This window comes from Myotis daubentonii, chromosome 2 (genome assembly GCF_963259705.1).
Source record: "Myotis daubentonii chromosome 2, mMyoDau2.1, whole genome shotgun sequence".
Lineage (NCBI taxonomy): Eukaryota > Metazoa > Chordata > Mammalia > Chiroptera > Vespertilionidae > Myotis > Myotis daubentonii.
Window position 1 is genome coordinate 138,851,276 of NC_081841.1, and position 144,179 is coordinate 138,995,454.

The 144,179-nt window shown below is 41.1% G+C and overlaps 2 protein-coding genes and 1 non-coding gene across 20 annotated transcripts in view; 2 read left to right on the top strand and 1 right to left on the bottom strand.

The window, feature by feature from the left end:
- Nucleotides 1-293: 293 nt before the first annotated feature.
- On the bottom strand, nucleotides 294-94,342 carry NAA16 (N-alpha-acetyltransferase 16, NatA auxiliary subunit). 18 transcript variants are annotated; one of them, XM_059684752.1, is made up of 22 exons: nucleotides 94,041-94,342; nucleotides 91,777-91,857; nucleotides 85,128-85,212; nucleotides 83,421-83,525; nucleotides 81,556-81,713; nucleotides 78,089-78,223; nucleotides 64,146-64,299; nucleotides 58,950-59,069; nucleotides 56,895-56,921; nucleotides 55,126-55,221; nucleotides 36,926-37,032; nucleotides 27,337-27,409; nucleotides 22,983-23,152; nucleotides 22,486-22,638; nucleotides 21,394-21,522; nucleotides 15,540-15,753; nucleotides 14,635-14,828; nucleotides 11,206-11,314; nucleotides 10,397-10,495; nucleotides 9,916-10,059; nucleotides 3,198-3,295; nucleotides 294-1,639 (listed from the first exon to the last, which is right to left on the bottom strand). In XM_059684752.1, the coding sequence occupies exons 3-22, from the start codon at nucleotides 85,162-85,164 to the stop codon at nucleotides 1,442-1,444; spliced, it is 2,520 nt and encodes an 839-aa protein (XP_059540735.1). In that variant the 5' UTR covers nucleotides 85,165-85,212; nucleotides 91,777-91,857; nucleotides 94,041-94,342; the 3' UTR covers nucleotides 294-1,441. The 18 variants fall into 18 exon arrangements, 17 of the variants coding, with proteins under 17 accessions (XP_059540735.1, XP_059540734.1, XP_059540731.1 ...); XM_059684751.1 differs by having other exon boundaries at nucleotides 91,702-91,857; XM_059684748.1 differs by lacking the exon at nucleotides 91,777-91,857 and having other exon boundaries at nucleotides 3,204-3,295.
- A 6,714-nt stretch (nucleotides 94,343-101,056) lies between these two features.
- Nucleotides 101,057-101,164, top strand: LOC132228871 (U6 spliceosomal RNA). Its single transcript, XR_009451481.1, has one exon. It is a non-coding gene; the product is annotated as a U6 spliceosomal RNA (small nuclear RNA).
- A 7,197-nt stretch (nucleotides 101,165-108,361) lies between these two features.
- Nucleotides 108,362-144,179, top strand: part of MTRF1 (mitochondrial translation release factor 1) — a 43,580-nt gene continuing 7,762 nt past the window's right edge. The window contains exons 1-10 of the mRNA XM_059684742.1: nucleotides 108,362-108,630; nucleotides 108,722-108,904; nucleotides 111,619-112,044; nucleotides 114,701-114,792; nucleotides 116,393-116,474; nucleotides 116,655-116,762; nucleotides 124,622-124,794; nucleotides 125,735-125,852; nucleotides 133,441-133,577; nucleotides 141,090-141,188. Of these exons, the coding sequence (XP_059540725.1) occupies nucleotides 111,627-112,044; nucleotides 114,701-114,792; nucleotides 116,393-116,474; nucleotides 116,655-116,762; nucleotides 124,622-124,794; nucleotides 125,735-125,852; nucleotides 133,441-133,577; nucleotides 141,090-141,188 (1,227 nt within the window). The 5' untranslated portion in view covers nucleotides 108,362-108,630; nucleotides 108,722-108,904; nucleotides 111,619-111,626. The remainder of the gene's footprint in view (nucleotides 108,631-108,721; nucleotides 108,905-111,618; nucleotides 112,045-114,700; nucleotides 114,793-116,392; nucleotides 116,475-116,654; nucleotides 116,763-124,621; nucleotides 124,795-125,734; nucleotides 125,853-133,440; nucleotides 133,578-141,089; nucleotides 141,189-144,179) is intronic.

Sequence of the window (144,179 nt, forward strand, 5' to 3'; positions counted from 1 at the left end):
GGCCGAGAAACGGCTCGTATCTCGAAAAACTCATTAGTCGGGACACTCGTAAGTCAAGGCCCCACTGTATCAAATTACACATTTGCCAAGATATTTAGTGACAGAGATTGCCTACTTCTTAAAGGATTAAAACATTAAAAAGAAAACAATCTGATGTGGCACCAGAATATATTGGTAGGTGATTTTATAAATTGGTAAAAATTAAGATGATGAAAAGTTTTTACTCTCTCAAAGAAAAAATATTTTGCAAAAATATTTTGATTGTGTGAAGCAGTAACACAACACCAATAAGCAGCTCTGTACAAAATAATTTATTACAGCATTATATAGGTTGACATTGTTTTACAGTAAGTGTTTTTCTCTCAATAATTATGAATCTAAAAAATAGCTTAGAGTGAAAGAAAATCATATTAATTAGAACTACTTCTCTAAATAAAATCTCCCTTTTGAATTTATATTTGCCTTAAAGGGAAGTATCCATATTACAGACATTATTTACACAGTTCTGCAAGAAACATATTGAATGATTCCACTACCGTTTTCTATACAAGAAGGAAATAGCTATCCTCCACAAAAATTGCCTGACAATACTGTTTTAATAATTAAACTAATAGATTAAATTCCCATTCTGCTGATATAAAAACATATTTAATAGTCTATGTATGACTATAAGAGTAAAGATGCTTCATTATAATTTGTATTCTGCTCTATTATGCTTCCTTGAGGCATATGCCACTCAGATATAAAATATTTATTAATACATGAAACAATTTAGCCAAGAAAGCATAATTCTTGCTTGTGGGACTTTAAGGCTGACCTAGAGATACACAATAAATTTATCAGTGAATTTCAGTGATTAAGAGGCAAACCAATCTCCACATTCTGAATCAAAAGAAATTTTCATTTTCATGTATATTAAAAAATAATAAATCAGGAAAAAATTAAGAGAAAAGGGCAAACTGAAGTAAATTTTAAACTAAACCTCAATATCTGACAAAAGAAGTTCCATATTGTTTTTAACATACATATAGTTACCACTTTAAAACTGATGTGTTTTCATTAAAAAGCAAAAAAAACAATAAGACAAATCAATAAGGGATCAAACCATAGATTCTAAAACCAGGATCTAAAAAAAAATAAGAGACCGTATACACCTTAGTTTAAAATGAAATTATCATATTTATGATAAAGAAGTGACAGCACCACCATAATGCTGATAATTCTAAAGTTTAAGAAAACTGTACAAGTATAAACAGGTCATTTTAACAGATGCTTATGTATACTGGCAGAGTCAGATAAAAAATAGAATAAGCTTACAGAATACTCCATTGAAAAAAACTATCCAATGATTTCATTTCATATCTATATTAAAATACACCCTGAAAAGAACCCTGATCTGAAGTCAGCTTTGAATCTATAGGAGCCGATTTTCTATGGGATTTTAAATTTCATTTGCCAAGACATCATAGTTGGCCATATGGTTTAGTGCCGCACTATGACTGCTGACCTCATTCACAGCAGGCAGGAAAGCAGACGTGAAAGGGAGCAGGCTGTGACAGGCCACCCTGTATTCTTCATATTGGGAATTACAGTTCCCAAAGCTTCCATCAAGCAGTGCCTCAGAAACCTTTATTAAAATCTGTTGAAACAAAGGGAAATAAAAAAAATTGCATTTGGTTATTAATCACTTAAATCAAAAGATGAAATCTGCTCATTAACCAAGAGAAGGCCAACACGCCCTTGTCTAAAATAACTTCTTGCTATCTGTACTAAGTAATCATCTCAAAAAAGGAACATTTAAAAAATAAACTCTGCAAAGCCGTAAAAAAGCAGTAAAATTCTAATACTTGAAAAAGTGAATCCCTGAAACTGTGATCACTAAAATGAAAGTGTCCTTTATTAATAACAATAGCTCCCACATATTAAGTGATTACTATGTGCCAGGCAGGCAGTAAGTACTTCAGTTTATTACTTCAGTAAACCCTTATACCAACTCTACAATGTAGCATTTTCGTCCTCATCTTCTACATGAGAAAAAGGAAGCTAAGAGATGTAACTTGCCTAATGTGATATAGCTCTTAATTAGAACTGGTATTGTGGACGAAAGGGGCCACATGCTGACCCGACAAGCTCAAGGGAGGCCTGCATGGCAGTTTTGCAAACTCGGAGACCTAAAATAACCACAAAGGATGGTCTGAAATTAAAGTTTAACTAAAAGCAATTCTGGTGGGCAGTTACGTCCTAGGCCAGTATCTTCACTGACAAGGTCAACCTTTACCTTAACTGAGCCTATGTGTCTTTTTGCATCTATGATAACATACCCTTGAAATGTCTGGATAACTTGTGACTTCCCTGTATCTGGAGCCCCTGGGGCACAACCAGGTGTGCTGGGTCCCAGGACAGATAACACAAATTCCTTCATCATCATGTTAATTGTTCCTGCACCCACCTAAGTATGTGTCTGTCATTTTACTTTTTATCCAATCCCAGGGGTTTCCCTGCTTTGCTTTATCCCTCCTCCTCAATCTGTCACCAATGAATTTCATGTAGCCCACCTATGTTCCTCCTTTGATTGGAATGTATAAATATGGATGTAACCCGCCATTCTCCAGAGCACTATCTCAATTCATTGAGGTTCTGCTTCCCGGCATATGTTGACAGTTGGGCTCAAATAAACTCACAAAAATTCTTTACAGGTTTCAATGTGTTTTTTTTTTACGTTAACAATATTCAAATCAAGACATAAGTCAGAAGGCCCAATCAAGAATTAAGCTGTAAAGGCATGTTTTGTTAGATCACTCAGTATCCAGTTATGGGAGGTATTAATCATGCTGTTAACCATGATTGCCTTGTGTTGGTTAAAGAAAGGACATTCTGACCAGGGTGGAAGTTGTGTGCCCCAGGCCCTGGGAGTCAACCTTGGACCTCGGGAACAACCTTGTAACCATTCTCATTCAAGAACTGCCTAAGGGAAGATTAACCACCTTGTTGCCCAAACAATGGAGTCCCACCCCAGCCTCCTACTTCCCCATGCCTGTAATCCTTGTCCTACCCTATATAAGCAGCTGGCTTATGGGGGCACTGCAGAGCAGATTTTTGTAGATGACCTGGTGCTCTCCCATACTGTCAACAGTATTGGAATAAATGCTCATGTGATTTTTTAAAAAATGGGAGGAAATGAGTGTGAAAAATCTTACTTTTACATTTTTATCTTTTATAGTTTCATCCAGTCTAGTGGCAATGGCGATTGCTTTCTCTTGCCTTGACTTGTCCAGAAAATACATCATTTTAGCACCTGAAATACCAAGATATTTCAAAATGAGTAAACTTCTATGGATGGCTAACATTTTATTTAATTTACATTAAACAGTGGCTTAAAATATGGTCCCAAGTATTTAATTAGCAGTGGGCTGGAACTGGTTCTAACAGCTCTCAGGAAGCAACTGTGATCGCTTCCCACGTCCCATTTAGTGACATTCCACTCATAGTTGGGGACACAGATGGTTGCTAAACATTTACCAGGAGACCAGATTTAATACGCCCCCCCCCCCCAAAAAAATGATCCAACTCAAAATATAAACACAGGCTACCCTGTGGCATCAATCAATCATTTTTAAAAAATTATATCCTCAGATAAAACATCTAAGAAACAAATTATTATCAGAGGACTGTGGTTGAGGGACAACAGGAAAATATTTCCATATTCACAAAGAAAATAATTTTTAAAGCTTTCAAAAAATAAAACCCTGCTGAAACTGGTTTGGCTCAGTGGATAGAGCGTCGGCCTGAGGACTGAAAGGTCCCAGGTTCGATTCCGGTCAAGGGCATGTACCTTGGTTGCGGGCACATCCCCAGTAGGAGATGTGCAGGAGGCAGCTGATCGATGTTTCTCTCTCATCGATGTTTCTAACTATCTCTCTCCCTTCCTCTCTGTAAAACATCAATAAAATATATTTAAAAATAATAATAATAAAAAATAAAACCCAGTTTATATTTCTCCAATAAATTACATGGTCCATATTCTATGTTCATTTTACTATTCGATTTTTTAAAATATATTTTTTATTGATTTCAGAGAGGAAGGGAGAGGGAGACAGAGTTAGAATTGGCTGCCTCCTGCTCACCCCCTACTGGGGATCGAGCCCGCAACCCGAGCATATGCTGTGCCCTTGACCAGAATCGAACCAGGGACCCTTTGGTCCACAGGCTGACGCTCTACCCATTGAGCCAAACCAGCTAGGGCTACTTTTGGATTTTGTTTACTAATTTATATTGTTAACTGTTAATTTATAAGAGCTCCACGTATATTATTCGCTTTTTATCACTTATATATCCGTGAATATTTTTTGGTCTTTTGAATTTATGGTGTTTTTATTTTTATATGGCAAAAATTATCTTCTCTTTAGAATTTCATATGTTTGGAAAGGCACTTCCCATAGTTATAATAAAGAAATGTTTTCTTCCATTACCCTTTTTTTTAAAGAGAAATTCTCATCTGCCCTTACTACCAAGAAGTGTAATTTCTCACATGAATTAACTTTTTTTCCATAGATATTAAAACCAAGAAGTTTCCCTTTGCAACAAAAAAAAGCTTAGGTTAAAGTATTTAAATACAGTATATGGCTTAAATTAGGAGTTCATTATATATACTTCATTTTGTCACCAATTCCCTTTCCACAATCTTTTGTTCAGTTTGCATTTATGCCATCTTGTATTTTATAAATTTATATAAATTGCCTAAATTCTCTCCTGTAATAAGGCAGAATATAAGTAAATTCTCAAAATGCAAAATACATAAAGTAATAAAAATGCAAGAAAAAAATCACAGATAATCACAACACCCCAAGGCAACCATTCATTAAAGCTTTGGTATACACTTTTTGTAGCCTTTATCCCATGTAGATTATTACATAGCTGAGATTACATTTTGTTAATTCTGCATACATATTAAAACATATTTACCCTTGTTATAACTTTTTAGAAATAACATCATTTTATACCATTACCTGGTAGTCTATCCTACAAACCTGCTACATCTCCCTATTACTGGACATACTGGACATACACTAATCTGTTACCATTATTTTCCCCATATTTTCACACATTTCAGTTAACATCTTTGCACTTAAAACTCCTTTTTCTGCATTGGAATAATTATTTAAAATTATTCACAAAAGTATGACTACAGCAAAAGATACAGGTAATGTGAAGTTCTTGATAAGAATGATTAAGTTGATTTCTTACATGGCTGTGGCAATTTACACTGTAGCAGCAAACTGTAAGAGTACTTGTTAACTACATCTTTACTAAACTTTAATCTTTTCCAAACACATAAAAACTTTCTTAATTTGAAAGATCCAAAGTGCTACTGTGTTTCTTTATTCTTGTTGTTTTTCATTAAATCTTTATTGTTCAAAGTATTACATAGGTCCTCCTTTTTCCCTCATTAACCTCTTCCAGCCCACTCCCATCCCCACCCCATTATCTGTGTCCACGGGTTATGCATATATGAATACAAGTTCATTGGTTCATCTCTTCCCACCCACCCTCTCGTCTTCCCTCTGAGGTTCAATAGTCTGTTCATGCTTCTGTGTCTCAGAGTCTATTTTTGATCATCTGCTGGGAGCCGGTCCATCCTTGCTGTTTCAAGGGACCTGGCATATATGGCATACTGTTCCTAATATGTTTGCTCACCTTCTTGGCACTATGTGTTTTAACCAAGGTCACCTCTCTGAGAAAGGTTGTTTCCCCAGGTAGGGATTTTCCCCTCAAGTTAGAGAGGGAATAAAACCCCTTAACTAAGTGCCAGGCGGGTAATTAATCACTTTAACTACAAACAATCATGCTTAAGCTACATAATCTTTACTCCCTGGAATGGAGATAAGAAACGCCCTAACCTTTGGAATAGAGATTGATAGGATTGGAATCAACTGGTATAAATACAGATGTAACAAGACAACAGGACACAGAACCTACACAGAACCTAGAGACAGAAGAACTTCGCTGGAGAGAACATGGCAAAAGATCCTGGACAGAAACTGGCCACAGAACCTAGAGACAGAACCTAGTGAGAGAACCTGGCTGAAGAACCTAGAGACAGAACCTGGCTACAGAACCTGGATAGAACATGGCAAGAGAACCTGACTAGAACCTGGTGACTAAACCTGGCTGGAGAACCTGGACAGAACCTGGCTGGAGAACCTAGCGAGGGAACATGGCTACAGAACCTGGCTGGAGATCCTAACCAGAACTTCGCTGGAGATCCAGACCAGAACTTGGCTGGAGATCCAGACCAGAACTTGGCTGGAGATCCTGGCTAGAGATCCTGGCTAGGCTGCTGATCAACTGAACGCTGTCTCCGTGTCATTCCTTCTTCGCCGACTCCGTCTACACCTTTGGGAACCCCTGGACCTGCTGGGGTTGGACCCCAGCAATCATCAGTTTATTTTGTTCATTAGATTCCACATATGAGTGAGATCATAGGATACTTATCTTCCTCTGACTGGCTTATTTCACTCAACATAATATTCTCCAGGTCCATCCATGCTGTTGCAAATGGTAAAAGTTTTGGGGTTTTTTATTGCTGCATAGTATTCCATTGTGTAGATGTACCAATTTTTCTATCCACTCATCTGCTGATGGGCACTTAAGCTTTTTCTAAAACTTAGCTATTGTAAACTGTGCTGCTATGAACATATGGGTGCATATATTCTTTCTGATGAGTGTTTCGGGTTTCTTGGGATATATTCCTAAATGTGGGATCACTGGGTCAAATGGGAGTTCCATTTTTAGTTTTCTGAGGAAACCCCATACTGTTTTCCACGGTGGCTGCACTAGTCTACATTCCCATCCAGCAGTGTACTAGAGTTCCCTTTTCTCCACAACCTCACCAGCACTTGTCATTTGTTGATGACAGCCATTCTGACAAGTCTGAGGCGATACCTCATTGTAGTTTTAATTTGCATCTCTCGTAACTTCAAAGATTTTTTTCACATCTCCTGACTTTCTGCATGTCCACTTTGGAGAAATGTCTATTTATGTCCTTTGTCCATTTTTTGATTGGACTGTTTGTCTTCCATTTAAGTTGTATGAGTTCCCTATATATTTTGGAGCTTAACCTCTCATCAGATACTAGAAACCTAGCGCACACACGAAATCGTGTGTGGTCAGGGTCCCTAGGCCTAGCCTGGCCTCCATTGCATGGCCTCTGCCGCCCTGTGATGCTACGGGAAGCTCCCCGCTCTAGGAACCGAGAGGTGCTCCATGCACTTCATGGTGACTGGTCACCGGTTGGGGCATCTAGCTCTTTATATATATGTTAGGATATCATTGGCAAGTATGTTCTCCCATGTAGTAGGCTCTCTTGCTATTTTGTTGATGGTTTCATTTTCATGTAGTCCCATTTGTTTATTTTCTCCATAGTTTCCATTGTCCTAGGAGATGTATTGGTAAACATACTGCTACAAGCAAAGTCTGAGATTTTGGTGCCTATGGTTTCTTCTAGAACAGGGGTGGGCAACCCCTGGCACACGTGCCAAACATGGCACGCCAGTTACTTTTGCTGGCACGTGAAACCCTATCTTATAATCTCCCATTTACAGTTTTTTTCTTAATATCAACTTCTATATTTTTCATATAAATTCAGTGTAAGTGCATCTTAGATAAATGATTTTATATAACAAGTTATCTTAAAGACCACAGACATGGATTGACAAGAGAGGGGAAGAGCAATTTCTATGCCTCTGCCTTAACTCTCCCTGCCTTCCTAGATCCAACCATGTTTTGGTTTCATCCACACACGCTTGTGAATCTTTGTTCTCAGTTATGAATTTTGTTAAGTCTCGTAATAGAAATAGCCTGACGGATGAAAGTAGTAGCTCGTGCATCTCTAAAGGTCACGAAATATAAACCTGATGTAAAAATCTCTGTCATCAGTGATGCAGTAGCAAAAGTCCCACTGATAATATCAAACGGAGTCATAAAGTTTTCTGTCGGACTATCAGTGTACATGTATACATTAAAAAATAAATGTATTTTTCATCATCATATACTGTGTTTTTGTCGCTCGAATGAATTTTATTATTTCTTCAAGGTTCTTCACATACATATACCTTAAGAGATATCAAGTAGGCGTAACATGTTCTCAAAAAATTAGGGTTGGCACGCAGAAAAATCTTGAGTCAGAGATTTTGCTGGTTTTGGACACACTCACAGAAAGGTTGCCCACCCGTTCTAGAACTTTTATGGTTTCACATCTTACATTTAAGTCTTTTATCCATTTTGAGTTTATTCTTGTGTATGGTGTAAGTTGTTAGTCTAGTTTCATTTTTTTTTATGTACCTGTCCAATTTTCCCAACACCACTTTATTGAAGAGACTGTCTCTGCTCCAATGTATGATCTTGCCTCCTTTGCCAAATATTAATTGAGCATAGTGGCTTGGGTCAATTTCTGGGTTCTATTTTGTTCCATTGATCTATATACCTGTTCTTGTGCCAATACCAGGCTGTTCTGAGCACAGTGTCTTTATAGTATAACTTGATATCTAGTATTGTGATGCCTCCAACTTTGTTCTTCTTTCTCAAGATTATTGCAGCTATCTGGGGTCATTTTTTTGTTCCATATAAATTTTAAGAGAGTTTGTTCTAGGTCTGTGAAATATGCTGTTGGTATTTTAATAGGGATTGCATTGAATCATAGATTGCTTTGGGTAAAACGGACATTTTAACACTAGATTGCCCAAGGAAGTCATTTTGACTGCTTTTTAATTTCAATTAGAAAAACAATTATGTATATAAGGACACAATGTCTTAGAATTTTGTGACTTTTTGTACAACATATAAATGCGTTTATTAATAATTGTAGTTACCTCCCCCTCCTTCATTTCCGGTATATATATATGTGTTATACCTATATTGCCCAAAAGCAGTCATTTTGACTGCTTGGGAAATTTTAAATAATCAAATGACTCTTATTATTGAATTGAGTAATAACAGTTCGGCTCTGTATTGAAATAACAGTTTTCATTTTTTTTTCAATTACTGTCACATGATAACATACAAGTACATGACAAATTGTCGATACTTGATAAGTTGCAGTTGCTCAATAAGCTAAACTAGTACTTGTTATTCGAATCTTTATGCAGTGATACTTGTTCTAATAAGTTGTTTATTTTATTTCTTTTGCGCCCTAAATTCATGAAAGAAATGTCGACTAGAAGTGAGTTATTGGAAAAGCTAAGGAACATAAGTGAAGAGTGCTCCGATATTATTCTTTCACAATGCAGTCATTTTGACTGCTTTTGGGCAATATAGGTATATACTAAATTTCAGTCTTTCTAGTGTTAATGATGTTGATTCTACCAACCCACGAACATGGTATATTCTTCCACTTGTTTATATCTTCCTCTATCTCTTTTTTCAGCGTCCTATAGTTTTCAGAGTACAGGTCTTTTACCTCCTTGGTTAAGTTTATTCCTAAGTATCTTAATTTTTTTGTTGTGATGGTAAATGGGATTTTTTTTGTTTTGGTTTTTCTTTCTGAGAATTCATTATTAGTATATAAAACTGCTATGGATTTTTGGGTGTTAATTTTGTATCCTGCTAAGTTGCCAAATTCATTTAAATCTAATAGTTTTTTGATGGAGTCTTTAGAGTTTTCTATGTACAGTATCATGTCGTCTGCAAATAATGAGAGTTTTACTTCCACCTTTCCAATTTGGATGCCTTTTATTTCTTCTTCTTATCTGATGGCCAGGCTTCCAGAACTACGTTGAACAAGAGTGGCGAAAGAGGGCATCCATAGTGTTTATTTATCTCTGATAATTAGTGAAGTTAAACATCTTTCCAAACTTTTTTTTAAAATCACATTCTAACTTTGTTCCATAAACATTTTAACCCTAGGATTTAAATACCAACCTGAAAGTAAATGCTGAAGAGAGGTAGCATTATGGTTGAGAAAATCCTCATTAAAACTTTTCAAATCCTTGTTGAAAAATAGCTTCTGCATTTCTTGAAATAGAACTTTGTTCACAATGTCTGGAAGATTACTATGGTTAGACACTATAAAAACAAATATTTGAAAATTTAAAAAATTTAGGTCAGTTCCTTGAAACAAAATCAGTTGAAATACATTTATTAAGCTCGATATATTTTACAAAGTGATAATATTATTGCTCCTTTGGAATATAAATACATTCTAGCTTAAAAATGCACTAATTTCTAGCATTATCTTTGCAAGCATGTTTAATTTATAAACTTACCTTCCTTTAAATGCTTTTTGTAAATATTATCTTTTTCTTTGCTTTACAATTTGTAAGTCTTTTAATGTGCAGCTTAATGAAAGATAGCTAAATTGTCACACCTGCTTTTACATAAATGTTATCTTGTTTATACTTACCAGAGTTAGAAAATTTAATTAGACATTCATGTAACCATGGGTTATTACTGTCTATGGCAAAAGCTCGTTTGACAGACTGCAACATTAACAGAAACTTCCCTGTATCAGAAAAAATAAATAAATAGGATCAGTATTTATGTCTGATACTTTATTCACTTTATTTTAGCCTCACTTAAAATACAGTAACAAAATGTTAACTTTCCTATAATATTTATAAGCAAAATTCAAGGACAACTTTAATTTTCTAAAGAAAAGCATAAAATATCATGAAGAAATGCTTTAGATAAACACTTTGATTATTTAAACTATTCTTAAAATGGATTTGATTATAATATTCTAAGTTATTACCCAGTAAAATTTTGAGTAGCAAAGAAAAAAGGATTAAGATTATTTTTGGAAGGTTGAAATGGAACCCTAAAAACAAAAATAGATCTAATGGACAAGATTATATTGAATATAGCCACCAATATAATTAAGGGTGGCTAGATGAAAAAAGGTTAAGAGATTAAGAAATATATATGTATATGTATACACACACACACACACACACACACACACACACACACACACCGACAGCAGCATGGTGATAGCCAGAGGAAAAGGGAGATGGGGAGATGGAAGCGGGTTAAGGGGGGAAAAATGGGAATGGAAAAAGACTTGACTTTGGGTGGTGAGCACACGATGCAGTATGCAGATGAGTTGTACACACTTGAAACCTGTATGGCTTTTTAACCAATGTTATCCCAATAAATTTAATTTAAAGATAAAAAGAAATAAAAAATAATTAAAAACTGAACTCAAACCATTACCTTTTCTAAAATATATTTCAAATGCTAATAGATGAGTGTCAATGTTATCAGCAGCAAGGTTCTTAAGTGGTGTGAGGAACTTGATAGCTTCTTCCAATGGACTTTCTACCTATTTTGAAGCAGAAGGAAAAATTATTATAGTTTAAAAACAGCTAAACAAGTCAAATTTATCCCCCAATTTTTAAAAAAATATATTTTATTGATTTGTTACAGAGAGGAAGGGAGAGGAATAGTTAGAAACATCGATGAGAGAGAAACATCGATCAGCTGCTTCCTGCACACCCCCTACTGGGGATGTGCCCGCAACCAAGGTACATGCCCTTGACCGGAATCGAACCTGGGACCTTTCAGTCTGCAGGCCGATGCTCTATCCACTGACCCAAACCGGTTAGGGCTGTCCCCAAATTTTACATTAACACATATCTGAAATAATTTCTACAGTGTATACTAAGAAACTCTCCTCTAACCTCAAGGTTTTTCTGTTGGTCTAATAATCAAATAAACATGAGACAAATTAACAAGAGAAAATGCCCAAATTTAATTACATACCATACATACATACATACACATGGGAACCCTGTATACATGAGACAGAGATTCCACATACATGAAAGGTTCAAAGACAGAAAGGGAAAATGAGGTATATAACATTCGAACCTGGGACCCTTGAGTCCGCAGGCCAACGCTCTATCCGCTGAGCCAAACCGGCTAGGGCAAGAACTAATTCTTTGTAGCTAACACATACCTAGCAAGATACATGAAATGCTTCCATATATAATAGATAACTGTATTGCTGCTATAACAAATTAACAAAATTTAACGTCTTAAGACAACACAAATTTATTATCTTGCAGTTCTGTAGGTTAAAAGTTAAATATGGGTCTGTCTGGATTTAAAATCAAGTGTCAGCCAGACTGCACTCTCTTTCAGAGTCTCTAAGAGAAAACATGTTTTAATGTGTTTTTCAGCTTCTCAAGGCTGCCTACATTCTTTTGCTTATAGCTGCCTTCTTCCCACCCCTCCCATCACCTTCTAGGCCAGCAACAGGGGGTGGAGTCCTTTTCATACCACTCCTACCTTCTTTCCTCTTCCACTTTTAAGGGCCTCTTGTCAATTTACATTAAGCCCACCTGGATAATCCAGGCTAATCTCCCATCTTAAGGCCAGCTAATTATAACCTTAAATTCCATTTGCCACCTTCATTCCCCTTTGCCATGTAAATTTAATATAGTCATAGGATCCACGGTTTAGAACACAGACACCTTTGGAGGGTCATAATTCTGCCTACCACAACTACAATCCTATCTAATAAAAGAGAAACATGGTAATTGGCGTACGACCGCTACCCTTCCCATTGGCTAATCAGGGCAATATGCAAATTAACTGCCAGCCAAGATGGCGGCCGGCAGCCAGGCAGCTTAAACTGAACATGAGGTTTGCTTGCTTCAGTGACGGAGGACTCCAACGTTCCCTGCCTGCCTTGCCGGCCTCTGAGCTTGCAGTTTAAGAAACACTGTAACAAATATAGAACCTAACAAAACCCCAGAAACCAGCTTTCAGCCGGCTGGGATCTCAGTGCTGGAGTTGATACAGAGTTTCGATTATAGAACCTAAACAAACCAGATACCTACTTTCAGCAGCTGAGGCCTCAGAGCTGGAGCCAAGCCTCAGAGCTAAAGCTGGCCCAGAATAAAAAGAAAAAAAGGAGCAGTTGGGAGCTTCAGTCCCAGCCTGAAAACAGCCCTTAGCCCCTCACCCAGACTGGCCAGGCACCCCAGTGGGGACCCCCAGCCTGAAGGGTGTGTGACCAGCTGCAAATAGCCATCATCCCCTCATCCAGGCTGGCCAGGCACCCCAGTGGGGACCCCCACCCTGATCCAGGACACCCTTCAGGGCAAACCAGCCAGCCCCCACCCATGCACCAGGCCTCTATTCTATATAGTAAAAGGGTAATATGCCTCCCAGCACCGGGATCAGCGGAGCTGAGAGGCCTCCCGGCACCAGGGTCAGCGTGACAGGGGGCAGCGCCCAAACCCCCTGATCGGCCCTGCTCTGTGCCTGATAGGGGGGAGCTCCCCAACCCCCTGATAGCCCTGCGGCTCTATGTGTGACAGGGTGTGGCGCCCCAACCCCCCCCCCATGGGCCCTGCTCTGTGTGTGACGGGGTAGAGCCATAACCTCCCCATCGGCCCTGACCTGAGTGTGACAGTGGCGGCGCCCCAACCCCCTGATTGGCCCTGCTCTGTGGGTGATAGAGGGCGGCGCCCCAACCCCCTGATCCGCCCTGCTCTGTGCGTGACGGGGGAGCTCCCCAACCCCCTGATCGGCCCTGCTCTGTGCGTGACAGGGAGGAGCTCCCCAACCCCCTGATCGACCCTGCTCTGTGCGTGACAGGGGGGAGCTCCCCAACCCCCTGATTGGCCCTGCTCTGTGCGTGACGGGGTGGCGCCGCAACCTCCCCATCGACCCTGCCTTGAGTGTGATGGGGCGGTGCCTCAACCCCCCAATCAGCCCTACCCTGAGTGTGACTGAGGGTGGCATTGCAACCTCCCAATCCGCCCTGCTCTGTGCATGACGGGGCGGCGCCCCAACTCCCCAATTGACCCTGCTCTGAGCCCGACCAGGGGCTGCACCTAGGGATTGGGCCTGCCCTCTGCCACCCAGGAGCAGGCCTAAGCCAGCAGGTCGTTATCTACCGAGGGGTCCCAGACTGTGAGAGGGCACAGGCTGGGCTGAGGGACCCCCCTCTCCCCCCGGAGTGCACAAATTTTTGTGCACTGGGCCTCTAGTAGATAATAATAAAAGGGTAATATGCTAATTAGACCAGATGTCACTCCAAACATTTTTCTGGATGAAACTGGGGCCGGAGAGAAGCCTGGGTCCCAGGTGCCTGCTGGCAGCTGGAGCGAAGCCCAGGTCCGGGGTTCCTGCTGGTGGCCTGAGGGAAGCCCGGGTCCTGGGTGCCAGAGGGAAGCTGGTGCCAGCAGCTGGGGAAAGGAAGGCTACTCTTGCACAAATTTTGTGCATCGGGCCTCTAGTTCTATGTATAATATGCATTAGCAAAATTCGCATATTATCACTCAAAAATTATTTATAGCATATCATTTGTAATGTTACAAATGGCCCTAACCAGTTTGGCTTAGTGGATAGAGCGTTGGCCTGCAGACTGAAGCATCCCAGGTTCAATTTTGGTCAAGGGTACATGCCTGGGTTGTAGGCTTGATCCCCAGTAGAGGGTATGTAGGAGGCAGCCAATCAATGATTCTCTCTCATCATTGATGCTTCTCTCTCTCTCTTTCTCTGAAATCATAAAAATATATTTTTTAAAAATGTTACAAATGGCTTCTGATTTATAAATTTAAATAAAACATGTTTATAGCCAGAACAGAACATAAATTTTACCAAATTAACATAATAAATTCATCTCACCCTTTCTAATTTTTCAGGTATAAGTTCTTCTTTGAAACCACTGGCTTCTTCTTCTTCATCATCCCTTTTTTTCTTTTGATTTTTTTGTTGACGTTCCCTTTCCGCATGCTTTCTCTCTTCTTCTAATTTAGCCTTTTTCTGAGCTCTTCTCTGCTTGCTAAGCATTTTCTTCAATTCTTTAGCTGACAGATTTTCTATAAATATCCAAATGCATAAACATTCTGAGTCAATGTTTCCATTTTTTCTCATATTCTTATACAATACAAACTATTAATATAGCTTTTTGGGGCTGATGATACCAACTAACTCTCTTAAGAGTATTTCAAGGATAAGACAGTGTATATAAGCACACTTATGATCTCTAGACACCACATAAATATCACAAATAAAAGATCAGAAACTTGCCTCTATGCTATTTTTCAAATATTCCTAGATATTAACATTTTAGTGAATAAAAGCTATATATTCTCATTAGCATTATTAGATACTAGAAGTTGTAAGAATAATTACTTTTCCCTAAGGAGCTCAAAGCCTTTTTCAATTACAAACTAATAATAATAATAATAATAATAATAATAATAATAATAATAATGTTAAAGAGCCTAGCCATTAGACATTTCTATTTTTCCTGAATTGGCCTTACTGAAGATAAAAATAAAGATTCCAAGTCATTGCATTGGGTGATTAAGAAGCATCAGCTACAGAACATCATCCTGTCGCTTTTTCTAAGTCTTCCCCCAATTTTTCTCTCTCTCTCTCACACACACACACACACACACACACACACACACACACACAGTCTTCACATCCATTTGATAATGTACTTTTCTATGGATTGTTTATACTAATAACATTCTTAAATGTAGTGTTCTTTTCAAATTTTAAAATAGTTCTTTCTCAGTTACCTGAATTTATTTCTTGTTGTTTGTTTTCATTGGTTAAGGGGTTATCATACAATTTCAAGTATATTTCAATTGCTGATCTAGCAGCCTTGAAATAGAAGGCATGTCTTCTGAGCATATCTTCTAATCTCAGAAGATCAACATAGGCACGAAGAGTCATCTTTCTCATGCAGTATGTATGGAAGTCAAATTGATCATCAGTTATCTCAAGAAAATGCTTAAAAACAAAACCATAAAATTATTTCTTACATTGTCAATAATGTCTACTTCTGAAAAGAAAATCATAAAAAGCCCCCAAAACATTTTTAACAGTCACAATTTCACTTATTTGCCCTCTTCAGTGTTTAACACTATGAAGGATAACAAGTTCTTTGCATATAACTGAAGTATCTTTCTACAATTGATGATCATTCACTAGAAATCATCTTTTGTGATGATACTCAATTTCTATGTAATACGTCAGATTTTTAAGCCTGGAAATTAGCATGTACTGATATTTTAGTTTTAATGAAACATTTCTCCTCGGTATTCTTCAAACATTGGCATGGCAGAGTTAAACAGCTCTGACTGAAAACTATATACTATAGATTGACACAAAATGTCTACAAATCAAACTGCTCTGCTCAACTATGAGCTCTTCAAGAGTAGGCCTTGTCATGTCTATCTCTACTGCCTGGCACAAGGCCCAACACAGCAGACACTCAATAAGCACAATATTGGCCAATTCAAGAGACCAGGTGCTGATCAGGCATGTGACCTCAATTATCTAGATCCTGGATTACTTAAATTAGGAATAACATCTATATTGCCAATTTCATAAGGTTGTTAAAGATCAAATAAGAGCATACTTTAAAGTTCATTCTAAACTGTGAACTGCTATACAAACAGAGCATTATGGGTTTCTCTCGCTCAATAAGCCACCATTAATCTACCTACATTCCATTTTAGCAAAGGTTCTTAGTCTGAAGCCTATGTATAAACCTAATAACATTTTCCTAAGGAAAGAGCTTGAAGCTTTCATCTAATTTCAAAGGGTCCATGGCCTCCCAAAAGTTTAAGCTGTGGTATTAAAATACCACACCAATCTCTTACATAGAAAGAAGATTAACTCCCAACAAACAATTTATACTTTTATTTTCTTCCCTACATGCATCTCTGCCTGCTTTTTTCCCCCTCCTACTTTATTAGTAGCTTCTCCAAAAACAGAAAAAATAATGATTCAACACACCAATACAGAGCAAGCTCTTCTACCCTTCATATTCCCTCTATCCTGGGGCCTAGTAACTCACCATGCAAGAGGACACATTAGTGTCCATATCATTTGATAATTTTAGTTGTCTTGGTAATTAGAAACACACCATACACAGAATTACATTAAGTACCTGAGATTTTAAAAGAAGAATTTTAAGATAAGAAGTACACAATGTGGAAAATGTACACAATAGAAAAAAAATGAACATATTAGTTTTATTTACTACTTCAAGAACCATGCTTTAATGTTATTATATTTGAAAATTGCATTCCTCCCGTCAATAACACAAACCAATTCATAAATAGCGAGCTTGTTTTTTTTTAAAAAAAAAGAATTATATATTTCATAAAGTTGTTCATGATCTTCCTTAATGTCAATCAAGTTAAGAATATCTTAAAATTCAATAAAACTGACTGAGGAAAATTGCAGTGCCAAAATTCATGGAGATAAAAACTTTAAGAGGTTACAGGACCTTTTTTAGGCTGAGAAGCAGCACGTTTCAAGAGATATTCCTACCAGCATTAGTAAACATAGATTTTTTAAGTCAAGTCTCAGAAGGAATCACAAACATTTAAAGCCTCCTCTTTATCAGTAACAGCCCACAGGCTGCCTCTCTCCAGTTAATGTCTTCCATAAATAGGGTAACCAACTTATCCACTTTGCCTGAGGCTTTCAGTTTTTCCACTGAAAACCTTGTGTCTCAGGAACTTGCTGAGCCCTCCAAACTTGGATGTAATAAATAAACTAATGGTGGTAGACCAGATATGACTAGATTAAACTTGAAAACATAGGTACTACAAAATAATTTTGCTTTTGGAAGAAACCATGTTTGAAGAATCCTACTTAAAAACAACTAAATAATCTTAGGTTGATTTTCTATTTTTTAACTTTTTATTTGGAATAATTATAGATACAGAGGAAGTTGCAAGGTAGTATGGAGATGTTCTATACACTCTTCCCTCAGTTTCCCCCAAAAGGCTACATCCTACAGAACTATACTATAATATCAAAACCAAAAGACTGGCATTAGTACAACTTGTGTGTACAGTTTTTTAGATTCGAGTAACCAATACCACAATCAAGATACATAATGTCTAATTACCACAAATATCTCCCTTGTACCACATCTTGGGTTGACTTTCAGATCTCCAAATTTATAAAACATAAAAATATACTAGGTAACACAAACAGATAAAGTTAGTTTTCCTGCACTTTGATCAAACATGAACATGATAAGATCACTTAGCTCACCATAGACTCTAGGTACCCAAATTTTAACATACTGTTTATGCCCTAACTCAATGCTCCCCTCATCATAAACACTAGTTCTTTCTCTTTCTTTTTCTTAGTGATAGGAAGAAGTAATGCAGGAATTGCTTAAATTCCAAAGTTAGGCTTGAATCAAAGTAAGACAAGTCAGCAAAGAAGTAAGAAATACTATTCAGAGCTTAAGAGTGTGGTTTTCATTAGGCATTTGCTATGAGGCCCTCGCTTCTGACCCAGATTCATCTACCCATTCCTTCTCAGAGTTGCTGGAGTAGACTAATAAGAACCCACACACAGAAATACAACAAAAACCTCTGGAATTAAAATATAGTAATAACTAGACCAAAGAGGATAATAAGCAACACTATTTTCTTTATATAGAGAGAATCTGCCATTATAAAGCATGTGTCAATTTGATAAAGGTTGGGATGCACTAGAAGATAAAAGTTATGAACTTCCTATAGTTGTGAGCTATCAGAAATCCTACATCTTATCAAAAAGTTTTCGAAATATGTATTGTTGCTCTGTTTCAGATACAAATCAGTACACTAAAATAAAATCAATCTGAAAAATGGGAAAAGAAAATTCAGGTCTTTTAAAAATTGATTTCAGAGAGGAAGGGAGAGGGAAAGAGAGATAGAAACATCAATGATGAGAGATAATCACTGACTGGTTGCCTTCCGCACGTCCCATACTGGGGATCAAGCCTGCAACCAAGGCATGTGCCCTGACCAGAAATCAAATCATGATCACCTGACTCACAGGTTGATGCTCAACCACTGAGCCACGCCGGCCAGGTGAAAATTCAATTCTTGAAAGATAAAATAGTTTGAAATTTTATTCTGAGCACAAGTTTATATCCAATATTTTAAAGACAGTTGTTTTGCTTTGCGTTGAATAAAACTCAAGTTCTAAACATCATATTGAGTTAGACTCTCTCTATATAACCTGTATACATAATCCTAAAATCCTGTAAGGGGGGCAAGATAAAGACAGAAAAAGTACTACACTGGGCCATTCTAGAATTCTAATATTTCAAATCCAGTTAGTAAGAGCTCACAGCAATATGTATCCCAACTGAAACTGCCTCAAAGAAAGAATGCTGGAAGGAGTTCTAAAAGGCACAAGACTTAGCCCCTTATTTGAACTTCTCTATTAACTGACCTTTTATTTAGAGAGTAAACTACAAAGTTTTATTTTTGAAAGGTGCTCATTTCTTTACTAAAGTATTTTAAACTCAGGAACAAAAGTAACTCATGCAGATACCTATCATGATAAATCTTTTAATTCAGTAATTACTCCTAAATCCTTACAATTACATCATTAAGAATTTTTTAGATTACATTAATTGTATTAGAAATTAATTTTAGAAGCAGAGTCAGTCAACAAGTTTTAATCACCCTATTTGTATTAGGCACTCATATATAATCACTAGATGAGTTACGTCTTACTTTCAGTATGAATTCACTATGAAAAGACTAACAAGTAACATAAGAATAGGCTCTTGTTTATCTGCTTCTAGTTTCTTCTACTCTAAAGCACCAAAGGCAAATCCTACATACAATAGAGATTCTAGCAATAATAATTATGTACAATGACCAGATGGTTATGATTTTTGCCCTGCTTTAATCTCAACCAATGATTTCCTATACTTTTTTTCCTTCAAAAATGCTTTGTCAAATCATGTTTTTTGAACTAGAAGTACAGCTGATTCTTGAACATAGGTTTTTCTAATTTTTAAAAATCTGTGTATAAAGAATACCTGTGCAGTTCAAACCCATGTTGTTCAAAGATCAACTCTATTTTTGATCCATGGTTTGAAATCCACATATGCAAAGGATAGACAGTGGTTATACGATGATTTTCAACTGCAAAAGGGTTAGCGCCGCAAGGGCCCTCAATGTTCAAGGGTCAACTGTACTTAATCTCTGACATTACAGAATTTTACTTCATGTTACTCAGCCAAAATCACTAAAAATTCAAGGTAAAATATCTAAATAAAACCTAGTAATGAAATCATAGTCTAACAACCTTCAAAAATATTAAAAAGCAATTAGTAATATAGTTATTAATGTTAGGAGGAATGGAATGAAGCTGGAAAGTTCATAATTATAATGATCCTAAGGATATTCAAATTTCATTTTCACAGAAAATCTAATAAATTTCCAGTTATGGTCCTGCTGGAATTACTGATCCATAAGTAAACAATCTGTCTCTCACCAAGAATGTCTTGGTTAATGAAAAATGGGTCTTTCCTAATTACAAACAACGTTTTAAAGTAACAGTCATCAAGCTAGTGATCTACGTTTGTATCACAGAAGAGCCTGATTTACACAATATTTGGATATTTCCTGAATAGTTCACTTATCATCCAAGGGCTTTATATTTTCAAGGAGATGAAAATAGTTCCCAGAGATATAACCATCAAGCCCAGGCTTAAAAAGAAAAGAAAACAAAGCAAAAACTAGGTTATTTATAAAAGGGCTCAGGTATAATCCTAGCTCCAGTTCCCATCAAAAGCCACCCCCTAAAATTTAGCCTTTCCTTTGGGTAACCTCAGAAATTTCATATGGGAAAAAGGCCAAAGTGACTGCCAGAGTGCAGACTTCAGGCTCACCTGACTATGATGCCTGCGGTTTAATACTGCGTCAGCATGGGAACAGTGGTGCCGATTGAGCCCAACTGAGGGCTGCTGAGGACTGCCTCAGGGGTGCATTTGTGGCTCTTTTCCTCCTGTTGTCCATTTGGAAGGAGAGTGCTTCAGAGATGACAAAGAACAGGAAACAAAATTCACACAAAGGAAAAGAAAAGGCCCCTCACTAAGGCACATCACACACATCATCCTAAAAGCAAGTAATAAAAATAAGCCTGCAAATCAGTCACAGACTGCTGTACAAAGTACTGAATGTGAGAACAAATATCCCGGGAAGACAAACTGGAGAGAGGCTGACTACTGAGCAGATCCTGACATAAAGGGAAAAGAGATGGCCATCAGCTCGTGTGTCCTTCTAGGCTAGTAATGAAAATCAAATAATGGCCCGATTAGGGAATAGAGATTTTGAATATATGTTATTAATAGCAATAATGACTTACTAAATTAATCCTTTACTTCTTCCTTTAGACAAAAATATGGAGATGTTGAAATCATAACCATATGAGGATAAACAAAAGCAATCATTTATTCACAACCTCTGAATGTTTGAAAGACTAAAGGTCAAGAATTTTCACAGTGAAATTTCCAAAGTAGATAAAAAAGGTAGATGATCCCATGTAGAAAAATAACTGCTTTTTTCCATCACTTTACAAGAGAAAAATAAAGTTAAAATTCTATCAACTTACCCTTTCTACTTCATGGCATTTTTTCAAGGCATCCCCATATCTCCCCAAACGCTGATAAGCTAAAATGCACTCTGTTTGAAACCACATACACTGCATTTCATTTAGATTTTCCATGGCAGATGCTCCTTCCTAAAATACAAGCATTCATTAATATAAGAAGCAAATAATAAAAGAGATTCAAAATATCTCATTTTCTCTTTTACAACTATAGCTACAAATATTATGACAATAGCAATCTATATGATAAAAGCCTAATCAACCATTATGGAGGAACGACCAGAACGACCGGTTGCTATGATGCATAGTGACCACCAGTGGGCAGACGCTCAACGCAGGAGCTGCCCCCTGGTGGTCAGTGTGCTCCCACAGGGGGAGCACCGCTCAGCCAGAAGACATAAGGAGCAGTAAGGAGCAGCGAGCCGAGCAGTAAGGAGCAAGGGATCCCAGATTGCGACAGGGCCTAAGCTGGCAGGCAGACATCCCCCGAGGGGTCCCAGATTGGAGAAGGTGCAGGCCAGGCTGAGCGACACCCACCCCCCATGCACGAATTTCATGCACTGAGCCTCTAGTTTTTGTATAAAGTTAGGTTGCTTCTGCTAATGCTTTTTTATTTTTAATCCTCACCCAAGGATATGTTTCTACTGATTTTAGAGAGAGAGAGGAAGAGAGAGAAGAGAGGAAAAAGGAAAAAACAAACAAAAAAATCTACATGAGAGAAACACCAATTGGTTGCCTCCCATACACACCCTGACTGGGGATCAAACTCAAAACCTAGGTATGTTTCCATGTGCCCTGACTGGGAATCGAACACAACACGCAATTTTTTAGTTTACGGAAGGATGCTCTAATCAACTGAGCCACCCAACCAGGGCTGCTCCTACTATTGTTTTTTAACCATTCCCCCCAGAAGCACATGCACACACACACACACACTCAACCTCCTCTGTAATAAACCATACATAGGATACAAGCTAAATGGGACTTAAAAAAATAACAAAAATGAATTCTCAAGAACTTTAGTGGCAAACTTCAAAAATCACCACAGTAGTGAAGTTTAATTTTACTGACTCATCATTACATGCTATTTCCTACCCTTGTGAACTTGGAGCACATTTCCTCTGCTTCTCTTATCATATTTGCTCGAAGCATATACTTTACACATTTGGAATTTATGAATCTATCAGCCGTATCTAAAGACTGTGCTTCATCCATCCACTTTGCAGCTTCTTTGAGATTACCTATATGCTTTAAGAGATTAAAATATTACAGAAATTATAGTTTATGATTAAGAGAATATGGATACAATACAAATAACAACAGTTTAGAAAAACAAATTAGAAATTTGGTGCCATTTCTGTAAAATTTATCTAGAAATCTTTAGATAAATTAAAATTCACACTTATTAAGAGCTGAATCAAATGATTAACACTGAGTATAAAAATATGCAACCTAAAACTCTTTAGGATTATTAGAGTATTAGAAATAGATGATCAGGGTTCCATAAAAGTTATTTCTACAGAAAAATAACTCCAAGAGTTCTTAAGTGGTTAAATTTTTCAATTATTCAAAAAATATGTCTAGGATTTTACCTTGTAAATTTTTGCTTTCATATAGAATAATTCTATTAGAGTTGGAGTACTAGCAATTGCAGCATTAATATAATCCAGAGCCAAAGAATATTGCCCAAGTTTATCAAAGTGCTGTGCCAGGAAATACTGAACCCAGAGTAGTGTTGTTGGGGGCTCCTTCTCCCCATTTTCTGCAATCAAACAAATATAAAATTATTATAGGGAAGAAGGCAAAGTAAAGAATAAAGGATATCAGATACTTTCTCTGCCCCAAAGCATAATGAAATAAAAAATTGTTATAATAATAAACAGTAAAAAGCCAGCAAAATAACCAATTTCAACAGAAAGAGGTATGACTTCTTGCCATCAAGTTCAAAAAGTAGCAGCCACGCAAAGAAATAAGATACTAGTTTCATAGGCTTCTAACCCCACCCTCACTCCGAAGAAAGTTCTGAAGAAAGAAGGTAAATCAATCTAACTACGAATTCTCAAGGCTGGGCGCGTAAGACAGCAGACCCAGGAAAAGTCAAGGAAAATAGATAGGAGAAAAAATGTCCCTAACTACCACTGCAAGATTTCCACAAAGGCAAGAACTGCCAGGGCTTAACATTGTCTAGGCTTCAACACTAAATCAGGGAAACCCAAAGTTGAAGAGTATGAAGAAGACTAGAGGCCCAGTGCATGAAATTCGTACATGGGTAGGGTCCCTAGGCCTGGCCGGCAATCAGGGCTGATTGGGGCCTTCTGGCTGCCAGCCAGGGCCTTCCTTCATTCCGCGCCGCCCCCTGGTGGTCAGCACACATCATAGCAAGCGGTCGAACTCCCAAAGGGGCACTTTGCATATTAGCCTTTTATATATAGACTAGTGGCCGGGTGCACAAAATTCGTGCACATTAAAAGGAATTTAATTACAGGAAATATTTTAATATTGCTATTTGCCCTTTCTCTATAATAGAAGTGTCAGAGATGAAAGAAAAATAGTAAGATGTATATGAAAATCTCCCTCCTGTCAGTCTGGGGCATGCCGTGAGACCCAGAGTCAAGTCCCTGCACACCTGTGTGAGCCTCGAAATCGCGCAAGACCCAGACCTGGCCAGCCCCAACCCCATCAAGCCCCACAGGGCAGGGGGCACAGCCTCAGGTCCCTGTCAAGCCCCACCGGGCGGGGAACATGGCCTCAGGTTCCACAGCCCCGGCGCCAGGGCAGGGGGCACGGCCTCAGGTCCCCCGGTCCCGGCACGAGGGCATGCCAACCATTTGCATATTAGCTCTTTATTATATAGGATACTTTCCTGACAAGGTAGAAGTAACCCTATGTGACAACAACACTCACATACAATCAGCTGTTACCCATATTGTATCCTCAAGCTACAATAGAGTAAATAAAGAAATAAACACCAAGCTCTCAAAATAGATTACAGAATTGGCTAAATTCTACAGGTATAAAATGAGGAAAAAAGAATGAAAAAGAGAATTTACCCATACTACATCAGAAAAACTCAGGTTATCTAGACTAGCTACCAAATAAAACAGCAACATGCAAACACACAAATTACTATAAATTAAAACACAAATAATAAAGAAAGGCAAACAGCCCAGCATTTATCTTGTTCCTCCTCCATAAACTATAGTTCAGAGGAACTGAATATTTGATGAGGGGAAGCTCTTTATAACATTTCTAACTAATAAATACAGAAGAAATGATGATTTGAATAAGGGATTGGGGCAAAGATTCTCAGTGGCTGCTGAAACCATTAGGTGAGAGGCCAATGAGGAATGCTTTAATGGGTAGATCAGGCTGGCACTGTCTAAACCAGGGGTGGGCAAACTTTTTGACTCGAGGGCCACAATGGGTTCTTAAACTGGACAGGAGGGCCGGAACAAAAGCATGGATGGAGTGTTTGTGTGAACTAATATAAATTCAAAGTAAACATCATTACATAAAAGGGTACGGTCTTTTTTTTTTTTTAGTTTTATTCATTTCAAACAGGCCGGATCCGGCCCGCAGGCCGTAGTTTGCCAACAGCTGGTCTAAACCCTGACCAACCTTAACATTACAAAGAGACAGAGTATCTTCTGCCTCAAGTTGTGATATAACAGGAGCACAATGCATCACATATGAAGTACTCAAATAGAACCTGATTCTAATCAAGCCTGTAAATCTAACTATAAGTTTACAAGAAATATGGATGATAGCAAAATATATTACATGATACCATGAGAAAGCAAATCAGCCAAATCCAGAATATGGGACATTCCACAAGACAAATAACCTTTCAACAAATTACATTTTTTTAAAAAGTGAGTGGAGGACATTACTCAAGATTAAAAGAATATCAGAGACATAAAAATCAAATGTGGAGTTTAGTGGGATCCAGACTGAAATAAACAAATTATACAAAGACTTAAGGTAATCAGGGAAATTTGCATGTATACTGGGTGTTATATAATATGGTATGAGAATTAATTCTGTGTTAGAACTGTGGTTACATCTTCTGTTAAGTGTTTTAAACAGCTAGTGATATATACCAAAGTAATGACACGTAAAACAGTATGTCTGCTTTAAAAATATTCTCGGAAAAGAAGTAGACAGAAGGTACTTCAAATAAGACTGGCAAAATGTTCATAGCAGAGGCTGGGTGATGGGGACACAAGAGTTCATTATTCTATTTACTTCTGTGTCTGTTATTTGGAATTTGTTTCAAACTAACAAAAACAAAGGAGCAATGACATATAAAAGACACGAAGAAACCAGACTAAAGTTACCATCTGCATCACTGAAAGCAATCTAGAGTGTTTTCTGAAGTAGCCTTCATTTACATATGCCCCTACAAACAGAAAAACAAAGAACCAAATTTTACAGAATTTAAAGTAAAAAAAAAAAAAAGGAGAGTAGGGATTCAGTAATAATGCATTTCAATAAAACTAACTGTATTGGCAGCGAAATCGCAAACATATGCCGAAGGAATTTCTTCTCTGATAATGCTCCTAGGGCAATGGAAACTAAAGAGAAAATAAACAAATGGGACTACATCAAAATAAAAAGCTTTTGCACAGCAAAGGAAACCATCAACAAAACAACAAGAAGACCCACTACATGGGAGAACCTATTTGCCAATGATACCACCGATAAGGGTTTAATTTCCAACATTTACAGGGATCTCATGAAACTTAACAAAAGGAAGATAAACAATCCAATAAAAAAATGGGCAACGGACCTAGATAGACACTTTTCGAAAGAGGACATACAGAAGGCCGAAAGACATATGAAAACATGCTCAAAGTCACTAATTATACGAGAGATGCAAATCAAAACGACAATGCGTTATCATCTCACACCTGTCAGAATGGCTATCATCAACAAATCAACAAACAACAAGTGTTGGAGAGGATGTGGAGAAAAAGGAACTCTTCTGCACTGCTGGTGGAAATGCAGACTGGTGCAGCCACTGTGGAGAACAGTATGGAGCTACCTCAAAAAACTAAAAATGGAACTCCCATTTGACCCAGTGATCCCACTACTAGGAATATATCCCAAGGAACCAGAAACGCCAATCAGAAAGGATATATGCACCCCTATGTTCATAGCAGCACAATTCACCATAGCTAAGATTTGGAAACAGCCTAAGTGCCCATCAGCAGATGAGTGGATTAGAAAACTGTGGTACATATACATAATGGAATACTATGCTGCGGTAAAAAAAAAAAAAGGAACTCTTGCCTTTTGCAACAGCATGGATGGAACTGGAGAGCATTATGCTAAGTGAAATAAGCCAGTCAGAGAAAGATAAATACCACATGATCTCACTCATTTGTGGATTATAGAGAACAACATAGACTGATGAAAAGGGACAGACCCAAAGACTGAGAAACAGCGATCAGGCTATCAATCCCCAGAAGGAAAGTAGGGGAGGGCGGGGGTAAGGGGAAGAGATCAACCGAAGGACTTGTATACATGTATATAAGCCAAACCAATGGACATGGACAACAGGGGGATGGGAGCATGAGTGTGCGGGGCGGGGGGGTGGGGGGAGGGGGAGGTTGGGGGTTAATGGGGGGGATGAGGACACATTTGTAATACCTTAACTAATAAAAAACAAAACAAAAAACTAAGTGTATCATTCCTGACAAGCCACTCACTCAGTCTCTCAAGTCTGTTTACTTGTGTTAAAATAGGGTTAACTCCCACCTCACATTATGGAAAATTTAAATTAAATTAAAGTGCTCTTTTTTTTCATTCACTAATTCAAAAACTTTTCAGTAAATAGCTATCATGTATCATGTACATAATAAACATAAGATAGTTTTACTGTAAATGATTAAATATGGATTAAAATGAATAATCAAATTCCAGTTGAATCTAATTTAAACTTACCATAAAGGCTAAAAAAGTCACATGTTTTAAGAGAGGCTTCATAATTAGTAACAAGTTCCTGGATCACAGAAATCTGTTAAAGAAACATAGTTTTAAATTTTTTAAATATTTCATTAAAGGTATTTATATTTATTATAAATTAAATTAGATTTGGAAACAATATACAGATTATTCAAAATTAAAAATTAACTAAGCTACTAAAGTGTCTGCTCTTCCCCAGTTCCTATGTGGGGAAAAGTGAGAAAACACACACACATACACACAAAACACACTGATCTCTTTATTAATAATAAAACATAATCTCATTAATTTCTCATCTCAATAAGTAGTTTCAGGTTTTGAAGGACAAACTATTATTAGTTATTATAAAACCTTTATTCCCCCAAAAAGCACATCTGTATAATTTATTACTAAGTTAATTTATTTGCTGTTTGTTTCTCACTGTTTTAATGTGAAGTTGTAGTCATATTAAAATTTTCTAAAATGTCACTCATAAAAAAGTCAAATAAAATTGATCCAAATTATACAGTGAGTTCATCGAAGAGGAGGTTAAGTAAACTAGATGTTTAAGCTACCATTGTTTTTAGTGATCACTTTAATAAACAGATTTGAATTTCAATGCTACTCAGGTAGAACAAGAATATTATAAACTGCACTATAAATGTGCTATGTCCTAAAAGTGCCAAATGAAAAGTTACATGAATTAGAAGTGGCAGTAGACATTAAATGTACCTATTGGTTTTAAATGCATATTAATGTTAACTATTTAGAGTAAGTTAGAAAATAGCCATCTTATTTGCGAACTCAAAATAAATAAATAAAGGTCAAAAGTGAAGGAATTTCCAAAGCAACTATACCTTTTTACAACTAAGTTATGTGTGCATACTTTCTGTCTGACTTATATAGTAAACTAGAGGCCCAATGCACGAAATTCATACAAGAGTAGGCCTTCCTTCCCCTGGCTGCCGGCACCGGCTTGCCTCCAGCACCCTGGACTCGGGCTTCCCTTGCAGCCCTGGCTTTCTAATTAGCATATTACACTTTTATTATAGATATGGTTTGGGGATTATAAAGTTTTGTGTAATGAAATCTGTTATAATGTCAAAAATAAAAGTGAAGGAAAACCATTAAAACTTTTAATAGTGTCTGACCAATATGGTATTATTTTGATAATTCGAAAGTTTTCTAGTTTTATAAAGTAAATGCTACTAATACCACCAGAAAGAAAGAATATACCAGTCAGGGTAACAATAACAATAATAAGCCACTAATTGTCACAAATGCTTTAAACATGCAAAGGAAAATTAAAATTAGCTGTAAGTACAAAATGGAAGAACCAGAATTAACCCAAGCAACAAGGCTCCAGAGGTTAGCTTTTTAACTACTCTGCTATATTGGTCACCAATGTCCCCAGCACACTTATTACTAAAGGGCAATTCTTGACTCACAGAGTTACAGTAAGACTAGAAACCAAAAACTCAAAATGGATTAAGAACCTAAATATAAGACCTATCACAACAAAACTCTTAGTGGGGAAAAACAGGACAAAAAAAGCTTCCCAATATTGGATTTGGCAATGCTTTCTTGTATATGACACCAAAGGTATTGGTAACAAACAAAACAAAACAAAAATAGACAAATTAAACTTCATGAAATTTTTAAAATTTTGTGCATCAAGAGTCTCTACCCACAGAGTAAAAAGGCAACCCACAGAATGGGAGAAAATATTTGCAAATCATGTATTAATAAAAGATTACTACCCAGAATATACAGAGAACTCATAAAAACAAACAAAAAAACCAATCTGATTTAAAAAACGAGACAAGTACTTGAATAGACATTCTTCCAGAAATGATATATAAATAACCAATAAGCACATGAAAAGAGGCACACCAATAATCATTATAGAAATGCAAATAAAAACTACAATGAGATACAACTTCACACCCAGGAGGAATGGCTAAAACAAAACAAATAAAAACAACATGATGAGGATATAAAGATTTTGCACAGTTGGTAGGAACGTAAAATAGTATAATTGTTATGGAAAACATGGCACAACCTCAAAAAAATTAAAAACAGAATTACAAAATGACCCAGCAATTCTATTTCTGAGTATATTCATCCAAAAAATAAAAGCAGGATCTAGAAGAGAATTATTCATAATAACCAAAATGTGGAAGCAACCCAAGTACCTATCAATGAATGAATAGATAATAAAAATATGGTATGTACATAACATGAGATATTTTCAGCCTTAAAAAGGAAAGAAAGTTTGCAATATTCTAAACATGAATGAATCTTGAGGACATTATGCTAAGTGAAATAAGCCAGGTACTATATGATCCCACTTATATGAGCTACCTAACCGTACTCAAAATCATAAAGACAGAAAGCATAATAATGGTTGTCAGGGGCTGGGAGGAGGGGAAAATTCTAAGTTATTGTTTAATAGGTATTGAATGTCAATTCTACAAATGAAAAGAGATATAGGGATAGAGGATGACGATGATTACACAAAAATGTGAATGTACTCACTACCACTGAACTATACACTTAAATGGTTAATTGTAGAGAGTGCCTGGGAAGGCACATGAGCTGATTGTCGGCTGAGTCCAGTGGCGTCGGCAAAACCACGTCCTGGAAACATACCATGCCAGAGGCAGGTATGTTGTCAGCCTGACCCTTTGAGCTCAGGTGCCAGGGGGTGGGTTTCATTATCTATGTTCAGCCTGGTGCAAGGAATGGACACATTATCTAAGTTCAGTCCGGTGCAAGGAATGGACACAATTATCCGGGCTCAGCCAGGAGTGACAATTACAAAGAAGACACAAGAATGAAGAATTATAGCTTGATCTTTAACCATGATTTCACATAATTTCCTTTGTCTTAAACTCTAGTAAAACTTCCTGCACCAGCTCTGGGTCACTGTCCCTCCATCAGAGGGCAGCTATCCCACCTGGTCCCAGCTTTCCCTACTGTCTCTATGTCTCTTTTTTTTTCCTTTTCTCAGTCCCCAGCCACCCCTACTCAGGATTCATCTGCTCTCTAGCCTTGCTGATCGCGGTAAAGAGACAAAACTTACAGTTAATTGTAAATTTTATGCTAAAATTTCACCACAATAATTTAAAAAATGAAAAACCTCATGGTTCTTTAAGTGTGGTTCTCAGATCGTTAATGTCATCAACATTAGCATCACCTGGTAATCTGTTAGAGATGCAAATTATTGGACCAAACCCCAGATTTACAAGTCTGGGATGAGCAATAACCTGTTTTTAGGAAGCCCTCTAGTACAGCGGTTCTCAACCTGTGGGTCACGACCTCTTTGGGGGTCAAACGACCCTTTCACAGGGGTCACCTAAGACCATCGGAAAACACATATATAATTACGTATTGTTTTGTGATTAATCACTATGCTTTAATTATGTTCAATTTCTAACAATGAAAATACATCCTGCATATCAGATATTTACATTACGATTCATAACAGTAGCAAAATTACAGTTATGAAGTAGCAACAAAAATAATTTTATGGTTGGGGGAAACCACAACATGAGGAACTATATTAAAGGGTCGGGGCATTACGAAGGTTGAGAACTACTGTTCTAGTTAGTTTGAGTCACACTAGAATTTGAAATCTGATAAGAATATTTCAAAAAGATTTATTATAAAGCAAAATTAAAATAGAAGTGTTTGCCCTGGTCAGTATGCCTCAGTGGTAAGGGCATTGGCCCACACACTGAAGAGTCTTGTGTTTTTTTTTAAATAAATCTTTATTGTTCAGATTATTACAGTTGTTCCTCTTTTTTCCCTCCATAGCTCCCCTCCACCCAGTTCCCACCCCACCCTCTGCCCTTACCCCCCACACTGTCCTTATCCATAGGTGTACGATTTTTGTCCAGTCTCTTCCCACACCTCCCATACCCCTTTCCGCCCTGAGAATTGTCAGTCCACTCCCTTTCTATGTCCCTGATTCTATTATATTCACCAGTTTACTCTGTTCATCAGATTTTTTATTCATTGATTTTTAGATTCACTTGTTGATAGATATGTATTTGCTGTTCATAATTTTTATCTTTACCTTTTTCTTCTTCTTCCTCTTCTTAAAGAATACCTTTCAGCATTTCATATAATACTGGTTTGGTGGTGATGAACTCCTTTAGCTTTTTCTTATCAGTGAAGCTCTTTATCTGACCTTCAATTCTGAATGATAGCTTTGCTGGATAAAGTAATCTTGGTTGTAGGTTCTTGCTATTCATCACTTTGAATATTTCTTGCTACGCCCTTCTGGCCTGCATAGTTTCTGTTGAGAAATCAGCTGACAATCGTATGGGTACTCCCTTGTAGGTAACTGACTTTTTTTCTCTTGCTGCTTTTAAGATTCTCTCTTCGTCTTTTGCCCTTGGCATTTTAATGATGATGTATCTTGGTGTGGTCCTCTTTGGATTCCTTTGGTTTGGGGTTCTCTGCACTTCCTGGACTTGTAAGTCTATTTCTTTCACCAGGTAGGGGAAGTTTTCTGTCATTCCTTCAAATAGGTTTTCAATATGTTACTCTCTCTCTTCTTCTGGCACCCCTATAATTTGGATGTTGGTATGCTTGAAGTTGTCCCAGAGGCTCCTTACACTATCTTCATATTTTCGGATTATTTTTTCTTTTTGTTTTTCCGGTTGGGTGTTTTTTGCTTCTTCGTATTTCAAATATTTGACTTGATTCTTGGGATCCTCTAGTCTCCTGTTGGATCTCTGTATATTATTCTTTATTTCAGTCAGTGTATGCTTAATTTCTAGTTGGTCCTTTTTCATATCCTTGAGGGTCTCACTAAATTTATCGGCGGTTTCTAGAAAATTCTTGAAAAACCTTATAACCGTGGTTTTGAACTCTATATCCAGTAGCTTGCTTTCCTACATTTCAGTCATTTGTGACCTGTTTCTTTGTCTCTGCATTTTGGCTGCTTCCCTGTGTTGAGAGAGTGGCTTTGTGTGCTAGGTGTCCTATAGGGCCCAGTGGCTCAGCCTCCCCAATTACCTGAGGTGGACACTCTTGGTGCACCCCTTTATGGACTTTGTGCACAGTCTTGTTGTATTTAAGCCTTGATTGTTGTTGGTATCACTGGGAGAAAATGACCTCCAGGCCAATTGGCTGTGAGAATCAGCTGTGTCTGCATGGGAGAACTTCTGTGCTGGAGAAACCCTTCTGGGGCAAGATTTGCTTCAGTGGGGCTTTGGTGCTCACTGAGTCTGCCCCCTGAGTGTGTCCCTTATGGATCTGAGTTGTTGTAATCTGGATGGTCCCACTCTGACCAGTGGGTACACTGGCTCTTGGATCTCTAAGGAGGTGCTAATTTAGCCTCTGCCTGAGGCTACCCAGCAGGAGCTACGGAGAGATCTGCAGATTCCTCTTGTTTGTTTGGGGTTTGGAGGTGCCCAGATGAGGCCCAGCTGTGAAGCAGTGCAAGCTGCTGTGGGGCCTTGGGCCTTCTTTTGGATGTTCTGGGTCTCTCTGACCCAGCTGCAGTTTGTTAGGTAATTTTAGATTGCAAAGGGCCAGGCCATTCATATGCAAAAGCCTCTGCTAGCAGCTTGGGTGGGGTAGGGTCTCAGGGAATCAGCAGGGTGGAGTAAACAGCTATGGCTGAACCTCAGCCCTGCCCTAAGAGTCCCCGGGTCTCAGTGTCCCTCGGTAATCGCTGCAAGCACCTCTGAGAGAAAGCCGCCCTTGAGTTGGGCCCGATGCCAGACAGTCCAGTTTCTCCCCGTATGAGTCTGGGTCCCCAGAGACTTGCCCAGAAGTGCAGTTCAGAGCAGTCATGAGCTTGTGTCTCCCTTCCGATTGAAAAAGACAACCGCGTCCTCCGTTGCCAGCCCTTTCCACGTGCGTCTCCGTACCTCTGCACTTTACTTCTGCACCTCCTCTGAGTCTCAGTGTGCTTTTCTCTTTCCTTCTAGTTGTAGAATTTCCACTCAGCCAGCCTTCCTGTAGTTCTGGATGATGTCTGTTTTGTCTTTTAATTGTAGTTTTGAAGTGGTTGTGCGAGGCAGCAATTTCCGGTGTTTACGTATGCTGCCATCTTAGTTTTTTCCTCTTGGTTGGGTTTGATTCCCAGTTACTGGCATGTACCTGGGTTGCAGGTTCGATCCCTGGTCTAGGTTAGGGCACATGCAGGAAATAGCCAATCAATGTGTCTCTTACCTCTCTCTTTCTCCTCCCTTCCTCCCTCCCTCCCTCTTCTCAAAATCAATGGAAAAAATGTCTTTGGGTGAGGATTAGCAACAACATAAAAGATAACATTTTTAACCCACTATGGTCAATACCACTCTATCAATCTCACTTAGAATATCTGTAACTTAAACAACTTTCCACCCTTAGAAATTCATTACTCAAATGGTTTAATTTATAGAGCCAAATATCTTTTCATGAACTTACAATGCCATCTTCTGGCAGTTGCAAAAACTGCAGCTACAGCCAGTTTTAAATATGGGCATATCCAGGGTGAAACATTTTTAGTCAATTCAATAATAAAACAAAGTACAACAAAACATATTGAAGTTACATATAATTCTTCATAAAGGAGTATAAACACTACTGAGTAAAATAAAATCTTCAGTTTCAGAACTTCAAAATAATATTTGAGAAAAAAAATCAAGAGAATGTAAAGCCCACATGAAATCTCCTAAATGAAAGAAACTGCACAGAACACTAGCTCCTTGGTTCATTAACCATATTTCTTGAATCTATAAAATTTATATCAGAGATTCCAAAATGGCAGCAGAATAAGTGGAAGCTACACGGACACATTCCCAGGATCAAACTGGAATTACAACTAAAATACAGAAAAACCATCCTGAATAATCAACTGAAGACTAACTGGAGAGAACCCTGATAACCAAGGGAGTGGAGACCGCATAGACTAGACTGGTAGAAACGGCAGAAGTGCAAAAGGGCTGGCTGGGCTCCCACAGACAGTAGCTCAAGTTCGAGGGATATCTCAGCTGTGGGGGTTCCCACTGAGAACTCTGGGGTCTAAACCCCAAGCTGGACCCCCCAGAAGAGAGCACCACCAGAACTGAGTAAGGTGCTCACAAAAAATGTGGCTGTGAAAAGCAGCAGCTTCTGTCTGCCAGGTAGGGCCAGCTGAAAATGCAGGCACCCTCTTAAAGGGCCAACACATAAATTTTCATGTGTAGCCACTCACCCGGGACTCCAGCACAGTGGACTAGAGCTGTATGAGCAGAAGCAAGGGTTTGGGGCTGCGGGGTTAGACCTCAGAAGACAGACACCCGGGTTTCCTGAGCCATTCCCCCACACTGTGGAGGACATCATTCTCCCATGGCGGACCTTTGCTATCTAGGCAGGTTTTCCCTGAAGGAAAGGCAATTACCCTACCCTAAGGGAAAACCCATTACCCCACCCTGTGGAGTTTCCAAGGCCCATTAAGAGATTGAGAATAACAGTCTGTAAGCAGAAGCAACTGCCTCATCCTGTTGGAAAACCATCACTCAGAATTGCCTGAAATCTGGCTCAATGGAAATGCTATAACTAGAGAATTAAATAAGCACATTAAGACTGGTGGAGGGCAGAGGTGCTAAAAGGGCTGGTCTAACACCCACAGGTGGCATGTTTAAAACTGGAAGGGATATCTTGGCTGAGGAGGCCTCCGTGAAGAGCAAGGGGTCCCACCCTACACCAGACCCCCAGCCCAGGGTTCAAGTGCCAGGAAGAAAAGACCCCAAAACTTTGGACTGTAAAAACCAGTGGAAATTGTGGCTGCGTGACACAGAGACTGCTCGAATCGGAGGCATTTCTCTTAAAGGGCCAGGACATAGATTTACTCGGACTCACTACCTCTGAGTTCCAGCAGTGGGGCAGCAGTTTGAGGGTATCCAGGGATACATGGGGAGGAGCTGAGCTGTCTGGCATTGGGGCAGGAACTCAGGGGCAGCTTTCTCTCAGACAAAAGTGCTGGGACCTCCTCTACAGAGAGCTGACTAGCTGGCGCCACGTCTCAGTCTCCATTAACCTAGCCCACACTGTTAACCCCACCCTGGTGATTCCCTGCCACCCAAGCCATTTCCAATGGCTTATCCATACAACTGGCCTCTTGCCTCAGGCTTCAGACTTTCCAAAAATCTCTCAAACTGCAGATGGACTCAGTTTAAGGCCAAGTGCCTCTTTCCTAATTTTAAGAAACAGAAAAGTATTGTTCTCTTTATTCAAGAACCAGCTAAACTATATTCATTAAAATGTAGGCTTGAGTTAAAACTAACAGTACCAAGTGGCATTTTGAGTACCCACTTGGCATCATACGTAGTTCTTTACGACGCTGTTGACTATATTCTCTATGCTGTACTTTACATCCTCGGGACTATTTTGTGACTACCAATTTTTACTTCTTAATCCCTTAACCTTTCTCACCTAACCCTCCCCACAATCCCTCCCCTCCGACAGCCACTTGGTACTGTTGCACTAACTCATTTATCCATGCTAACTTTGAAATCATACATAACAAATTAGAAAGTCCACAATCATACTATAAAATAAATGATTAATTACAAAATAAATACAGACCTCTGGTGACAATGTCAAATTTATAGAAAAGTATACCGATTAAATACAAACCTTTAACCATCTTAGTGCAAATTTCACAGACTAATATACACTTTGATAGTACTTACACTTCATGAATATAATTTCAGTTCAAGAGAGTAACATTATTAGAACAGAGAAAATTATTAAATCACTAGAGGCCCAGTACACAAATTCATGCACAGGTGGGGGTCCCTCAGCCTGCCCAGCAATCTGGGCCAATCAGGCCATCTCACCCAATCCCGAATGGGGCTGATCAGGCCAGCTGGCTGGGGGGAGGGATTGCAGGAGGTTGGTCAGCTGTGGGAGGTTGGCTGTGGGAGCACATTGACCACCAGGGGGCAGCGCCTGCATTGAACATCTGCCCCCTGGTGGTTAGTACACATCATAGTGAGGTTGTAATGGTTGCTTAGCCTTTTTCATATATATATATAGACTAGAGGCCTGGTGCACAAAATTCATGCACGGGGGTGTCCCTCAGCCCGGCCTGCACCCTCTCCAATCTGGGACCCCGTGGGGGATGTCCCTCTCACAATCCGGGACTCCTAACTGCTTGCCTGCCTGCCTGGTGGCCCCTAACCGATCCCCTGTCGGCCCGATCGCCCCCAACTGCCCTCCCCTGTCGGCCTGAACGTCTCCAACTGCCCTGAAGGCCTGATCTCGCCTCCAACTGTCCTCCCCTGCTGGCCTGATCTCACCCCCAACTACCCTCCCCTGCAGACCTGGTTGCCCTCAACTGCCCTCCCCTGCCAGCCTAGTCACCCCCAACTGCCCTCCCCTGCCAGCCTGATCCTCCACAACTGCCCTCCCCTGCTGGCCATCTTGTGGTGACCATCTTGTGGTGGCCATCTTGTGAGGATGTGGGGGCAGACATCTTGTGAAAACGTCGCACAATGCCACATAGGCTTTTATTATATAAGATAGCATATTATTTACATGGAAATCTTTCTAAAATAATTTAGTAAAAAGACTACAGCAAAAGTGAATGAAGACCAAATTTTACCTTTTCTGTATTGTAATATAAAGATTTCAAAGTAGTAAACAACGGTGGGCAGCCTTTACTGAAGTTAACTCTCAGGAACTTATCCATTAGCTCTCTAAATTTTTCACCTAGAAACAAAAGTGTACTTTGTTATGGTCTGATTAATGCAAACAGTTCTAAAAATGATTTTATAAATAAAAATCAATTCAGAAACAAATACCCTCCTTGCCAATTTTTAAACCCAAAAAGTCAGTCAGCAGCATGATTTGTTTGTTACCAGCAAAAAACCTAACACCAAATATCTCAGTTGGCAGCTATAGTTTTCCCTAGATCTAGGTTCAAAATATCTTTAAGGAACACTTCCAAAGATGGATAAACAAAACAACTGTGCAGCTTGAGTAAAAATATAATCCCCATAAATATAGTCCCCACCCTAAATATAATCCCCATAGCAAAATATCTTTCCTATCCAGGACAGAGTCAGTCCTATGAGCAGACAACTCATAAAGGACTCTGAAGATTATAAAATGATTATACTGTAACCAGACTATATTCAAGTAGCAGACAAAATATTTTTTAAAAAATATTTGCGGTATTTACAAATGTTCCAAATCAACTAGTTATTTACTTCAATATTCATTCATTCCACAATCATCTATCAAGCACTGACTATGTGCCAGGCACCATTCCCAATACTGGGTATTAACACATTGTATGCGAGGGACGTATTTATACGTTTTACTTTGACTGGTAGTAGAGCGCGGGACACGTATTAATACGTTTTTTATAGACTAGCGGTAGAATGCGGGTAACGTATAAATACGTAAACTAAAGTTATCGTAATTTTACTGAACGTTGCCATTTGCGCAAAAAATTAGCAAAAAAGGCCCGTGCCACTTGTTAGCGCGCGATAAAAACAACCCGCAAACAATGTGTTAAAATTTAAAAATCATGGAACTTAACATCAGGGGTAAGAAAGACCATAAATAAAAGAACATATGTTATTAGACATTAGACTGAGCTCTGGGGCGTTCTAACATTAGAATTAAAAGAAATACCTTATTTGCAATATCAAGTAAATAATTCTACTACTGTTAAAGCTTCCCCCCAAAATTTTGGTATTAGTTTTCGAAAGCAGATAAAAAACTGAAAAAGATATTAACATTAAATACAAAGGTTCTAACTCAAGTATATGAACATTTTGACAGTAAAGGTTAATATATAAAGACATGTATTTGTCCACTCATTAAAAAAAAAAAGCTAGCTGCTATGGCTCCATGGATTGAAAATCACCCCATGCACCAAGAGGTCAGGCACATGCCTGGGTACAAGCTCAATCCCCAGTAGGGGGCATGCAGGAGGCAGCTAATTAATGTTTCTCTCATCAATGCTTCTATCTCTCCCTTTCCCTTCCTCTCTCTAAAAATCAATAAAAATATATTTTTTTTAAAAAAAAGAATGCATGGTACAAGAACCAAGATGGCGGCATAGGTAAACACCCGTACTTGCTCCCTCGCACACAAACATAAAAATCACAACTAAAATACATAACTATCATCCAGAACTGCGGGGAAGAAGGCTGAGTGGAAGTACTACAAACAGAGGGGTAAAGAAGAAAGCACATTGAGACTAGTAGGAGGTGCGGAGGCATGGGCCGGGCTGGCACCCGGGTGTGCCGCTTTTTTAATCAGGAGGGAGATACAAGCTCCTGCTTGCTCTGGGCTCCAGTGCCGGGTGAGACTTGGGGGCACCCAGACATATACTGAAGCATAGTAACCTCTATTTTGTAAAAACTGCTATTTTAAATTTTAACCCTGACATTTTGGCTTCTGTAAACACTTGCTTAAATAGTGGAGAAAATAAGCGCAACTATCTGACCTTGCAAGCAGCTCTGCTGATGTCCCTGGTTACTCCCATACTCCAGTTATCTGAAATGTACTATGCTCAAGTTACAGCTCAGGTTACAAGCTTCCTGCAAAATATCTACATAGGGCAAAGCCCGCGAAAGGTTCAGAAGTATAATTCCATATTTGGGAAACAAAGGACTGGGAGAATATAAAAAGGGAGGGCTTCCTCCATGTTTTTGCTCAGAGTTTGAGAAGCAATATTCCTCTGAGCCCGCTAGCGAAAAAAAAGACTCCAAAATTTGGCTTATTAAGGCATCCTCTGTTTAGCTCACTGATTTACATTATAACATTTGGAGGCCCCAGCGAAATAGTGCTTACCAGCACTTGGTCTCAGACACCAAAGGCCGACAGCCTTCCGAGGCCTGGCTGCCAGCCCCTGGGAGGTCCCCAGGGGAGACACACCGCCTGGGAAGCTTCCAGGGCCCTGGAGACACTCCTTGGTGGTTCTGGCTGCCAGACGGAGGACGCCTGACATACCCCTGCATTCTTTCAGAGTCACCAGAAAACCTCTGGAGGTAAGTGAATGCGATTAAGGGAGTTCACTTTCCTGCCTGTCCGCCTGTGATCGGTAATCCTGTACTGAGAGGACTGGACGCAGTCGTAACTTCTCCGGTAGATTCTTACCAAGACGTTGGTTGAGAATCCTGTCTTGGGGTGTGGGTTCAGGGAGGGAACCCACATCTGTTTCTGTTAGGGAAGTTGGGCAGGAATCCAGATAACTGTTTAACTTCCGAGCGAATGTCTGCTGAAGTGCCCTCCGAATTCAGACCTGACTTTGGGGGCAGGGGAAGTGGCTCGGACTGACTGGTATGTAAATGTGAGTATGAGAGCCTGACTAAAGGGAAAGCTACTTTGTATTATCCTGTGCTTTTGTGTGTTTTTGTTAACTGAGAGAGTTTAGCCAGGGGTGGGCAAACTTTTTGACTCAAGGGCCACAATGGGTTCTTAAACTGGACTGGAAGGCTGGAACAAAAGCATGGATGGAGTGTTTGTGTGAACTAATACATGTTAACACTGCTGCTGGTGAAGGAGCGGAGGGGAGAGCAAGAGAACCCTCCGCTCTTTCGGCTCCGCGGGCCGGATAGAACAGCCGAACGGGCCGGATCCGGCCGGCGGGCCGTAGTTTGCCCACGGCTGGTTTAGGCCATCTGGCTGCAAACATAAGAGTATTTGTTGATGTTTTTGTCTCTTTGTTTAATTTGTTTGGGGCAAGCCCAGCTTTAGGGGGAAGCCCAGTAGGGCTGATTTTGAAATTCTGGCAAAACCAGCAAGCTAAACAGAGGACGCCTTATTAAATGATACAGAACTGTAAAAGAAATTGCAGGGTGGCATTCCAGCAGCTGCTAAGAATCTTTTTTCTTAGGAATTGTCCTTCTCTTTCTTTTTAAATATTAGACCGCTAGAGAACTTTTAATTTGCTTTTCCTTGATTTATGAGTTTACTATATTGGGTTAAAATTTTAAAATTCTAAGGTTAATTTAAAGGTATAAAATTTGTAAAGGTTATAACCCAGAGAAATTTAAAACAAAGGCTAGCTAAGTTTCAAGGCTACTCGTCAGGAAAAGCTAGAGAAAAAATTGAGTTCTAAAGTTAACTATTTGCAACAGAGTTATAAAAAGTCATAGAAGTCTCAAGGAGATTTATTTAAACAAAGAACCTGTTATTTACAGCTCCCTTATCTCTTACTGCCCAGGACAGGGGGAATAGTTAATGCAAAAAGGGAGGGAGAGGGGGAAAGATAAAAACAGAAAACAGAAAAAAATGGGGGGGGGGGGCATTTCGCTCTGAACAAAAGCCCAGAGGTTTCCAAGGGCAAAAAGGATGATAGTACTTGCCAAACTCAGCAGGACAGAGAAATTTGCAAAACTCCGCCCAGCATCATGTCCATTAAACTTCCAGTAGACAGCGTTAGTATTAACCGGACCATGACCGGGATGGAAGCGGGTGGTCCGCGCATGCTTCTAACATCACAAGCCAGCGCAGACCAGCCAAGCCGGAACCAAGGCTAAACTTTGGAGCATGGCGGCAAGAGAATGGGCAGTTCTTTTTGTTTTTTTTGTTTTTTTTATTTTTATTTTTATTTTTTTTTATTTTTTTTTTTTTATTGCTTAAAGTATTACAAAGGGTATTACATATGTATCCATTTTATCCCCCCGCCCTAGACAGTCCCCTAGCCTCCCCTATCACCCAGTGTCTTATGTCCATTGGTTATGCTTATATGCATGCATACAAGTCCTTTAGTTGATCTCTTACCCCCCTACCTCCTGCCCCCCAACCCTCCCCGGCCTTCCCACTGCAGTTTGACAATCTGTTTGAGGCAGCTCTGCTCATAGCAGCACAATTCACCATAGCTAAGATCTGGAAACAGCCTAAGTGCCCATCAGTAGATGAATGGATTAGAAAACTGTGGTACATCTACACGATGGAATACTATGCTGCTGTAAAAAGGAAGGAACTCTTACCATTTGCAACGTCATGAATGGGCAGTTCTTAAATAAGGTTAGACCGTATTCCAAGGGTGGCCCTAGAGGCATAAAATACCCAGCCAGATTAGCATGTCCTTTCTTTGAACAGAAAGGGCAATCATAGTTAACAGCGTAATTAAAAAAAATAGTACTTTCACATTAAGTTATCCCTGTTTTAAATAAAGCGAATCCAGTCCTCTCTCTCCCTATAAAGGCAGAAAAGTCTAAAAACAAAAAATAACAAGGGCAGTAAGACCCTTATCCTGCATTCCTCTCCCTATACAACCAGGGGAGAATCTAAGAAATCAGCCAAGAGGATAATTTATAATCTCAGCCTCCCCCTCAGGCTCCAAGTAGCCCTTTGGTCACTACACCACCAAAAACCCAGCTTTTCTAGGCTGTGAAAGAATTTAGAGCTGCAGCAGTAGTCTGAGATGTTATCGCTAAGAAAGAATATAGCAGGTTTTGCTAGACAAGTTTTAATTTACCTCTTAGTTTTTATTGCAGAAGTAAGGTCTCTTGTACTTTGTTAGAGTTTCTGTTGTTGAAAAAGTAAAAATACATTTAAGGTATGTTCACAAATATTAATCTGAGAAGTGTTATCTGTTTGCTTTCTGGTAATCATTGAAAAATTAGGGTTTCTAAGAATAAGGAATTCTAATACATTTTAGAATAAAAAGAAAGGGCCAATCAGGTTGGTGAGGGTATAGCAAAAAGAAAGAATATTAAAGTAGAGATACTTAATAGAAGGTCTAAGGCAGGGGTCCTCAAACTACGGCCCGTGGGCCACATGCAAATACAAATATTGTATTTGTTCCCGTTTTGGTTTTTTTTTTACTTCAAAATAAGATATGTACAGTGTGCACAGGAATTTATTCATAGTTTTTTTTAAAACTATAGTCCGGCCCTCCAACGGTCTGAGGGACAGTGAACTGGCCCCCTGTTTAAAAAGTTTGAGGACCTCTGGTCTAAGGGATGGTTATGCATTTTTAAAGGACATAGAAAGAAGGTTTGAAAGCTACTTTAGAAGTATAAAATTTATAAAGGCTGTGTATGTAATAAAAAGGACAAGAGAATTATTAGAAGATTAATTAAATGATACAGACAAGTAAGCCAGGAAGAGTAAATAATCTGCATTCTGCCTCCCTAAACAGAGGGTACATAGTTATGCCAAAGTACTCAGGGGGACTGATAAAAGAAATCCAACTAGTATTATTTACTGTCCACATTCAAGTACAGATAAAGTTAGAAAAATAAGCCTTATTTTAGTCAGTTCTTTTCTACTAAAATAATTATATTTATCAGGTATTTAATAAAAAAGGACCATCTTTTAATCATAGGAACTAAAGTTTGCTCGCCTATGTTCCTGTCTAATACATTTTAATATATAATCTTTTAGTAAAATCAATTTTGACAATCCTTCAAGGGTTTAAATTTTAAGAAACTTTTTATTGATCTAGAATTAGCTTTACTAGTAGATCATTCCAAAGGGCTCTGAAATGCCTCACATGTTTGTTTTCTCTCTCATAAAGAAAGATTTTATATAAAGGTACATAGAAACCTTTGTCAAATACAGTTATAACTAATAATTATTGATATAATATTATAGAATGTTGGGTTTTATAGACACCATTCCATATCATTTGCAATATAATGAAATCCATAAACATGTCATTTTAAATTTTTTCTTGTCATTTGGAGACTGTTTTGTTATAATACATTGAGAAAAATATTACTCTGAAAAGTCCATAAAAAGGACTGGCAAAGAAAATCGGAAGATTTTAAAGCAGGTCAGTATATTTTTCTCCCTATGTGATCCCTCCAAAATTTGGCAATTCTTAATGAATGAATCATGGCAATGCATTTGTTTGCATAAATTCAATAACACCAGTTTCTAATAGTTTTACTAACCAAAAACTTTGACTGGACTATCATGTTTTAAAGAGCCTGATCCGGACTCTGAAGACTTAAAGCCTTTAAGAGTGCCATATAGAAAGCCTGGTATCTTGCTTACTAGCTCTTTATTTGACCTTCAATTCTAAATGATAGCTTTGCTGGGTAGAGTAATCTTGGCTGTAGGTTCTTGGCATTCAGCACTTTGAATATTTCTTGCCACTCCCTTCTGGCCTGCATAGTTTCGGTTGAGAAATCAGCTGGCAGTCATATGGGTACTCCCTTGTAGGTAGGTAACTGTTTTTCTCTTGCTGCTTTTAGGATTCTCTTTGTCTTTTGCCCTTGGCATTTTAATTATGATGTGTCTTGGTGTGGTCCTCTTTGGATTCCTTTGGTTTGGGGTTCTCTGCACTTCCTGGACTTGTAAGTCTATTTCTTCCACCAGGTAGGGGGGAAAGTTTTCTGTCATTATTCCTTCAAATAGGTTTTCAATATCTTGCTCTCTCTTTTCTTCTGGCACCCCCATAATTTGGATGCTGGTACACTTGAAGTTGTCCCAAAGACTCCTTACACTATCTTCATATTTTTGGATTCTTTTTTTTTTTTTTTTTTTTTTTTTGCTTTTCCAGTTGGGTGTTTTTTGCTTCTTCGTATTTCAAATCTTTGACTTGATACTTGAGATCCTCTAGTCTCCTGTTGGATCTCTGTAAATAATATACAATTATTCTTTATTTCAGTCAGTGTATGCTTAATTTCTATTTGGTACTTTTTTCATATCCTTGAGGGTCTCACTAAATTTATTGGCAGTTTCTAGAAAATTCTTGAAAAACCTTATAACCATGGTTTTGAACTCTATATCCAGTAGCTTGCTTTCCTTCATTTCTGTCATTTGTGATGTTTCTTTGTCTCCGCATTTTGGCTGCTTCCCTGTGTTGAGAGAGTGGTTTTGTGTGCTAGGTGTCCTATAGGGCCCAGTGGCTCAGCCTCCCCAATTACCTGAGGTGGACACTCTTGGTGCACCCCTTTGTGGGCTTTATGCACAGTCTTGTTGTAGTTAAGCCTTAATTGTTGTAGTTATCACTGGGAGAAAATGACCTCCAGGCCAATTGGCTGTGAGAATCAGCTGTGTCTGCATGGGAGAACTTCTGTGCTGGAGAAACCCTTCTGGGGCAAGATTTGCTTCAGTGGGGCTTTGGTGCTCACTGAGTCTGCCCCCTGAGTGTGTCCCTTATGGATCTGAGTTGTTGTAATCTGGATGGTCCCACTCTGACCAGTGGGTACACTGGCTCTTGGATCTCTAAGGAGGTGCTAATTTAGCCTCTGCCTGAGGCTACCCAGCAGGAGCTACGGAGAGATCTGCAGATTCCTCTTGTTTGTTTGGGGTTTGGAGGTGCCCAGATGAGGCCCAGCTGTGAAGCAGTGCAAGCTGCTGTGGGGCCTTGGGCCTTCTTTTGGATGTTCTGGGTCTCTCTGACCCAGCTGCAGTTTGTTAGGTAATTTTAGATTGCAAAGGGCCAGGCCATTCATATGCAAAAGCCTCTGCTAGCAGCTTGGGTGGGGTAGGGTCTCAGGGAATCAGCAGGGTGGAGTAAACAGCTATGGCTGAACCTCAGCCCTGCCCTAAGAGTCCCCGGGTCTCAGTGTCCCTCGGTAATCGCTGCAAGCACCTCTGAGAGAAAGCCGCCCTCGAGTAGGGCCCGATGCCAGACAGTCCAGTTTCTCCCCGTATGAGTCTGGGTCCCCAGAGACTTGCCCAGAAGTGCAGTTCAGAGCAGTCAGGAGCTTGTGTCTCCCTCCCGATTGAAAAAGACAACCGCGTCCTCCGTTGCCAGCCCTTTCCACGTGTGCCTCTGTACCTCTGCACTTTACTTCTGCACCTCCTCTGAGTCTCAGTGTGCTTTTCTCTTTCCTTCTAGTTGTAGAATTTCCACTCAGCCAGCCTTCCTGTGGTTCTGGATGATGTCCCTTTAGTCTTTTGGTTGTAGTTTTGAAGTGGTTGTGCGAGGCTGCATTTTCAGGTGTTTACCTATGCCGCCATCTTGGTTTCTCTTGGCTCTGAAAGAAAACTCCATCCCTCTTTAGCATGGAAGTAGCCAGAGGGCCCCACCGACATCCATTTTCCCTGAAAGAGTTCAGAGCCAAGATCCTTGAGGTAACATATTAGGCAATAAGGCAGACATGAGCAGAGCAAGGACGATGGGCCAACCGGCGCTACCAGATATAATGAAGTCTTTCCACCTATACATATATGAGACAAGGGGCATAGCAAAAGGTGTTCGCACCCAAAGTCTTGGGCCTTGGAAAAGATCAACAGCCTACCTGTCCAAGAGACTCGACCCCTTTGCATTTGGTTGGCCTACTTGCTTCCGGGCGGTAGCAGGCACAACTATACTTGTCAAAGAAGCAGACAAGTTAACCCTAGGGCAGGAACTAATCCTATCCACCCCACGTGTTTGAGGCTTTACTCCGGAGCACACTGGAGCACTGGATGTCAAACACTCAGTTTCAGGCTCCTCTACTCGACCAGCCCACATCAGGTTCCACAAGACCCTCACCATCAACCCTGCCAGCCTCCTCCTGGACGATGACCATGAAGAACCTTTGCATAACTGTTTGGAGGTCGTCGACTTAGTACAAACAGCTGGCCCGGACCTCATTGACACCCCATTGACATCGCCAGATGAGGTATTGTTCACGGATGGGAACACTTTTGTCCAGGAAGGAATCAGGTATGTGGGGGTGGCGGTAGTTACTTTAGAACAAACCATCTGGTCTCGGGCACTGACTCGCAGGACATCAGCATAGAAGGCCGAGTTAATTGCCCTTATTCAGGCTCTCCGTTGGACAAGAGAAAAATCAGTAACGATTTATACTGATAGTAGGTACGCGTTTGGAATGGTTCACATCCACAGTACTATTTACAAGGAAAGGGGGACTCCCTAGAATAAAAAGGGAACCAGGCCGAAGATTAAGCAGCCCAGGAGGATGCCCTAAAACCAGTGGGGCCTCTACAGATTCTAGTGACTCTTTCAGACCCTGACCTACCCACCTCACCAGCTTACACGGAATCACACTAAGCTTACAGAGCTTCTAAAGAGATAAGCACTATATACCCAATCTAGAAAAGCTGAAATCCATAGTCAATCTTTACTCAAGTTCTTATAGGTTTTACAGTCCACCAAGAAAGCAGTCCAGAAGCACGTCCAAGACGCTCTACCTGTACCAACTTCTGATCCAGTCTATCCCTTCCAACCTGGTGACTGTTTGGGTAAAGAAATTTACCACCCAAGGACTGACTCCTACCTGGAAAGGATCGTATACCAATATCCTGACCACCCCCCAGCAGTAAAGGTCAATGGAATCCTGCCGTGGCTCCACCATACCCGACTCAAGGTGGCTAAAGCAAAATAGAAAATCCAAAACTCTTCATCAGACCCACAAAAGCTGAGACTCTCGCATGTTCTCCTGGTCTTCATTCTGCGCCCCTATCGCATAAACTGGTTTACTAACTTTATTCAACAAAGAATTCTATCAAGCTCATGGTCCTCAGGGGTCGATATAAATCCATCCCCAACAATGGCCCACAAGAGTCAATGATTTGACTCATGTATATAAAACCAGTGGGGAATGAAGCATAATAACCTCAATTTTGTAAAAACTGCTATTTGAAATTTTAGCCCTGCTATTTTGGCTTCTGTAAACGCTTGCTTAAATAATAGAAAAAATAAGTGCAACTATGTTACCTGGCAAGCAGCTCCGCTGATGTCCCTTGGTTACTCCCCTACTCCAGTTATCTGAAATGTACTATGCTCAAGTTACAGCTCAGGTTACAAGCTTCCTGCAAAATATCTACATAGGGCAAAGCCCGCGAAAGGTCCAGAAGTATAATTCCATATTTGGGAAACAAAGGACTGGGAGAATATAAAAAGGGAGGGCTTCCTCCATGTTTTTGCTCAGAATTTGAGAAGCAATATTCCTGAGCCCATAAGCAAAATAAAAGACTCCAAAATTTGGCTTAATAAGGTGTCCTCTGTTTAGCTTGCTGACTTATAATATAACAATACCAGGAGAAACTGGACTGTTCGGCATCGGCACAGGAACATAGAGGCAGCTTTCTTCCAGATGGAGGTGCTCGCAATGGTCATTGTTCCTGTGCTGGGGAGGGGGTCAATGTTCCTGTGCTAGGACCTCCCAGGTGAAGGGCTGACTGGCAGCTATTGCAGTTTGCTCCACACTGGAGATTCCCGGAGACTCTGCCCTACCCAATTTACAACCCCATCCAAGCTGTGCTCAGCAGCTTTTGCATATGAATGGCCTATCCTTTCTAAGCCTAAACTCCAGATACAGAGTTAAGCGGGAGAAAAAAAAACACAAAAACAAGAGCAGAGCATTCTGTTTGCTATCACTTCTGTACAAAAGGGGAGAAAAAAAAGCTATAAATCAACCTGCCAAACATATTTTTGTTTGTATATGCACAATGTATTTCTAGAAGAACACACCATATACTGGTAACAACGGTTGTCTCTAGGGAAGTAAACTTGGTAGCCAGAGGACAGAGACATTTTTGTACTCTTTTATTTAAAACTGTATGAATTTATCATCCAAACAAGAAGCCTACACACAGCTACTTAATTACTCAGTCACATAGTATATCCAAAAATTACTATTACCCATCTCATACTTTTTTGCTTTAGGTATAAGAAAAACTTTCAACAAAATAATCTCCCCTTTTTCCTAGTTATTTTTAAATAACTTGTTAGTGCCCCCAGTCTTTCTTTTGTGGGGGAAAAACACCCATCAGTCATGGGCCTGTTTAGTATTATAGCTTACAAACAATCTGATTACATAGATGCTATGCCAATTCTCTCTAGATATAGAGCATAGATCCCCATAAAAATTGATGTCTCCAAAACCACTATTACAATGATTAACATAAACATTAATATCAGTCTGTATCCGAATCACTGAAAAGTTATCTATCTACACTAATAAAAGAGAAAAATGGTAATTGGCGTACGACGCTACCCTTTTCATTGGCTAATCAGGGCTATATGCAAATTAACTGCCAACTAAGATTGGCAGTTAACTGACAACTAAGATTGGCACTTAACTGCCAACAAGATGGCGGTTAATTTGCATATGTAGGCACAATGCAGGGAGGCGAAAGGGAAAGCAGGAAGAAGCCCCCTGCCACTGACAGTGATCGGAAACCCAGCCATGATCGGAGAATCAGGTGCCTTTGCCGCCCTGGCCAGTGATAGCAGGAAGTAGGGGTGGAGCCAGCGATGGGAGCTGGGCACGGTCGAAGCTGGCAGTCCCGGGAGCTAGGGGGTCCCTTGCCTGGGCCTAAAGCAAAGCCCACAATCGCGGGGCCGCTGCAGCTGCGGGTCCCCGCTGCCCGGGCCGGACGCCTAGGCCAGAGGCATTAGGCCTGGGCAGGGGTGGAGCCTGCAACTGTGGGGAGCTGGGGGTCCCCTGCCCAGGCCTGACACCTCTGCCGGAGGCCTCAGGCCTGGTCAAGGGGCCGATCAGGTGATCGGAGGGTGATGGGGGTCTACGCCTCTGGCCGAGGCATCAGGCCTGGGAAAGGGGCAGAGCCAGCCATTGGAGGGGTCTGGGGGGGTCCCCTGCCCAGGCCTGATGCCTGGACCAGAGGCATCCGGCCTGGGCTGGGGGCAGAACCAGTGATGGGGGAAAATGAGGGTCCCCTGCCCAGGCCTGATGCCTCTGTCAGAGGCGTCAGGCCTGGGCAAGGGGCCGATCCTGCGATTGGAGGGTGATGGGAGTCAACGCCTGAGGGCTCCCAGTATGTGAGAGGGAGTAGGCTGGGCTGAGGGACACTCCCCCCCCCCCCACACACACACCCAGTGCACGAATTTCGTGCACTGGGCCCCTAGTATATATATAAAAGGCTAATATGCAAAATGACCCCTCAGGAGTTCAACTGGGAGACCAGGAGTTCAATTGCTCGCTATGATGTGCGCTGACCACTAGGGGGCGGCGCGGAACGAAGGAAGGCCACGGCCGGCAGCTGGAAGGCCCCGATCAGCCCTGATCACTGGCCAGGCCTAGGGACTCTACGCGTGCACAAATTTCGTGCACTGGGCCTCTAGTTCTAAATAATGGAGCAGGTTTTCACTACTAAATAGAAGATAATTATGTGACCAGATGGAGGTGTTAGCTAACACTACAGTACTAATATTGCAACAGAAAAATTTATCAAATCAATAATTATACACCTTAAACTTCTACAATATTATATACCAATTATATCTTGAAATAAATAAATGAAAATAAAATAAGTAATAGAGCAACATTTGACAAGCATTCTATGTTTAAACTCTTGATTATCTCCTCAGCTCTCCCCAACCTTGGCCAGTAAAGACTAATAAAACATGATGAACTAAACTAATTACTTTGAAAAGTAGCTATATCCCATTATTTTCACGGCACTTAAAATTTTAGGCTAGTAAACAACCCCAGGAATTCTGCTGTGTTCACTATTCTGTACGTACTAAGCCTTCCTATTTAAAAACTGTAAAGCCTTTTTCAAAAGTTTCACCTTGCATTCTCTCTTTTTTTTTTTATGACTATCATTATTGATTTGAGAGGGGAAGGGAGAGGGAGAGAGGGATAGAAACATCAATGATGAGAGAAAATCATTTTTTAAATATATATTTTATTGATTTTTAACAGAGAGGAAGGGAGAGGGATAGAGAGTTAGAAACATCGATGAGAGAGAAACATCGATCAGCTGCCTCCTGCACACCTCCTACTGGGGATGTGCCCGCAACCAAGGTACATGCCCTTGACTGGAATCTTCCCTAGAGACAACAGTTGTTACCAGTAGGGGGCGTGCAGGAGTCAACTGATAAATGATTTTCTCTCGTGCTAACCAGTTTGGCTCAGTGGATAGAGCGTCGGCCTGTGGACTGAAAGGTCCCAGGTTTGATTCCGGTCAAGGGCATGTACCTGGGTTGCGGACACATCCCCAGTAGGAGGTGTTTTGTTTTGTTTTTGAAGGAGATACAGAAATGTGAGCCCAAGCATCTTCCATAAAACAATTTATTAGGAAAATGCTACTCCCTGCACAATATACAGCATCTTGGAAATTCACAATGCATACATTGTAAGTTCTAAGTCCTATAGAAACCTGACTGCTGTGTTTAACCCAGTTTCCCAAATTCACTTGACTGAAGAACATCCCAAAACACCAGCAACGCCCCCCCGGCCCCCAAAGCCTACTAATATCCACTTGGACTTAATGCTCCTTGGAAAACATTAGGAAAATTTGCTCTCAGTATGTTACAAATACAAAATTAAAATGAGTATCAGAAGAATATTATTTATCATTTGAGGAACTGAAATGTACTAGTGGAAATATTTTAATATATTGATGTCTACTGTCTAAACCAATACATTTCAAAGAAGCATTTCATATATTTTGTAAGTCAGTCAACTAAAATGCTTTTAATTTCATGAATTTTTTATTTTATTTTATTTTATTATGAATTTTTTAATAAAAATAAAATTATAGCCCAATTATTTAAACAAATATTTCGCCTATAAAGGAAAATTCATTAGAAAATATACTCCCTCCTTAACCCAGGCCTAGAATATGTTTAAGTTAGATTAGCTTCCTAGGATCTGGCTTGTATCAAAAGACATGCCAGAAGTTCCAATAAATAACTCATAACCTATAACACTTCCACTAAAAATAAACATGACATTTTAAAAAGGCAAATTTTTCTGTAAAGTCATCAAAAAGGTATCAACTATGTAAAGAGCTAATGTACTTTTTACCTCCTATACAGCCCAAATGTGAATGAGTTTAGCTACATGCAACAACCTGAATCAAGGTCACTAATATACTATCCTATCTAATAAAAGAGAAACATGGTAAGTAGCCGTACCTCTGCTACCTTTCCCATTGGCTAATCAGGGCGATATGCAAATTAACTGCCAGCCAAGATGGCGGCCGGCAGCCAGGCAGCTTGAAGCGAACAGGAGGCTTGCTTGCTTCAGTGACGGAGGACTCCAAAGCTCCCTGCCTGCCGCTGCCGGCCTCTGAGCTTGCAGTTTGAAACATTGTTACAAATATAGAAGCTAAACAAAACCCCAGAAACCTGCTTTCAGCCAGCTGGGATCTCAGAGTTGGAGTTGAAACAGTGTTTCGATTATAGAAACCAAACAAACCAGATACCTGCTTTCAGCAGCCGAGGCCTAAGAGTGGGAGCAAAGCCTCAGAGCTAAAGCTGGCCCAGAATAGAAAAAGAAAAAAAGGAGCGGTTGGGAGCTTCAGTCACCTGCCAGCCTGAAAACAGCCCTTAGCCCCTCACCCAGACTGGCCAGCCACCACAGTGGGGACCCCCAACCTGAAGGGTGTATGACCAGCTGCAAACAGCCATCATCCCCTCATCCAGGCTGGCCAGGCAACCCAGTGGGGACCCCCCACCCTGATCCAGGACACCCTTCAGGGCAAACCAGCCAGCCCCCACCCACGCACCAGGCCTCTATCCTATATAGTAAAAGGGTAATATGCCTCCCAGCAACGGAATCAGCAGAGCTGTGAGGCCTCCCAGCACCGGGATCAGAATGACAGGGGGCAGCGCCCAAACCCCGATCGCCCTGGGGCTCTGTGTGTGACAGGGGGCGGGGCCACAACCTCCCTATCCACCCTGCTCTGTTCGTGACAGCAGAAGGCGCCCCAACCCCCTGATCAGCCCTGCTCTGTGCCTGATAGGGGGAGCTCCTCAACCCCCTGATCGCCCTGCGGCTCTGTGTGTGACAGGGTGGGGTGCCCCAACCCCCTGATCGGCCCTGCTCTGTGTGTGACAGGATGTGGCGCCCCAACTCCCCCACCCCCCCACAGGCCCTGCTCTGTGTGTGACGGGGTAGAGCCATAACCTCCCCATCGGCCCTGCCCTGAGTGTGACAGCGTGAGGCCCCCCAACTCCCCTATCAGCCCTACTCTGTGAGTGACAGGGGGGAGCTCCTTAAACCACTGATCGGCCCTGCTCTATGTGTGACAGGGGGGAGCTCCCCAACCCCCTGATGGGCCCTGCTCTGTGCATGACAGGGGGGAGCCCCCCAACCCTCTGATAGACCCTGCTATGTGTGTGACAGGGTACGGAGACCCAACCCCCCTGACGGGCCCTGCTCTGTGAGTGACAGGGGGTGGCGCCGCAACCTCCCCATTGACCCTGCCTTGAGTGTGACAGGGGGCGGTGCCCCAACCCCCCCAATCGGCCCTACCCTGAGCGTGACTGAGGGTGGCATCGCCACCTCCCGATACGCCCTGCTCTGTGCATGTCAGGGTCGGTGCACCAACTCCCCAATCGGCCCTGCTCTGAGCCTGACTAGGGGCTGCACCTAGGGATTGGGCCTGCCCTTTGCCTCCCGGGAGCAGACCTAAGCCAGCAGGTAGTTATCTCCTGAGAGGTCCTAGACTGCAAGAAGGCACAGGCCGGGCTAAAGGACCCCCCTCCCCCATGAGTGCACAAAATTTTGTGCACCGGGCCTCTAGTTTATACTAATAAAAGAGAAAGATGCAAATTGACCATACCCCCGAATGCTTCCCATTGGCTAATCAGCAGGATATGCAAATTAACTGCCAACCAAGATGGCGTCCAGCAGCCAGGCAGCTGAAGCAAACAGGAGGCTTGTTTGCTCCAGTGACGGAGGAAGCCAAGGTTCCCAGCCTGCGGCAGCCCAGCTCTGAGCTCCAGATGCAACAATATTGCAATTATAGAAGCTAAACAAGCTCCAGATAGCTGCTTTCAGCCGGCAGCGGGCTTAGAGCGGCAGTGATGGCGACAGAGTTTCAATTATAGAAACTAAACAAAGCCTAGATATCTGCTTTCAGCAGCCGAGGCCTCAAGCTGGAGCCGGCCTCAGCGCTAAAGCCGGCTCTCAGCTCCAGTGACAGCCATAGAAAGTAAATAAATCCTAGAATAAAAAAAGAAAAAAAGGAGAGGCTGGGAGCTTAAGTCACCCACCAGCCTGAAAATGGCCCTCAGCCCCTCATCCAGACTGGCCAGGCACCCCAGTCGGGACCCCCACCCTAAAGGGGGTGCAGGCAGCCTAAAAACAGCCATCAGCCCGTCATCCAGGCTGGCCAGGCACCCAAGCGGGACCCCCACCCTGATCCAGGACACTCTTCAGGGCAAACCAGCAAGCCCCCACCCGTGCACCAGGCCTCTATCCTATACTACAGTCAGGGCAGGACAGCGCGAGCTGCCATCCAGGCCCCATGTGCAGCCCTGGGCAGCGGGCATAAGTCCCACCCCCAGCCGGGACCCCTATGTGCCACCTGAGCCCCCAGCTGGGACCCCCGTGCCGCCTAAGCCCCGCACTGCTAAGCCCCACCCCCAGCCGGGACCCTATGACTACTGGAGAGCAGGAAAGGGCGGCTGGGCCATGGGTCGCTGTGGTGATCCAGCCATCAGTTAGTAGAAAAGTGCGGCCTGTAGGCAGCCCCCAGCTGCGCCTGATCAGGGAGCAGGAAAGCCCGGCCTGAGGGCAGCCCCAAGCTGGGCCTGCTCCCCGGTTGCCATGGAGACCTGGAAGCAGGAAAGCCCGGCCTGTGGGGAGGTCCCAGCTGGGCCTGCTCCCCCGTCGCCATGGTGATCCTGGAGCAGGAAAGCCTGGCTTGCAAGCAGCACCCCATCCTAGCCATAGCTCAAGGGAGAGTACAATATGCAGTGGAGGCCAGGAGCCTGAGAGATCAATACAGAGGGGCTCCTGCTCCAAGCCTCCATGGTGTGGCTGGGGGCAGGCCCCCAGCAGACACACGCGCACACACACACACACACAGAGTGCCTGCTCTGAGCCTCCAATGTGGCTGGGGGCAGACCCCCAGTGGGGACACACACACACACACACACACACACACGCACACGCACACGGCAACTGCTTCAAGCCTATGTGGCACGGCTGGGGGCGGGCCCCAGCAGACACACACACACACACGCGCGCGCGCACACACACACGTGGGATGCCTGCTCCGAGACTCTGCTGCCAGACTGTGGCCCATCAGTAGGACATCCACTGAGGGCTTCCAGACTGTCAGAGGGGCAGGTTGGGCTGAGGGAACCCCCGCCCCCAAGTGCACGAATTTCATGCACCGGGCCTCTAGTCTATATTATAAAATCCCAGTGGCCCTAACAACGTAACAACCAAAGACCGGTCACCAGGAGGCTGCATACGCAGTGCGGCGAGGCACGCGTGTGTAGGCAGGGCTGCGTGCGTGGTGAGGTGCGCGCAGATGGGCGGGGACTTGACTCTGGGTCCCGTGGAGCGGTGGGACTTGAGAGAGTCCCACAGCATGACGGGGTCTAGGGCCCCGGTGTCGTGCAATTTCATGCGCTTGGTCACTAGTTGTTCAATAAAAGCAAATCACAGAATACAAACCATCGTACTTCAATTTATAATAAGTACAAAAGCAGGGCTTTTGGAGGATTTTGTTTCTGGGCATATAAAATATATAGAGCTCTATAAAAACAATGGCATGATAAAACCAACTTTCAGGAAAGAGGTCAAATCTGAGGAAAGAAGACCTTCAATAGGAATGGTGATATTCTTATCTTGAACATGGTGGGTACAAAGCTCACAATTCTTTATTTGAATTTATCTTCTGAAATTATCCAAAACTTCAAAATTTCTACCACTTAAATCATAACACCTCATATAAAATTTGTCATCAACTCCAGGGAATTTCATTTACCTTCTAAAAAGGCATTTAATTTTTAAAGTCACATAAGAAAAATAATTTTATATAATTTCTGATACATAAAACCTACATATAGCTATACACTGTACACTCTTATTAACAAATGCATAATAAATTCATAACTGACCACTCCCACCCCCAAGAATGGTACAGATGTAAAATGTAAATAGTGCTGAGGAATTTTAACAAATAATTATTAGTGTTACAAAGATATCCTAATATTACCTGGGACAAGATTCAAAGGCAATCTTCTAGGTGAAATTGCTCTGGGGTGCTGCTTACTAATTTCTTCATAAATCTGAAGCCTCTCTTCTAAAGTGCCTATTATCAATAAATATGTGTGAGATTCAAAGCATCAAAACTTGTATCTATCATAAAACACTAATAAACTTTAAAAATTATAAGATTAAATTAACAATATTAAAGCTACTCTCAATTTTTGTAAGAATCACATTAAAAAGTATGTGGTGGTGAAATAATGTAATTAGTAAATAACCACTTTAAACCCAATCTCTGGAGAAATCCAAAACTTTTTTTAGTAAAACAGATTGTATATGCAACTCAAATCATATACACACAAGATGCAAATACTTAAGATAAACTACATTTGCCTTGTATTCCTTAGTGTACATCCCATGAAAAAGAAAACATTCCTTTATAACAGAGATTTTAAACCAGAGTGCAAGAAGAGGCACACTAGTGTGCCGCAAGAATTTTTAAAACATGCAATACCTGACTATTTAGTCAGGGGCACTGACCTATTTTCCCTTAGACTGTCAAAAAGAAAAATGACAATAGCCAACACAACAATAGCCGTCCAATATGAATGAATCAAAATTATACCTATTTTTTGGGTCAAATTGGCAAAAAATGTAATCTATGTTTTGGTGTGCCACAAACTTTTAGTAATTATGTGTGCCACGAGATGAAAAAGGTTGAAAATCGCTGCTTTATAACGTATCTTACATGAGCTCACTAGCCCACAGAAGTCTACTAGTATAATATCCATTGATTAGGCTTAAGAGAAGCAACAGTTTTAAGATCTTGAATGTAAATGTTTTGTATGTAAAAAGAACTAAATTTCTAAGACAGACTTGACACTTAAAATGTTCAATGAAACTCCATTATAAAGAACCCCATTAGTACAAATTATTTAAAGTAGTAATATCATTTCTCCCAAATACAATGATATACTTCTAATAATAATATAAAATATACTTCTAATAGAAAGTTGTATCTTCCCTCCCAAGACCACCTAATTTTATAGTACTAAACAGAGGCTATACATCTAATATAATCTATATGATACTCTACAACAAAAATTTGCAGGTTATAATCTGTATCTGGTTTGTTATTCTAAAACAATATCCTGCATAATTTACAAAGATAGATTGCATGCATTATTTTACATAAGCAATAAGCCAACTGACAGCAGAATTTTCAGAAAAAGCAAACAAACCTCTTTTAAACTATAAGATTTAAGGGGATTTTAATTCAGACCACAGAAATACAATTATTTTAAGAATAACTCTTAGTGCTAGTAATCAAAGTATTTCCATAATAAATGTAGTTTTCACAATCATGACTATAAACTATATTTGTTTGCTTTTTTTTAAGACTTCTTCTTTCCCCCATTAATATGTTTTGGAGCTCCAATGTGGCTAGATTTTTGGAACTGGGATATGTGAAAAATAATTTTTAGATTCTGTTAGCGATTTGGAAACTTCATGAAATATCAAACACCCTTCCACTAAAAGTCACATGAAAACTATTGCGGGCTTTTTGTTTGTTTGTTTGTTTGTATTTTTAAAAAGCAGTTCTTATAAGTAGGCCTAATGTTAGAAAATGATATTTTTAAGTTGTAAGCATAAAAGAATTTTTTCCACTATCCCAGATATAACAAGTGTTATAAATATAGTTGAAATACCATTAAGACAAAACCAAACCATTTCAATGCCCTATTTCAAGTCACAGGTTGGAGCTCCAGAACTTACCATGGGGGAGAAAAGGTCCTAAGGAACCTAAAAAGATAAAGTAATGCTATTAGTTTTATAATCAAGACATTTTAGATTAAGTATGGATTCTGAAATACAGAATATATTATATTCATTTTACTAAAACATGTAAATAATCTGTAGTTTTAAATAATCTGTATTATTAACTACATGTCAGTAACTTGTAGTTTGAAGAAAAATCATAGTTATCTCACATTTCCAACTTTCAGACATGTCTTCTGTCCTATTTTTAATAAAAATAATAAAAAAACCAGATTGAACTAATCAATATTTAAATTTCCACCATTTTTTAAGAAACATTTAAAAATACTTTAGTAATTGTGACATTAAATTTTAAATACAAGCAGAAAACCTGAATTAATTTATAAAAATAATTAGGACATAACAAATAAGCTTTTCTCATGGTTCATATTACTGTAAATGAATATGGGTAGCTGTCTATTTACTCTACTTATTAAATTTAAAAATTCTGCTCTTTCAACACCCCTGAACCATAGTTTCATAATTATTTCAGTCATATATTTATCCATAAATAATAGGATTTTAGAAATTTTAATTGCTAACAACATTTAATTATGAAAGTATTAGGGAAAATTTAAACTATGACTAGATTTCTGAAAAGGGTCAAGGTTATATAATTTAAAAAGATGTATAACATTTTATTCCACACAAATTAACCTAGTCTGAAATTCAGAGAACAATTTTCATGCCAATGTTATATACCATATACTCTCATCAAAATTTCTTTATCCCAATTCTTATTTAGAGATTGAGGATAACAGACCTCTAATTCTTTTTTATTTTAAATATATTTTTATTGATTTCAGACAGAGAGGAAGGGAGGGGGGGAGAGAGACAGAAACATCAATGATGAGAAAGAATCATTGATTGGCTGCCTCCTGCAAGCCCCCTACTGGGGATCAAGCCCACAACCCAGGCATGTGCCCTTGACCGGAATCGAACCTGGGACCCTTCAGTCCTCAGGCCAACACTTTATGCACTGAGCCAAACCAGCCAGGGCAGACCTCTAATTCTTTAAAAATATTAAATAACTAGGGGCCCGGTGCACGAAATTCGTGCACTGGGTGTGTGTGTGGGGGGAGGGGAGTGTCCCTCAGCCCAGCCTGCCCCCTCTCACATACTGGGAGCCCTCAGGCGTTGACCCCCATCACCCTCCAATTGCAGGATCGGCCCCTTGCCCAGGCCTGACGCCTCTGGCCGAGGCATCTGGCCCGGGCAGCGGGGACCCGCAGCTGCAGCGGCCCCGCGATCATGGGCTCTGCTTTAGGCCCAGGCAAGGGACCCCTAGCTCCTGGGACTGCCAGCTTCGACCGTGCCCAGCTCCCATTGCTGGCTCCACCCCTACTTCCTGCTATCACTGGCCAGGGCGGCAAAGGCGCCTGATTCTCCGATCATGGCTGGGGGGCAGGGCAAAGGCGGCCCCGGGGCTGCCTTTGCCCTGCCCCCCAGCTCTTAGCTCCCCCCTGGGTTTCCGATCACTGTCAGTGGCAGGGGGCTTCTTCCTGCTTTCCCTTTCGCCTCCCTGCATTGTGCCTACATATGCAAATTAACCGCCATCTTGTTGGCAGTTAAGTGCCAATCTTAGTTGTCAGTTAACTGCCAATCTTAGTTGTCAGTTAACTGCCAATCTTAGTTGTCAGTTAACTGCCAATCTTAGTTGGCAGTTAATTTGCATATAGCCCTGATTTGCCAATGAAAAGGGTAGCTCCTACGCCAATTACCATTTTTCTCTTTTATTAGTGTTGATTATGACACTTTCCAGAAAGAGAACACTCATTATCTTTCCCATCTCTCTGTCTAAATAGGTAACATTATCATTACCTGTACCTGTACACATTTACCACGTAAGTATAAATATTTTAATTCATCTTCACTCCAATAATTTTCCTACATGGAAAAATGAATTCTAGGGCAAGAAATATATGTCTTCAAATATTATTACAATTTTACACTTTATTATACGTACTTCAAACAATAGTTAAAAGAAGGTAGAAAAGAAAAATCAGTACATACTAAGTTGCAGAGCTTTTTCCAAGCCTTCATAATAACACCAATTTTCCGCATTACGATCAATCAGATTTTTGAATACTTCACTGGCTTCTTTTAATCTTCCCAATTTCAACAGCATTTCCCCTAAAATTAAGTTTAAAGTCACAATCATTTAACTTAAGCATTAAATACCTTTCTGATCCCAGAGATTTCACTAAACATTATTAGTATAGTAGATATTTATGGAAGACAGGACTGTATGTGCCTCCCTCTGGGGTAGATTGCAGTTTATATAACTAAACATAGATTAATTTACAGCTTGCCTTCAGAAAATAACCTTCATTTACACATTCTACTAAACTAACACTAGAGGCCCAGTGCACAAATTCATGCATGGGTGAGGTCCCTCAGCCTGGCCTGCAATCGGGGCCGATCATGGCCACGGGAGGTTGGCCAGGAGAGGGGCCACAAAAGGTTGGCCAGCTGGGAGGATGGGCCATGGGAGATTGGCCAGCCAGGGGGAGGGACCACGGGAGGTTGGCTGGCCACGGGAGGGTGGCTGTGGGGGCACACTGACCACCAGGGGGCAGCTCCTGCATTGAGCATCTGCCCCCTGGTGATCAGTGCACATCATAGCAACCGGTTGACCAGTTGTAATGGTCACTTAGGCTTTTATATATACAGACTAGAGGCCCGGTGCACAAAATTTTGTGCACTCGGGGGGAGAGGGTCCCTCAGCGCGGCCTGTGCCCTCTCGCAGTCTGGGACTTCTCGGGGGATGACCACCTGCTGGCTTAGGCCTGCTCCCTAGGGGATTTGGCCTAAGATGGCAATCAGACATTTCTCTGGCAGCCCGGCAGCCCTCGGGGGATGTCCACTTGCCAGCAGAAAGCAGGCCTAAGCTGCAGTCGGACATCCTTAGCGCTGCTGAGGAGGCAGGAGAGGCTCCCACCACCACTGCTAGAATGGCAGCCATAAGCCTGGCTTGTGGCTGAGCAAGCTCCCCCATGTGCGAGTGCACTGACCACCAGAGGGAAGTTCCTGCATTGAGCGTCTGCCCCGTGATGGTCAGTGTGTGTCATAGTGACCAGTCATTCCCAGTCTTTCTGATGTTAGGGTCAGTTTGCATATTATCCTTTTACTATATAGGATAGAGGCCTGGTGCACGGGTGGGGGCTGGCTGGTTTGCCCTGAAGGGTGTCCCGGATCAGGGTGGGGGTCCCGCTGGGGTGCCTGGCCAGCCTGGGTGAGGGGCTGATGGCTGTTTGCAGGTAGGCCAAGCCCCCCAGTGGGGACCCTCACCCCACGGGAGTGTGGCCAGCCTGGGTGAGGGGCTGAGGGCTGTTTTCAGGCTGGCCACACCCCCAGCCTTGAGAGGAGGCCACGCAGGCTGGAAGCAGGTATCTGGGATTTATTTATCTTCTATAATTGAAACTTTGTAGCCTTGAGCGGAGCTCAGGTCGGGCAAGGGCAGGCGGGAAGTTTGACTTCCTCCATCACTAGGGCAACCCAAGCCTCCTGCTCGCTCCAGCTCTGTGGCCACCACCATCTTTGTGATGGAGTGAGGGTGTGATGGTTAATTTGCATATTACTCTTTTATTAATTAGGATTGTTAATGAATTCTAATGAAATATCCCTATCTTCCTACAGCACAATTTAAATGTACTTTTCCTGATAAGTTCATATATTAAGCAATTCTTCATTCAATGCTCTTAATTTCCTTTCCAGGTCACTAAAATTTGAATCAACTTGTAAAAAGTAACACTAAACCCCACTTCACAGCAAGAAACCACACAAACCATGTTCACATGTTGGACACCTACAAGGTTCAATTTTTATGTGGCTTTCAAGAAGCTACACAAGTTGAAAGGGGGCATGGGGAATAAAGATCTAAACTTTTCAAACATAACAGAAAGCACACCTAGTCGAAGATAAACGGAAGATTCTCAAAAAGAAATATCTCAACTTCCCATCCCTAAAATTTCCCATTCCCCAAATAATCCACTTCAAACAAATAATCCTCTGAAATGTCTTTAAGTCATACTATTTCAGCTTTCATCATCTTAGAGAAGGCAGCATATAACAGTGGTGATTATATACTATTATTTCACTACTTATATATGATATATATTATTCAAGCTGCATGTTGTTATACATTTGTCAAAATCAAGAGGGTATAGTAAAACTAACTAGATGTAATTACTAATGTTACCAATTTCTAGCTCTGAACAAGTTACAAACTTCCAATGTCCATTTCCTTGCCTCTAAAATATCAACTACCTTAATCCACTTCTGTGATAATCAAAGGAAATAATTTACTTAAAATGGTTTAGCACAATGCCTGGCACAAAGTGAATACATGTAAACATTTGCTACTTAAAACTATAAACATGCCCCATTCCTCCAGAATTAACTTCTGGTCAGTATAATTTTTACCCTGTTGACACTATTCTTCAAGTCCAAACATTTTATTATCTGCTACTACTATACGGTAAAGGTTGTTACTATAGGATTATATGGGACAAATAAGTAGACTTGCATTTTTTAAAAATAAAAATCTCTAACTTTAATAGTTCTTAAAATTATTTTAATATACTAATGGATACAAAAGACATAAATGTATAAATATCAAAATCTCTGGGCCTGCAAACTTCACTGAAAAAATAAAAATAACAAATCCTGTCTCTATAAGCAATACAAAATATCGGCTTTATATTCAAATTGATGACCCCCAAATGACCCACATTACCAATATATGCTGCAATTTGCAGATTTTTTAAACCAGAATTGACCATACTATAGCATATCTACTTTTTTTAAAAATATATTTTATTGATTTTTTACAAAGAGGAAGGGAGAGGGATAGAGAGCCAGAAACATCAACGAGAGAGAAACACTGATCAGCTGCCTCCTGCATGCCCCCCACTGGGGATGTGCCCGCAACCAAGGTACATGCCCTTGACCGGAATCGAACCCGGGACCCCTGAGTCCGCAGGCCGACGCTCCATCCACTGAGCCAAACCAGTTCTGGCGCATATCTACTTTTTAATCCTTGCATTCCCTAGTAATGCTATAAGACAAAGACAGAGAAACAGAAAAAGCAACCTAAGAGTTGAGATTTAATCAGGAAATAGCAATACATCAGAACATAAAAATAATTACCTTTTATTTTCTCCCATCAATTACAGGTAATAGAATAAGAAAGAAACCAGAATATTATTTATCCACATTTTACCAATAGTATGAAAAATAGCATTGTAGTCAATACTGTTATTAGTACTATTTACAATAAAAACTAAGTCAGTCAGTTGCTATATATTAACAAGTGTCAAATATAGCAGTTAAAAGTAAGGGCTCATGAAAAGATATGAAGAAAACTTAAATGCATATTACTAAGTGAGAAAAGTCAATCTCAAAAGGCTACATACTGCATAATTCCAAATACATGACATTCTGGAAAATGCATAACTATGGAGACAGTAAAAGGATCAGTGGTTGCCAGGGATGGGGGCAAGGGGAAATGAATAGGGAGAGCACAGAGGATTTTTAGGGCAATGAAACTAGTACTCCATATGATACTATAATGGTGGCTGCATGTTATTATACATTTGTCAAAACCAAGAGAGTGTGCAACACCAAGAACTAACAGAAATGTCAACTTTATAGACTTCAGGTGGTAATGATGTGTTACTGTAGGTTCATTAATTGTAATACATAGCCATAACTGGTTTGGCTCGGTGAATAGAGCGTCAGCCTATAGACTGAAGGATCCTGGGTTCAATTCTGGTCAGGGGCACATGTCCAGGTTGCGGGCTCAATCCCCAGTAGGGGATGTGCAGGAGGCAGCCAATCAGTGATTTTCTCTCACCATTGATGTTTCTCTCTCACCTCTCGCTCCCTCTCCCATCCTCTCTGAAATCAATAAAAATATTTTTTAAAGTTACAATGTACTTTAAAAAAATTATAATAAATATACCACTCTGGAGGAGGATATTTATAGTGGAGGAGACTATGCATGAGTAGGGAAATACAGTATATGGGAAATCTCTGTGCCTTCAACTTGATTTTGCTGTGAAACTAAAACTATTCTAAAAAAGTCTATTAAAAAAACATTTTAGAATAAGGGATCTGAAGTCAAAAAGATGTGCTTAGAAATTAACTCTACCTCCCTAGCCAGTTTAGCTCAGTGGATAGAGTGTAGGCCTGCAGACCAAAGGATCCTGAGTTCGATTCTGGTCAAGGGCACATACCTTGGTTGCAGGCTCCTCCCTGGCCTAGGCCCTGGTCAGGGTGCAAGCAGGAGGCAACCAATCGATGTGTTTCTTTCACATCGATGTTTCTCTCTGTCTTTCCCTCTCTCTCCCACTCTCCCTAAAAATTAATGGAAAATTACCGAGTGAGGATTAACCAAAAAAAAAAAAAGGAAAGAAAGAAAAGAAATTAACTCTAGAACCTAAAAGGTGGGGTGACTTTGGACAACTCCTTAATATCTCTTAACCTTAGTTTCCTCAGCTATAAAATGGAGATAGTAAATAATACCCATGTTAGAGGTGCTAAATATTTAAGTGAAATAAAGCAGTTTAAGCAATTACCATGCCCTAAAACACAGGAAAAGTAAATAAATGTTAGCTTTTATTAAGTTTTAAAAGTCCTACAACTATACGAACTTTAATTTTAAACTAATGATTTTAGTTGGACATTCTATTTAATACAGTATTAATGAAATAAGTAATTGATGAACAAAGCTTTGTTAAGAAAAAATGTGGCTAACCCTTTGAGGAACGTTTTTAACAAACTATCAGGACCCTGCCTTCCTAATTAGCCCATAATGATACTTGACTTCCTGATAATCCCAGTATCAATTATTATTCTCATTATATTTTACTATACATGAATAGATACAGATAAAGATATAGACATACAAATATGGAGGGGTAAAATATAAAGGTAGTATAATGTTCTGCTTAAGAAAATGAAATCTGAAGTCAAACTTCTTGGCCTCATATACAGCACTATACCCAGCTTACCTAGCTGTGTGACTTCGGGCAAGTCACTTAACTCTCTGTTCCTCAGTCACCTAAAGTGAATATAACAACTACATCATAATAATAAGTGTATAGAATATTACCTAAAACATACGTCTTATTTAAGTGTTAAGACAGAATAAAGTATAGTTTTAGTTCTTTTCTTTAATTAAAAAGAAAAGGCAGGTCAACTAACCTTTAATTTCTTCCACTGAAAGTTTATCACATATTTGTTTCTCATATGTTTCTATATGTTCTAAAGATTCCTGAAATAGATCTGCTTCTCGCATCACTTGATTCTGGTATAATATCAGTTCACTATATTCATAGTCAATTTTGTTGAGAGGAACCTAAAAATAGAAAGGACCAAATTATCATGTTTATATAATTACAGAAAACAATTTCAGATCTTTAATTTCACTGCTTTCTAAGGAAAGCAATTCACACAGATTAAAAAAAGCAACCCATGAACAATTATAAATAGAAGAGTAATTAATAGCAAAGATTAATACATTCTTTAAAATAAATACTAGTAAAGGGGTAGGACTCTGGTATAGAGCAAATTGAACAGGTCCTATACACCCAAAAAAGTATAAAAATTGGTTAAAATCCTAAGGAATCTACATTAAAAAACCTACTAGAACTCATCAAGGAGTTAGGCAAGATGACAGAAAAAATCAATATACAAAATCAATTATATCTCTATAATATAGTAACAACCTGAAAATTAAATAATTTCATTCACAATAGCACCAAAAAGAACAAGATATTTAGGAATAAATTTAAGAAACAAGATCTAAACACCCTGCACCCTCCCCCGTGGGTAGGGCTCAGTGGTTGAGCGTCGACCTATGAACCAGGAGGTCACAGTTTGCTTTCTGGTCACGGCACATGCCAAGGTTTTGGGCTCGATCCCCGGAAGGGGCGTGCAGGAGGCAGTTGATCAATGATTCTCTCTCATCGTTGATGTTTCTAACTCTCCCTCTCCCTTCCTCTCTGAAATAAATTTAAAAAATTTTTAAAGAAATAAGATCTATATACTGAAGACTACAAAATATGCTGAGAAATTACAGACAAACCTAAATAAATGGTGAGATAGTACACTCCAAAGTAAAGGATCAGAATACTCAATGTTTTGATGGCAATTCCAAATTGATCTATAAATTCAATGCAATACCTACCAAACTCACAGCAAGCCTTTTACAGAAATTTATAAGCTAATCCTAAAATTCAAATGGAAATAAAAAAAAAACGCTACATGGCAAAAAAAATTTGAAAAAGAACAAAGTAGGAGGACATGTGTTTCACATCTCAAACTTACTACAAAGCTACCAAAATTAATGCAGTGTGGCGCTGGCACAAGGATACCTATACAGATCAGTGGAACAGAATAAAAGGTCCAAAAATAAGCTAGTATATTCTTGTCAACTGATTTTTTACAAAGGTGCCAAGGCAATTCAATGAAGGAAGAGTAGTCTTCTCACAAATAATAGTGGAACAATTAAATTAAGTATGCACGGAAAGACCTTAGACTCATAATTCTTACCATACACAAAAATTAACTCAAAATGGATCATACACCTAAATGTAAGCAATAAAAGTATAAAAGAAATCTTAGAAGAATAGAAGAAATTCTTTGTGACCCCATGTATAAAAGAAAAAAATTAATAAATTGGACTTCATCAAAATTAAAAAATTTTTCTCCTTCAGAAGACACCATTAATAACATGAAAATACAAGCTACAGATTGGGAGAAAATATTTCCAAATAATATACCTGATAAGGAACTTGTATTAAGAATATATAAAGCACTCTTACAACTCAGTTGTAAGACAAATAACCCAATTTAAAAATGGGCACAAAATTTGAATAGATATTTCATCAAAGAAGAAATATAAATGGCTAATAAGAACATAATAAAATGGTCAATATCATTAGTTGTTAGGAAACTGTAACAGGAAATGAATAAACTATACTTATAGAAAGCTACTCATATTAATCTTAGCAAATGTTAAACCCAGCTTGTTACTCTAACCCCTGATTTTTCTCAAAACTAGAGCTTACATGTTAAAAGGATTTTTTTAGTATACTTCACAATCCAGCAGTTTCAGTTCCTGTGTGAACCTAAGGAGCAGCCTGACCTTCAAGGCTCTGGTTAATGCCAACTGCCCAGACACAGGAATTCAATGACAAAAAAAAACCAGATGGCCAACTCAAGGATGCTGAGTTAAAAATCCATATTAGGACCAGCAAGGACACTGCCTGCATATCTACAGCCCCTCCCCCTGATCTCTGTTCTGCTTTCCTTCTCCCTCCTTTTAAAAACCTCTGCCTGCAACAAGATCTTAAGATGGGTTTTTGAGGACTGGGGAGAGTCCCCCATCTTCTCAAGATGCCAGGACCTGTCTCACAAGTTTGGCTTTCATTGCTGCAGGCAGAATTCAGATTTCAGTTACAATACATGAAAACAGATACACATCCACTAAGATGACTATCATCAAAAAATTAGACAATAAAAAAAATTAGACAATAACTGGTGCTGCGGATGAGTAGAAATTGGAACCCTCATACATTCTTGGAGGGAATACAAAATGCTTCAGGAAAACAATTGGGCAGTTTATTAAAAAGTTAAATGAAGCCCTGGCTGGTGTATCTCAGTGGTTACAGCGTCAGCCCAAGCAACAAAGAGTTGCAGGTTCAATGCCCGGCCCCAGTCAGGGAGCATGAAGGAAGCAATCAAAGTGTCTCTCTCACATCAGTATTTCTCTCTTTCTCTTTCTTTCTCTCTCTCTCTCTCCCCCCACCCCCTTTTTCTCTTTCTCTCTCCTCCCTCCCTCCCTCCCTCCCTCCCTTTCACTCTCTCTTGCAGTTGTAAAAAAAAAAAGAACTCTTACCATTTGCAACAGCATGAATGGACCTAGAGAGCATTATGCTAAGCGAAATCAACCAGTCAGAGAAAGATAAGTATTACATGATCTCACTCATATGTGGAATCTAATGACCAACATAAAATGATGAACAAAAACAGACCCAGAGACATAGAAACGTCTAACAGACTGTCAAACCACAGAGGGAAGGCAGGAGAGTGTGTAGGGGGGGCGGGGAAGAGATCAACCAATGAACTCATATGCATATATGCATAGCCCAAGGACAGAGACATGGGTGGTGAAGGCTTGGGGGGGGGGGGGGGGCAATGAGTTGGGGGAAAGGGACATATGTAATACTCTCAACAGTGAAGATTTATTTTTAAAAAAATCAATGGAAAAAATATTCTCGGGTGAGGATTAACAACAACAAAAAATGTTATGGTACTTCCGGACATGGACTAAAGTGTAGTTATGAAAATATAAGTATGCCCTTTATGTACTGAAAGGGAAGACACTCCCAAATAAATCAAGTGGAAAATAACAGTGGCTCTAGTATGTTATCATTTTTGTTATGCCCTAACCGGTTTGGCTCAGTGGATAGAGCATTGGCCTACGGACTGAAGGGTCCCAGGTTCGATTCCGGTCAAGGGCTGCTGGGAGCCGGTCCATGCTTGCTGTTTCAAGGGACCTGGCATATATGGCATACGGTTCTTAATATGTTTGCTCACCTTCTTGGCACTATGTGTTTTAACCAAGGTCACCTCTCCGAGAAAGGTTGAATCCCCAAGTAGGGATTTTCCCCTGAAGTTAGGGAGGGAATAAAACCCCTCAACTAAGTGCCAGGCGGGTAATTAATCCCTTTAACTACGAACAATCATGCTTAAACTACATAATCTTTTCTCCCTGGAATGGAGATAAGAAACGCCCTAACCTTTGTAATAGAGATTGATAGGATTGAATCAACTGGTATAAATACAGTTGTAACAAGACAGAAACACTCAGAACTCAGAACACAGGGCTTGGAAGACAGGACCAAGAGAGACAGAGCCTAGGCACAGAACCTACACAGAACGTTTTCTCTAGAGACAGAAGAACTTCGCTGGAGAGAGCATGCCGGAGGATCCTGGACAGGGACTGGCCTCGGAGCCTGGAGGCAAAGCCTGGCGAGAGAGCATGGCAGGGGATCCTGGACTGAACCTGACTGCGGAGATTGGCAGGAGAGCCTGACTAGAACCTGGTGACCGAACCTGGCTGGAGATCTCAGACAGAACCTGGCTGGAGAACCTAGCGAGGGAACATGGCTACAGAACCTCTCTGGAGATCCGAAGCAGAACCTCTCTGGAGATCCAGACCAGAACTTGGCTGGAGATCCGGGCTAGAGATCCTGGCTAGGCTGCTGATCAACTGAACGCTGTCTCCGTGTCATTCCTTCTTCGCCGACTCCGTCCACACCTTTGGGGAACCCCTGGACCCGCTGGGGCAGGACCCCGGCAAAGGGCATGTACCTTGGTTGCGGGCACATCCCCAGTAGGGGGTGTGCAGGAGGCAGCTGATTGATGTTTCTCGCTCATCGATGTTTCTAACTCTCTATCCCTCTCCCTTTCTCTCTGTAAAAAATAAATATTTTTTTAAAAAAATTGTGGGGGTTGGGGGGACAATGGAGAGATAAGGACACATATGTAATACCTTAATCAATAAAGAAAAAAAAGGTTAAATAGATATTTACCAAAAATACAATTTCATTCTTAGATATATACCAGAGAGAAATGAAAACATATATACACACAAAAATGTGTACACAGATGTTCATAACAGCATTATTCGTAATAACAAACTAAAATCAATCCTTGTGTTCACCAATTAATGAATACATAAGCAAAGTGTCATATATCCATAATAAAATAGTACTCAGCATTAAAAAGGAATGAACTACCAATATATGCTCTAATATGGATGAATCTCAAATACATGCTAGAGAATAACAGAATCTAGAGACAAAACACTACATTATGATTGCCTTTATATTATTGCATGTCCATTACTTCTACATATGGAGAACTATATTATTCTACAAGTCTTCTCTGAACTAGACTCTGGGATAGAGATAGAACAAAGAGGATTTGCCATACAAACTCTGTATTGAGATTTATTTGATAAATGAAAAAGGTCTTTCACTCCAGCAGGTAACATTAGTTTAGCTATCATTCCAAAAAAATAATATCTTGCTTTTAGAGTAACTTTCAAAGAAAAAGTTCTCATCAGGAAAATATGAAGAGGATGATGTTAGCAAAAATGGTGAAGACCTCCAAAAACTCATATCTCCGTAAAAGCAATAAAGAAGCTGTCCAAAAATCTCAGCATCACCTTTTTCAGAACGCTGGAAATTAATCAAAGGTTTGTAGCTACCTGGGAGCACTTATTGAAGGAAAATGGCTGAATCTTGGTAAGACCAGTGAGCTCTGTAGTGTTTTAACTTGCCCTAGTCCTACTACATGCTCTTTAGCTACACAGTATCTTGAAAAATAAGCTTGTGTTCTCAGAGCAGCCACCAGAGAAAACAGAATAAAGCTGGAGCTCTTTCTAAGTCTCCTTCCCAAGGAACTGTAATTGACCCCTCAGGTAGTTCCCCGGAAGACCCCACATATAGGCAAACACAGAGCTTACCCAGAGCAAAAAGCCTTAGGGGGAGGAGAGGGCCAGAAACAATGATAGACAAGTGTTTACCTTTACAGTGCCTGAAGTGATAAATAACAGTCTGCGCAAACAATAGATTAACCAAAAATCTTAAAGGAGAAGCTAGAAAATGTGATGTCCATTAGGCTTTGAAAAGCCACAGACACATAGAGGTATGCACATACTCAGTAAGACCCCAGGAAACCCTAAGCTCTCACCTCTTGCTGACCTTGACACTACATAAACAAGAAGCAAAATCAAAGGCAGAGTTATAAATTGCCTGACTCAGTGCTGAAGGCATACCCCAACACACCTATAGAAAAAATTAACACAAACAAGTTGGTTCTTTGAAAGACCAACAATATTGACAAACCTTCGGCTAGAATAACCAAGAAAGAAAGGACTACTAAAATCAGGAATAAGAGGGACATTAGCACAAACCTTACAGAAATAAAGGGAATATAAAGAACTATTATGAAAAGTTATATGCCATCAAATTAAATAACTTAAATGAAATGGATTAATTCCTAGAAAAAATACAAGCTACTGAAACTCAAGAAGAAATAGGAAATCTGTTGTAGTAATATATAGAAACGTTTAAAAATGCTTTAAAATGTCTAAAAATGTTAAAAAGGTTTTAAAATGTTTGAGTTAACTTTCTTAAAACCTAAAGTGTGATATTAAGGACACATACCCCAACCCACTGCCCTGAAGCGTGTGTACCCCATAGATAAGGATTTGAACGTCAGTTACTAACTCAGAGTGACTTGCTAAGATAACCATTTGTGCGAGTGATGTATTCTCCCTAAATAACCACATGTAGCCCCTCGCCCTGCTTGAGATTAACATGCGTGCACTGATGTAACTCATTGATAGCCACCTGAACTGCTGCGGGTACAAAACAGGCTTTAAAAACGGGTCCTGACCAGCCAACGGTGCTGGCCTGTTGAGACAGCCACAAAGGCACGTCGTCCTTTTATCAGTCCGGCAAGCAACGCCGCTCCACGCTCCTCTCTCTGCCAGATGACAGAACGGCTAGTACCTACCGAACTCTCGGGTGAGGAACGCCGGCCCCCTGCATCCGGACCGGACCAGCCCAGCTGCCGGACCTCAGAGGACAGCACCACTGGGATCCCCTCAAGCCTGTACCCGCAGCATCAGAACTTTTGTGAGTAATAAAGTGCTGTGTGATTTGCAACTGCTTACGTTTCATGTGGTGTAATTCCTCCGGCAGTTAGTTGAATTATTTTGCATACGCTTAAAACTGAAATTAAAGCTTCTAGTCTTTTTGGTCCTAGACCTGCCCTTTGTCCTGCTTGTGCAGAGTAGCCTCTTCACTAGCAACTACTTGAATGTCCCAACACCTGCACGGTTAAAGGGACGCCTTAGATCAACACCCCAGATCCTTTCCCAGGATCTACTTGAGACAAAATCTAATTAGACCAATAACAAGTAGAGAATAAATTAGTAACCAATGAACTTTCATTAAAGAAAGGACCAAATGTCATGGCAACCTTCACAAACTTCCAAAAAAACAAAAAGGAACACTGCCCAACTCAATCCATGAGGCCAGATACAGACATCAAACAGAAAGAAAATTACAGACAATATCTCTTATCTCAATATCCCTTAACCTCACTATCAAAGAAACACAAAAGAAAAATGAGATAAATGTCTTTACATCTAGGAAACTAGAAAAACTAATAAAGCTGACAAGGGTCAACAAGGATGCTGAGGAAACAATAATTGTAAAACCTTGCTGGTAAGCATATAAATTAGTACAGCTACTTCAGAGAGTGTTGACAATAATACTTAGTAAAGCTGAAAACACACAGCTACAACTCTACAATTCCAGTTTTAGGTGTACACTGAAGAGAAACTCACAAATGTGGCTCATGAAACAGCAGACAAGAATCTTCATTACAGCACTGTTTTTCAATAGAGGCAAAGTAGAATGGATAAACTATGGCTTACTCATATAATGAAACTCCAAACAGCAGTTAAAAATGGGTAAACTAGCCCTACATGTATCAATACAGACATCAAGAAAAATTGAATGAAAAAAACCTGTATATCATCCATAGAGATTTTTAAGTATACAAAATAATACTAACTTTTTTGAACTTATACATAATGTAAATGCACTGGAATGACATACCAATTTCAGAATAGTGGCTACCTCTAGGGAGGCACATGGGAGAACTTTAGCTATTTCTGTAATTTCATTCCTTTAAAAAATAACAAAATCTGGAGTGATATGAATAATGTTAATATCTATTTAATTTCATGTGTATATTTTCGTTCTTTTCTATTTTACAAATTAAAATGTATTTATTAATGTTTACATCAAGTATAAAGCAATATATATTAGAGAAACAATTCTTAGTCACAAAACTTTCATTTCTTTACAGTCTTTCCTTTGTCATTTGAATATTGTTGAAATTAAAGTGTATAAACATTTTTATATTATTTATTTTGCATTAAAAATTCTGGACAGTTAGCTCAGTTGGTTAGATCACCATCCCAATATGCCAAGGTTGCAGATTCGATCCCTGGTCAGGGCATATACAAAATCAACTAATCCTATCTAATAAAGAGGTAATGTGCAAACTGACCATCACTCCAACTCACAAGATGGCCGCCCCCATGTGGACACAAGATGGCCAGCAGGGAAGGGCAGCTGTGGGTGATCAGGACAGCAGGGGAGGGGTGTTGCGGGGGGACCAGGCCTGCAGGGGAGGGTAGTTGGGAGGAACAAAGGCTGCAGGGAAGGGGAGTTGGTGGGGACCAGGTCTGCAGGGGAGGGCAGTTGGAGGTGAACAGGCCTGCAGGGGAGGGCAGTTGGGTGCGACCAGGCCTGCAGGGGAGGGCAGTTAGGGGTGACCAGGCCTGCAGGGGAGGACAGTTAGGGGCAACCAGACTGGCAGGGGAGGGCAGTTAGGGGTGACCAGGCCTACAGGGGAGGGCAGTTAGGGGTGACCAGGCCTGCAGGGGAGGACAGTTAGGGGCAACCAGGCTGGCAGGGGAGGGCAGTTAGGGACAATCAGGCCAGCAGGGGAGCAGTTAGGTGTCAATCAGGCTGGCAGGAGAGTAGTTAGGGGGTGATCAGGCAGGCAGGCAGGCTAGCGGTTGGGAGCCAGCAGTCCTGGATTGGGAGAGGGATATCCGACTACCCGTTTAGGCCCGATCCCATCGGGGTCCCAGATTGGAGAGGGTGCAGGCTGGGCTGAGGGGGACACACACACACACACACACACACACACACACACAAGCACGAATTTTGTGCACTGGGCCTCTAGTTCTATATAATAAAAGCCTAATATGCAAATCGACCCTATGGTGGAACAACTAGAGGAACGACCGGTCGCTATGATGCGCACTGACTACCAGGAGGCAGACGCTCAACGCAGGAGCTGCCCCCAGCCCACAGGCACCAGGCCAGCCAAGGCAGGTGCCAGAGGGAGCCCCCCAATCACCCCACCGGTCGCCTCACAGATCAGCCCTGATCTCCGGCCAGGCCTAAGGACCCTACCCATGCACAAATTTCATGCACCAGGCCTCTGGTCAATGCATAAATAAGTGGAAAAAACTGATGCCTGTCTCTCTCAGTCTTCCTAAAATCAATAAATAAAAAATTTTAAAAGAAAGAATTCTGAATCCCACCCCTTTTTTTGAAGTTATGTATTTTTTATTTTTGTTCATCTCGTTTTAGGGATTTTTTTGTTTTTCAAGAGAAATGTTTATGCCGAAACCGGTTTGGCTCAGTGGATAGAGCGTCAGCCTGCGGACTGAGAGGTCCCGGGTTCGATTCCGGTCAAGGGCATGTACTTGGGTTGCGGGCACATTGTTGGGGACCAGAGGACATGGCAAAGCCCTGGACTCTACCCTATGTCGATCCTGGAAGGTTTTAAGGTCAAAGCTCAGGAAAGGCTTAAGGCTTAATTAGAGTTTGCAGCAAAGTGGAACTAGACAAGGCTTGACCGAGGCACGACCTCTGTAGCTAAAAGTATCGTAGTAACTGTCAAACATAGATGGATCTAGGCAAAGCTTGCCCAGTCTTGCCCAGCCTGTAACAATCTGCTACTTCCCTATAATGGGCCAAGCCCTAGCAGTGATCTATGAAGCATGACCAGTCACACCTTAGCTATAAAGCAGTGTGTGTAAAGAATAAAGTTGCTGGTGCTGGTGCTGGTGCTGGTGCCTTGTGCCAGTCCTCCCAACCCTGTCTCCTGGTCTTTCATCCCACTCCGCCTCTACCCATCGGACCCTCTCCAAGGTGCGGGTCACCGCAGCACATCCCCAGTGGGGGATGTGCAAGAGGCAGCTGATCGATGTTTCTCTCATCGATGTTTCTAACTCTCTCTATCTCTCTCTCCCTTCCTCTCTGTGAAAAATCAATAAAATATATTTAAAAAAAAAAAAGAGAAATGTTTATAACTGGATAGCATTGCAATGGAAGCAGCTTGGGATGTTGGAGCTATTGTCAGCCATTCTTTCAAGACAGCTCCCTTTACTGAATTAGCATTAGGGAATAAACAATCCTTGACCGTGATCAAAGATCAAAAGATCCCAAACCTGGTGAGATATGCCAGCCTTCGCCAGGGGGGTTAGTCACCAAAGACTAACCTGGAAGTGGCTTAATGGACATGGGGTGGATAGAGAAGGCCTAAGTGTAGCAACCACCTGCTCACAGCTGCTATTAACCCTATAATGACTAAAATGACCCCTCCACTCTATTTTTGTGTTGTTTCTGCACGGACTCCAGAAAAGTGAAGGCTGCCAATCCAAGTAGTACTCAAATGTGAGGAACTGCTAGTCTTGGATTTTTTTCCCCATTAAATTCAGCTGATGATGTAGATCAGTAGAGAAATGTAAATAGATTCAAATTTTTTTTTAAATATATTTTATCGATTTTTTTTTTTTTTTTTTTTACATAGAGGAAGGGAGAGGGATAGAGAAAGAGAATCATCGATAAGAGAGAAACATCGATCAGCTGCCTCTTGCACATCCCCCACTGGGGATGTGCCCGCAACCCAGGTACATGCCCTTGACCGGAATCGAACCCGGGACCTCTCAGTCCCCAGGCTGACGCTCTATCCACTGAACCAAACCGGTTAGGGATAGATTCAAATTTTAAAAAGAGCCGAAATGCAGTTTGTTTTTACTATATCAAACTATGCCAGTGCTTTATTTAATAACTGGAGGCCCAGTGCACGAAATTCATGCACTCAGGGCTAGAGGGGGGTGGGGGGGTCCCCTTAACCCACATTGCAAGAAGGTGCAGGCCAGGCTGAGGGACCCCACCAGTGCACGATCAGGGCCAGGGAAGGACGCAGGAGGTTGACCAGCCAGGGAGGGACCACAGGAGGGCTCCAGGGCGTGTCTGGCCAGTCTTGCTCAGTCCCAATCGGCCAGACCCCAACAGCAAGCTAACCTACCGGTCAGAGCGTCTACGCCCTGGTGATCAGTGCACATCATAGCAAGAGGTTGAGTGGCCTTAGCATATCATTAGCATATTACGCTTTGATTGGTTGAATGGCCGACTGGATGACCGGACACTTAGCATATTAGGCTTTTATTATATAGAATTCTCTTCTGTCTCATGGCATATGTCTACTTGCTTATATATTACATTGTTAATTAAGCATTTGTAATTTTATATGTAATATATGCATTCTTTGCCAGTTATATTATATAGACTATGAACCTCATATGTATATATATAGGAAGACAGAAATCTAACTCTACCACAAGCTGCACAAATGTTATCTAAGCATTAAGTAAGTATAGTACATAGGACTGCTAATCTCAGTTTGCTCTGTGATGTCACGTGCAGAATGTACAATTAACTGGTGGTTTCCTCATACTTTTGATACTACTTGTACCTGTATATCTTTTAGAAAGACACTGATGGAGTCTGTATCCCTTTTGTACTTTTAATACAATAATTGTACATATTGGTTATATTTGTCTGGAAGATGGTAGAAATGTACTATGTTTATGCTTCTACATCCACTTTGTATAAGCTGGAAAAAAAATAAATATAACATAAAAAGAATTCTGGGTTTTTTTTCCAACCACAGTTTACATTCAATACCCTTCCACACCAGTTTCAGGTGTATAGCAAAGTAGCCATTAAACCATACACTCTAGTATTCCTCCCTGCTGCCCCTAGCATCTACCTGGTGCCATACCCTGTTATCTTGACATTAGTGATCACATCCTCCATGCTACAATCCACATCTCTGTAGCTATTCTGCAACTACCAATTTGTACTGCTTAATCTCTTCACTTTTATATATATATATATAAAATTGATTTTTTACAGAGAGGAAGAGAGAGGGATAGAGAGTTAGAAACATCGATGAGAGAGAAACATCGATCAGCTGCCTCCTGCACACTCCCTACTGGGGAAGTGCCCGCAACGAAGGTACATGCCCTTGACCAGAATCGAACCTGGGACCCTTGAGTCCGCAGGCTGACGCTCTATCCACTGAGCAAAACCGGTTAGGGCAATCTCTTCACTTTTCACCCAATCCAATCCCCCTATGTTCTGACAGCTATCCGTCTGTTCTCTGTATCTATAAGTCTGTTTCTATTTTGTTTATTTTGTGCATTAGATTCCACATATAAGTGAAATCATATGGTATTTGTCTTGCTCTGACTGGCTTATTTCATTTACCATAATACAGTAAAGCCTCAATATAATAGACTAATTCAGGCAAGGCGGTGTCCATTAAAACCAAAAGTCCATTATAAAATATGCAATTTTTCTGAATGCATACATTAAAAATTTGACAAATTAGTTTAGCTGTTTTTACTTATGTAGACACGTGTAATTAAAATTAAGTATGTATGAAAAGTTTAATTTCACAGAAGAGTTTTCTACATGTATTACTGTAACTTTTAATTACTGAATAGGTTTAATAAATGAGTGCGTTCACCAGTCAACAAGAGTACACAAATGTACATGGCTGAGGCATGGCTTAGCACACACATTAGAACACTGGCCTGTAAGAGTGTGTTAAATCTGCTACAGAGCCCTAACCGGTTTGGCCCAGTGTATAGAGCAGCCGTGGGCAAACTACGGCCCGCAGGCCGGATCCAGCCCGTTTGAAATGAATAAAACTAAAAAAAAAAAAAAAGACCGTACCCTTTTATGTAATGATGTTTACTTTGAATTTATATTAGTTCACACAAACACTCCATCCATGCTTTTGGTTCCAGCCCTCCGGTCCAGTTTAAGAACCCATTGTGGCCCTCGAATCAAAAAGTTTGCCCACCCCTGGTATAGAGCATCAGCCTGCAGACTGAAGGGTCCCGGGTTCGATCCTGGTTAAGGGCACATACCCAGATTGTGGACTCTGTCCCCGGTAGGGGGCATGCAGGAGGCAGCCAATCAATGATTTTATCTCATCATTGATGTTTCTACCTCTCCCTCTCCCTTCCTCTCTGAAATAAAATATATATATATATATATATGTGGAAAGAAGAGTTCAAAAAAATAAAACTGCTACAGAAAGTCTCCTCATATGACAACCAAATCAATTACCTCAAGTAATGCTGTGTGATCACGCCTTAATTATTTGCTGAACATTATTTATGAGGGGTGACTCTTGGATTTAATTATGTAGACTATACTTGTAGACATGTAGTATTTATTTATTTTGGCGAAATTACTACAGTGTTTTTCCCAACATATGGCCTATTTGCTAAATTTGTTAAAAAAAATAACAGCAAATTAATAACAAAACAATAACCTGTTAATTTCTTATAAGTAAATCCTGGTTAAAAGCATTTTAAGCCCTGGCCAGTTTTGCTCTGTGGTTAGAGCATCAGCCCTTGGATTAAAGGGTCCTGTGTTCCATTCCAGGTTAAAGGCTTAAACTCAGGTGCAGGCTCGATCCCTGGCCCCAGTTGGGGGTGTATGCGGGAGGCAACCAACTGATGTGTCTCTCTCACATCGATGCTTCTCTCTCTCTCCCCTCCCCTTCCACTCTACCTAAAAATCAATGGAAAAAAATATCCTAAGGTGAGGATTAATAGATAAATAAATAGATAAATTTTTTAAATTTAACAGGTGTTAATTTTCACGTATGGCATATGGTCCGGAAATTTTGTCCAATAAATCCAAAGTCTGTTAAATCAAGGTATACAAAATCAGGGTTTACTGTATCCTTTAGGTCCATTCATGCTGTAGCAAAAGGTTAAGATTTCCTTCTTTTTTACAACTGAGTAGTATTCCACTGCGTAAATATATCACAGCTTTTTCATCCACTCATCTGCTGATGGGCACCTCGGCTGCTTCCAAATCTTGGCTATTTAAATAATGCTGCAATGAACATAATTCCTTTCAAATTAGTGCTTCAGGTTTCTTCCGTTACATTCCCAGAAGTGGAATTGCTAGGTCATAAGGCAATTCTAATTTTAATTTTTTGAGGATCCTCCATACTGTTTTCCATGGCAGTTGTACCAATGAATTCAGTTTTCCCGTTTTTCCATAGGCCACAAAAGTTTAACTCACCTTTGGGGGTTGGGACAATATAGAAGTTAACTATTTTATTTATGAAAGTAGGAAAAAATGTTAAAATGAACTTACTTGCTGTGTTTGTCTAAATTCTTCCAATAGTTTTAGTGCCATGTCGTAATCTTTCAGCAAATGGTATGCAATAGCATACCCAATCCAGGAAGCACGCTGTGTTGGGCGCAACTGAAGAAGCTGATACCTTGTCTCCTTTAAATAAATAAATAAATAAATAAATAAATAAATAAATAAATAATTTTTTTTTTTTTTTAGCTTTTTAAAGTTTCTGTAAAGTATTTCTGTTCATCACAGTTTTCAGGAAACAATTCAATATCTTTAATTCTTTTTTAATGTATTCAATTAACAAATATATGTTCCACAATAAAATACTTTCTGTGTGCCTTATCTAAATTATTTAACTTGTAAAATACCTCATATAATGCTCATTGTAAGACTGTCACTGAAAAGTCGGCCCTGAGGCTCCTGCTTTTGGGCTGACTTATAAAATTACCTTTATATAATAATTTCTTCTGGTAATTACATCTTAAAAGAGAGACTGAGATAGTTTTTTACTGAACTAAATTTTGCTGTTTACAAAATTATTATATGAAATTACAATGGATTTACATTGTTATAGTAGGCTCCAGAGACAGGATGGAATTCTCAAACATCTTTTCTTTTTTTTCTTTTTTTTTCTCAAACATCTTTTCAAGCAGAAACACCACTGCTGCCACTCTAAGACAGGTCAGTATCTATTACATTAGGAAGAAAACACCAGAAATTCCACTATGGCTATCCCAAAAGAATCAAGATATCATCATTAACAGAAAATACAACCTCCTTACACAGACCTCACTTCTTCACTGCTCATATCTGCCTCCAAGTTTTACAAAAGTGCATCTGCTTGGAGGAACAGGTCTCAAAAAACACTAGCTACAATGAAATTTTGAAAATGTAGTGTTTAGCTTCCCTTACTCTGTTGTTAGAACTGGTGAAAGGAATGCCAAAAGGGCCCTAACTGGTTTGACTCAGAGGATAGAGCATTGGCCTGTGGACTGAAGGGTCCCAGGTTCAATTCCAGTCAAGGGCATGTACCTTGGTTGCAGGAACATCCCCAGTAGGGGGTGTGCAGGAGGCAGCTGATCGATGTTTCTAACTCTCTACCCCTGTCCCTCTCCCTTCCTCTCTGTAAAAAATCAATAAAATATATATTTTAAAAAAAAAAGGAATGCCAAATGGAATAACAAGATCAGATCTTCTTTTATAAAAAAATTACCTTTGATGAAACAACTTAGTATCACGCCTCTACTTTCATGTGTAAGTGTCTGGTTCCTTTTAGGCATATAAAATTACTGGAGGTCCAGTACACAACATTCGTGCACTGAGGGGGGGGGGCATTCCTCAGCTTGGCCTGCACCCTCTCTTGCAGTCCGAGACCCCTGGGGGGGGGGGGGGTGGTCGGGCCTAAGCCAGGAGGCAGACATTCCTCTCACAGTCTGGGGCTCTAGCAGTCCAGGACCCCTCATTCCTTACCACCTGCCTGCAGCAGTGGCCAGGAGAGGCTCCAGCCCACCGCTGCACTTGCCAGCCATGAGCCCAGCTTCTGGCTGAGGGGCCATCAGAGGGCAGCTCCTGCATTAAGTGTCTTCCCCTGGTGGTCAGTGAGTGTCATAGCAACCAGTCATTCTGCCGTTCAGTCAATTTGCATATTAGCCTTTTATTATATAGTATGCTATTATCACTCTCATTCCTTATTTTCATTATTGCTTCTGTTACTCCACCCCTTCATTAAAGTCTGGGTCAGTTTTCTTCTCTCTGCCAAATCCCACCATTATCCTGGGCAAATGGAACACCGTAGAACACCCATCCAACAACCTATCTTACATCTAAAATTTCCTTATCTTTAATGATGTCCTCTACCCCTCTTCAGGGACCCACTCCTACAACCACATCCTAGACCAGGGATTTTCAACTGGTGTGCCACGAGATTTTCTAAAACATGCAATATCTGACTATCTAGTCAGGAGTCAGATGCACTGACCTCTTTTCCCTTAGATTGTCAAATAAAAACATGAAAGCAGCCAACACAATAGCCATCTGGTGTGAATGAATAAAAATTATGAATTTTTTTTTGGTCAGATTGGCAAAAAATATAATCTATTTTTTGGTGTGCCACAGAACTTTAGTAATTAGCTTATATGTGCCATGAGATGAAAAAGGTTGAAATCGCTAAGATTGTCAAATAGAAAAATGACAACAGTCAACACAATAGCCCATTGATGTGAATGCCCTGTCTTGAACCATAATACATAGGTCATATAACAGAGTTTTATCTTATTGGTCATGCTACATAAGGTTGCATCTAATTGGTTAATTCTTGGTACTAGAAATCCTTATATACAAGTAAAGGCACCTGATTTTTTTTTAAATCACTTTGGAGTAAAAAGGATAATTACTATTATTATTATTTTTGTAAACCAATCAAAATTATATCTTTTTATGATCAGATTAGCAAAAATATATATTTTTGGTGTGCCACCGAATTTTAGTAATTAGTTTAAAAGTGCCATGAGATGAAAAAGGTTGAAAATCACTGTCCTATTTGCCACCCAGAAATCACAAAAACAAATTATCTCATTCTCCAGCCACAGCGCCTATGCTGCCAACATTTTCACTCAGTGACATTCCTACCCTTGTTCTTAAGAGGACACCATTAGTAACTCTATTTCCTTGCGTCCTTCACTTCTACCCACCAGCTCTTTTACTTTCATTTATTTCACTATCCCTCTTAGGAACCACTCTGTTGCCAATATTCTTAATTTCTTTGCCTCATGAATATAACTAATGTTAACTCTCACCACACCCAGGCTGTTAAGTACTGCTGAAGAAAAACCACACAATCTTGAAGAATGATTATATCAATCTCAGCAGAACTCTTTAAACATCTGTAAAAAATCTAGGCATAGGGTATAATGACTTATGGCAGAAGGGCAAAAGTAAAAAGTAAATGAAAGACAATTTATTTAAGAAGTGTTAAGAGTTGGTGGCCTCCTTCACAAAAGAAAATAAGAGAATTACGTTTTGGACATAATGAGTTTAGGATACACATGGAGATGTTCAGCAGAGCTGAAGATGCCAGTATGGACTACAGAAAGACTGATGTATGGCAATCCTCACATTATTTTATATTTACTAACCCATAATAAAGAAAGCTAACTAATCTCTACATTTAGATTTCAATTATAAACATTCTTTTTACCAAATTTGTAAATGTCAAACCAACAAAGAATATAGTACAGCATTTGTACACAGGAGATAGTACAGTTTTTTTTTAAAAAAAGCATTAAATAAAGTTATCCATTGTTGATAATGCAGTTCTACAACTATTATTGGGGAAAGGTCGCAAGTGACTTTCCACTTCTAGACTATAATGAACAATCAAATCTACATGATCTTGGCTTACACTCACTTCATTCTGAATTCACATGTTTTAAATTATATCTATCTGTTAAAATGTGTACACTTACTATTAGAGTACTTACTCGGTAACCTTCAAGGTCTCTCATTTGGATCTGCAACAGAGAGAGATCCCTCAAAATTTGCAGATTATCTTTATCTAATTTCAGGGCATTTCGGTAACACTTAATAGCTTCATCATATTTCTTATCAGAACGCTGCAAGAGTCCATATACATGCCAACCTATTAAGTTAAGGAAATACAGACATTCACAGGTACTAGAAAATACTATGCTACATACCTATCTAATATAAAGCTTACTTTAACGAAATGGCATTTTTGTCTGAGATTTACTTCAGAATGACCTGGGGTCAGAGGGAAGGGGACAGTGAGCAAATGGTAAAAGATAACATGAGATCAGCCTTGACTGACAACTGTTAAATTATTGAAGCTAGGTGCTGGGCACATTCACTTACTATGTACTAGTATTGAAACAGAATATACTAGAATACAAAAATTATCTTTTAAAACGAGTCTATATTCAATCAATTCTAAAACAACATGTAACCATCATTTAATTCACCAATGATATTAAAAACCACAAAATTAAATTTTTATTTATTGTAAATTAAATTCTTAGCATATCTTGGAGCCAAAACCACTACCATACTTATATGCCCTCTCTCTCTGCTCGAGAGTAAGCACTGAGATAAAGAAATAAGTATTGCCCTAACCCAGGGGTGGGCAAACTTTTTGACTCGAGGGCCACAATGGGTTCTTAAACTGGACCGGAGGGCCGGAACAAAAGCATGGATGGAGTATTTGTGTGAACTAATATAAATTCAAAGTAAACATTATTACAAAAAGGGTACAGTCTTTTTCTTCAATAGTTTTATTCATTTCCGGCCCGCGGGCCGTAGTTTGCCCACGGCTGCCCTAACCGGTTTGGCTCAGTAGATAGAGCGTCAGCCTGCGGACTCAAGGGTCCCGGGTTTAATTCCGGTCAAGGGCATGTACCTTGGTTGTGGGCACATCCCCAGTAGGGGGTGTGCAGGAGGCAGCTGATCGATGTTTCTCGCTCATCGATGTTTCTAACTCTCTATCCCTCTCCCTTCTTCTCTGTAAAAAAATCAATAAAATATATTTTAAAAAAAAGAAAGAAAGAAAGAAGTATTTCATATTTTGAGAACCATAAGCTAAAAATGTGAATACACAACTAAGACTATTGATGTTCAATACTGGCCCATAGATGAATTAAATGTAAAAACCTAAGAAACGGGACAATATGTGAAAAGGTTATTAATAAATATATAAATAAGCAAAACAGAAATGAATATCAATTTCAATGATCCAACCTTAAAAAGTACTTTTGTTCTTTTACAAGCTGGATACTAGACACAGAAAAATACAATTATGAGTATCAGTGAAAATAGCTATGTCCCTATGCAAATGAAACAAGCTGAAGAACCAATATAATATCACACTTAATACTAAATAAAATGTTTTAAAACAAATTTCCTCTGAATTTTTCTTGTAAAGTTTCTTAACAAAAGTTTAAAGAACATAAATTTTACTATACAGGTTTACTACACTATACAGGTTTGTAAGTTATCTGGAGCGATGTGAAATATCACTATTTTATGGATGTATAGAAAAAACAATGAGGTTCAAGTCACATATAATTATCAGCACTCTTCTCTCACAATAAGCACAACTGAAATACATACCTACTGTATAGAGAGTCTCTTTAAAATACTCCAATAAATGAGGTATAGGGGACAGATAAACTAATACTACAAAATGTTGATAATTATTGAACCAGAGTAATTAGTACATAGAGTTCATTAAATTCTCTTCTACATAGGATTGAATTTTTGAATTAGGAAAAAACACTAATAAATTGAAAATATATATATGAAATTAAACTACTCAACCACTGCAAAAGGATACAGACATGACTCTTGACATCATTACGAAGTCCTTTACGAACAAATTCATATGCTTCTTCTTTTTTTCCTAAACAGTTCAATGTTAAGCCTTTCATAGCCAAAGTCTCTGAAAAATATTTTTAACCTCTATTTACACATGAAAGATTCAAATTATCTTAAGGTTATTTTAACATTTGACACCTGCCATGCTTACATTATTCATCTTTTTAATCCCATAGTTAGAAGAACTTCTCTCCAAAAACTGCATTTTAAATATTTGCTTAAAGTTTAGCCCAGGTCCTTTTCTGAAATTCCTTAGGTGGGGGCTAAGTTGCTAAAATGCTTTCTGCTCTTTAGAAGAATCTTTAAAGGGGGTTGAGATGATTCTGCTGAGAAAAGGTAACACAGCAGGCACCTGAATCCTGTTGAGCTAAATCTATACAGCAGTCCACCCTTCACCTGAGATCAATTCGAATCAAGAATCAAATCTCAAATCTGACTTACACCCCACAAAACAATCTATCTTAACAAAGAGAAAAAAAATCACCTTACTAAATACTGGAATAGACTGAATTTTTGGCAAGTTTATTCTAACTAATCCTATTTCGGCTAATTAATACCCTTTTACCTTTCAAGGATACAACACTGGATGACAGGAGTGGCAACCCAAAAATATGTTTAAAGTAATTAATGAAAGATGCTTTAGATTGAAATAACTCTCTGAATAACCCCCCCAAAAAAATAATCCACAAGGGAATTAGATAAGAACAATTTTTTCAAATTAATGTCTGTGGATTCTTGTTTTCAGAACATGGTGAGTCCAAGCTCCTATAACCAAACAATTTTTTTCTGTTTATACATAAAGAACTTCCCTACAAGCTTCCACTTACTAATAGATAAGGGTTCCATAGTGAAAAAGTTTGAAAACAAGTTTAAATTTCTAAAATTCTATGAAATGAAGACTTCTTTCCATTTCCTTCAAAGAATGTTTTCAACATTAGAAAGCTGAGCCAGGTCAGCCTATTTTCCCAATAAGACAATTTCAAGAATTACCGAAGTCTAATATTCAGTGACCTCAGTTAACTTTGCTTTGCTATAGGACCTTAATTTGTGTATCTAATTCTAACCTCATCTATCCTTTTAACAAATACTAGTGACCAGTGAAAAACGATGAGACAAGCAAATGCAAATTAATACCAGTGCTAGAAAAACAACTCAAGATAAACAATCTAATGATAAATGTCATATTTATATATAAAGGCCAGCAGATATATAAAAGACATCTACCAAAGAATAAAATGCATTTGACTGTATCTTTATGCTACTTCGGTATTGCAAATATTGTCCTAATTTTATACATAGAAAATCAAAGAATAAACTTAAGTTCTAGTCAAATAGATGAAATCACGTCTATAAAAATATTGGCATATACTCCAACTGTTTCCCAACTAATCAATCAACAACCTCTCATCTAATAGTAAAGACTCTCTATGTATATGTATATGTATATGTATATGTATATGTGTATATGGACTTAAACATAATAGAAGTAAAGTAACCTAGAATAAGACTGACATGAAATATAACTAAAAATGTTAAATATTTATACACTAGAGAGCTACTAGGCCATGGAATCTGGGAAGTACTCTTCTTTCACTGTTAGGAATCCTATCTATCTGATTTTAGAATTAGATTTCCCCAAAGCAATCTCTCACAGGTAAGACAATACCTCCATGTTCAGCAAATTTTGGATTCGAAAGAATCATCTTGCAAAACTTGAGTCCATTTTTATATTGCTTCTGTTCATAACATTTCTGTAAAGAAATATAAACAAAAATTATTTTATAAAATGAATATACACGAAACAACTTTTACATAATTCAAGATCCAAAGTGAGGTTTAAAACATATGTGACAGAAAGATTTTATGTCAATTTATATCACTTACTAGAGGCCCAGTACACGAAATTTGTGCGGGGGGTGTGTGTGGGGGGGTGTCCCTCAGCCCAGCCTGCACCCTCTCCAATCTGGGACTGCTGGCTCCCAACCACTCACCTGCCTGCCTGCCTGATCACCCCCTAACCACTCCCCTGCCAGCCTGATCGATGCCTAACTGCTCCCCTGCCAGCCCGGTCCCCCCCAACTGCCCTCCCCTGAAGGCCTGGTGGCTCCCAACTGCCCCCCCTTGCAGAACTGGTTGCCCCCAACTGCCCTCCCCTGCAGGCCTAATCGCCCACAACTGCCCTCCCCTGCCGGCCATCTTGTGTCCACATGGGGGCGGCCATCTTCTGTGTTGGAGTGATGGTCAATTTGCATATTTCCTCTTTCTTATATAGGATAACATGAAGTGTGTTTCTGTTACCAAACTGTTCTAGTGTCTGAGCATTTTCACTTTTACAGAAGATACAGAAAAAAAATACACTTAATAAACAGGGAATTTAATCGTCAATCAATACTGCTACAGCTTTTTAAAATTCAAAACCCAAAAGCAAAAATATATGTGATAACGACAGAAAAATACTAGAAACTGCATTAAAAGCCTTTGGTACTACAAGAATGGAACCAAAAGCCCAGCCATTGTGGCTCAGTGGTGGAGCCTTGACCTATGAACCAGGAGGTCACAGTTCAATTCCTGGTCAGGGTACATGCCCAGGTTTTGGGCTCCATCCCCAGTGTGGGGCAACTGATCAATGATTCTTTCTCATCATTGATGTTTCTATCTTGCTCTCCCTCTTCCTTCCTTTCTGAAATCAATAAAAATATATTTAAAAAAAAAAAGAATGGAATCAAGAAATACACACACAAAATACTGCTATTTTCTGAGCAACCCTATTTTGTGTGTCTACAGAACTTGCTATAACTCATATTAATTCCTTAAGGTAGGTGTCATTACCTCCACCTTACAGATCTGGAAAATGTTCATAAAATGTGTTTATAAGTGATTCAGCTTAGTTGCAAACTCTGGTGTGACTCCAAAGATCATGGTCTTTCCATTACTAGTCTAATGTAAGTGTAAGCAACCTCTTTATTCCTAAACCAGAGGCCCAGTGCACAAAATGCGTGCACAGGTACTGTCCCTAGTGGCTGCTGGCTGCCAGCCGGGGCCTTCCTTCCCCCAGCTGCCAGCCGCTGGCTAGGGCCTTCCGTTGTTCTGCGTCGGCCCCTGGTGGTCAGCACACGTTATAGTGAGCGATCGAATTCCTAGTCGGTCGAACTCCCAAGGGGACACTTTGCATATTAGGCTTTCATATATATACACTAGGGGCCCGGTGCACGAAATTCGTGCACTGGGTGTGTGTGGGGGGAGAGTGTCCCTCAGCCCAGCCTGCCCCCTCTCACATACTGGGAGCCCTCAGGCGTTGACCCCCTTCACCCTCCAATCGCAGGATCAGCCCCTTGCCCAGGCCTGACGCCTCTGGCCTAGGCGTCCGGCCCGGGCAGCGGGGACCTGCAGTGGCAGCGGGGGGCGCCGCGATCACTCGGGCTCCGCCCCTGCCCCTGCAGGACGCCTCTGGCGGAGGCGTCCGGCCCGGGCAGCAGGGACCCGCAGCTGCAGCGGCCCCGTGATTGTGGGCTCCGCTTTAGGCCCAGGCAAGGGGCCCCTAGCTCCTGGGACTGCCAGCTTCGACCGTGCCCAGCTCCCATCGCTGGCTCCACCCCTACTTCCTGCTATCACTGGCCAGGGCGGAAAAGGCACCTGATTCTCCAATCATGGCTGGGGGGCAGGGCAAAGGCGGCCCCAGGGCCGCCTTTGCCCTGCCCCCCAGCTCTTAGCTCCCCCCTGGGTTTCCGATCACTGTCAGTGGCAGGGGGCTTCTTCCTGCTTTCCCTTTCGCCTCCCTGCATTGTGCCTACATATGCAAATTAACTGCCATCTTGTTGGCAGTTAACTGCCAATCTTAGTTGGCAGTTAATTTGCATATAGCCCTGATTAGCCAATGAAAAGGGTATTGTCGTACGCCAATTACCATTTTTCTCTTTTATTATATAGGACTAGGAGCCCGGTGCACGAAATTCGTGCACTGGGGGGGCGGGGGGGAGTGTCCCTCAGCCCAGCCTGCCCCCTCTCACATACTGGGAGCCCTCAGGCGTTGACCCCCATCACCCTCCAATCGCAGGATCGGCCCCTTTCCCAGGCCTGACGCCTCTGACAGAGGCGTCAGGCCTGGGCAGGGGACCCTCATTTCCCCCCATCACTGGTTCTGCCCCCAGCCCAGGCCTGATGCCTTGGCCAGAGGCGTAGACCCCCATCACCCTCCGATCGCCTGATCGGCCCCTTGCCCAGGCCTGATGCCTCCGCCAGAGGTGTCAGGCTTGGACAGGGGACCCCCATCTCCCCCCCGATCACTGGCTCTGGCCCCCGCCCAGGCCTGAGGCCTCTGGCCCAGGAATCATGCCTGGGCAGGGGACCCCCATCTCCCTCTGATCGCTTGCTCCACCCCCAGCCCAAGCCTGATGCCTCGGCCAGAGGAGTTGACCCTCATCACCCTCCGATCACCAATCACTGGATCGGCCCCTTGACCAGGCCTGAGGCCTCCGGCAGAGGTGTCAGGCCTGGGCAGGGGACCCCCAGCTCCCCGCGGTTGCAGGCTCCGCCCCTGCCCAGGCCTAATGCCTCTGGCCTAGGCGTCCAGCCCGGGCAGCGGGGACCTGCAGTGGCAGCGGCCCCGCGATCGTGGGCTCCGCTTTAGGCCCAGGCAAGGGACCCCTAGCTCCTGGGACTGCCAGCTTCGACCGTGCCCAGCTCCCATCGCTGGCTCCACCCCTACTTCCTGCTATCACTGGCCAGGGCGGAAAAGGCACCTGATTCTCCGATCATGGCTGGGGGGCAGGGCAAAGGCCCTGCCCCCCAGCTCTTAGCTCCCCCCTGGGTTTCCGATCACTGTCAGTGGCAGGGGGCTTCTTCCTGCTTTCCCTTTCGCCTCCCTGCATTGTGCCTACATATGCAAATTAACCGCCATCTTGTTGGCAGTTAACTGCCAATCTTAGTTGGCAGTTAATTTGCATATAGCCCTGATTAGCCAATGAAAAGGGTATCGTCGTAGGCCAATTACCATTTTTCTCTTTTATTAGTGTTGACTAGAGGCCCAGTGCATGAAATTTGTGCACGGGGCGGGGGTGCGTGCATGCGTGCGTGTGTTCCTCAGCCTGACCTGCACCCTCTCCAATCCGGGAGCCCTCAGAGGATGTCCTACTGACGGCTTAGGCCCGCTCCCTGTGGTTCTCTGCTCTCTGCAGGGCCTGCCTGCTCCACACCACAGCGAATGCCAAGCAGGCCATGCTGGGTGCTGCCTATGGGCCGGGCTTGCCTGCTCCCCAGTCACCCTGACAACAGCCAAGCAGGCCGTGCTGGGAGCTGCCTTGTGGGCTGCTTCCCTGCTCCCAGGTCGCCGCGGGCCGTGCTGGGAGCTACCTGCAGGCAGCACTTGCCTGCTCCCCAGTCGCCGAGGCAATGGCCAAGCAAACCGTGCTGGGAGCTGCCTATAGGCCAGGCTTGCCTGCTCCCCAGTGGCCCTGGCGACAGCCAAGCAGGCCATGCTGGGAGTTGCCTGCAGGCTGCGCTTTTCTGTTCCCGCGTTGCCGCAGGCCATGCTAGGAGCTGCCTGCCTGCTCCCAGGTCGCCTTGGCGACGGCCAAGCAGGCCAAGCCGTGCTGGGAGCTGCCTCCTCCCTGCTGTCAGTCTCCACGGAGGTGATGAGGTTAATTTGCATACTCACTCCTGAGTGGCTGGTGGGCATCATGAAGGTACAGTCAATTTGCATCTTTCTCTTTTATTAGTGTAGACCAGCCGTGGGCAAACTACGGCCCGCGGGCCGGATCCGGCCCGTTTGAAATGAATAAAACTAAAAAAAAAAAAAAAAAGACCGTACCCTTTTATGTAATGATGTTTACTTTGAATTTATATTAGTTCACACAAACACTCCATCCATGCTTTTGTTCCGGCCCTCAGGTCCAGTTTAAGAACCCATTGTGGCCCTCGAGTCAAAAAGTTTGCCCACCCCTGGTGTAGACAGACTGGAAGCCTGGTGCACGGACTCATCCACCCGTGCGAAACTGGTTCTCCGACATTCCCCGAGGGTTCCCAGATTGTGAGAGGGGACAGGTCAGGCCGAGGGGACCCCACTGGTGCACGTTCGGGGCCAGGGAGGGAGTGCGGGAGGGCTCCAGGGCGTGTCCGGTCCAACTCACCCAGTCCTGATCAGCTGGACCCCAGCAGCAAGCTAACCTACCAGTCAGAGCGTCTGCCCCATGGTGGTCAGTGCTCATCATAGGGACTGGTTGAACGGCGAATGGTCGGACACTTAGCTTTTATTATATAGGATGCCACCAACCAGGCTAAGTAATCAGTGACTGTCCTCCACAGCCACTGATCATGAGAACATCTCATCTCCTTTCACTCACATTCTCACTTAAGTTGTTACTAGAGGCCAGATGCATGAAATTCATGCAAGAGTAGGCCTTCCTTTCCCCAGCTGCCAGCACTGGCTTCGCTCTGGCAGCCGGGACCTGGGCTTCCCTCACAGCCCCGGCTTCGTCAGGAAGGACGTCTGATCTAATTAGCATATTATGCTTTTATTATTATAGTGTTCTTTCTAGTACTTATCCCCATGGTAGGGCCTCTGCACTTGAGTTTCTTCTACCTGAAATGTTCTTCCTCAGGTCTTCCTGTGGCTAATTCCTTATGGTTTGAGTGTCACACATCACCTACCTGACCACTCTATTTAATACTGACAGCTTTCTTACTCGCCCCCACCCCACCCGACACAAACATTTTCTCTATATATTACTCTATTTTCTACACAGCATTATCATTTCCTGACATTCCTATTTATGTGATTACTTATTTAGCATCTTCCCCCACCATACTATAAGCTCCTTGAGAACAGGAATCTTGCTTATTTTAAAACATGTTTTTATTGATTTGAGAAAGTGGGGGAGGGAGAAGAGAGAGAGAAAGACAAACATTGATTGTTGATTGCCTCCTGCATGCACCCTGACTGGGGATCAAACCCACAACCCAGGTAAGTGGGCTTGACTGGGAATCAAACCCACGACCCTTCCATGTGAGGGCCAACACTCTAGCCACTGAACACACCAACCAGGGCAGCTCTTGCCTATTTTAAACACTCTTGCATCCTCTGGTTCTAGACAAATAAGCACTGTTCAATGAATACAGCCTACTAAGTTAAAAAACAAAACAAACAAACAAACAGGGTACCAGCAAAGGAGGAAGAAGTGATTAATCCTTGCTGCAGGAGTAGGATGTGCAGGCAAGAATTCAGTGTTTACAGAAAAAAAAATGTTTATATTGAGGTTTCCTGATTGCCTCTGGGGAAGGAAACTTAATGGTTGGGAGACAAGGATAGGACAGAAACCTGAATTTTGAACCATGGGAATATATTACCTATTCCAAAAATATTTTAAAGTAAAAATACAATAATAATAATAATCTGCCCTAACCACTATGGCTCTGTGGATTGAGCATCGGCCCCTGGACTGAAGGGTCCTGGGTTTGATTCCAGTCAAGGGCATGTACCTTGGTTTCAGGCTCCATCCCCAGGAGGGGGTGAGCAGCTGATCAATGTTTCTCTCTCATCAATGTTTCTACCTCTCTCTTCCTCTCTGTAAAGTCAATAAAAATATAAAATAAATAAAATAAAAATTTTAAAGAACAATGGTAGAAATACTTTATTTAAAATAAATAAAAAATAATAATCTGAGTTTGACTATAGGAGTTCACCTGACATATGACAAGAAGAAAAAAAGGAACAGAAGAAACTACTGGGGAAGAGGAAAAGAAGGAAAATATGTGGGGAGGGGGGGTTTCTGACTGACCAAGTGATCTCTAAAGTAATAAATATAACAGTAATAATAATAGTTACTGAAACATTTACTATGTAACAGGCACTGTTCTCATTTAATCTTTATTGAAATGCCAGGAAAGCCTCTGAGATGCATGTTATCTCCATTTTATTTATTTACCTATTTTATTGATTTCAGAGAGAGGGAGGGAAAGGAAGAGAGAGTTAGAAACATCAATGAAAGAGAGAATTATTGATCGGCTGCCTCTTGCATACCCCCTACTGAGGATCAAGCCCACACTGGGGCATGTGCCCCGACGCGGAATCAAACTCAGGATCTCTTGGTCCACTGGATGATGCTCAATGCCCGGAGGCATATCAGCTGGGCACTGAGGCACACAGTAACGTGAGTTTTCACAGCTGGTCAGAGCCACAATTCAAACCAAGGTAGTCTATCTCCAATACCCAAGTACTCAAGTTAAAGAAAAGTCTTAGCTCTAACCAGTTTGGCTCAGTGGATAGAGGGTCGGCCTGCGGACTCAAGGGTCCCAGGTTCCTTTCCGGTAAAGGCATGTACCTTGGTTGTGGGCACATCTCCAGTAGGGGGTGTGCAGGAGGCAGCTGATTGATGTTTCTAACTCTCCCTCTCCCTTCCTGTCTGTAAAAAAATCAATAAAACATATATTAAAAACAAAGAAACGTCTTAAGTTCAGTAAGGAATATATATTTAGTAGAAAAGATAGATTCTTGTTTTGACTTTGATACTAACCAGAAAACCTTAGACCAGTGGTTCTCAACCTGTGGGTCGCGACCCCTTTGGGGGTCGAACGACCCTTTCACAGGGGTCACCTAAGACCATCGGAAAACACATATATAATTACATATTGTTTTTGTGATTAATCACTATGCTTTAATTATGTTCAATTTGTAACAATGAAATTGGGGGTCACCACAACATGAGGAAGTGTATTAAAGGGTGGCGGCATTAGGAAGGTTGAGAACCACTGCCTTAGACACTTAGTCATTTACCATTCCTGGGTTTGACTCTCTCATCCGTAAAAGAGGGCATGAAGTAGAGCTCAAAAATTCAACAAAATGTAATGTTAAGAGCCAGTTTGGGGAGGAATAAAATAGACAGGCATAAGCCACATAGACCATGTGATATGGGTGTGTTTATGTACTCTGATAATCAATACAAATTTACTATTGGTGACAAAACACTTTGGTCCACCAACCAAACTTAAAAATAATTTTATTATAGAGACTTCAATTTGCCATGGAATTTGTTGCAGCAAAATTTTACCCACATTTATTGCAAATGTGAGATGATTAAATCATTCACCTTTGCTGCACCCTCCTAAATTCATATAAGCTTAAAAAGTAAACATTACATACCCAGGTAAGAAAATGTTTAGCATTTTCCAATTTATTTGGGGATAAAATTAACTCAGCAGCAGCTTTAACCTTTTTGTAAATAGAGTATAATGAATCACGGAGGAGTTTTTCATTATTCTACTGATAACAGCATTAGAACTACAAGTACCCATATATAGAGAAAGTAAGTGTTCTGTCATCTTTTAGGTATAATGCCAAATGTCCTGAAATCTTACTAAAAAGTCATAGGTGATTTTTCATTAATATATTTCAGATTCCCTGGACAAAAAAAAAAAAATCCACCTAAAAGGGGCAAAAAAAGTTCACTTCTCCAGTTCCATACTGTGAAAAATACACGTCTATGAGAAAAGCAAAAGTAAGGATTAAATGTGAAGTTTCTATTAGCTAGGACAGAACAGCTACTATGAATTGGATACCTGCCATTGGTAATACTGAAAACATTCTGAATTTTGTATTTATAGCAAAGGTAAGCGATAGCTAATAGTCACATAACACAAGCTCTAAGTAATAAATTCACTGTTAAAATCTAAACGCTCATGTTCAGGTGAAAAGACAAACTAGGAAAAAACAAAACAGCTACCTATTTACAATCTTGGTTTAAAATCCACGGTCCCCAGCGTATATGAGAAAAGCACAGGCACGCTCGCCGCTCGCCGCCTCTCCGCGATGGAGGATCCGGACCGGGACGCCGTGGAGGCAGCGGGCCGCGGGCACGCCACCTGCGGGGAACTCACTTCTCGTCGGCCCGCGGCATGATTCCGGTTTCTGCTCAGAAGCCAAGCATATGACCCCCTCCAGTGCAAAACCAGCCAGCGCACGAAGCCCGGAACACTTTCTCCAAGTCGAGCCGGTGCAAGTTAACAGCAGAGCCATGTCCGGTTTTATACTTCAGAAATGCAGCCCGTGCCCACCTTTCACTTCCCAGCGGCGCTGAGTACCTCGCCCATGGGCACGGTCTCCCCCCGCGGACAGCCTGGCCTGCGGCGCCCCCCGGTCTTCCCGGCGCCGTCCACACCCGCGGCCCGCCCGCCACAGGATCGCCCCGGCTTCCGTGGGCACCGGCGTTAACCAGCACAGAGCAGGGGAGGAACACCTCCGGGGGGAGGCCGGCCAAAGATACCAACCGGGCGGACAGAAGGAACAGGTCGCGCGCGAGTCCGCCCTCGAGGCTCCGCCGAGGTGGGCATGGGCGCCGCTACCTGCCGACGCGGCCCTGCCCCGTGGGCGACGGGAGTCCCCGTCCGCGGCGCCGAGGCCCGGGGAGTCGGTGCCAAGGGAGGGCGCCGCAGGAGGCCCGGCGGCCGCGGCCCGGGACGCAGCGGCCGGGCGGACCCGCGAAGGCTCCGAGGTAAACAAAGACCCGAGCGCGGACCCAGGCGGCCTCGCCGGCGCCGCCGCCGGATCGGGGCTGCCCAGGGCGCGAAGGCGCGGCCTCCCGCCACTCACCAGGATGCGTTTGAAGAGGTTGCTCTCCTTCGGGGGCAGCTGCACGCTCGGCATCGCGGCCGGCGGGGAGGCTGGGCGGCTGGGCGCTCCGCTCCGCAGGGTGGACCCGGGGACGAGCCGCTGCCGAGAGTCGGTGCGGAGGACGGGTCAGTTCATCGGCCTGGAGTGGGGGCTGGGCGGCCTCGGCGGGGCTCTTGCGCCAGGGCTGGCAACGGAGAAGGAAAACGCCGCCAGCGCCGGCCCAGGTGAGGGGCGAGCGGCGCGTCTCCCGCGCGGTAAGATGGCAGCCGGGCCCGCCCCCTCCCGCGGGCGGTGTGCGCATGCGCGGGGCGCGGGGCTGCGGGGAGCCGGGAGGCGGGGAGGACGGTGCTGGGGATGGGGAGTTGTCCGGGGTCACTTGGCGGGGACGGGGGTGGGGGGTGGGGGAGGAGGGGTGCGGCTCCTGCACCGTAGCTCCTCCTAAGTCGTTCGTATGGTGCTATGATTGTTTAGTCTCGTGGCCCAAGATAATGTCGGTTATATCAGAGTCAGACTTTTGGGATTTCTCTCCGCTCAGGAATTTACTAGTAAAACGGGGCTCGAACCCAAAATAGATGGATGAACTTGTGCAGACCAATGACGTATTCACAACGTAGTGAGGGCATTGAGCAGGCATTGACGTGAGCTGATGTGAAAGCCCTTTGAGATGTCTCAGAAAAAAAGTAACCCCCACCCACCCCGCCCCCCCAAAAAAAGCCTTCCCAGCAGTTTAGAACACCTAACATTGTCAGTGAGCATTATGGTGGTTTTATGGGGCCACTGATCCTCCAAGTCTACCTACTCTTTCTCCTCAGATGGTTCCCCTTTATACAAGGTATAATGAGAGCAACAAAACTCAAACCCAGGATCTTCCAACTCTGGAACACTTTCTGCTCTACATGAAAGGGAGTATATCCCAAAACAAAAGCAAAGCAGAAGAAAATAGAATAGTGATAGAACATATGTGAGCCTAGAAAGATACAGATATCCATCGTTGACAATAGCCATACAGCCCTAGCTGGTGTTGCCCAGTGGATAGAGCATCAGCCTGCAGACTGAGGGTCCTAGGTCCAATTCTGGTCAAGGGCACATGCCTAGGTTGCTGGGCCAATCAGTGATTCTCTCTCATCATTGATGTTTCAATCTCTCTCTCCCTCTCCCTTCCTCTCTGAAATCAATACAAATATAACTTTTTTTAAAAATCAGATAATGGTGAGATAACTTAAAAAAAAAAATAGCCATACATGCAACATAGGTTTACTATTAAGGACTATGTAGACATTAGGTACATAAACTTATTTATACATGTTCTAGATATTAATTTGTGCATGTTTGTAAGACTACAGGGTAATTGATGCATAATGGCATTTAATGGGCTATATAATCTGAGATGGGTTGCAGCTTATTTGATTCCCCCCCCCCCCCTAGTCTGGGTTTGAGATGGGAGAAAGTATCATGGGATTCTTTTCAAATAGGGAAGGGGCTGTTATTTAAAAGGGGTAGGTCCAGAGGGCCTGTTTTCTGGTCAGAAACTAGGTTCCCCAAGATGTTAAAGAAGGAAGTGAGGAAGGAGGGCTTCATGGAAAACTGGCTGATTTGCACCTGAACTAGTCGTAATCTAGACAGCTGAGCAGGGGCAGAAAAGTGCCTGCTCACAGCACCCTCATACCCAGACACTCCACAGTCTCTACCCACTGTTTGCTCACTCTAGCAATATTCAGGAAAATTCTTTGGCTCCCGATTTATCTACAGCCTCAGGAGTAAAGGATTAATTGTGGGACAAGTCGAAGCTCCAGTGCTCCAGTCAGGCCATCCCTTGATCCTCATGGAATGTACTTCAGCCATCTCAAGCCACTTTGCCTCACCTCCAGTTATCAAAATGACAAACTGAAAAAAGAAATTAAGGGGGGGGGGGGAGACATAATGCTAAACTGTAAATATTTGGAGACAAGTAATGTTTATCTTTTATGAAAGTTTCCTTTGGGCCTTGTCCAGTCTAACTTATTACAAATGGATAACCTGTGGTAGCTGCCAGATTTCACCATGGCTCTCTCCACCCCTAAATCAGGCAGCCTATGCTGGTTCTTCATTTGCACTCTGCAGCTTCCCACCCACTGCCAACCTCTTCCCCTTCCCACAGGCTTCCCAGCAGTTCAAAGAAAACCTGCAGTCCCTAATACCAAGAAATAGGTAGTTATAAACACTCATATTTAATATTTTCCTCATCTGTCTTTCACACACGTTGACATACAATGCATGCACACCTAGGATAGGGGTCAAGGGAGAGGTGAGTAACTGAAGAGAATGACAGTAGTGTTGCTGGTAGTTGTCAGCCTGAACCTTAGACTACATAAAAGATGTAATGCATGCAGTCAGAAAGCCTGGGTTAGCCAGTGGCTATAATTTTATTACTGACCTCCTGTTTAGTCTGGAGCAAATCTTATTTCCACCTTTCAACAGAAAATGGGGTTATAATAACATTATTGTAATCTTTTACAGCAAAGTTATGTGAATATAATGCTTAGTCATTTCTAAGCCCATAGTAAAAATAAAAAATAAAAAGCATTGTAAATCTGAACTCGCTGTCTCTCAGGAAGAATGCTGAAGCCCCATTGGTGTCACAGTGGGCTTTCATCGAGGTATTCTGTCCAGGTGCTTCAGGTGGGGTGTACCTCCTTAAGGATCATGCACACAGTAAAATAACAGTAACAACTATAAAGACCTTAACAGTTACCAAAGCACTTTTTACATACATGATATGGACCAGTGACTCTCTTGCTAAGCCTAGTAGAGCCAAGGAGTAAAGAATCTAGAAAAGGATGTTCTCCAACCCATGAACACAACATGTCTTACAGAGCCAGCTGGCAGGGTAAAATCAAGTATTTTGCTGCTATTCCCATAACCAATTTAACCATGTAACTAAAGGCTGATGGGAAAATAACTCATCAGATTGCATAATACATTATACCTCAGATTCCCTAATGTTTCTGTTCTCTTCCACCTACCTTGTCATTCCTCCCTTGGAGCTCTTTTTTATTTATTTTTTTAATTGATTTGAGAGAGAGGGAAAGAGAGAGGTATCAGTTGCTCCACCTGTTCATGAGTTCATTGGTTGATTCTTGTATGTGCCCTGACGGACGGGGATTGAACCTGTAGCCTTGGTGTATGGGGACAATGCTCCATTCAGCTGAGCTACCCAGCCAGAGCCTCCCTTGGAGCTCTTGATCCCATCTCCTTCAGCTTTTCCTGAACTTTTAATCCCCCTCTTCCCCGCTATTTGCATTTTCTCTCTCCTTATGTTACCTTATTTTCTAATGGGAAGAGACAGACAACAAACACATAAATAAACAAGATAATTCTAGACCTTGGGAAGTCCTAGGAAGGAAGTACTAGTAAAACAAGGTCATCTTAGAAGAATGGGAATTGAGGAAAGAATTACTTACTTTTTAAAAATATATTCGTATTGATTTCAGACAAGGGAGAGGGAGAGAGAGATAGAAATATCAAATGATGAGCCCTAGCCAGTTTGACTCAGTGGATAGAGTGTCGGCCTGTGGACTGAAGGGTCCCGGGTTTGATTTTGATCAAGGGCACATGCCCGGGTTGTGGGCTCAATCCTTAGTAGGGGGCGTGTAGGAGGCAGCTGATCAATGATTCTCTCATCATCACTGATATTTTTATCTCTCTCTCTGAAATCAATAAATATATATGTATTTTTTTAAAAAAACAAAAGAGCCCTAACCAGTTTGGCTCAGTGGATAGAGCGTCTGCCTGTGGACTGAAGGGTCCCAGGTTCGATTCCCGTCAAGGGCATGTACCTTGGTTGCGGGCACATCCCCAGTAGGGGCTCTGCAGGAGGCAGCTGATCGACGTTTCTCTCTCATTGATGTTTCTAACTCTCTATCCCTCTCCCTTCCTCCCTGTAAAAAATTAATAAAATATATTTTAAAAAAATAAAAATAAAAAAACAAAAGAAAAATCAATGATGACAGAATCATTGATTGGCTGCCTCCTGCAGGCCCCACAGTGGGGGTTGAGCCCACAACCCAGGCATGTGCCCTATCAGGGAATCAAACCCATGACCTCCTGGTTCATAGGCTGATGCTCAATCACTGAGCTAAGCTGGCTGGGCAAGGAAAGGATTACTTTCATCAGGTACTCAGGAACAATCTCTGAGGAGGTGGTAATGTGAACAGACCCCTAAAGGAAGAGAAGGGAATTAATAAGGTAAAAAGCCTGATTAGTATATTCCATCTAAAGGGAATCACATGCAAATGCTTAATTCAGGAACAAGATTGACATGGTCAAGGCATAAAAGGTACAGTATGAACTTCAGGTTCAAGAGGAAAAGTGGGAGAAACCAAGATGGCGGCATAGGTTAACGCCGGAGATTGCTGCCTCGAACAACCACTTCAGAGATACAACTAAAGGACAGAACAGACATCATCCAGAACCACAGGAAGGCTGGCTGAGTGGAAATTCTACAACTAGGAGGAAAGAGAATATCATACCCAGACTCAGAGGAGGCGCAGTGCTGAAGTGAAATACTCAGGTGCAGAGTGCGCGCGCGGAGCGGGCTGGCTGCGGAGGGCGCGGTTGTTGTTTTCAATCGGGAGGGAGTTTCAGACTCTGAGCTCCAAATCCGGGCGAGTCTCTGGGGACCCATACTCAAACGGGAGAAGCGGGACTGTCTGGCTTCGGTCGGAACTCGAAGGCAGCTTTCTCTCCGAGGTTTGCAGCAGTTGCTGGGACTCTGAGAGGCAGAGCCCCTAGGGACGGAACTGAGAGCAGCCATAACTGCTCGCTCCAGCCCGCCCTGTAGATCCCCGGGGACCCACCCCGCCCAAGCCCTGCACAGAACCATTTGCCGGATAGCCTCAGGCAAACGCTAGATTAGCACTGCCCTAGAGATCCAGCACAGAAGCTCTCCCACTGCAGACACAGCTGACTCTCATAGCCAGTTAGCCTGGAGGTCAAATCACCCCTGGTATTACCGACAACAATCAAGGCTTAACTACAAGACTGCGCACAAAGACCACTAGGGGGTGCACCAAGAAAAGATAAAAAAAATGCGGAGACAAAGAAACAGGACGCAAATGTCAGAAATGGAAGATATAGAGCTCAAAACCACACTTTTAAGGTCTCTCAAGAACTGTCTAGAAGCTGCCGATAAACTTAGTAAGGCCCTCGAAAAGACTGGTGAGACCGCCGATAAATGTAGTGAGATCCTCAAGAAATCTAATGAGACCCTCGATGTTGTGATAAAGAACCAACTAGAAATTAAGCATACACTGACTGAAATAAAGAATATTATACAGACACCCAACAGCAGACCAGAGGAGCGCAAGAATCAAGTCAAAGATTCAAAACGCAAAGAAGCAAAAAACACCCAACTGGAAAAGCAAAATGAAAAAAGAATCCGAAAATACGAAGATAGTGTAAGGAGCCTCTGGGACAGCTTCAAGCGTACCAACATCAGAATTATAGGGGTGCCAGAAGATGAGAGAGACCAAGATATTGAAAACCTATTTGAAGAAATAATGACAGAAAACTTCCCCTACCTGGTGAAAGAAATAGACTTACAGGTCCAGGAAGCACAGAGAACCCCAAACAAAAGGAATCCAAAGAGGACCACACCAAGACACATCATAATTAAAATGCCAAGAGCAAAAGACAAAGAGAATCTTAAAAGCAGCAAGAGAAAGAAACTCAGTTACCTACAAGGGAATACCCATACGACTGTCAGCTGATTTCTCAACAGAAACTTTGCAGGCCAGAAGGGAATGGCAAGAAATATTCAAAGTGATGAATACCAAGAACCTACAACCAAGATTACTTTCTCCAGCAAAGCTATCATTCAGAACGGAAGGTCAGATAAAGAGCTTCACAGATAAGGAAAAGCTAAAGGAGTTCATCACCACCAAACCAGTATTATATGAAATGCTGAAAGGTATCCTTTAAGAAGAGGAAGAAGAAGGAAAAGGTAAAGATACAAATTATGAACAACAAATATGCATCTATCAACAAGTGAATCTAAGAATCAAGTGAATAAATAATCTGGTGATCATAATAGAATCAGGGACATAGAAAGGGAATGGACTGACTATTCTTGGGGGGAAAGGGGTGTGGGAGATGCGGAAAGAGACTGGACAAAAATCGTGCACCTATGTAAGAGGACAGTGGGTGGGGAGTGAGGGCGGAGGGTGGGGCGGGAACTGGGAGGAGGGGAGTTATGGGGGTAAAAAAGGGGAACAAATGTAATAATCTGAACAATAAAGATTAAATTAAAAAAAAAAAAGAGGAAAAGTGGTATGCAGGTTAGTTGAAGCTGTGGGCCAAGTTGTGCAGGGTTTGCCATCTGAGGCAATGTGTTTTGGTTTGGTTTTATCCTATTTTCAGTGGGAAGCCATTGAAGTATTTTAAACACGGAAAGTGAAATGATCTCCATATTTTTTAATCCACCTGAGGATATGTTTTATTTGTTATTGATTTTGAGAGAGAGGAAAACATTGATGTGAGAAACATCGATCTGCTGCCTCCCACACGCTCCCCGACCGGGATCAAACGTGAAAGCCAGGTATATGCTGTGATTGGGAATTGAACCTGCAACTTTTTAGAGTACAGGATAATGCTTCAACCAACTGAGCAAGCGCCCAGTCGGGGCAATGACAAGCAGCTTTTTAATAAACAAAAATATCTTTCCTCATGAAGCTTACATGGTAAGGATTGCCTAGTGGCCAAATCCAAAGAGTTTTTTCAGTTTACAGTTTCCTTAACCTCCCTGTAGCATTTCCCACAGTGGACCACCTTATCCTTCTTGACTTTTTCTAACTTAGGTAACCAACACCTGCATAATCCTGGTTTCCTCCTGTCTTTCTTCCTAGTCATTCTCTTGATGCTCAATCAAACTCCTCTTTTCCTAAAATTTAGGAGACCTAAATGTTGCTTGTCTAGACAATTCTGCTTTCTTTTTCAACAACAGCAATAAAAAATGTTCAGTGCTCGCTTCAGCAGCACATATACTAAAATTGGAACAATACAGAGAAGATTACCATGGCCCCTGTGCAAAGGATGACATGCAAATTCGTGAAGCGTTCCATATTTTAAAAATAAATAAATAAAATAATAATAAAACATGTTCATCGAACACCACTACTCATCAGCAAAGCAGAATTAATAAACTCTCCAGCCCAGCCAGTGTCGCTCAGTGGTTGAGCGTTGACCAGGAAATCATGGTTGGATTCCTGGTAGGGGCATGTGCCAAGATTGCAGGCTCAATCCACAGTGGGCGGGCGGGGCGGGGGTGCCGGGGTCCAACCCCAGCGGGTCCAGGGGTCCCCAAAGGTGTGGACGGAGTCGGCAAAGAAGAAATGACACGGGGACAGCGTTCAGTTGATCAGCAGCCTAGCCAGGATCTCTAGCCCGGATCTCCAGAGAGGTTCTGCTTCGGATCTCCAGCGAGGTTCTGTAGCCATGTTCCCTCGCTAGGTTCTCCAGCCAGGTTCTGTCCAGGCTCTCCAGTCAGGTTCAGTGTCCAGGTTCCAGTCAGGTTCTCCTGCCAATCTCTGTAGTCAGGTTCAGTCCAGGATCCCTTGCCATGTTCTCCCGCTAGGCTCTGTCTCTAAGCTCCGAGGCCAGTCCCTCTCCAGGATCCTCCGGCATGTTCTCTCCAGCGAAGTTCTTCTGTCTCTAGGCTCCGTGTAGGTTCTGTCTTCTGAATTCTCTTCTAAGCTCCCTTTCTAAGTTCTGAGTGTTTCTGTCTTGTTACAACTGTATTTATACCAGTTGATTCAATCCTATCAATCTCTATTACAAAGGTTAGGGCATTTCTTATCTCCATTCCAGGGAGAAAAGATTATGTAGTTTAAGCATGATTGTTCGTAGTTAAAGGGATTAATTACCCGCCTGGCACTTAGTTGAGGGGTTTTATTCCCTCCCTAACTTCAGGGGAAAATCCCTACCTGGGGATTCAACCTTTCTCGGAGAGGTGACTTTGGTTAAAACACAGCGCCAAGAAGGAGAGCAAACATATTAAGAACCATATGCCATATATGCCAGGTCCCTTGAAACAGCAAGGATGGACCGGCTCCCGGCAGGGGGGGGGGGGAGAGCGGGGAAGGGGGGAGAAAGCAGCCAATCAATGATTCTCTCTCATCATTGATGGTTCTATCTCTCCCTCCCCCTTCCTCTCTGAAATCAATAAAAATATTTCTTTAAAAAAATAAAAATAAATTCTCTGGCTTCCATAACTTCCATTATTAACAGCAAGCAGATTTCAAATCTGTATCAAGCCCTCTTTGGATCTCCTAGCCTTTATTCCTACTTGTTTGTTAAATATCTCCATCAGGATGTCTTAAAAGTATTTTCTACTTGGACAGTAAAAAGCAAGCCTATCTTCCCATTAAACCAGTCCAAGTCCTGACTTCTCTATTTTTGTTAGTGACCCTACTCTTGTAGTTAAATTTTTCTGATCAACTTTGAGCCCTCTTTATTATTCCCCACATCCAAGTTGCCTAGTCCTTTAGATTCTAGATCTGTCACATTTCTCCCTTTCTTCCAGTGCTTTCCATTCCCACTCCATGTTAAGACTAAATATTGCAAAAACCTCAAACCTCATAACTCAACCCTCTATTTTCAGGCTCTCTCTTCATTACACTTTGTTTTTTAAAATACATTTTTATTGATTTTTAGAGAGAGAAGAAGGGAGAGGGAGAGAGAGACAGAGAAACATTAATCAATCGATCACTGCCTCCTGCACCCCATGGTGGATGCAGCCCAAAACGTGCCCAAACCAGGAACTGAGCCATCAATCCTTCTCTGCCCGGGGCGATACCCAACCGAGCCACACTGGTCAGGGTTCTCCATTAAACTTTGTACATTGCTTCCAGATATCTTTTCTATTCAAAACTCTACTTGGGTTTCTCAATGTATCAAAACTTTCAATGGCCCCTTTGTCTAAAACTCAGTGTATTCTCAGATTTTTCTTTCACTTTATCCTACAATCAATTACCTTATGTAGCAGTGACTATACCAGGTCCAGTTCTTTCTAAACTCCATACTTTTGCTCAACCTGAGAGTTTATTGTTGTTTTTTTAATTCCTCACCTAAGGACTTGCTTTTTTTTCTTTTTAAAATTGATTTTAGAGAGAGAAGAAGGGAGAGGGAAAAAGAGAGAAACATTCATGTGAGAGTGAAACATCAATTGGTTGTCTCCCGCAACCCAAGTATGTGCCCTGACCGGAATCGAACCCGCAACCTTTTTGGTGTACAGGATGATGCCTAACTAAGGCAGGTAGTACAGAGACATTTTTATACTAGGGTTCTCTCAAAGCCATAATCAGATTCACACCTCTCCAGTCATCTCACTTCTGTTGTATTCTTGTGTTTGTCTCTGCTTTCTCTCTAAACTCACCCTCCTACTGCTGTTCCCTATGCCACATCTTTCCACTCAGCTTTATCCTCAATTCCTCCACTTAGCACTCTCTGCCTCCTTGCCTTAATTGATACCCACGCCTTATCCAGGACATTGTCTCTCATTTTGTATCTTCCTCTCCTTACATTCTATAGGAGTTGGTGGGGGGAAGAATCAGAATTTTTTTCTCATCCCACTGCTCTATCATTCTCTTCTCCTTTTCCTCTTGGTCTCTATCCTTCATTTGTTCATTTGCCAAGTGACAGTAGTTATCCTTTCAACTTCACTCCTAGTATCCATCTACTATGATTCCAATATCTGTGTGGATGGCTCAAAACCCTAGCCTTATATAAATAAACTGTGCTACATCCAAACAATGGAAAATTATTCAACACTAAAAAGAAATGAGCTATCAAGCCACAAAAAGACATGGAAGAATCTTAAATGCATATTACTAAGTGAAAGCAGCCAATCTGAAAAGGCTAAATACTATATGATCCAACTAAATGACATTCAAGAAAAGAGAAACTATGGATACAGTAAAAGAGATCAGTGATTGCCAGAGGGAGGGATGAACAGGCAGAGCACAGAGGACTTTTTGGGCAGTGAAACTATTCTGAATGATGCTATAATGCTAGATACACTTGTCACTATACATTTGTCCAAAGTTATACTTTGTGGGTATACAAAACCAAGAGTGAACCCTGATGTAAACTACGGACTTTAGGTGATAATGATGTGTCAATGTGGCTTCATCAAATGTAACTAATATAATGCTCTGGTGGGAGATAGTGATAATGGGAGAGACTGTGTTTATGTTTTAAGATAAAAACATTTAAAACTATAAAGAAAAAACCAAAAAAAGATAAGATTGAAATAGAATTTGGAAATCTTGGAAACTGTTCAGAAAACAAGCTTTGAATTTGATCACCTCTCTACTTTCGCAAAATTGTAATTTTTCCTGTAAAACTCAAAGCAAGAGCAACAATAAATAGTTGATGAGGGAAATTTTCTGTTTATAACAATTTAGGTTCCAGCTAATAAATGAGAACAGAATGATAAAAAAATCACTATTTGCAACTTCTAATGATGTAATGGACCTAGGCACTCTTAAATATCTAGTATAACTTTTAAAAGACACAACTAAATATCTTGTATCTTCCTTTGAAGGTAGCTAACCCACCTAGAAAATAGTTTTGAAAAAAACTACAAAATATATAAATCTGAATGCTGGGGTCCAACCCCAGCAGGTCCAGGGGTCCCCAAAGGTGTGGACGGAGTCGGCGAAGAAGGAATGACATGGAGACAGTGTTCAGTTGATCAGCAGCCTAGCCAGGATCTCCAGCCAAGTTCTGGTCAGGATCTCCAGCGAAGTTCTGGTTAGGATCTCCAGCCAGGTTCTGTGTCCATATTCTCTTGCTAGGTTCTCCAGCCAGGTTCTCCAGGTTCTCCAGCTAGGTTCTGTAGCCATGTTCCCTCGCTAGGTTCTCCAGCCAGGTTCAGTCACCAGGTTCTAGTTAGGTTCTCTTGCCATGTTCTATCCAGGTTCTGTAGCCAGGTTCTGTCTCTAGGTTCTTCAGCCAGGTTCTCTCGCTAGGTTCTGTCTCTAGGTTCTGTGGCCAGTTTCTGTCCAGGATCTTTTGCCATGTTCTCTCCAGTGAAGTTCTTCTGTCTCTAGGTTCTGTGTAGATTCTGTGTCTAGGTTCTGTGTCTAGGTTCTGTTTCTATTGTCTTGTTACATCTGTATTTATACCAGTTGATTCCAATCCTATCAATCTCTATTCCAAAGGTTAGGGCATTTCTTATCTCCATTCCAGGGAGTAAAGATTATGTAGCTTAAGCATGATTGTTCTTGTGTTAAAGTGATTAATTACCCCCCTGGCACTTAGTTAAGGGGTTGTATTCCCTCCCTAACTTCAGGGGAAAATCCCTACCTGGGGAAACAACCTTTCTCAGAGAGGTGACCTTGGTTAAAACACATAGTGCCAAGAAGGTGAGCAAACATATTAAGAACAGTACGCCATATATGCCAGGTCCCTTGAAACAGCAAGGATGGACCAGCTCCCGGCATCTGAATCTGATCAAGCTTCTAGATTCCTTCATAGGAAATACGGGGGGCGGGGGGGGGCAGGCGGGGAGGAACATGATAAACACAAGTCTACAACAAATTTAGACTGTGTGAAACCCTTCAAGGCAAAGGATCTGGTTTCTTCAACAAATATATTGCAAAAAAAAAAAAAGAGGGGTGGCCTATAGATTAAAAATATAGCAACAAATTGCTATATTTAATATAACAAGCAAACTGCTCCCCCCAAATGTGACACAATTAGGGAAAAATTTGAACACCGGCTAGATATTTGATGATATTAAGATGCTATTTTTAATTTTTAAGGGTGAGTATATTTTAAAAGTCTTTATCTTCTAGAGCTACATACTAAAATATTTACAGATGAAAAAATGATGTTTTATATCTCACCAAAATAATACAGTGAGGATAGAGAGTAGGAGGAGGGCATGTGAAATACCGAGTTGATAACTGTTGAGAATTTGTGATAGCTATATGGGTTCATTATATTGTTCTATTTGTGAACATTTAAAAATTTTTCATAATAAAAACTGAAAAAATAAAGATATATATCTATATACACACACATACAGTGTAGGTTACATTATATTCCTCAATGTAGACCACTCTGGGTCTAAGTTGGAAAACACATTAATGCTTATAATGAGTATTTGAAAATTACTTATAAAGGATATTTGAAGGAGAAAAAGATGGAACAATTAAATTTATTGAAATAAAGGTTTGAAAATGTACAATTTAAAACCAAAGTGGCCTGGCCATTGTAGGTCAGGGATTGAACGCCAACCTAGGAACCAGGAGATCACGATTTGATTCCGATCAGGGCACATGCCCGGGTTGCCAGTAGGGGGCATGCAGGAGGCAGCTGATCAATGATTCTCTCTCATCATTGGTGTTTCTCTCCCTCTTCCTTCCTCTCTGAAATCAATAAAATGTATTAAAAAAATAAAACCAAAGCAAATTATTTAAGAAAAATATTTAGGATGATAGTGGAAGAGAAATTTAAGATGACAGATGAAATTACCAAGAAGTTGTAAGAGTCAACACTAAATGATCTTGTTAAAGAGCTGACTTCACCCAAGGCTAATACTAGTTTAGAGGGGGAAAAGGGAGTTTCCAGGATTAGTCTTTCCTTGCCTTTTTTTTTTTTTTTTAAAGACATATAGTTACAAACGATTTTCTTTTCTTTCTTTCTTTCTTTTCTTTTCTTTTTTTTTTTTTTTTATAAATCGTTATTGATTTCAGAGAGGAAGGGAGAGGGAAAGAGAGATAGAAACATCAGTGATGAGAGAATCATTGATTGGCTGCCTCCTGCCAAGCCCGCAACGTAGGCATGTGCCCTTGACGAACCTGGGACCTTTCAGTCTCCAGGCTGATGCTCAAGCCACTGAGCAAAACCAGCTAGGGTTTTTTTGTTTGTTTGTTTGTTTGTTTTTTAAGAGTAAAAGGAAGATAGTAGGTTGACCTTTCAAGGCCTCTTAAATGCTTTTGACAGAAAATTATTTGAGTGATCTAGTTTCAATATGCCAGCAGGTGGCGCATTCCATTTTTTTTTTTTTTCAAGCTAAGAAAAACTTGAGAACCAGTATAAATACAAAGAAATAAAGAAATACTGCCTTTTCATTCTTTGTATTTTGCTTGTTTCAGGAAAAATAATAAGAATATAAGGAAAATAATCTCTGTTTTGGTAATTCTTTTCTACTTTACTGAGAGCTTGAATTTTGTATTAAATTGCTAAATAATTCCTGATTTCATTTTTTTCTATAGTAAAATATACCTAATTGAAATACCAAGCTTTCTAATCTTCACATTGTAGGATATCTTAAGATGCCACAGGTCATTAAGGCAGATTGATTGCCTTGATTGAATCCCTGCTATATCACTTACTAGTTTGTTTTTGTTTCTTGTTTTTTACCTTGGACAAGTTACTTAAGCTCTCTGTGTCTTAGTTTTCTCTTATGCACAATAGATATTCTAAGGTTATTGTAAGGATGAAATGAATTAATAGGTTTAAACCATGTAGATAGAAGTAGATACCTTGAAATAATGAAAGTTAGATATGTGTTTACATGTGTGGCTAATTCTTCTTATATGCACCTTCATAACCTGAGAAAATATCCTGTGAAGTTGGTAATATGGGATTCTTTTTGCTTTTCAAGAAGAAATATTGTAAATGTGATTGCTAATGGCTGTATCCCACTGGAATATTTAAAGTAAGGCAACATGCTTGCCATTTCCTTGGAATTGTTTACTATTTGGATTTTTAAATTCTTTATTTAATCGGTGGTTTAGAAGCTATTAACCTAAGTTGAGCCCTTAAAATTATATAAGTGCATGAAACATCTATAAAATCACTAATTTGTAGATATCTATAGTCTCTCTTTTGGATTTCGTTATGATTTTTAAAAATACACATTTATACTCTCATTTAGTCATTAGGTCTTTTCCTAGGCAACAAAAGTCGAAAGCACAGCTATTAAACAAGCAGAAGCCCCAAAATTTTTGAATTATGAAAATGGGGTCCTCATATAAAAGAAATTAAGGAATCACTACTTTAGTGGCTCTATACATAAGAAAATTCTTGTAACTTTACATTAAATATATTGTCAATCTTCATCTCTTAATCAAAATTGTAGAGAGCATTCTCTCCTGGATTTCCCTTAACCTGAAAACCAAAGCTCCATCTTTGGGCGGAGGGGGCGCGCCTGTCCGGAGATAAACTACAACTCCCAGAATCACTGGGTGGGTGCTCCTGGGAGTTGTAGTACATTCTACCTTCCCGTCGCATCACAACCTTCGTCCTGGGCTTCCGCTCGGGATAAGTACGCCGTGTGGTCGCCACAGGGCAATTTTTCTCGCCTTGTAATTTTTTTTTAATCTTTCTTCCTTTCATGTTTCTCTTTTGTTTCCTCTTTCACCTCATTGTTTTAGCGAAAGCCCAATCACTATGGAAAAGTGTCCACATGAAGGTGAAGACGGGAATCAAGGATTAACCCGGAAGCAGTGACCCAGGAAATGAAAGTGATTCCGTGCCTTTCCGGCTGAAATGTACCGGGTTAGAGAAGGTTCCGACCTCAGTAAGAAACACTGACGTCTTTTTATTTTAAGTACTCACAATCCCTTTCTCTTTCATGATCTTAAAAAGGTATTTTTTTTTTCTTTCTCCAGTTTATTTTCCATGTTCCCGTCTTATGGGATCACTCCATATTACCGGGTTTCACAGTGCGGCTGACACGTGCTGCCCGCGCCGGGATTTTTGTCGCGCCTGACGCGCGGACCCTGAGAGTTGTTGGAGGGGACCAGGGATTCTGTTAGCGGTGGTCGGCGGCGGAGAAAGCTTGCTGTTCTCAGGTATAACCCCAGCCTAGACAGTAACCGTCTTGGTTTGTTGCCTCCTTAACACTGAGGTTCATGACCTTGAGAATTATTCTACTCTTCCTAAGATGGAAATTTTAGCCACAAGTGTTACAACAATTATTTACCACCCTTTTATTCTGTCCGTTTTCAAATGGACACCTCTCTGACGTGTTTGGGACGAGAGGTAAAGACGCACATAACTTTGGGACGTAACTTTCCTGGTTACTGGGCATAGATGTATATTCGTCCACAGTGCCTTTTTGAATGTGATTCCGTCTGTTAAAGTTCATTACTAGAACCCTGCAAATTTTTAATATGTTGTTTTCTGGGTGATAATGATGTATAAATTAGTAGACTTATAATGAACAATAGAGCTAATAGATGAATGCACCTCCTAGCAGTAGGAACACCAGAGACAATAAAGGTTGATTTGGGTACATTTTGACCTTTATTTCAACTTTGAACCACAGGATTTTTAGGGGCAAAGTGTTCTTGGAACCCTTTCATACTCAGTAAAAACGGTTGTGTACGTTTGTTAGCTCTTAATTATCTCTGCTAGAGGGGAGGAGAACAGATAATTATTGTACACAGCCAATTTCACCTAGCTTGTAATTTTTTCCTTTTTAACTTGTAATTTTTTAAAGTAACTTTTTTTTATTATAAAAGTAATACATATTATAAGTATAGGAGACTTGGAAAACACTAAAAAGTAGAAAAAATATAAAGCAAGCAAAAGGTATCAGTAATCCCACAACTAGAAACCATCTTAACATTTTGATATTTACATTTTAGTTTTCTTTTTTCAAAATATTCTGTACCTTTTTTACATGTATACCATGTATTGTAGATAAAATTAGAAAATGTAATTGAGATTATGCTGTTTTGTATAGTTGATCCTTGAACAATATAGGGGTTATGGGCAACAACCCCCCAGTCAAACATCTATGTATATAAAAGGCTAATGTGCAAAGTGTCCCCTTGGAATTCGACTGGGAGAATGGGAGTTCGATTGCTCGCTATGACGTACACTGATCACCAGGGGGCGGCGTGGAACATGGCGGGAGACCAGCTGCAGCAGCCGGGCACTGAGGGAGCGAGAGGAGGAGGAGGTGGGAGGCGGAGAACCTGATCAGCCATGATCGCCAGCCAGGCCTAGGTACCCTACCTGTGCATGAATTTCGTGCACTGGGCCTCTAGTTCATGTATAACTTTTGACTTCCCCAAAACTTAATTACAGTCATCCCTGAGTACACATGTTGTAGGACCCACACAGATACCAAAATCCCAGTTGCTAAATCCTTTATATAAAGTGGTATAGAACAATGCATACAATTGGCTCTCTGGCCCCACGGATTCCCAATAATGGTTGTTTGAATCTGCAAATGGAAAACCGGATACAGAGGGCTGATTATATATTTATTGAAAAAAATCAGGATGTTGTGGACCCGTTGTAATTCATACCCATTTTGTTCAAGGGTCAACTAATTATTACCATTGTCCCTTTTTACCAGAGCTACTTTCTTAGTCTGTTAATATTTGAAGCTTTCTTCCTTTAGGATTTCAGCTGAAGGGATCATCCTTTTAAAAAATGTTTTTATTGATTTTTAGAGAAAGAGAAGGGGAGAGGGAGAGAGGGGGAGAGAGAGAGAGAGAGAGAGAGAGAGAGAGAGAGAGAGAGAGAGAGAAAGAAGAAAGAAACATTGATTGGTTGCCTTCCATATGCACCCCAACCTGGTGGACCTGTTGTAATTCATACCCATTTTGTTCAAGGGTCAACTGTAATTATTACCATTGTCCCTTTTCACCAGAGCTACTTCCTTAGTCTGTTAATATTTGAAGCTTTCTTCCTTTAGGATTTCAGCTGAAGGGATCATCCTTTTAAAAAATGTTTTTATTGATTTTTAGAGAAAGAGAAGGGGAGAGGGAGAGAGGGGAAGAGAGAGAGAGAGAGAGAGAGAGAGAGAGAGAGAGAGAGAGAAGAAACATTAATTGGTTGCCTCCCATATGCACCCCTACCTGGGACCAAACCTGCAAACTGGACATGTGCCCTAACCAGGCATCAAAACGGTGGTCTTTTGGTACACAGGACAACATTTAATCAACTGAGCCACACTGATCTGGGCAGGGAAGCATCTTTGAAGAGTGATTGTAGACTTGAAAGTGAAAGCACTGAGTTCTCAATAGGAAACTTGCATTCTAGAATCAGCTCTGTCTCTGGCTGAGTAAATAATCATGATTAAATTACTTCACTTCTTGGACATCTGGATATAAGAAAATAGTTGTTCTTTACATCAAACTTCAGAAATCCAAAAATATGTGAACCATCTAAAGTTTGAATGATTATACCTTTCATCAAGTGCTTGTTCACGCACTTAATTCTGTATTCTGAATACTTTCTATAAAAATAGCTGACTGATTTAACACATTCTATTGATATATTTATTGGTTACACTCTTACTTTTGCCTTAATTATATATATGTTGAGTGGATAGAAAAAAGTGCTTTGTGCTTTCTTCATTTATTTTAATACATTCTTTTCAGAGGTTTGAGGAATTTTTTTATTTTTATGAGTTATGGAATTTGAGAACCACATATGGAGCTGGCTCAGGGAGTGAACTGAACAAGATTTCTTCAGGTTCCTTCCAGCTATATTATATCTGCAGAGTTGATTTTTTTTTTCCAGATTGTGTTTATTTGTTTTATTTCAGATGCTGAGATGAACCGTCACCTCTGTGTTTGGCTCTTTAGACATCCATCTCTTCATGGTCATCACCAGTGCCACATCCACCCCCTTTTTTATCAATTTACACAGATACATCTTGATACAAGGCTGGGGGTTTTTAGACAAAACAGGAATCACCTTCTCTATAGTCTGTTAAATAAGAATTGCTCTAAGAGATTCTGTCATCAAAACACCAAGATGCTCTGGAAGCATAAAGCATTACAGAAATATATGGAGGACCTGAATAAGGAGTACCAAACACTTGATCAGTGTTTGCAGCATATCTCTGTAAATCAAGGGGACCAAAGGTCCTTGAATCAAAGACATGCTGAGTTGGCACCACTTACAGCCATTTACCAAGAAATTCAGGAGGCCGAAAAAGCAATTGAAGAATTAGAATCAATGTGTAAAAGTAAGTAAAATATATGTGTGTGTATAAGTACAGGAGTGATTTTCTAAGTTAAATGAACTTAAGTCTTTTAAAAAATATATATTTTTAATTAATTTCAGAGAGGAAGGGAGAGGGAGAGAGAAGTAGAAACATCAATGATGAATCATTGATTGGCTGCATCCTGCATACTCCACACTGGGGATTGAGCCCACAACCTGGGCATGTGCCCTATCCGGGAATCGAACTGTGACCTCCTGGTTCATAGGTCGACAGTCAACCACTGAGCCACACTGGCTTTATTTTTGAAAGTATTATAGCTGTCCCCCTTTTTTTTTCTCCAATGAACCCTACCACCTCACTCCTGCTCCCAAAACTCAGTCTTTAAAAAGCCTACAGGTAATAAGCTCTACACTTGGAAAGGATAGGACTTTGTATTCTGGATGTGTGAAGTATTTCAGCTACTAAAGATCAACTACTAAGAGACTAAGCTCCTTGTGGTGCTTGCCAGGAAGTTTTTAGGGTCTGGGAGACTTATTTAGAAGCTTTAATTTATTGAACAGACCTTTACTGAGCATTGCCCTACAGTGCTACATACCAAGGATACAAAAGTATAGTTCCTACCCCCATCAAAGGGTTTATTTGGTCTAGGTATTATTTCATCACCCTTTAGCCATCTCATCCCAATCACCCCCTTCCCTACTAGCCATAGACAATCTCTACTTTCTGTTTCTTTAGATTTACTTATTTCAGGCATTTTTTATAAAAAGAATCCTATAGTATGTGTCCTTTGTGACTGGCTTTTTTCACTTAGCATAGTATTCTAAAGGTTTATGTATGTTGTAGCCTGTATCCATACTTCATTTTTTAATTGCTGAATTATGTTTCATGGTATGGTTATACCACATTTCATTTATCCATTCATCAGTTGATGGAAATTGAGTTATTGAGTTGTTTTCACTTTTTTATTATTATGAACAATGCTGCTAGGAACATTGAGTACAAGTTTTTGTGTGGGCATAGATTGCTGAGTGTCTCATAACTATGTTTAACCTTTTGAGGAACTGACAGACTGTTTTCCAGGTGGCTGCACCATTGTCATTCCATCCCCAGTGTCTGAGGGTTCTAATTTCTCCACATCCTTGCCAATCCTTGTTATCTGCCTCTTTGATTCTAGTGATCCTAGTGAGTGTGAAGTGATATCTCCTTGTGATTTTCATTTAACTTCTTTTTTTAAAATTAAAAAATATCTTTTTAAAATATGTTGTTTATTTTACAGAGAGAGAGGAGGAAAAGGGAGAGAGAAAAAACATACTGTGAGAGAGAAACCTCCTGCATGTACCCTCCTGGGGACCAAGCCCAAAACCCTGGCATGTGCACTGACGCAATCAAACCCGGGACCTTTAAGGTGCATGGGATGATGCTCAACCAACAGCCACACTGGCTAGAGCTCATTTGACTTTCCCTTATTGATGATGTTGAGCATTTTTTTTTTTTTTGTGCCTATTTGTCATGTCATCTTTGGATAAATGACTGTACAGATCCGTTGTCTACTGAGTTATTTGTCTTTTTGTTACTGATTTGTAAGTTTTTATGTTATAGACACAAGTTCTTTTTATTTTTTATTTTTATTATTGATTTGAGAGAGAGTGAGGAAGGGAGAGAGTGAGACATTGGTTTGTTGTTCCATATATTTATGCATTCATTGATTGATTCTTTTATGTGTCCTGACCAGGGAATGAACTCCTAATCTTGGGTATCAGGGTGATACTCTAACCAAGTTGAGCTGTCTGGCCAGGGCCAGACAGAAGTTCTTTATCAGATAGTTGATTTGCAGAAATTTTTCTCCCATTCTGTGGGTGGTTCTTTGAAGCACCACACTTTTAAATTTTGATGATGTCCATTTATCTTTTTATTCTCTTGTTGCTTGTAATTTTGGTGTCATATTATCTAAGAAACTATTGTATAATCTAAGGTCCCAAAGTAGTATATCTTTGTTTTCTTCCAAGAGTTTTATATTTTTAGCTCTTATATTTAGGTCTTTGATCTACCTGAGTTAATTTTGTATATGATGTGAGAGCTATTTATTTTTAATTTTAGTATTTTTTAAGTAGTTATTAATATTGCTATTGTCTTAGTATTTTTTCTCTTAGGAAAATTTTTCACAATATGCAGAAATTGAAAGAAAAGTAATGTTTCTAAACTCTCTTCTATGCTTATAGTTCTGCTATTCTATAATAATAGTAATACTGGCTACATTTACTCTACAAAAATGGAAGCTTTAGCCATGCTAGATTACTCAGAGTGTGCTGGGTAATAGTTGCCACCTTTCGACAAGAAATGGCTACCCCAGTTTACTCCAAAACATCGTATTTGGGTTTATATTTAATTAGCCAGTCTCTGTTTGATTAATCACTGTTTTCTGTAATTACTTACAGACATTCAAATCATAAGCTGTTGGGGCAAGATCATGCTTCTTTTCGAAAAGACGGGAATTTTTGGACATCCTTTACAAATACTTGTCTATTGATATTCTCTTAACTATTCTAACTGTTCTTTTGTATAATTTCTTGCCTTCACAACTGAAATAAAACTTAGTAGGCAGAGATTAGGTAGCTATTTAAGAGTTTTCCTGTAAGTATTTAAAACTTTAACCATCATTACTGTTGTTGGTTTGTAGGTCTAAATAAACAAGATGAAAAGCAGTTACAAGAACTTGCATTGGAAGAGAGGCAAACCATTGCTCAAAAAATTAACATGTTATACAGTGAGGTATGTTTTAGAAGGTAAACTAATCTCAATAGTGTTAATATACGCTAGATTATGCACTGGTGCTCAAAGTACTTTCCAAACACCAGTTATTAAATCTTCTCGTACAATAAGGGTTTGGATTGGGTTTAGTTCTATAATTTGCTACAGAATGAGATTGAAGGAATTGTGATAGATATCAAAGAATAAAAACTCCCCCACCCCCCAGCAGCAATATTCTAAAGTTGAATCTGTTAACTTGCCCGGCAAGGGAACACATGTTGATAAAGAAATTTAGTTCACCAAGAGGAAGCATCAGGGGTTTTTAAGTCTTAGAAAGGAGGAATGGTTCATGGTGATTGTGTTAATTAAGGATTGAAAATTTGCATTCCGGATAAAATGGAATGAATCCAAAGATCTAGAGACAGTTGATTAACACAAGTCTTTTAGCTCCTTACAGCTCAATGGATGATTTGTCTAAAATCACAGAACTGTATACCATGTTCCCTTCTGTCATATTTGCCATCTCCTGCCTTTAGTCTTCCCTATTCTGGGAATCCAGTAGAGGAGCTTTGTGAGGTGCTGAAGGGAATCAGTTGGAGGTATTTAACCAGCTAATCAAAGTAAGATGTCTGACTCTAATATTCTCTCCCATAGACTAGATCATTTTTAGCAGAGATGGAGTATTTTAAAAATTGACAGTAGGGAGTATCATGACCCATAGGTACTTTTAGTTTGATTTGAAAGACCTTGTAGTAATAATAAAAAATAAAATTATTTCCTTTTTCTTCCTAAGAGGAAAGTTGGTTACTTTCTTTGTTAGGATTCTCCTTTTTTTTTTTAATCATAGCTAAGAAACTATTTGAGCCTTGTCTTGGGAGTCTTCAACATCCTCTTTAAACAAAGCAACTCTACTGAGAAGGCAGGGCACAGCCTAGTGCAGTGATGGCGAACCTTTTGAGCTCGGCATGTCAGCATTTTGAAAAACCCTAACTTAACTCTGGTGCCGTGTCACATATAGAAATTTTTTGATATTTGCAACCATAGTAAAACAAAGATTTATACTTTTGATATTTATTTTATATATTTAAATGCCATTTAACAAAGAAAAATCAACCAAAAAAATGAGTTCGCGTGTCACCTCTGACAAGCGTGTCATAGGTTCGCCATCACTGGCCTAGTGCTTGCTGTCATTTATGGCAGGAGAGAATGTGCAGTCATGTGAGAAATGAAGACTTCCAAAGCTTTACTTTATTCATTAGATGAAAGAAGTTATTGTTCAGAACTAGTAGGCAGAATCTGAAGAAAATTGAATGGAACACTAGACTTTGATCTAAACTTCTGCATTTTAGAAAATTAAGATAGTCTGGTAGCATCGTAGAGAACGTCCTGACAGGTAACTTCATTGTTAAAATAGTTGATCACTTGCTTTACGTTTAATTAGGTCTACTTATTAAAGCATTTTAGGAGTAGACTTCATTGGGATGTTTTATGACTTTAATTACTGATTTTTTTAATATATATTTTGGGTCTTTTATCTAAGTTCAAGTAAAGACAGTGTATATATTATATGTGTATATAGAACATATATATACTAGTGCTTATAATTTTTCCCTTTTTTTAGCTTTTCCAGAGTTTAGTGCCAAAGGAAAAATATGACGAAAATGATGTTATTTTAGAGGTGACATCTGGAAGAACTACTGGAGGTCTGTAAAATAATTTTATTGTAAAGAATATAAGAAACATCTAAATTTTACTTTGGTTTGACACATTATAACTTTAAAAGTTTCACTTTTGAAGTAGTTACTCATTTCTTAAGGGACCTATAATTAAGAAGGGTTCTCTTAAATTTGTGCCAACTTAATATTTTTTGTGTTTTCTTTTAGGTGATATCTGCCAACAATTTACCCGGGAAATATTTGACATGTACCAGAATTATTCAGGCTATAAACACTGGAAATTTGAACTTCTGAATTATACACCTGCTGATTATGGTAGGTGTAGTTGAGGATTCTGTCCACTGATGAAATATTTTTCCCCTGAGCTTCATTAGACCCATGTTGTCCTGTTTTTTTAAACATTTGATCTGTATGTGCTAAATACTGTGACATAGACTCATCAATCCCAGTGGCTTACCATAGTAGAGTTTTTAACTGGAGAAGGGAGTGGGAGGGAGGGAGATATCCTCCCAGAAAGGAATATCTAAGTAAGAGAACATTTCCTTATGGAGGATAGGCATGAACCTTGCCTGGAAAAGCATTGCTTTGTTGTTCAAAGCAAAGGTATGTTAAGGCTTTTACTCTAAAGAACTTTATGACTTATGTGATGTATAATTGGAAGGTTTTCCAGTTAGACTAAGTGGCTAATGATATGTTAGATTTTTATGGGAATGCAGGAGAAGTTAGTCATTAGTCTTTAATTTCAAAAAGTTTCCATCTACTTGGACTGATAAAAACTTAAGCAACACAAACAATAACAAACAATGCAAGCCTTTGCTCGTGCAAGTATGTTAAGTATGTTAAATCAGAACATCTGATAGTAAGTTTTTCCCATTCTTTTAATCCACTTGGAAGTAGTCATCTGCTTGGTTACACAGTGGTACACTGTAGTAGACAGAGGGGGTCATGAATAATAAACCACAAACTATCAAAGTGGAGAAAGAGGATTAATGTAAGTTAAACAATCGAGGGAAATGAAAACCGGTATATAGCATAAGTAAATTGTGCTTGGTACAGATTTTAAATACAGCCAGTGAGAGCAGAGGGAAGGAACAACCTGAGCAGCAGCATGGTGGTGGGAAAGATACTGGTGTGTGTGTAGGACAGTGAGGAAGCCAACTTCCCCAGGGCACATTTGTGACGAGAAGTAATAGGAAATAGGCTTGAGTGGATAGAGTTTGAACATCCTTGAAAGCTGAACAGACCTTGACAGGGAGTTTTATTAATAAAAATGTGACTTGATAAATAAACTTTTAAAATACATTTTTATTGATTTTAGAGAGGGAGAGGGAGAGACAAAAACATCAATGATGAGAGAGAATCATAGGTCAGCTGCCTCCTGCATGCTCGACACTGGGGATCGAGCCCGCAACCAAGACATGTGCCCTTAACGGGAATCAAACTGTGACCACCTAGTTCAGTGATGGCGAACCTATGACACGCATGTCAGAGGTGACACGTGAACTCATTTTTTTGGTTGATTTTTCTTTGTTAAATGGCATTTAAATATATAAAATAAATATCAAAAGTATAAATCTTTGTTTTACTATGGTCGCAAATATCAAAAAATTTCTATATGTGACACGGCACCAGAGTTAAGTTAGGGTTTTTCAAAATGCTGACACACCGAGCTCAAAAGGTTCGCCATCACTGACCTAGTTCATTCATAGATGCTCAACCACTGAGCCATGCCAGCCAGGCAATAAATATACATTATAAGAAGATTATTTTGACACAATCTAAAGAATGGATTGAACAGGTTAGATTTAAGGCAAAGAGGTTATTAGAGTAATCCAGATATGACTGTGGAGTAGGGAGATGTGAGATACCTTCAAAGAAAGAATGGGTAAAATTTGGTGACTGGCTGACCACAAGAGGTGCTATTGCTTGCCTAATATGTCCTATGTGCAGTGTAGGTTGTTTGATCCTTACAATCCTGTGAGATAGGTATTATCAGTCCCATCTTACAGATGAGGATGTACACTCAGAGTAAGTAACTAATCCAAGATCACACAATAAGTAATGGCATTCCGAAGATTAACTTTAAGCTTGTCTGATCCAGAGCCACGCTACATACCATTAGTCTGTTCTGGCACAAAGGAGATGAGCCACAGGGATTCTAACATTTGTAGCTTGCAGGATTGCAATATTCATTCATGCCATTGAATGGAGTTACAAAGCAGAGCCAGCCCATTTGGTAAGAATAATGATAAGTGGTTTTTCAATTATTAAGTTTGTAGTTATACTGAGCGTTCATTTAGAAATATCCAGTAAATTGTAAAGTTTTATAACCAGAGCTTTGGTGAGAGAACAGAATTGAAGAAAGATGTTTGATAGCTGTCAGCACAGAGATAATGTCTGATACTGAGAAATAGGTGAGGGAGAGTCTATAGAGAGGGACCATCCAGGGCACTAAACCTTGGAGAATGTCCACATTTAGAAATATAGACTAGTTCACAAAAGAAAAAGAGGAGTCAGATAAGCGGAAAAAAGATGAGGATGTATAATATGGAAACAAGAGAGGAGAGAGTTTCTAGGAGAATCTAATCAGAGACAGCAGCATTATAAAAAAGAATAATGGAAAATGTCATCAGTGACCTCTGAGATATATATTTTGAATCCAATTTTCAGGAATTAGAGGGAGATAACTGAACAATAGGAAGAGATCAGTATCTCTTTCAGGTATGTAGAGCAGCCTAAACAATGGTTGGGAAGCCTCTCTTTTAGATACACTGACTCACTGGCAAAATAAAGATATTTTTTAAAGTAAGACAATGTTTTTCAAAAAGCAGACATTTTTTTTTTAAATAAATATATTTTATTGATTTTTTACAGAGAGGAAGGGAGAGAGATAGAGAGTTAGAAACATTGATGAGAGAGAAACATCGATCAGCCGCCCCCTGCACATCTCCCACTGGGGATGTGCCCGCAACCAAGGTACATGCCCTTGACCGGAATCGAACCCGGGACCCTCCAGTCCACAGGCCGGCGCTCCATCCACTGAGCCAAACCGGTTTCGGCAAAAAAGCAGACATTTTAAATATTTTACTCCTATACCTTTAAAATTAAAGTGTAAGAATAAACCTACATTGAAATTATAATTTTTAAAAATTGATTGATTTATTGTAATTAGGAGAAGAAAACGATGTGGTTAGAAAAAGACTAAAATAGCCCTAGCCGATTTGGCTCAGTGGATAGAGCATCGGCCCTCGGACTGAAGGGTCCTGGGTTCGATTTCCAGTCAAGGGCAGGTACTTTCAGTTGCAGGCTCAATCCCTGGCCCAAGTCAGGGGCACGTGCAAATGGCAACCAATTGATGTTTCTTTCTCTGTCTCTCCCCCACACATACACACCACTTCTACTCTAAAAATCAATGGAAAAAAAGGAGAAAAAAATCAATGGAAAAAATATCCTCGGGTGAAGATTAAGAAAAAAGAAGAAAAAGACTAAAATATAGAAAGGGGAAAGCACCTATCTTTAAAATATGCATATTAAATTCAATGTGTCCCCCCCCCCCAAAATGTATATACACTTTAACAGCTGATAGCTCAATTTTTTTTTTTGAAAATATGTTTTATTGATTTTTTACAGGGAAGAAGGGAGAGGGATAGAGAGCCAGAAACATTGATGAGAGAGATCAATCAGCTGCCTCCTGCACGCCCCCCAGTGGGGATGTGCCTGCAACCAAGGAACATGCCCTTGACCGGAATCAAACCTGGGACCCCTGAGTCCGCAGGCCGACGCTCTATCCACTGAGCCAAACCGGGTCAGCTGATAGCTCAATTTTTAAAAAATATATATTTTTATTGATTTCAGAGAGAGAGATAGAGATAGAAACATCAATGATGAGAATCATTGATAGGTTGCCTCCTGCACGCTCCACAGTGGTGATCAAACCCACAACCCAGGCATGTGCCCTGACCAGAAATGGAACCGTGACCTCCTTCACGCCTAACCACTGAGCCACACCAACTGGGTTGATAGCTCAATTTTGAAAATGAAATGTATTTCAATAAATGCTGCCTTTATATTCAAAGTTTGTAAATATTTGGGGGAGGGACCACATATGTATGTATATATATATATATATATATATATATATATATATATATATATATATATATAAATTTAATGTTTAATTAACATAGAGGGGAATTCCACAGATATACACAGCACTAGAAGCTGTGTGAAAAGAAACACTTCCATGCAAAATTTTATATATCAAATGACTTAAAGTCTTGCAGGTTTTGTTTTGAGAGCGAGTGAGAGAGAAACATTCATTGATTTGTTATTTTTCTTATTTATGCATTCATTGGTTGATTCTTGTATGTGCCCTGACCGGGAATTGAACCAGCGACCTTTAGGTGCATGGGACAATGCTCAACCAACTGAGCTACACTGGCCAGGGCTCGAGTCTTTTTTAATGGTCAGTAAGTATGCCTGCCCATTGCTCTAAAAGGAGACACTGTATCTTCCAAGAATGTGAGCAGTTTGTCCTTTGCTCTAGAGCAGTGATGGCGAACCTTTTGAGCTCGGCGTGTCAGCATTTTGAAAAACCCTAACTTAACTCTGGTGCCGTGTCACATATAGACATTTTTTGATATTTGCAACCATAGTAAAACAAAGATTTATATTTTTGATATTTATTTTATATATTTAAATGCCATTTAACAAAGAAAAATCAACCAAAAAAATGAGTTCGCGTGTCACCTCTGACACGCATGTCATAGGTTCGCCATCACTGCTCTAGAGGTAGACATCATCTCCAAAGCTGTTCACTATACAAACACCCTCAAAAAGATTTTCTGGAACAAAAGGGCAGGCAGGTCGAACAGAAGAAACTGGTAGAGAATTGTCTCCCAACATGAGTATGAACTCATGAGGTATTTCCTATCTCTGACCACTGAAAAGGCCTAGAAACAATGACCAGCCCAGTAAACATCCCTAGCACTCAATTGTGGTCTTAAAATATTCTTTCTCTTTGAAAGGAGAAATAGCTGGTTCCAGTGTGGGGCAGATGTTCAAAATAATCCTGGAATATCTTGTTATATCATTACTAGAGGCCTGGTGCATGAAATTCATGCACGGGGATGGGGGGGAGGGTGGGGAGGATCCCATACCCCAGCCCTCTCGCAATTTGGGACCCTTCGGAGGATGTCCATCCCTGCGGATCGGACCTAAACTGGCAGTCTGACATCCCTCTTGCAATCCGGGACTGCTGGCTCCTAACTGCTCGCCTGCCTGCCTGCCTCTAACCACTCTGCCTGCCTGTCTGATCACCCCTAACTGCTCGCCTATCTGCCTGGTCACCCCTAACTGCCTCTGCCTGCCTGCCTGATCACCCCTAATCACTCTGCCTGCCTGCCTGATCACCCCTAACCTTTCGGCCTGCCTGCTTGATGCCCCTAATCACTCTGCCTGCTTACCTGATGCCCCTAACCACTCTGCCTGCCTGCCTGATTGCCCCTAACCACCTCTGCCTTAGCCTCCGCTGTTGCGGCTTCATCCGAAAGGATGTCTGGAAGGTCGTTCGGCTGTCTGGTCTAATTAGCATATTATGCTTTTATTATTATAGATGCAGCCAATCAATGATTGTCTCTCATCATTGATGTTTCGATCTCTCCCTCTTCCTCTCTGAAATCAATAAAAAAATATAAAAAAGAGCCATGTCAAAAGAACTCAGAAGTTAACTTGAAGAGGCTCCCACTGGCCAAAGATGGGGCAAGTGGAATTTTAATCAATAATTGTCATTGATTTAAACATGCTGACTGCGAGTTCACAGTGATATATAAAAAAATAATTACCTAATTCATTATATTGTTAAAAGAAAGATATTGGGCCTTGCCCGTATTGCTTAGTGGTTAGAATGGCAGCCTCCACACCAAAGGGTCTCAGGTTCAAGGGCACATACCTAGGTTTCAGGTTGGATCCCCGGCAACTAATTGATGTATCTCTCACATCGATGTTTCTTTCCCTCCCTTCCACTCTTTATAAAGCAATGGAACAGAAAGGTATATTAGTAAAACATAAAGGAATAGAATCAAGCATTAACCCTGCCTTTCCTATATAACTGTATCAGTGGGTAAGCAAGTACTAGGCAAGGGGAATATCTCTTTATAAATTCACTTTAATTAAAAGTGAAAAAGACGGGGGTAAGAGGAAGAGATCAACCGAAGGACTTGTATACATGTATATAAGCCAAACCAATGGACATGGACAACAGAGGGATGGGAGCATGAGTTTGTGTGTGTGGGGGAGGTTGGGGGTTAATGGGGGGGATGAGGACACATTTGTAATACCTTAACTAATTAAAAAAAAAAAAAAAAAGTGAAAAAGAGCCCAGCTGGCGTGACTCAGTAGTTGAGCATCAACCTATGAACCAGGAGGTTCGATTCCTGGTCAGAGCATATGCCCGGGTTGCTGGCTCAATCCCCAATGGGTGCATGCAGGAGATGGCCGATCGGTTGTTCTCTGTCATCATTGATGTTTCTATCTCTCTCCATCTTCTTTCCTCTATGAAATCAATACAAATATATATATATATTTTTTAAAAGTGAAAAAGAAATGATAGACTATAACCATTTTACAATTAAGCATCAAAGGCTGGCAGGACCAGAAGAAGAGAGAACCAGACAATATGTGCTTCCTGTTGTCTCTGTTGTCTTACCAAGGAGCTCAAGCTCCTGTCTGATCTAGTCTCTGGATCTAGCTGCCCAGTTGCAGACAATACAGAGGGCAACAACACAGGTTGAATTTCCCCAAGAGTAAGCAATCAGCCCTAACTGGTTTGGCTCAGTGGATAGAGCGTTGGTTGGCCTGGGGACTGAAAGGTCCCAGGTTCGATTCCAGTCAAGGGCATGTGCCTCGGTTGCAGGCACATCCCCAGTAAGAAGTGTGCAAGAGGCAGCTGATCGATGTTTCTAACTCTCTATCCCTCTTCCTTCCTCTCTGTTAAAAAAATCAATAAAATAAAATAAATATTTTTTGAAGAGTATGCAATCAGCAAAACCAGACTGTAAGAAATTCTACAGGTCATAGCCCAGATTCCTCAACAGATAATTTGTAGAAAACAAAAGAGATGGATGATGAGATTAAGAGATTTAAAAGACATAATCAAACTTTTTAAAATGGATAAGACTAACTGTGGTGCCTAAGGCAGCACATTCAGGTAATACAATTATTATTAAAAAAGGAATAAAACTCAGAATAATGGTTACTAATGAGAAAGGAAGGAGATTGTAACTGGGAAGGGGCATGTGAAAGGGCATTTAGGATGACTGACAAAGTTCTTTTTCTTGACCTTGTAGTCACTAAGTCATACATTTGATTCATGTGGTTTTCTATATCTGTATATTATTGCATAAAAATATTTTTAAAAAGCACATTTGATAAGAAACTAGCATTAAGATTCTTTTGTGATAATCTTCCCACTCAACAGATAAGTAAGAGCTACATTTCGATAGATCCTTGAAACCTTGGGAGGACCTATAGCAGTGATGGCGAACCTATGAGACGCGTGTCAGAGGTGACACGCGAACTCATTTTTTTGGTTGATTTTTCTTTGTTAAATGGCATTTAAATATATAAAATAAATATCAAAAATATAAATCTTTGTTTTACTATGGTTGCAAATATCAAAAAATTTCTATATGTGCCACGGCACAGAGAGTTAAGTTAGGGTTTTTCAAAATGCTGACACGCCGAGCTCAAAAGGTTCGTCATCACTGACCTATAGTATTCATCATTATCAAATTATTATGTAATTGAGCATTCTTTTTTATATGGCACCATATTATCCTAAGGTGGCATAGGGTAGTTCAAGAAGAAAATGTCCTAGTAGTTTTTTTTCTAATAGTATTTTTATAAAAGTAAAACGTGCTTATTATAGAAAATTTAGAGAAAAAAAAAGTATAAAAAGGAAAATAAAAATCTTCCTCAGAGATAACTGTACATAATATTTTGGTGTGTTTCTTTTTATATATTAATACATTTACATTTGGAAAATAATTTTGTACCTACTTTATGTTCTCATCTAAGGAGCTATATTCACATTCAGGCCTTAGATTAAGGACATTTAAGATCTTGATCCTTTTCAAATTAGAAATCATTAATCATTTCTGGATATTTTTTCCCAGGTGGACTACATCATGCAGCTGCCCGAATTTCTGGTGACAATGTCTATAAGCATTTGAAGTATGAAGGTGGGATTCACCGAGTTCAGCGAATCCCTGAAGTGGGCCTGTCGTCAAGGATGCAGCGTATTCACACAGGAACAATGTCAGTTATTGTCCTTCCTCAACCACATGAGGTAACCTCACCAGGAGGCATTGAAAACTTACTCTTTGTAAATGGTGGTTACACTGAAAAGTCTTAGCTTCTAGGAAATTCAGTGATTTTTCAGGGTGACCTATTGAACTTTATAGTCACTTTTGAGAAATCCTTAACCCCCCCCCTAGGTAAAGGTGCCCCTTTTATTTCTGACCAAGATGTTTTGTTCTAAATAGAAGTCACTTCTCTACATAAAACAGAATCCACAAAGCTTTTAAAATGTGGCTCAGAGGTGGATTGTCGACCTATAAACCCGGAGGTCATGGTTCAATTCCTGGTCAGGGCACATGCCTGTGTTTTAGGCTTGATTCCCAGTAGGAGCTGTGCAGGAGGCAGCCAATCAATTCTCTGTCATCGTTGATGTTTCTCTCTCTCTTCCTTTTTCTTCCTCTCTGAAATCAATAAAAAATATATTAAAAAAAAAAAAAGAGAAAGCAGAGTGTCACCTTGTTCATTCTCAGGTGGGAATGTGCACATGAAGAGCAATGTGAAGTTTTGCTGCTCTGTGCGTATCTTCTAATGACTGTGAAAGTGCTGTAATAATTGATTTGAGGAAACAAATAAGTTTTAGGAAGTAGGTGAATTTGCAAATACAGAATTGGGATAGTAAGTATTAACTTTATATGTAGATACATTATACATACATACATATATTTTACAAAATTTTCTATCTAATGTAGCTTTGTGGGATGACAACTGATGAAACTTGAAAGATTGCATAACTTAATGATCTCATAGCATCTTAAGTCATTATTAAAAAACAGTACCCATTGAAATAGGGAGTTTATTTCACCTCTTAGTCTAATAGCTATGATTTATGACCCAAAGCAATACAGTTTATTTGAAAAATTTTGGAAAAAATTTAGTATTAAAGTATTTGTTGAGTGTAGAATTTACTTATGTTACGCTTTTTGTTCTAGGTAGATGTGAAAGTGGACCCTAAGGATTTGAGAATAGATACATTTCGAGCCAAAGGAGCTGGAGGCCAGCATGTTAATACAACTGATAGTGCTGTCAGACTTGTCCATGTCCCCACAGGTAAGCAAGTCTTTTTGCTCTTGTACTTTTAATTTTTCTTCATGTCTTATAAAACTATTTAGCTTTTAGAAGGAAAGAGTCATGTGTGAGTGTTTGGTTCCTTACAAAAACTCTTTAAAGGTGACATTGGGGTTATAGGTCTGAGGTTCCAAATCTACTTATATAAAAACCATGGGTGGTGTTCATCACGACCATCAGAATCTCGACCAAGCAGAAGTAAGTCAGTCCTTCAGGGCTTGTCTTGGCAACGGCTGCACCCTCCCCCAAGCTGTTTCCAGGAGCTGTTTCTGGTGAGGGCGGGTTTGAGGCAGGAACCTGCCCTCAGAGCATGAACCCACTGAATCCTGGGTCGCTTTGCAAAGTGCTGCGCCCTCCCGAGCTGTTTCCCGGAGCTGTTCGGGTGTAATATCAAGCCAGAAGTTGGACCAAGTGGAAGGAAGTCAGTCCTGCAGGGGTTTCTTGGCAATGGCTGTGCCCTCCCCTGAGCTGTTTCCTAGAGCTGTTTCTGATGAGGGCGGGGTTTGAGGCAGGAACCTGCCCTCAGAATGTGGACCCACTGAATCCTGGGTTGTTTTGACAAGGGCTGCGCCCTCCCCAGTGTTTCCCGTGTGGCCTGAGGGAAGATCCCACCCTCAGAGCACCAGGAGCGCCCAGCAGCAGTCAGTCCTGAGTTGCTGAGGTGGAGGCCACAGTGTGATAGAACTCTGGGTCTGGCCCAACCGGGGACATGGCCGATCTTCAAACCAGACCCTGACAGTAGAAAGGAGGGAGCCCCATTCCTCACAGAATCTGCTGTTGGATAGCTAGCTGTCAGTGGCCTGCCAGCCAGGAACCCCATTCACCTGCACCCCGGACCCTAACAGGAGGGAAGAGGGAGCCCCTTTCCTCACGGAATCGACAGGTGGCCAATTTGCTGTCAGGGGCCTGCCAACTAGCAATCTTATTCACCTGCACCCTGGCCCCTGACAGCAGGGAGGAGAGAATATGTTTAAAGAGCAACTATTGGAACAAAGTACCTCTGAAGCCAAAAGAAGCCATTGTTGGCGACAGAATAGAGAGTTAGAAACATCGATGAGAGAGAAACAGCAATCAGCTGCCTCCTGCACACTCCCTACTGGGGATATGCCCACAACCAAGGTACATGCCCTTGACGGGAATTGAACCCGGGACCCTTGAGTCCGCAGGCTGATGCTCTATCCACTGAGCCAAACCAGTTAGGTCAATTAATTCCATTTTAATGTTCACGAATTTCATGCACCGGGCTACTAGTGTGTTCATATTTCTCTTCTGTTTGGAAAAGATACCTCTCTCAAGGGAGGCAGAGAGTGAGTGGACCTATTCAGGGAAGCTGTCCAAGTATGCTACACAGGGGTAAACAGCCAGATGCACCCCAGCCTAAAAACAAACTTGTGAGTAATATTGGACATGCCATGCGATTTTGTCACTGTGTAGACTAACTGCTAGCTCCATTAGGCTCTGCTGCATGAACGTGGTTACTTTGAATACTGGTAATTTTGTTATACTATGAGGTAATTTTGAAGTCCTTAATGTGATTTTAAAGATTTCTATCATTTTTCGGGTCTTTAAACTTTTTAAATACTTAAATTTCTTTTCTTTTTAAACTCAATTTTACGTTGCATGTATATGGTTTTAAAAGTCCAATAATAATAGCCTGGCAGGTGTGGCTAAGTGGTTGAGTATCAACTATGAATCAGGAGGTCATGGTTCCATTCCTGGCCAGGGCACATGCCCATTTCAGGCTGGATTCCCAGTAGGGGCCCTGCAGGAGGCAGCCAATCAATGAGTCTCTCTCATCATTGATATTTCTATCTCTCTCTCCCTCTCCCTTCTTCTCTGAAATCAGTATTTTTTTAATGTTGGTTTTAAAAACAAAAAATAGTCCAATGATAAAGTCCTATAACAAAAAAATAGCAGCTCCTTGGACCTTTTCTTCCTCCCTCCTTCCTTCCTTGACCCTAATTTACTCAAGAGGCAATCACTTTAAACTCTTTTAGCTACTTTTTCTGGTAATTATCTCAGTGCTTCTAATTAATAGGCAGATCTGATTAAGTATAAGAATATATATTCACTACTTAATGTAGTAGATGAGTATTTTGGCAAAATTAATCTTCCACTTTTTTTATGTAAGAAGCAGGTAAATAGTGTTCACTACTGAGACAAGTAATATACTATGATTTTATTTTCTAAAGTTAATAATTACTTCTTTGTTTTTATTTGCATAGTTTTCTTTGACTCTAAGTCTTCCTACATCTTTCAAAAGCTGTAAGATGAAATTAACCCAGTTTTCTACAAGGCTCATGCTTTTATTAAAAAAATAAGTTTTTATTGACTTTAGAGAAAGGAAGGGAAAGGGAGAGAAAGGTATAAATATCTGTCCGCTACCTCGTGCATACCCCTAGTGGGGTTCGAGCTAACAGCCTGCACTTATGCCCTGACTGGGAATCAAACTGTGATCTCCTGGTTCATAGATTGACTCCAACCACTGAGCAATATCAACTGGGCTGCAATTCAATTTCAAAGAGGTTAAAGAAAATTTAATGGGCTTTTTAGAATAAAAATACGGAATTTTGTTCTCATTTATAATTGAAAATCTTTTAAATAATACATGTAGTTATTAAGCAGATAGATAGATATTTTTTAACCCTAACCTAAGGATATGTTTTCATTGATTTTAGAGAGAGTAAGATAGGGAGAGAGATAGAAACATCAGTGTGAGAAAGAAACATCAATAGGTTGCCTCTCATATGCACTCCGACTAGGGATCAAGCCTGCAACCTCCGTATGTGCCCTGACCAGGAATCAAACCCACAACCATTTGGTGTATTGGACGACACTCCAACCAAGCCACCTGGCCATGGCTCAGCAAATATACATTAAATACTATTTGGTACTCCTACTACCTACAACTTTGGAATTTCTTATAGAGCACTGAAACAACACTGAGAAAACTTTTTTCCAAAAACCCTTCTATAGTTTTTTTTTTTTTTTAAATAAACCCAGCACTCTGTTTTAATAGCTCTTCTATTATCCAACATATCTTTTCACCCCCTAAATCCTCTATTCTTGAGGGCATATTTATGAATAAATACTCCTGTATAGAAGTTATTAAAATATATAATCACAAGATTTCCTTAGGAATTAATGAGTTGTAAGCTATATAAGTTCTAGACTGACCCACTGGATAGGAATAATGCAAGTGTCTAAGCAAAAATCAGTACAGGTCAGCTGATGAGATTCATTTGAAAGAAAGCTTATGACTGACTAGCCATCATGACATGTAAATTTTCATATTCTTTGGGTGGTAGAAAAAAAAAAAAAAGGTTAGCTAGTTTAAGACAGTTCCAGGGAAATGCCTGGGAGATGGGAGCCAGTTGGCACCCCAGCTCAAACATGTGGCTGCAATGAAGCAGTCAAGAAATAAGTTTAAGAGAACCAAGATGGCGGCATAGGTTAACGCAGGAGTTTGCTGCTTTGAACAACTACTTCAAAAGTGAAACCAAAAAACGGAAGGGACATCACCCAGAACCACAGGAACACTGGCTGAGTGGAAGTCCTACAACTAGGAGGAAAGAGAAACGCATACGGACACTCAGAGGAGGCGCAGTGCTGAAGTCAAATTCTGAGGTGCGGAGTGCGGAGCGGGCTGGCGGAGGGCGCGGTTGTTGTTTTCAATCGGGAGGGAGTCGCAGACTCTGAGCACCAGATCCGGGCGAGTCTTTAGGGACCCAGACTCAAACGGGAGAAGCGGGACTGTCTGGCTTCGGTCAGAGCGAGTGCAGCTTTCTCTCCCAGCTTTGCAGCGGGTGCTGGGACTCAGAGAGGCAGAGCCCCTGGGGACAGGACTGAGAGCCGCCATAACTGCTCTCTCCGGCCCACCCTGTTGATCCTGTGCGACCCGCCCCGCCCAAGCCCTGCACAGAGGCATTTGCCGGATAGCCTCAGGCAAAGGCTAGATTAGCACCTCCCTAGAGGACAGAAGTTCTCTCACTGCTGACACAGCTGATTCTCATAGCCACTTGGCCTGGAGGTCAAACCCTCCCTGGAATTAGCTACAACAATCAAGATTTATCTATAAGACTGTGAACAAAGACCACTAGGGGGTGCACCAAGGAAGCATAACAAAATGCGGAGACAAAGAAACAGGACAAAATTGTCAATGGAAGAAATAGAGTTCAGAACCACACTTTTAAGGTCTCTCAAGAACTGTTTAGAAGCTGCCGATAAACTTAATGAGATCTACACGAAAACTAATAAGACCCTCGATCTTATATTGGGGAACCAACTAGAAATTAAGCACACACGGAATATTATACAGACGCCCGACAGCAGACCAGAGGAGCGCAAGAATCAAGTCAATGATTTGAAATGCGAGGAAGCAAAAAACATCCAACCGGAAAAGCAAAATGAAAAAAGAATCCAAAAATGCGAGGATAGTGTAAGGAGCCTCTGGGACAGCTTCAAGCGTACCAACATCAGAATTATAGGGGTGCCAGAAGATGAGAGAGACCAAGATATTGAAAACCTATTTGAAGAAATAATGACAGAAAACTTCCCCCACCTGGTGAAAGAAATGGACTTACAGGTCCAAGAAGCGCGGAGAACCCCAAACAAAAGGAATCCAAAGAGGACCACACCAAGACACATCATAATTAAAATGCCAAGAGCAAAAGATAAAGAGAGAATCTTAAAAACAGCAAGAGAAAGAAACTCAGTTACCTACAAGGGAATACCCATACGACTGTCAGCTGATTTCTCAACAGAAACTTTGCAGGCCAGAAGGGAGTGGCAAGAAATATTCAAAGTGATGAATACCAAGAACCTACAACCAAGATTACTTTATCCAGCAAAGCTATCATTCAGAATTGAAGGTCAGATAAAGAGCTTCACAGATAAGGAAAAGCTAAAGGAGTTCATCACCACCAAACCAGGATTATATGAAATGCTGAAAGGTATCCTTTAAGAAGAGGAAGAGGAAGAAAAAGGTAAAGATACAAATTATGAACAACAAATATGCATCTATCAACAAGTGAATCTAAGAATCAAGTGAATAAATAATCTGATGAACAGAATGAACTGTTGATTATAATACAATCAGGGACATAGAAAGGGAATGGACTGACTATTCTTGGGGGGGAAAGGGGTGTGGGAGATGTGGGAAGAGACTGGACAAAAATCGTGCACCTATGGATGAGGACAGTGGGTGGGGAGTGAGGGCGGAGGCTGGGGCGGGAACTGGGAGGAGGGGAGTTATGGGGGGGGGGGGAAAGGAACAAATGTAATAATCTGAACAATAAAGATTTAATTTAAAAAAAAAAAAAAGAAATAAGTTTAAACTAAAAGAGGTGAAACCTAGGTGTCCTTCTTAAAGTATTAGCAAGTGTAGATTGTAGCTTGTTTAGACAGGGTAGAAATATAGCGTCACGGATCCTTATGAGTCAGGGATCCAGAGTCAAGGTCCTTCTGCCCAGAATCAAGGTCACTCATGCCAATAGAAGGACACAGAGTTTGGTAAGCAGAGCAGAAATTTTATTCTCTGATCAAAGAATGGAGGAAGGTAAGCTCATCTTCAAAAAGCACCTTCCTGGGGACTCTTCCCTCTCCCCATGTGGAAGTCTGTGCTGTGAGATTCTTTCCTCTTCCCCACTTGTTCTTCAATAAATTTCCACCTTTGCTATAAAAAACAAACAAACAAAAAACACCTTCTTGCCCTGGTGAAATGATTGGTTAATTTTAAAGGATCAAGGTAAGACGTAAGAAACATGTAAAAAACCTAGAGGATCAGATTTCTTCAAGGAGGTACACATTCCATAGGACGGGAGGGCATGCGCTGTTATCATCTTCCTTCTGCTCACAGTCTAAAATGTATCTGGCAGAATATCTCCCCACTCCTCAACCCTGTGGTAATTTTAGTACGTTAATTAGTCATAGTTCATCTGAAGTTCACTTTTCTTTCATCATGGTGGCATTTCCCAGCTTAAACCTGTGGTACTTGAGTCTCTTATCTGGTTTCTACCTTCGGGCTTTGCACACTATGGAATTTGCACCCTTTCTTAATGAATTCAGCCTGTTTTTGTCAGGGACAATGTTAGAAAATAAGAGAAGACAAGAAGATAAAGTCAGTAGCAGTTTTGGGATTAACTAATAATATGGTGGCACAACCCTGTGACAGTAGTTTTGAGAGTAGAGTTTTATACACATTTTAAAAATCTCCTGCAAATAGTTACCACCCTATCAGTACAGCTGGCCTTCTGTTATATATGTACCTGGGATCAGGATTGGACACATTTTCAGAGTGATAGTTACAAAATTAAGAACAGCAGCCCAGCCCTAGCTGGTTTGGCTCAGTGGATAGAGCGTCGACCTGCGGACTGAAAGGTCCCAGGTTCGATTCCGGTCAAGGGCATGTACCTTGGTTGCGGGCACATCCCCAATAGGGAGTGTGCAAGAGGCAGCTGATTGATGTTTCTCTCCCCTTGATGTTTCTAACTCTCTATCCCTCTCCCTTCCTCTCTGTAAAAAATCAATAAAATATATTTTAAAAAAACAAACAAAACAGCAGCCCAAAGCTTCAAGGATCACCATTCCAGGGCTAGATTTGGGCTAGTTACTGGACTCCACAATGGGTCAAACCCACCCAAATTCGGAAGTTGGCTAACCAAAATGTGTATTTAGATGTGCTGATCAGTTGTCTTTAGAACCAAGACAGCTGAGAAACATTCACTATAAACTCTTCCTTTGAAAGAGTTTGAGCCCTGGTCAGTTTGGCTCAGTAGATAGAGTGTCAGCCTGTGGACCAAAGGGTCCCGGGTTTGATTCCTGTCAAGGGCACGTACCTTGGTTACAGGCTCCTCCCCGGTCCAGGCCCTGGTCGGGGCGCGTGCAGGAGGCAACCAATCAATGTTTCTCACATCGATGTTTCTGTCTTTCCCTCTCTCTTCCACTCTCTAAAAAATCAATGGAAAAATATCCTTGGGTGAGAATTAACTCCCCCCAAAAAAAGAAAGAAAGAAAGAGTTTGGGTAGTTTCTTTTCATTGGTTTCTATATGTAAAGTCCTTTTTTAAAAACATGAGCTCTTGTGTATATTTGTGATCTAAAGGGGAAAAGCTGACTTCTCAAGTAGGACAGAGAATGGAGCAGCATTGTATTGGGGGTGACAGTATTTTGCACTTTATTGAGCTACAAAAGTCTCTGGATGAACTGGGATGGAGAGGCAGAGCTCTGGGAATGAAAGTATGTGTAATCATCTGCAGATGCAACTGCTTTCAATCTTCTCATCGGAAATATCTCATTTAAGTATCAGAATCTAGCCATCTATCCCTACTACCATCATAACAAGTATAATTTCTGAAGTATGCTAAATCTAAAAAATAAGAAATAATAAAACGTACTTAATCCTTTGTGACCTTTCCCTAATTGACCCAGGGGGAACTTTAAAATATTCCTCAAGTCTGTCTCTTCTTCACCACCACCCCCAGTTGTATTGAACTATAGCTGACCCCTCACTTCTATCTCAATTTGGCTTATGGAGGCTACAGTTTTTACCTTTAATCTCTGTTATTTTTCAGGGCTTGTAGTAGAATGCCAACAAGAACGATCACAGATAAAAAATAAAGAAATAGCTTTGCGTGTGTTGAGAGCTAGACTTTACAAACAGATGATTGAGAAAGAGAAATGTCAACAACAAAGTGCTAGAAAACTACAGGTAAGATTTATTTGGTATAATCTATCCTATCCAATAAAAGAGAAACATGGTAATTAGCCATACATCCACTACCCTTCCCATTGGCTAATCAGGGCAATATGCAAATTAACTGCCAGCCAAGATGGCGGCTGGCAGCCAGGAAGCTTGAAACTAACATGAGGCTTGCTTGCTCCAGTGACGGAGGAAGCCAACGTTCCCTGCCTGCCGCTGCCGGCCTCTGAGCTTGCAGTTTGAAACACTGTTACAAATATAGAATCTAAACAAACTCCAGAAACCTGCTTTCAGCCAGCCGGGATCTCAGAGCTGGAGTTGAAACAGTGTTTCGATTATAGAACATAAACAAACCAGATACCTGCTTTCAGCAGCTGAGGCCTCAGACCTGGAGCCAAGCCTCAGAGCTAAAGCTGACCCAGAATAAAAAAAAAAAAAAGAAAAAAAGGAGCGGTTAGGAGCTTCAGTCACCTGCCAGCCTGAAAACAGCCCTCAGCCCCTCACCCAGACTGGCCAGGCACCCAAGCGGGACCCCCACCCTGATCCAGGACACCCTTCAGGGCAAACCAGCCGGCCCCCACTCGTGCACCAGGCATCTATCCTATATAGTAAAAGCGTAATATGCCTCCCAGCACCGGGATTAGTGGAGCCGCGAGGCCTCCCGGCACCGGGATCAGTGTGACAGGGGGCGGGCCACAACCTCCCTATCCGCCCTGCTCTGCTCGTGACAGGGGAAGGCGCCCCAACCCCCTGATCAGCCCTGCTCTGTGCCTAATAGGGGGGACCTCCCCAACCCCCTGATCGCCCTGTGGCTCTGTGTGTGTGACAGGGTGCGGCGCCCCAACCCCCTGATCGTCCCTGCTCTGTGTGTGACAGGGTGTGGCGCCCCAACCCCCCCCTCCCCCCACAGGCCCTGCTCTGTGTGTGACGGGGTAGCGCCATAACCTCCCCATCGGCCCTGCCCTGAGTGTGACAGGGTGCGGCGCCCCAATCCCCTGATCCACCCTGCTCTGTGTGTGACAGGGGCCGGTGCCCCAACTCCCCTATTGGCCCTACTCTGTGAGTGACAGGGGGGAGCTCCCCAACCCCTTGATGGGCCCTGCTCTGTGCGTGACAGGGGGCAGCGCCCCAATGTCCTGATTGGCCTGCTCTGTGTGTGACGGGTGGCGCCGCAACCTCCCCATCGACCCTGCCTTGAGTGTGACAGGGGGCGGTGCCCCAACCCCCAATCAGCCCTACCCTGAGTGTGACTGAGGGTGGCATTGCAACCTCCCAATCCGCCCTGCTCTGTGTATGACGGGGGGCGGCGCCCCAACCCCCCAATCGGCCCTGCTCTGAGCCCGACCAGGGGCTGCACCTAGGGATTTGGCCTGCCCTCTGCCACCCGGGAGCAGGCCTAAGCCAGCAGGTCGTTATCTCCCAAGGGGTCCCAGACTGCGAGAGGGCACCAGCCAGGCTGAGGGACTTCCCCTCCCCCCGAGTGCACAAATTTTTGTGCACTAGGCCTCTAGTCCTATCTAATAAAAGAGAAAATGGTAATTGGCGTACGATGATACCCTTTTCATTGGCTAATCAGGGCTATATGCAAATTAACTGCCAACTAAGATTGGCAGTTAACTGCCAACTAAGATTGGCAGTTAACTGCCAACAAGATGGCGGTTAATTTGCATATGTAGGCACAATGCAGGGAGGCGAAAGGGAAAGCAGGAAGAAGCCCCCTGCCACTGACAGTGATCGGAAACCCAGGGGGGAGCTAAGAGCTGGGGGGCAGGGCAAAGGCGGGCAAAGGCGGCCCTGGGGCCGCCTTTGCCCTGCCCCCCAGCCATGATCGGAGAATCAGGTGCCTTTGCCGCCCTGGCCAGTGATAGCAGGAAGTAGGGGTGGAGCCAGCGATGGGAGTCCCAGGAGCTAGGGGTCCCTTGCCTGGGCCTAAAGCGGAGCCCACAATTGCGGGGCCGCTGCAGCTGCGGGTCCCCGCTGCCCGGGCCAGAAGCCTAGGCCAGAGGTGTTAGGCCTGGGCAGGGGTGGAGCCTGCAACCGTGGGGAGCTGGGGGGTCCCTTGCCCAGGCCTGACACCTCTGCCGGAGGCCTCAGGCCTGGTCAAGGGGCCGATCCGGTGATTGGTGATCGGAGGGTGATGAGGGTCAACTCCTCTGGCCGAGGCATCAGGCCTGGGTGGGGGGCGGAGCCGGGGATTGGGGGGATATGATGGTCCCCTTGCCCAGGCCTGAAGCCTGGGTCAGAGGCGTCAGGCTTGGGCGGTGGGTGGAGCAAGCGATCAGAGGGAGATGGGGGTCCCCTGCCCAGGCATGATTCCTGGGCCAGAGGCCTCAGGCCTGGGCGGGGGCCAGAGCCAGTGATCAGGGGGAGATGGGGGTCCCCTGTCCAAGCCTGACACCTCTGGCGGAGGCGTCAAGCCTGGGCAAGGGGCCGATCCTGCGATTGGAGGGTGATGGGGGTCAACGCCTGAGGGCTCCCAATATGTGAGAGGGGGCAGGCTGGGCTGAGGGACACTCCCCCCCCCCACACACACACACACCCAGTGCACGAATTTCGTGCACCGGGCCCCTAGTCTATAATAATAAAAGTGTAATATGCTAGTTAGACTGGATGTCCTTCCGGACATTCTTCCAGACGACCTTCCAGACAAAGCTGGGGCTGCGAGGGAAGCCCAGGTCCCGGCTGCCAGAGGGAAGCTGGTGCTGGCAGCCGGGGGGAAGGCTACCCTTGCACGAATTTCTTGTACTGGGCCTGTAGTGTATGTGTGTGTGTGTGTGTGTGTATACATATACATATACATATATATATATATATGTATATATATGCCTAAGTTACCGTTAGGACCGGTTGACTGAATGACCAGTCGCTATGATGCATACTGACCACCAGGGGACAGACACTCAGTGCAGGAGCTGCCCCCTGGTGGTCAGTGCACTCCCACAGCCAACCTCCCGTGGCTGGCCAACCTCCCATGTTCCCTCTCCCCAGCTGGCTGGCCCTAATTGGCCCTGATCACTGGCCAGGCCTAGGGACTCCACCCGTGCACGAATTCATACACTGGGCTTCTAGTAATTTAATACCTCTTCACAAAAAGTATGTAGAAAATGTGGTCTTTATTTTTGATCAAATGGAAATATGTTAGAGCATAGAGAAACATGCTTATTTGTAAATAAACAATAATTTAAATGCATTTGAACTGACAGATTATGACCAAAATTGGACATGCCAGCTTGGAAATGAGTAGATGACATATGAATAAACTTAAAATTATTTCCCAGTTGTTTCTCTCTAGTGTCTATATCATAACTGTTTTTGAAAGAAAATCAGTATAAAAGACAAAGTAATTCTCTGGAAATTTAAGAGATTTTTAGATTTTTTAAAATCTAAAAACCTAGGCTTTCATTATAACTCTGTGAGATAAAAAATACATTTATTTTTTATACATTTGCAAAAAACTGGTAACAGTGATTGCTAGATGGAGTTTGGGGATGGAGTAAAATATTTATTTTTCATTATATACCCTTTTGGAATTTTGTACTGTGTACATGCACAGTATTATTTATTCAAATATATAAATAGATAAGTTCTTAGCAAAATTAATAAATGTCATTGTTTTAGGTAAACAAAGTGTTATATGGTTTTAAATTCCAAGAAAAGTAGTTTGTTTTTGAGAGAGGGTCAAGAGAAAGTGGAATCTAGAAATAACTACTTAGATTGGTATGCAACAGTAAGTTTGGAAGATTTTGTAGCTTTAAAGGATAATAAATTGTATAAAACTAAACATTATTCTTTTTGCTTAGATGTCCTAGTCTTTTCACACTTTTGCCCTTCTAGTATTCCTTACCTACATTCTAATTTCAAGTAGTTAAAGCAACAGGATAAGTAATATAGTAATCCTCTATTAGTGATAACCTCAGATAGGAATGCTCATTTACAAAGCATTACTTCTTAGCAAAGAAGTGATACCATAAATATTGTGAAATCTGCCACATTTGATTTAATAAGACACATTGGGATTTACTTGCTATTTGACATTTTGGCACTAGAGGTTTCACATAATAATTTTTAAAATAAGTATTCAAGATTGGCCCACAGTGCCTATTTCCTCATGCGTGTAATCCCTACTTACCCATTTAATCTTTGTCCTACCCTATATAAGCAGCTGGCTTATGGGGGGCTGCAGAGCAGATTTTTGTGGATGACCTGCTGCTCTCCCATACTGTCAACAGTATTGGAATAAATGCTCATATATGATCAAAAAAATAAAAAAAAAAAGATTGGCCTTATGCAAACTGTGTGTCTTCTTCAGTCATCTGATTTGAGAAGCCAGAAAAGACCTCCATGCTTCCCAATTAACTTGTCCACCTGTTTGAAATGTCTTAGTATTTCTAATGCTTAGAGTTTTTCTTCAGCTAGTATATACAGTAGCTTTTATATGGAAGGCATTGTGCCAGGTTCTCAACCCTGGCTCCACTTACCACCTAAAAAGCTTGCAGCCCTCTAAAATAAATAAGAAAACATTTTTTTTAAAAAACTTTGCAGATTCCTAGGCCTCACTCTCTGAGTTCCTGTTGTGATTGATCTGGATGGGGTCCTCGGCATTAAGACATTAGTTTCCAAACCTGGCTGGTTACAGAATGATGGCCTATGGAATGTTTTTTAAAGTGTACAATCCCTGGTCCGGCCGGCATGGCTCAGTGGTTGAGCATCGACCTATGAACCAGGAGGTCACAGTTCGGTTCCCAGACAGGGCACATGTCCAGGTTGCGTGCTGGATAACCGGTGTGGGGTGTGTGGGAGACAGCTGATCAGTAATCCTCTCTCATCACTGATGTTTTTATCATTCTCTTCCTTTCTCCTCTTCTCTGAAATCAATATAAAATATTAAAAAATAATAAAATAAAATGCACAATCCCTGATTGGGCTTAGGAAACTATCATTTAAAAAAACTCTCCTGATGATCAGACATATTTATATTATGCTAGAGTCCCAGCGCATGAAATTCATGCTCAGGTACGGTCCCTAGGCCTAGCTTGTGATCAGGGCCATCTTCCCTGGCTGCCTGCAGCCAGCCCCGCCCCCGCTGCCACCCACCCCCGGTTCCCCGTTCGCCATTGGGTGATCAGTACCTGATGGCCAGGGCAAGGGACCGAGAGGTTGTCTATTCCCGCCCACTCGCCGGCCATGCCCCAGTTTTGGGTCACCCTCTGTGTTTGGGGCAACTGGTGGGACAGGGGCCTTGGCCTGGCACTGCCTGCATCCCCCGCCACCCACCCCCAGTTCCCCATTCACCATCAGGCAATCAGAGCCTGCCGGCTGGGGAAAGAGACCGAGAAGTGGTCATTGCACCTCATAGTGACTGCTCCAGCAGTCGTTCTGATTGTTCCAACATTAGGGTCAATTTGCATATTACCCTTTTATTATATAGGACTAGAGGCCTGGTGTCCAAAATTCATGCACTTGGTGGTGGTGGTCCTTCAGCGTGGCCTGCACCCTCTCACAGTTCGGGAGCCCTTGTGGGATATCTGACTGATGACTACCCATGGGGAGTGGGCCTAAGTCAGCAGTCGGACATCCTTAGCGCTACCACAGAGGCAGGAGAGGCTCCCACCACCACTGCTGCACTCGCCAGCCATGAGCCAGGCTTCTGGCTGAGCGATGCTCCCCCTGCATTGAGCATCTGCTCCCTATGGTCAGTGCTCGTAATAGTGACTGGTCGTTCTACCGTTAGGTCAATTTGCATACTAGCCTTTTATTATATAGGACTAGATGCCCGGTGCACAAAAATTCATGCATTCGGTGGGGGGGGGGGCATCCCTCAGCCCAACCTGCTTCCTCTTGAAGTCTGGGAGCCTCAGGGGATGTCCGACTGACAGAATAGGCCCGCTCTGTGGGAGGCAACCAGGTGGGCTGATCAAGGGACGGCACTGGCCTGCGAGTGGCCGGCCCCGCCCGTCACCATCCTGCCACAGCAGCTGGTCGCCACTGCCCCCCGATCACCGTCCCCTCCCTCTGCCTGCTGGCACGTGCCTTGGCTGGCCTGGCACTGCCTACTCGCTGGCCCTGCCCCTTGCCAACCGGTCATTCCTCCATTTGGTTGATTTGCATATTAATGCTTTTATTATATAGGATGTTTCTTTTTTAATATACTTTTATTGGTTTCAGAGAGAAAGGGGTAGGGAAAGAGAGAGAAAAATATCAATGATGAGAGAGAATCATTGTTTGGCTGCCTCCTGCAACACTCCACACTGAACCACACCGGCTGGGCTATATTATATGCTTTAGAAAATAAGTTATAGAAGTGTCTTTTTTTTATCTTAAAAAGTGGAGAGAGAGGGTATTGTGTGTATCGTATGCTGGGGAGGTAGGAGAGGTGCACAGACTAAGAAGAATACAAATAAAATAAGGTAAACTTTGGTATGTGACGATTTCAAGTGTTTGGAGTTTTGAAGGAAGCAGATAACATATTTCAGTTGTTGGGACCAGGACTGGCAGAGATGGTAGGAGTGTCAGGGAGGGGCATCCTTTGAGATGACACTTTAACAGAGTTCACAGGCACACATAATGGTGATATGGTATAATAAATAGAATTATAGAGGTACACATCATTTTCAGAAATAACACTGGGAAAGTTGGCCACATTATGAAGTACCTTAAATTCTGAGTTGTCTGCTTAGTAGATAAGGAACCAAATAAAATTGATCAGAGAACTGTGCTTTGGGAAGACTAAACAGGGTAACACAATGTAAGGAGAGAGTTGGAAGATTAACCAGGAGATTTTACAGGAAATAATGAGCTCTTGGATGATAGATAGTAGATGGAACGGCAGGATATAATGAGACCCTTGAAACCATTGGAAGTGGGCAGTTAGAGAATGGATGGTTTCAGTGTCTATATCTAAGCCTGGCAGAATAAGCTCCCATGAAATGTTTGTTACATTGTAGGATGTCAGAGTTTTCTACTTGGATAAAAGAGAATATTGTGTCATTTGTAGAAACTAGGAGAAAGAACTGATTGGAGTGGAAAGATAATTTGATTTTATGTATATGGAATTTGAAGTATCAAAGAGACATAAATTCTTATTCCACAACTAAGTTTTAAAACTTGTAGTCTTAGCCCTAACCGGTTTGTCTCAGTGGATAGAGCGTTGGCCTGCGGACTCAAGGGTCCCAGGTTTGATTCCAGTCAAGGGCATGTACCTTGGTTGCGGGCACATCCCCAGTAGGGGGTGTGCAGGAGGCAGCTGATGGATGTTTCTCTCTCATTGATGTTTCTAACTCTCTATCCCTCTCCCTACCTCTCTGTTAAAAAATCAATAAAATATATTTTAAAAATAAAAAAATAAAACTTGTAGTCGTAAACATTAAGTTTTGCCCATTCTTGCTCTTTGCCACTGTGTATATAGAATTTTAGAAAATATTTAAGCTGTTAAAATAGGAAAGTAATTTACAAGTAATTTTTTTCATTATAATAGAGGTAATTTTAAAGTTTAAATATGAATTGCTTTTTATTATGACACAGGTGGGAACAAGAGCCCAGGCAGAGAGAATTCGGACATATAATTTCACCCAGGACAGAGTCACTGACCACAGGATAGCATATGAAGTTCGTGACATTAAGGTAATATCACTGAGTATGCTTTATGTACCTTCAACTTTTGAAAAAAGTATAGTCAAATTGTAGAGAGTAATGTCTACAATATTTTTTTAAATATATTTTATTAATTTTTACAGAGAGGAAGGGAGAGGGATAGAGAGTTAGAAACATCAATGAGTGAGAAACATTGAACAGCTGCCTCCTGCACACACCCTACTGGGGATGTGCCCGCAACCAAGGTACATGCCCTTGACCGGAATCAAATCTGGGACCCTCCAGTCCACAGGCCGACGCTCTATCCACTGAGCCAAACCGGTTAGGGCGTCTAAAATATTTTTAAATAATTTTAAATCATTAAACCAATTTATGTAAGTACCTTAAAATTTGCAAACATTTTTATTAGTTTACTGGTAAGAAACATGATCTTTATGCCAGTTTGGAACAACTATCTTATAAATTCTAATTTATTTTTAAACACCCACAATGTATTAATATATTTTATTTTTTATTTTTAAACAGTGTAAGCTTCAAGGGTGCTACTCTGTTTTTATTTTTTTTTTATTGATTTCAGAGAGGAGGGGAGAGGGAGAGAGAGATAGAAACATCAATGATGAGAGAGAATCATTGATTGGCTGCATCCTACATGCCCTCTATTGATGACCGAACCTGTAACCTCGGCATGTGCCCTTGGCTGGAATCGAACCTGGGACCCTTTAGTCTGCAGGCCGATGCTCTATCCACTGAGCCAAACCAGCTATTGCATTAATATATTTTAAATATATCCATGTGCCACTTTACCACTGGGATATGTTGTGAGAAATGCATCGTTATGCGATTTAATCATTGTGCAAACATCACTGAGTGCACTTACACAAACCTAGATGGTATAGCCTGCTACACACTTAGTTAAACACAAAAGAAAATGCTGCAGTCAAAAGACATGGTAAACGTGAGATGTATGATGCTGCTGTCAGTGTAACCAGGCATACTGTTTTACAGAAAATGTTGTTTTTAATCAGTCTACAGAGCATACTCTAAAAATAACAATTAAAAGTTTAGTATAGTAAATACATTAACCAATAACAAGTTTATCATCATTACCAAGCATTATGTACCGTACGAAATGGTACGTGCTACTTCTATGCCACTGGCGGTGGAGCTTAGAGCCATCTTCCGAGCGCACGTGGTTGTTGGCAGAATGGCATTTTCTTGAATTGTAGGAGAGAGGCCCCCATTTTCTTGCTGGCCATCAGCTGGATGCTGATGCCCTCAGCTCCTAAAGATCCACACAGTTGCTTACTATATGTCCCCCTCCATATGTCCTATCCCACTTTGAAACTCTTGCAGAAATGGCTCAGGCCTTTTTAAGGGCTCACATGTTTAGGTCAGGCCCACCTATATAATACCCCTTTTTTAACTTAAAGTCAAACTAATCACTGGAGTGATATTTCATCATAGTCACGGTTTCTGCCTGCAGTTAAGGGAGGGAATTATGAACGGTGTGTACACTAGAGGGCATCTTATATATCTGCATTACCACAACGTATATTCATTAGATCGAGGTACTACAGTTAACTGTTGGGGAAAGACCATGCCAGTTTGGTTGGAATGTTAACCAAGACCATGACATTAATGATGAAACACAGGAAAATTTCCCTTTTGCTTCCACTGATGGGGGAAGTGAACTAGTTCCCATATAGGACTAGGTGGGAAAGCAGGAAACAAGTTTTTATCCTTTTCCTTGGTGCCATGTGATACCTAGGGGCTCTTTCACTTGATTCTATTCCATTTTGTACTCAAAATTAAAGTCCTAATTTTACAAAAGAAATGTCTACTTATTTATTGATTGATTGATTTTTAGAGCAAGAGAGAAGGGGAGAGAGCAAAAAAAAAAATACACTGATTTGTTGTTCCACTTAGTTATGCATTCGTTGATTGATTCTTGTATGTGCTGACTGGGGATCATACCTTCAACCTTGGTGTATTGGGACAATGCTCTAACCAACTGAAATACCCAGACAGGGCTACATATTTTAGTATTAAGAAATTTCTGTGTATCTTATGCCATTTCCTCTGTTTTCTCAAATTATGGCTGCCTTAGATAGGAAACATAAGTGCCTTGTCGAAAAGGAGAAAATATTTGCTAACTTCCCTTTCCTCAGGAAACACAGTAATAGCCAAACACATTTGACCATATTGTTCTAATTATGTCATAATTTTTTAGTTCTTTTTCTAGCAGTGGTGATGATTTTCTATGAGACAGTGACATTCTTATGACCAGTAATATATTTTAGAAGGGCACATAGGTACTCAGTATAGTATTCAGTCATGAAGCAGCAGCAGATAACTGGCTTTTATACTTATAAAGTATCTGACTTTGGCCTAAATAATAAGGTATTATTACTAACCAAACAAGCATGGCAGACACAGAAATGATAAGGAAAATCATATTGGTATGCTCTATTAATCACTAACCAGCTTATTAGGGAGAAGAATAAAAGTTCCATATTAGTGAAAGGAAAAAAATGGCATAAAAAACGTTGTAGTAAAACATTAAAATCTGCATGCAGGAAAGACACTAGTGTAGAAACTGAATAGTTGTGGATGTCGCAAGAAAAGTGACAAGTGCTTTAACCCCAGAGCAACTGCTATAAAACAGAATGGAAGGGGTGGAGAGGAGAGAAAGTGGATGTCTGTGGGACTGCTCTCTCATTATTCTAGACCAGGCGTGGGCAAACTTTTTGACTCGAGGGCCACAATGGGTTCTTAAACTGAACCAGAGGGCCGGAACAAAAGCATGGATGGAGTGTTTGTGTGAACTAATATAAATTCAAAGTAAACATCATTACATAAAAGGGTACGGTCTTTTATTTCAATAGTTTTATTCATTTCAAACAGGCCGGATCCGGCCCGCGGGCTGTAGTTTGCCCACGGCTGTTCTAGACCCTGACCTTTTCCCTACTCCATCCACATAGTCCCTGATGGCACTTCTATGTTCTGACATAATCATGGTCC

What these genes read in the sequence shown, in the direction of transcription:
- NAA16 (XM_059684747.1), bottom strand. Translation starts at nt 94,094, where the DNA reads ATGCCGAGCGTGCAGCTGCCCCCGAAGGAGAGCAACCTCTTCAAACGC. An exon ending in ACCTCTTCAAACGCATCCTG is followed by an intron (nt 85,213 to 94,040) that starts GTGAGTGGCGGG and finishes ATTTCTTTACAG; the next exon opens with AAATGTTATGAACAGAAGCA. An exon ending in TGACTTTTTTAGCCTTTATG is followed by an intron (nt 23,153 to 27,336) that starts GTAAGTTTAAAT and finishes GTTTGATTGCAG; the next exon opens with AAAATGGGGAGAAGGAGCCC.